The sequence below is a fragment of the Alosa sapidissima genome, chromosome 15, assembly GCF_018492685.1.
Source record: "Alosa sapidissima isolate fAloSap1 chromosome 15, fAloSap1.pri, whole genome shotgun sequence".
Taxonomy (NCBI): domain Eukaryota; kingdom Metazoa; phylum Chordata; class Actinopteri; order Clupeiformes; family Clupeidae; genus Alosa; species Alosa sapidissima.
The window spans coordinates 26,501,696-26,645,874 of NC_055971.1; the positions used below are offsets into that span (position 1 = coordinate 26,501,696).

The 144,179-nt window shown below is 41.2% G+C and overlaps 7 protein-coding genes and 2 long non-coding RNA genes across 17 annotated transcripts in view; 3 read left to right on the plus strand and 6 right to left on the minus strand.

The window, feature by feature from the left end:
* Positions 1-5,469, minus strand: part of egln2 (egl-9 family hypoxia-inducible factor 2) — a 27,911-nt gene extending 22,442 nt beyond the window's left edge. The window contains exons 1-2 of the mRNA XM_042063155.1: positions 5,166-5,469; positions 2,731-4,207 (exon numbers count right to left, since the gene is read on the minus strand). Of these exons, the coding sequence (XP_041919089.1) occupies positions 2,731-3,984 (1,254 nt within the window). The 5' untranslated portion in view covers positions 3,985-4,207; positions 5,166-5,469. The remainder of the gene's footprint in view (positions 1-2,730; positions 4,208-5,165) is intronic.
* A 10,615-nt stretch (positions 5,470-16,084) lies between these two features.
* Positions 16,085-53,294, minus strand: LOC121683515. 4 transcript variants are annotated; one of them, XM_042063145.1, is made up of 19 exons: positions 35,621-35,705; positions 33,169-33,243; positions 32,828-32,957; positions 32,603-32,733; positions 32,219-32,479; positions 31,743-31,879; positions 31,044-31,173; positions 30,812-30,898; positions 27,688-27,814; positions 27,102-27,232; positions 26,873-27,003; positions 25,092-25,164; positions 24,904-24,999; positions 23,223-23,271; positions 21,182-21,288; positions 17,913-17,955; positions 17,641-17,718; positions 17,316-17,396; positions 16,085-16,475 (listed from the first exon to the last, which is right to left on the minus strand). In XM_042063145.1, the coding sequence occupies exons 2-19, from the start codon at positions 33,237-33,239 to the stop codon at positions 16,368-16,370; spliced, it is 1,971 nt and encodes a 656-aa protein (XP_041919079.1). In that variant the 5' UTR covers positions 33,240-33,243; positions 35,621-35,705; the 3' UTR covers positions 16,085-16,367. The 4 variants fall into 4 exon arrangements, with proteins under 4 accessions (XP_041919079.1, XP_041919078.1, XP_041919081.1 ...); XM_042063144.1 differs by having other exon boundaries at positions 17,641-17,725; positions 17,929-17,955; positions 21,182-21,303; XM_042063147.1 differs by lacking the exons at positions 17,913-17,955; positions 21,182-21,288; positions 23,223-23,271; ... (11 more) ...; positions 33,169-33,243; positions 35,621-35,705 and adding exons at positions 42,029-42,086; positions 42,261-42,356; positions 42,771-42,843; ... (6 more) ...; positions 52,211-52,331; positions 53,132-53,294.
* A 6,203-nt stretch (positions 53,295-59,497) lies between these two features.
* On the plus strand, positions 59,498-71,360 carry LOC121683534. The gene is made up of 3 exons (XR_006022815.1): positions 59,498-59,553; positions 70,953-71,049; positions 71,222-71,360. It is a non-coding gene; the product is annotated as an uncharacterized LOC121683534 (long non-coding RNA).
* On the minus strand, positions 62,953-71,427 carry LOC121683524 (protein NYNRIN-like). The gene is made up of 11 exons (XM_042063162.1): positions 71,204-71,427; positions 70,916-71,037; positions 65,953-66,031; positions 64,999-65,094; positions 64,724-64,856; positions 64,496-64,635; positions 64,078-64,208; positions 63,904-63,976; positions 63,701-63,796; positions 63,234-63,291; positions 62,953-63,110 (listed from the first exon to the last, which is right to left on the minus strand). The coding sequence occupies exons 1-11, from the start codon at positions 71,425-71,427 to the stop codon at positions 63,003-63,005; spliced, it is 1,260 nt and encodes a 419-aa protein (XP_041919096.1). The 3' UTR covers positions 62,953-63,002.
* Positions 71,428-73,743: 2,316 nt separating this feature from the next.
* Positions 73,744-75,930, minus strand: LOC121683529 (NEDD4-binding protein 1-like). The gene is made up of 6 exons (XM_042063170.1): positions 75,803-75,930; positions 75,389-75,519; positions 75,215-75,287; positions 74,997-75,092; positions 74,022-74,079; positions 73,744-73,898 (listed from the first exon to the last, which is right to left on the minus strand). Exons 1-6 carry the CDS (start codon positions 75,805-75,807, stop codon positions 73,791-73,793), a joined length of 471 nt encoding a protein of 156 aa, XP_041919104.1. The 5' UTR covers positions 75,808-75,930; the 3' UTR covers positions 73,744-73,790.
* Positions 75,931-98,687: 22,757 nt separating this feature from the next.
* On the minus strand, positions 98,688-104,777 carry LOC121683481 (NEDD4-binding protein 1-like). Its single transcript, XM_042063111.1, has 11 exons — positions 104,557-104,777; positions 103,700-103,824; positions 102,981-103,059; positions 100,913-100,996; positions 100,599-100,728; positions 100,374-100,513; positions 100,145-100,275; positions 99,958-100,030; positions 99,759-99,854; positions 99,434-99,491; positions 98,688-99,219 (listed from the first exon to the last, which is right to left on the minus strand). The coding sequence occupies exons 1-11, from the start codon at positions 104,775-104,777 to the stop codon at positions 99,145-99,147; spliced, it is 1,212 nt and encodes a 403-aa protein (XP_041919045.1). The 3' UTR covers positions 98,688-99,144.
* Positions 104,778-113,502: 8,725 nt separating this feature from the next.
* LOC121683516 (deleted in malignant brain tumors 1 protein-like) lies at positions 113,503-120,769 on the minus strand. 4 transcript variants are annotated; one of them, XM_042063148.1, is made up of 9 exons: positions 120,527-120,769; positions 118,113-118,142; positions 117,606-117,920; positions 117,251-117,514; positions 116,743-117,042; positions 114,935-115,228; positions 114,301-114,624; positions 114,127-114,225; positions 113,503-113,917 (listed from the first exon to the last, which is right to left on the minus strand). In XM_042063148.1, the coding sequence occupies exons 1-9, from the start codon at positions 120,570-120,572 to the stop codon at positions 113,763-113,765; spliced, it is 1,827 nt and encodes a 608-aa protein (XP_041919082.1). In that variant the 5' UTR covers positions 120,573-120,769; the 3' UTR covers positions 113,503-113,762. The 4 variants fall into 4 exon arrangements, with proteins under 4 accessions (XP_041919082.1, XP_041919084.1, XP_041919083.1 ...); XM_042063150.1 differs by lacking the exon at positions 116,743-117,042; XM_042063149.1 differs by lacking the exon at positions 114,935-115,228 and having other exon boundaries at positions 120,527-120,768.
* LOC121683518 lies at positions 116,259-133,726 on the plus strand. Of its 3 annotated transcripts, XM_042063153.1 has the most exons (9): positions 124,658-124,749; positions 125,559-125,588; positions 125,820-126,149; positions 126,241-126,504; positions 131,355-131,648; positions 132,397-132,720; positions 132,794-132,940; positions 133,153-133,365; positions 133,512-133,726. In XM_042063153.1, coding segments are annotated over exons 1-9 (1,635 nt in total). In that variant the 5' UTR covers positions 124,658-124,718; the 3' UTR covers positions 133,514-133,726. The 3 variants fall into 3 exon arrangements, with proteins under 3 accessions (XP_041919088.1, XP_041919087.1, XP_041919086.1); XM_042063152.1 differs by lacking the exon at positions 133,512-133,726 and having other exon boundaries at positions 124,660-124,749; positions 133,153-133,412; XM_042063154.1 differs by lacking the exons at positions 124,658-124,749; positions 125,559-125,588; positions 133,512-133,726 and adding an exon at positions 116,259-116,420 and having other exon boundaries at positions 133,153-133,412.
* A 4,157-nt stretch (positions 133,727-137,883) lies between these two features.
* On the plus strand, positions 137,884-139,583 carry LOC121683535. Its single transcript, XR_006022816.1, has 3 exons — positions 137,884-138,021; positions 138,584-138,592; positions 139,481-139,583. It is a non-coding gene; the product is annotated as an uncharacterized LOC121683535 (long non-coding RNA).
* Positions 139,584-144,179: the final 4,596 nt, after the last annotated feature.

The window sequence follows — 144,179 nt, forward strand, 5'->3', positions numbered from 1 at the left end:
CTAGTCCTGAACACGGAGTATTGAACTTGTGTCAGTATTTGACTCATGCTGAACCTCCAGAAAAACAAACAAATCCTGAACCAGAGGAGCTTGCAACCCACGCTGGACAAGGCCAGAGACAGGTTTTTGGAACAGGTGTGTCTGAATGCCTGAACTCTGACCTGCACTGTTTGACCTCTGACCTGCACTGGGGTGGGGGTGGGGTGGGGTGGACCAACTCGTAAAGAACACAGTGCAGTGCAGTGAAGGAAAACACTGAAGCACTGAGGCTGCAGCCACAAGATTCACTACACACACACACACACACACACACACACACACACACACACACACACACACACACACAGACACAGACACACACACACACACACACACACACACACACACACACACACACAGACACACACACACACACACACACACACACACACACACACACACAGACACACACACACACACACACACACACACACACACACACACACACAGACACACACACACACACACACACACAGAGCCACACACATAAACTATATCTCTCCCATTCTCTCTCTCTCTCTCTCTCACACACACACATATAGATACACACACACAACCTCGCCAAACCAGCTGCAAGAATGCATTGTTTATGTACGGGTGCGAGATCAAGATTGGAAAGACTTGCCTGCCTTCAAAGGCAGCAGAGACACTGATCGCCAATGCAGATACTCACAGAGAGAGAGAGAGAGCGAGAGAGAACTTTCACTTCTGAGTCTGGCACCATGGAACCAGTACAAGAGTACAGAGTGTATGTGTGTGTGTGTGTGTGTGTGTGTGTGTGTGTGTGTGTGTGTGTGTGTGTGTGTGTGTGAGGGGGGCATGCACAGACTAAGCTATGTCTGATGCCCACAGCACAAAGGTTACTCAGTGTACCCTGCTCAGTGTGGCATGATGTGCCCGTGGTCCATCAGATGGGTACAGAATGCATACCAAACCCCTAGACTACCACTCTTCTGTGGACATGATATGAACAGCACATTAGACTGGTGAGTGCTCAGTTTAGTGCTGCCCATTGTCACTTCTCATTACATAACGAACCCAACACAGACGCTGAGTCTCACACAGGGTGGCATGTTTGCTGTGCCCAAGAACCCTCTATGGGACTAAGAACCCTATGGGACTAAGAACCCTATGGGATTAAGAACCCTATGGGACTAAGAACCCTATGGACTAAGAACCGTATGGGACCAAGAACCCTATGGGACCAAGAACCCTCTATGGGACTATACAGTGTTATCCCCACTGTTCATCAGCGTTCCCAAAACTCACCCGCTCTCTAACCATTTGTATTGGATAATCCATCACAGACTTGGAGCTATCTGAGGGTTCAATTTTCTAGTGTAACGATGGTCTGAAGTTATCAGAATGAAAAGCAGGTCACTTTTATCCAAATTGACATGGACTCTTAATGGCAGGTTTGGTAATCAAATCCCCGTTTACCGATTGTCTGTCAGTAACATGTTGTGCGACATCCATAGTCATGCTGCTGTCATAAGGCTTTTGATGAGTTGATGATGTTTGCACAATACAGAGTGTCATGATATTTGGCATGTGTGTGGTTTGGTGATGCTGTAAGATTATGTGATGAGTGCTGTTGAGTCATTGCACAAGCGTGCAAACACACACGTACACAGACACACACACACGCACACAGTGCCACAGAGGAGCTGTGTAACTGCAGACACTTGTGTAACAGTGTGTAGGATCTCAGCAATATGACCCCACTGCTCGTTATAAAAACAAAATGGGGTTAATTGAGTTTGTCCCTGTAGTTTCACAAACACTATTCTAAGAACCCCTGAAAGTTCTAGCATGGATCTGAGCCACGTCTGACCCAACATCTGCTGCTTATTGGGGAGGGAGTCCCTCGTAAGGATCACGAGTAAAGGCCCCCGGTCACTCTCACTCTATAACAGTCACTTTTCAACACTTCAGGCTCTGACCTGGCCCAGCACTGGCCATGAAGTCAGCTGGTATATTTGAGAGGCTTATCAAAGAAAAGAAGAGTAGTTGTCCGCACACTGCAATCTCCCAGAAGAACTACATTTATTGAGTTAAAAACATAACACAACGTTTCGACCCAGCAGGGTCTTCATCAGGCATGACCTGGCACTTGGCCTCAGTGAGGTGGGATGTGCATACAACCACTTTGAAGAAATATTAGAGAGGCTCCCATCACATTCACTGGTGAATCTCTCTCTCTCTCTCTCTCTCTCTCTCTCTCTCTCTCTCTCTCTCCCTCTCCCTCTTTCTCGCTCTCTCTCTCTGGAACACCTTTTGCCCTGATCCGGATGTGAGTGCCCACCTTGCTCCACATACTGTATACATTTTGTCAACTATGTCATTACTATAACGATATGACAAAGTCTTATCATGGGAATAAATTCTACCAGTATATCAATAACAATACGCTATGGTCCATCTCTACTCTTCAGTCCGCCTTCCTAAAGTATTTACAACTACCGTGGCCCTGACCAGTACAAGATCCCACACACCACTGAGCTTCTGTGTGGAAACCGCTCCAAGAAAGGAATCACTGTTCTGCCTCTCTGTCTCCCCCTTTTACAGCTATCTGGCCCAGATCTGGCAAACCAAAGTCAGACCTAATGAGCTCACAGTGTGGCATTTATATTTACACCTACAAGGGTGAACTGTCATGTTTGTGCGCGGAGCTCGGAGCTCTCGTCTCACCTTGGTGCGTCCGTTGATGACGTAGTCTCCCAGCTGTCCGTTGGCAGCGCTGTGCATGACGGCCTCGTCAATGTGCGCCATGAGCATGCCGATGGCCTCACAGCCCGGCTCGCGGCCCTCCACCCAGGCGATCTGGTCGCCGCGGATACTGCGCGAAGGGATGCCCCGCTGGCTGACCAGCTGCCCGCCGCGGAAACGGCCGCTGCGGTTGAGACTCTCCACCTCGGCCAGCACGCGGTCGCCCAGCCGCGCGCCCAGGAAGCGGTCCTTCACGCAGATGCCGTAGTGCTTCATGCACGGCACAATGTACTGGGCGATCTGCTCCGCCGACCAGGCCGAGCCAGAGCCCGCCAACAGTGCCGAGGGGATGGAGGGGGCCTCGGGTGGGGACGGCTGGCCAGGGAGGGCACTCGGGGTTGGGCTGAGTTCGTGGAGGAAACCCTGGTGATGGATGTGGTTGGGGTAGGGGTGGGGGTTGTAATTGTGGTGGTGGAGTCTGTTGACAGTGGGGGATGATGTCGGCGATGGGGTGCTGCATTGGTTGAACGTGCTGCTGGCAGCCAGGGGTGCTACGGTTCGCGTGCTCCTGGCAGTGGTGGCCGCCACATCTGCCTTGCATTCGCCCCCCTCCAGTTTTCTCCTCTTGCACTCGGCAGGGAAATAATTGTCCAGGTTGAGAGGGTTTCCTGGGCACCCCACTGGGCCTAATCCGACCCCTCCCACCAGCGGCCCCAGCCCCGTGTCCCGGTTCTCCCCATCCCTGCGCCTTTGATGCTGTGCCTGGCGGGCCCGCATATCACCGTTTGCCCGTTTCAGCAAAGATTGTGGTGTCCGCTCCCCTCCGCTCTCCAGCGATCGGGTTCTGCACGGGGGTTGTGCAGGGCCAGCGGGGGTCTCCGTTAGCCCTTCTAGTTGCGTGAAGCCGCTGGGCGTGTGGGCCAGCACGTCACTGCAGTTGCCTTCGTTGGTGGCCGACGGAGACACAACCTCGCCATTGTACGAGGGCAAACCAGTTTTCGTCTCCTTCTTTAACACTGAGATTCCAGGAACGTCAGTTTTAGACGCCAGTCCTGCCAGCAGTTCAGCGGCCGTGGAGCTCCTGGACTGCGAGGCACAGAAAGCGTTAAGTCCCATTCTCGTTGCCGCATGAGGCTCAGACGAGCTCGGTGTGACTCTTTCTTGTGCACGGCAAACACTGTTGGGTCCGCGAGAAGAGCTTGTGTTTAAAAGGTCCGTGTGTCCCAAGCCCTCCATGTCATGTCGTCTACTCCTGGATGCGCACGTAGCTCACGTCCTCTCCTCATGTTCCACCGGATCCTCTGCGCGACAGCGGGAGAGCTGCTCTACTGGCGGCGCTGTGTTCGCAGAGGGAGCGCACTGTATTTGAAAGCTTCATGTCGAAAAATCTCCGTGTCTTTTCTGTTGCTGATTAAAACTCTCTTTGAGGTACACCATCTTCTATGGAAATAAATATTACCTACGAAGAAAATAAAATTCGCTCAACTAAGATGTTACAACAAATGTAAACAATCATGGAATCAGTTGGTTGATCAAAGACTGCGATCATTTCCAAATTCCAACAACTCTTCAATTGAATAGCCTACAGTTAAATGTAACAAATATTATTTGAATGTTTCACTATAACAATACAAAGGCATGTTAAACATATTAATTGAGCTCTCTGAGCTGCTTTAAAATAATGCAGTCTAAGACAACTGGATCTGGACCACAGCCTAAGAAAAAAACGTCCTGTTTTTAAGTCCGAGAATCACTCGCTCGGCATACTTTAGAAGTCACAGGTAATGGACATTGACCCAGTCGATAACATGTATGGTACACGGGTCACATTCCGATGTCAGTTTAAATGAGATGACAGGGGAAAGGACAGTGCATTTGTAACTTAGATCATCAGCGAAGAATTAAACGGACTTGGCAAAATGACACTTTCCATTGTACCTAATTCTTGTCGGGAAAGTCATGGTAGCCCACCACAAAATAAAGCAGTAGCCTAGCGCATATTCAGATGAATCAATAAACTCAGTGTTCCTATTCAGTCGGTAGCCTACATCCCTGGTTATTACAGCCTATATCTTAGCCTACACATAATGACTAACTTTAAGACCAAAATAGCTCCTTAAAAGGTCACTTACGCAAGGTAAGCTATGTCCATGCTTGGTGATAAAACTCCCCCATAACATTTGTTACAGTTGCTGTAAATAATCGCATATCTTATATTTGTAGCCTACAGACACCAAACCTGCCACCATGGTAACACTATGTTATAACTTAAATATTCGTCCCACTTTCCGTTGCCTATAAATTTCCCCACTGATCATAGCATATCATATGGGTAACACAATGATTTAACATTTCACGCATAGAAAAATGAGTAATTGCGTAGAACTGGAAAGTCTAGCCTACTTGGTTGCTCTCACCTTATTGCAGGCGCTGTGGGTGATCGGTTCAAAGCCCGAGCATGTCTGATTTCCGGGATTTTCTCGTTCGTGGTCTGCCCGTCCTCGTTGCAATATAAAATAGGCCGATCAAAGTGCCAGCAGCTCCGATGCAAAGATTATTCCCGCGAGTGGGGATACTCCGGGGGCCCTGTGGTCTGACAGGTCCCACCCTGTGTGCTATAACTGCCTTAATAGTTTGCATCCAGTGTTACGATTCGCGTCTCTGCCTAGCATCTCTCTCCCGCCCTCCTCTCTCGGGGCTGGGGCGCTCTCCATGAACGGCTCTGTCAGTTACACGTGCGCACACACGCATCACGTGACACTGAAATGCTACAATGACAACAGAGGCGACTGTAGCGGTTGTAAATTAAGATTTCCTGTAGCATATTTTATATGTAGCATATTTAGGATACATCGTTATTAATATTCAGATCACTGCGATTGAAGAAGACTGAATCAGATATACAATTTTGTCTGGACCCAACACAATGTTGAAGTCAAGGCCTGACAGTTCAAGGCACGTTTTCAAAATGTCCTTTAAAACGATTTCGATGAACATCGGTGATGTCCAGCAAAATGTTTAAGACCGTGGGACAGACACTATATTTTAGCGCACTGTAAATCTGCCGGGTAGCCTACAATATATTTTAGCGCACTGTAAATCTGCCGGGTAGCCTACAATATAGACCGGGCGTGGATTACCACATCACTTTGTAGGATTAATGTAGACGCGATGCTTCTGCCTGTTCCATACACGCTACATACATCGCCTTTTATTCGCGCTAAATGGGAAGAGACAGGCACTATGACGGAGGTCACTGAACCTCGAAAAAACACCCTCAAATCTCACATAGCCTAGGCTCTAGGGCAGGGATGCCACGATGAAATTGGACAGGGGGCCAGATTTTTTTTCAAGTGAGACCCCGGGGGCCGGATTACACTTTCGGACTGAAAATGCCAAACACTAAAAATGCCAAACACATGGATAGGTAGGCTATTTGAAATTCCATTGGCACCAAAATAGCCTCACAATGAGCCCTGCAATTACATAACCTAAAGCAGGAGACAGTTACCCTCTAAAAACGTTTTCCTATCCATGCAAGTAGCCTACATTTCTAAATTAGAAATGCAACAAAATAGACTAGGTGCCAACAAAATACATTTCCTATAAATAACACAAGTGTTACGTTTATTATATGTATTGAAGGCTTGCACATGAAAACACGTCAATGCATAATTAGGCCAATTAAAAGAAGGCCTGGCCAAGTAGGCCTAAACGAGTCACAGAAAAGCGCCAGAATAAAGTAGTCCAACAATAGGCCATGTGATTGTATATCCAGTAGGAATTGGTAAAACAAAGACACCTTTTAACTTTAACCAGCTTGTCCATATCGGGGGACAGTTTCTGGGCAGTGGCTATTTAGCCTACATAACATCATTCAGATGTCCGTGCGTCAGGCGATTTCGCACTTTTCATTTATTCATATTCATCACGGAAAAGGCCTGCTCACATAAATATGTTGTCCCAAACATACATCTACACAAGTATTTGACCTGCAAAGGCCGTGAGCATTGGGAACTGTGGTGGCAAGGATTGATCAAATGATTCGAGTGCAACAGATACATAGTAGGCTAATCCTTCGACGGTGCAACACTGCAGTTATATCAGTTCCATTTGGATCGCCTCTGGGACCTCGGAAGCGTCAATCGTGAATGGAGAGAAAAAAAGCGCAAAGTCCTTTTCCAGTTCAGCAAAAAACGTGAATCGATTGTCAAACTCATGCCTGAGTCCGGAAAGCAAGTTTGCGTAGCCTGCTTGTCCATACTCGATTAACAGGCTGAGATTTTAGACAGGGGAAGTGGGCTGCATTGCGCTTGGAGAGCTGCGTCTTCCATAACGCCGGTTTACTTTGAAAAGTATATAAAACACTATCATAATACTTTGTAACGAGTTTGATTACATTTCGATAGCGACTAGTCTACCGTCAGCACGCTGCTGCAGCTGAGGCGAGCAGCAGCAACAGACCAACTAACGGATTCCACCGAAAATGAAATACAAATAAAATAAAAATATTTTCTCCCCTCATCACCCGCGGGCCGGATGTGACATACAGTCGGGCCGGGTCCCTGGCATTACTGCTCTAGGGCCTAGGCCCATAGACATAATATACATAGACGCCGCATCGACCGCTGCTCCCTACTAGCGCTGACGAGATTTGGAGCCGCCATCTTGGACCGGTCATCCACTCCACTCAGTGTAATCTGTTTGGCCGGTGCAATGAGCTGCCAGCACACTTAATTAATCATATCTCACTGAATACCGAACAGATTTTCACGCGGTTTTTTTTGCTGCAAAGGTCATACATGTAGCTATGATACAGGCCACATTGTTCGAAAATACAAAATACAACCAATAGTACGGTAATGTTAAATCTTACTTGTGAAAAGTAAATCCCCCGAGTATGGTCCGCCGATTTGAGCAGGAACATGCTGCACAGTGCTGTCATCTTGTGTTTTCTGCTGCTACGCAATGAGGAGTATGACCGGTCCAAGATGGCGGCCGCATTTCTTGTTTCCAGCAGCCAATGCGGCGTCTATGTATATTATGTCTATGCCTAGGCCACACAGAGCGTGAATTCAAAGCCAGGGGGGCTGAACTCTTTAGAACTCTTAGCCTATGGGAAATTATTATTTTGGGTGCAATGAAGTAGACCAAAGAGGGATAACATTACATGTTTCTGTCTCAATGATCATTGTAAATAATAGAAATTCATCATCTCTTTTCATTCACCCTGAATGCTTTCTCAGTAAGGGGAAAATGTTCTGTTTCAGTATAGCCTACAGATGTTTGAGAAGTTTTGAGGCTCAAGATCCCAAGAACTGTATAACGAGGCAGAGATGTAAATGGTCTGACACACTGGTTAAAAATGGCATATGCCTTCATTTTTACGGGATGCAATGCCTATATTGTGAGTAATATCAACGGACTTAAAAGTCTCAGAATGCCTTTGTCTGCCCAGACTGCAAAAAATGCTGCTTTAGATCAAGTGCGTAACATTACTGTGACTCAACATGTCCGCAGTGTGTCAGCTTTGATTGAAAGTATAAGCCTGGCGCTACAGGAAGAGGGATCCTAGAGCCGAGGTGTTGACTCGGACTGCGTAGGCAGGGTGATGGATGGGTGCAGACACGTCCCAAGTTGGAGGCAGCACCAAAGGTGGAATAATATGAGGCCATCGGGATTAAGACTATAGAAATATACAACACAACTACCTCTATTTTTTTTTAATATATGTCCTATATTTCTATTTTGATACATACATGTTCTATATTTCAGTCTTGCACTTTAATTTAATGTTTATTGTCTATGGCTATGTCCATAGTATGTCTATGTCTGTATTTAAAGCATGTCTATGTCTGCATGGGAAAGTAAGAAACGAAATTTCAATTCTTTGTATGACCAGTGCATGTAAAGAAATTGACAATAAAAGCCGACTTGACTTGACTTGAACATAACAAACTGTCTCATAGGAGCTTGCATGTGAGGTAGAGCCAGTGCAAGGTAGACAAGGATGAAAATGGTATCATATCTCCAAGAACACATGAACACTATTGTGCCCTGTTGTGTGTGTGTGTGTGTGTGTGTGCTACAGTAGGTGTGTCTGTGTGAGCAAGTTAGTGAGTTTCTGTGTGAGTTTCTGAGTGTCTGTATGAGAGTGTGAGTGTGTATGTTTGTGTGTGTGTGTGTACGCTCACCCAGGAAGTCCCTGTGGCTTGGCACAGTGGCCATGCTGACTCAGCCTCCATCAGATCTAAACTGAGAATAACTTCCTGCCCCCCACCCCCACCAAATCTGTTTTCAAACAAACAAACGATACTATTGCGATTTTTTTTTTTTTTATTTGGTTTGTGTGATTTGTGAGATCATTTACATCAGTGGCAATCATAGAATTTGATTGACCCTCCACACACACACATAGAAAGTGATGGTTGTCATATTTTGGAATTCATATAAACTATAAACTTATATTGTTAATTATTTATAGTATTTTATGATCTGCATGATTACTAATAGCTAAACATATTTAGTAATTTGAATACATACAGATCAAAACTAAAAACGATGGTTCCATGCTATCCATATGGGGTTACATGCCCACCAAGTTTCGTCTACCCCGGTCTTTCAGTGTCCCGGGAATCCTTGACGGAAATTTGGACATGCGTGGACATGCGTGTGAGTTCCTGCGCGGTGGTCATAATAATGCTAATAATGCTATTTTTTTAAAGGTTACTTAATTTAAAATATATTTTGTAATTACCTCAAGGGAGGGAGGTTTACACAACATACCGCACAGCTATACCACCTGTCTATTGTTACATAGGCCTAAATTAAATTGAGATGTTGAGGGTTTACTTCCAGAAACCTATGCAAATGTAGCCTCTATTACCTTTATCCAGTCAAATTTAAATACCATCAAATTCTTCATACATTATTTGGTTTTGGCAACTTGTGATAGCCTACAGTTATCTACCAACTTTCAACCAGTTATTGAAGTGTGCATTGATCAGTCCAAGAAATACTTGGACTACTATTTGGACTACTAATGCTTGGACTACTATCTTAGGCTAATTGAAAGCCAAAAAAGAAAATTGTGGAAGAATATCAAAATAACCATGTGGGCTAATTGTAACTAGCCCTCTTGATGAGGCTGCGGGACAATATAGGAACATAAATGTAAATAAATAAAAATAAAATAAAACGTAGGCTATTTAGAACTCATTGGACTTCCATTAGGCTATTAGCTGCCATTGGGCGAAACAATAGCCTATGCTTGCTGCAGTTCATTCACCTGCTTCCTTACATATCCAAGTCGACCGACAATTATCGGCATGTAGCCTAGGCCTTGTCGGATATAACAAAAACAATTGTTTTCTTTTTCTTGTTCAAAACAACTTGCATAACCTACAGTCATGGTGACATGGATCATGCAGAGAAAGAGTGAGGCAAACAATGGCCGTGAATGGTGACGTGATTCACACCTGTAGTCTGCCTTCAACTTCCCGACGCATGCAGAGACTTTCCTGCTTCCAACTGCTCAACAGCTGCTGTCATCCATGAACATACTTTGGTCAGTAAAGAACGAGTAGGCCTACTAAAATTATAGATAGTTATACATATTTACGATTAAATAAAGTTGGTGCTTTAACAGCCTTGATCAGGACTCAGGCTAATGCACCAAGCCAAATGTAAAATGTAGCCTAAAATGTAAAACAAATTATCGTATTTGTAGCCCTATTGAACGTTAATGAGATAGCCAATAGGCTAGGTAGGCCTAATGGCCGCCACCACGGGATATGTTGTGCGGCCGCCGTTGTTGAGAGGAAACGTTTCATGTTGTTTAGCTATGGCACGATAACAGTCTAGCCAATGTGTTGTTTGTCCGCTGTACGACCTTTCAAACCTGACCGATTTGTCTGGTCAGAGAAAAACAGTTGCTAACGCCAAGGTCAGCGAACTCTGAACAGCTGGTTTGAAATTCCCCGGCATCATCCACCACGAAGAGTGTGGTTCTGCACGTAGCCTGCATTGCTGTCGCCCTCTCTATCTATCTCTATCCCTCTCTCTCCCTCTTCTTACAGTAGGCAGGCTTAATAGAGTTCCATACAAACTTTGCACTAATCGTTTGCAGGTGTTGTTTCCTTAGAGCATAGCCTACATATCTTGACTTTTTGAGAAACAGAAAAAAAGGTGTAGTGGCTCTGAAAGAGATGGGTATATACAGCTATTTTGGGGCACCTCAATGGGTCATGCCACTCACATGACAGTTATTTATAGACCATGGTGGGCACACTGTTTTCACTCTAGAACAGCATGCAGCATATCTGTGTATGTGTGTGTGTGTGTGTGTGTGTGTGTGTGTGTGTGAGAGAGAGAGAGAGAGTGAGTGAGAGGTATTTCCCAAAAGCCAGAGTATATCAGGAGTTATGTTGTCTGTGCCACCCCAACCCCCTCCCCCGTCCTTGTATGTTTACGTGTTTGTCCCTGTGTGTGTGCTAGTGTGTGTGTGTGTGAGAGAGAGAGTGAGTGAGTGTATGCGTGTTCCTGTGTGTGTGTGTGTGTGTGTGTGTGTGTGCGTGTGTGTGAGAGTGAGTGTATGCGTGTTCCTGTATGTGTGCATGTGTATGTGTGTGTGCTTGTGTATGCGTACAGGCGTGCTTGTGTGTGTTAGTGATGTGTGCGCCTGCGTGTGTGTGTGTGTGTGTGTGTGAGAGTGAGTCTATATGTGTGTTCCTGTGTGTGTGTGCTTAAGTGCATAGGATGAGTTATGTGCAGCACGTCGCTCTAAGTGTGTCTAAAGAGGAGGTTATCATTGTTGTGGTTAATTGTTGTTATCAATGGCAGGAAGAGGAGAAGATGGCTGAGTCTCCTCTCCACACATGTCTGCCTCTCAACAACGATGTCTCTCAGCACTGTAGAGGTATGCACACACACACACACACACACACACATACAGTATACTCATACCCCCCCCCCCCCCAAAAAAAAAAAAAAAAAAAAACACCCACCCACACAAGTGGATATGCATAGACACATACACACACACACACACACACACAATGTTTGGTCAGGCTGTTCCTTTGGAGAGAATGCCCCCAAGCCATGATGCATTATCATTCCATATCAAGAGGGCATACTACCAAGCAGCTGTATGGCTCCAAGCAAATCAACAAAGACCTGCACTGCTTCTACTGGAAACTAAGGGTTGGCGAATTGAAAAAGATGCTCTTTTGCCAGTTCTCACTTCCCTTCCTTCTGTGCCTCAGGGCATAGATATTAGAAAGCTAGATTTATTGTCGAGTTCTATTAGGTGGCATTGTGAACGTGGCTGCCATATTGGTGTGTGTGTGTGCTTAAGTGCATAGGATGAGTTATGTGCAGCACGTCGCTCTAAGTGTGTCTAAAGAGGAGGTTATCATTGTTGTGGTTAATTGTTGTTATCAATGGCAGGAAGAGGAGAAGATGGCTGAGTCTCCTCTCCACACATGTCTGCCTCTCAACAACGATGTCTCTCAGCACTGTAGAGGTATGCACACACACACATACACACACACATACAGTATACTCATACCCCCCCCCCCCCCCCCCAAAAAAAAACAAAAAAAAACACCCACCCACACAAGTGGATATGCATAGACACATACACACACACACACACACACACACAATGACTTACAAATATAGACACATGCCACACATAAGCACATACATAAACTCATACATACTCATACACTCCCATACCGCCCCCCTTTCCACACACACATAAATACACACATGAATGGAACAATTTATCTATGAATCAAAAGTTGTGGTTGTTATATGTGGTTGTTACATATGTCTCTGTAATCGTCGCTGTTTATTAATATGCCTTACGGTGAACAGTATGAAGGCTTCTCACGTGTGTTGCCAAATACTGCCATCTGCTGGTTAGCATGTCAACATAAAGGAAGAAGTTACATTATCAGAAAACCTTGAAATGAAGATATTTTTCCAGGTATTTTTTTTATTTACATTTAATTTTGTACAAAGCAAGAGGCAAACTGGCATTATAAAGATCATACGATCATAAACAAAATACTGTGAGATCAATGCAAATGTCCTGGAAACCATTTCATTCCACATTTCCCATGTTACAGTACAATTAGACAATTTAATGCTGTGCATTCCAGTGCATTAAGATGGGAAGGCCCATTGTAATGTAAAATTGAGGTAACATACAGTAATGACTTGTGTCATAGTAACAGTTATTGCATTAAGGCTCTGTGTGAAATATAGCTACCAAATAGTTTTGGGCAGGGGCTGTAAAAGAGAGACATTGGAGCCTGAGTGTATGATATCTATCAGATGTATTGCTGAGGGTCCAAACAAGTGTAGGGTTTACTGTGACATTGTTTGGGTTAGAAATACTGAGGATCTTGTTGTAAGAAAATAATGCTTATCTTGACCTCACCATGGTGACCAATGCCTAATGCACTGTGCTTGGGGGCATGCTTTGTAGGAGCCTACAGGGGCCATTTTGTATTGCTTTTGAATTTGTTCAGTTAAAAATAGAATACAAAACGGGAAATAATGGCAAATACACCACACAAAACAACGCTCATTAGCATTGTCTGCATAATCATTAGTCACCAGGAGGAAGGTGAAGTCAGTTTCAGTAGCATTAAAGTATAGTAGCTGATAATGAGCAAGATTAAGTAGTTGTTCGAGTGCTGAAGTCCATCAGGTTTTCCTATTTAAGCTTATTGCAGTCCTATAATAACTGGATGAATGCATATGGATATCAAAGACAGGGATGTACCGTTGCCACAGAAGTGGGAGAACTTTATGGCAAGTGAGGAAAACGAGGCAGACCTTGTAGATTTCTCTCTCACCAGTTGTTGCTTCAGGCTCCACAAAACAAAACTGTTGTTGTTGCTGGTGGATTCACTGATGAAGAGCCGGTGGAAGCTTCAACATCTGATGTTAATATAGAGCTTGAGGCTAGATATGAAGAGGCAGACACCAGGATGGTGCTCCATTGCACCAAGAGCCAGGCCTCTGCCATTGTTGTGTCTTCAAGACACACAGATGTCTTGGTTCTCCTTTTGGTCCATTTTGCCAGCATCAACTGTGATAAAGTATGGATGAAGGCAGAAGAAGAAGTAGAAATTCATCCCTCGAAGAAGTAGAAATTCATCCCAATTCACGCAGTTGCCGCAAAGCTTGGAGATGGTTTGCTCGGTACCCTGTCTGCCTTTCATGCTATCACAGGATGCAATACTACTTCTTTCTTGGCAGGACACTCAAAAAAATCCTGTTTCAAAGTTTTCCTTGAGCACCATAGTCTTCTGAACTTGGCAGAGGTGACCTAAGCAGTACCACCTGTGCTGATGTGGAAGCCTTCATTTGCAAAGCTGGCTCATGCACGTCATCAAACAGTGCCAGGGCCTCTCTGTTTGGTCAGGCTGTTCCTTTGGAGAGAATGCCCCCAAGCCATGATGCATTATCATTCCATATCAAGAGGGCATACTACCAAGCAGCTGTATGGCTCCAAGCAAATCAACAAAGACCTGCACTGCTTCTACTGGAAACTAAGGGTTGGCGAATTGAAAAAGATGCTCTTTTGCCAGTTCTCACTTCCCTTCCTTCTGTGCCTCAGGGCATAGATATTAGAAAGCTAGATTTATTGTCGAGTTCTATTAGGTGGCATTGTGAACGTGGCTGCCATATTGGTGGGGGCAGCACCTTTATTGTCTATGGGCAACATTTGCAGGCAATCACAGCCACCTGTCTGATTTCCAGTCAGAGTCACATGTTTCTCCATTGGCCTCCAGTGATTGTTGCCCCCACCAAGATGGCGACGCTATTTACGTACATTCTGGAGCCCAATGCGGTATCTAGCTTTCTAAATATCTATGCCTCCGGCTGTTATCAATCTTGTTACATGCCGTTGTAAAAGGAAGAACTGCAACAGCAAAGAATGCAAGCTGCAGCGCACTGCTGCATGCCGTTGCCAAACTTCTGCTGATGTTTGCCTAAACGAAGCAGACTAAGCACACTAATGTCACAGAATAGCCATTCTCATGGTGGTCGTTTAGGAAAGAAATGTGAAATGCACATAGTCTGGCAGTTAATGTTTTGTTTTGTCTTGTTTGGTCCTGTCTACTATTTGTTTTTGTGTGTTCATATTCCCTTTGAGAAAATACAATAAAATAACAAAAAAAATTAAGTGAAATGCATAGGCCTATAGGCAAAGTTTAATGACCTTGAGGTTATCAGAGGTCATATGTGGTTTTGCAAATGAAAAGTGAATTCAGCACCCCAATATTTACCAAACAAGGCCATTTGTTAACTTAATTCATCATTTTAGTACATTTCACTGCTTATGAAGCTGAGAAACTGGGTCCAGCTGGGACGCTTACAGCCCTAAAGTTCAATGACCTCTAGAGGTCACCAGAGGTCAGATAGAGCTTGTCATATTGCAGAAATCAGCACACTCAAATTGACAAAGTAAGACTGGTTGCCAACTTTGTCTCAAAAATGCCTGAGGGTGTCACAATTCTGGATTTTGGCACCAGTGTCCTGTGAATTCCTGTTCATTGGCAGCAAAAATGGAAGGAGTCACTCCCATATGTAGAGATCAGGAAGGATAGCATTGTCCACTGGCCTTATTCCACTGAAAAGCAAGGCTGATGCAAACATGACAACTGCCCTGTCCATATATGAGTGCAGTGCAGTAAGTGTGAAGTGCAGTAAGTGTGATGTTCACCTTTGCTTCACCAAAAAAGAAATGCCTGGTTGAGTTTCAACATTGATATGAATAGTGACACGGGACGTATCTAATGCACAGTGAAGAGACGTTTTTATGACATTAATCTACATTAGATATATTCAAAATTCATCATTCACAGACATATTTTTTTCATCATTTTTGTTTTTTCAGAAAGATCCTGAAAAAAAAATAATTACCAGTTTTGGTTGATTTTCAGTTAAATATGTCAATGGAAAATGAATCCATTTATCATTAATTCATTGTTTTTTACATTGAGACATTTTGAAAATGTTAGTCAGTTATACATGACAGTACCCTAAAATAAAGGTCAAAGGTCAATTTGGGAAACAGGCAAGCCGACCATAAGGCAGAGTACAGAGCTTTATCCATGACGCCGGAGGCAGGTTACGAACACACAAGCATCCTAGTGAGCATGAGAGTAACAAGTTTGTCGTAGACGGAGTCCTACCATTACTTATAGGACTAAAACAGGATAAAGATATTCTTGATGGAGCGCATAAAATCAAAATAAAACAGCTATCATGATAAAGAAAAAACATATTACTCCCAAAATAACTGAAATCATCCTTGAAATGTCTCATTTCTTTATAGTGTAGCCAGTTGGACAACAACAACCTGAGTAGACATTTAACAACTAAAGTGTAGTCTAATTACTGGAAATGTTCCCACAGTTCCCCCATTTTTAGGATTTATCCCTAACGACAAAGGCATTTTCAGTTAAGCAGAGAGATCATACATGTTGGCTACAGGGAATAATAGTGGAGTAAATAGAGCCATCACATACTGTATATGAATTATATGAGACAATATGCAATGATAATATGAATAGATGTTCAGCCATTGAGTCTCCTTAGGGTGCTGGTTCCTGCACAAGCTTGTCCTCAGGATCTTGGACAATCGCTTTTCCATAGTTATACACCTTGCTGGATGCTGGAGGAATTTGAGGATCTTGATGGATCTGTGCACATTGATTAAAAACATGTTTAAACCATTTGCAATTGCAAATAATTTCTGAAGCTACCTTTGTACTACCAGCAATATTGGGTAACCCTTCCTTTCACAGACCCCGGATTACTATTTACCCGGTAAAGGCCCTCACTAGTTGCTTTCAGACACAGGTGTAAGTCCGCATGTTCTGCGGATATCAAGCGGTTGGCTCTTATATCTGAACAACATAACCGGACATTTGGAACTCCAAAGTTATCCGGCTCTTACACTCCCCTTCTAGTATTTCAGACGGACATTATGTTAATGAGCACATGTCTGAATGAAGCAAAGAACATGCAGAGATTCTGTTCATGTGCGTGTTCAACCACGTTCAACCTGTTGGAACCATGCAGAGATTCTGTTCATGTGCGTCGGTATCGTTCACACATAATGTCCGCATGTAAGCATCATATCTTAATCACCCGAAGGGTCGGACATCCGTTTGACAAAGATCTGCTTATGCGGAGGACATGTCTGAAAACAGCGACTGGTTCTCCTTGCAGCAAGCATTGATTGCTTTACTGTAATCAAAATTCTGCTTTGAACACATAACATTTTTGCCAGCCTCGGGAAACATTTAAACATAGACCCCCCCCCCCCCCCCCCCCAGACACACACATACTGCATACTGCACACACAGAGACACACACTTCTTTCCAATATTGAGCCACTAGCTGACACAAGGACCTGCTCAAACAGTAGCTTGTCAAAAATGTGTAGCTATGCCCTGCCATTGCATCTGCGAGCAGTACCATACTGTGGATACTATGCTGTTATAATCTAAAGGGAACTTGGTGTATGTCTGATATACCTCAGTGGAATGTGTGGGCATGCTCCATTCTGTTTGGTTGTGCACTATTGTTGCGTCAGTATCAATGGTGTCAACAGCCTCCTGGGGGGGAGAAATTATGGTTAAAATGCAATACTGTGCTGTGGATGCTATCCAGTAGCCTATGAAACAGCCCATTTCTCGCCTGTTTCTCATCAGATTAGTGATATTGTTAGTGAAACATTTTGTGCAAAAATGTGGTTTCTCGTTTTGGTTAAAATAAGTAAAATAAAGTATCCCCCACCTCAATTGTTTGCCCATCTTAGATAAAGCATTAACTATATGTGAGTATGAATGCCTCACATACCTTGGTAGATTGTGTGTCGATAAGCCATTCATCATGATCAAACACTACTTGTTCATCAGTGTCACTGTAGTCAAGAGCCTGAGGGCAAGAAAACAGGATTAAACTATTTACTTAATCCCATAAAGCATCATTCAGGTGATAAATGCCATTTACCATTCAGGTGATCCATTACATCAAAGTCAATGGATAATAAATAATAAATTCAAAGAATCTGTGGTGTTGGCTGTATAGTTTAGAATATAGCCAAGAATAGTTATAGTTTTAAAACCTACCTGACATGAATTTGGAGGCACCTGGATGTGGTTTCCTTGAAATCTGACAGAAGAAAACTAATGTTTAGGTAACATGCAACAACAGAATTCCAAGTGACATGACCACATGTTTATGAGTCTATAATTGTAAGTTATTTGGATGACATTTGTAGTATCTGTATCTTTTAAATGGTGTTCATATCATAATATGGGGGCATCCGTGGCTTTCTGGTTAGGGAATCGGACCGGTTCTATCCCTGACTGGTAGGAAAAATGAAGGTAGGGGGAGTCATTTGAACAGCGCTCTTCCACATCCACATCCAGTGGGCAGAATAAGTATTTGAACCCATGCTAAAGTTGACTATATCATGTCAAGTTGTATATATCAACTCAAGTTTATTTACAGTATATAGCGCGTTTCATACACAGAGGTCATTCAATGTGCTTTACATAAACAAAAACGATTTTAGCCAGCTGATAACTATGTCTGTGAATCCAACCCAGTGTTCTAGTCTGTGTAGTAAAATATTGTGATCCTAAGTGTCAAATGCTGCACTAAGGTCCAGTAGCACTAGGACTGATGTTTTATCTGAATCTGTGTTGAGGCGTATGTCATTGGAAACTTTAATGAGAGCTGTTTCAGTGCTGTGATTTGCCCGAAAACCAGACTGAAAGTAATCAAAATACCCATTTGATGTTAGGAAGGTGGTTAATTGATTAAAGACTATTTTTTCAATAATTTTGCCAATAAAAGGTAGATTGGATATGGGTCTGTAGTTTTTGGAGGCATCCAGGTTATTCTTCTTGAGAAGTGGCTTTACAACAGCTGTTTTCAGTGACTTAGGAAAAGTGCCAGACAGCAGTGATACATTTACAATTTGAAGGACATCCGCCGCTATGAGGTGAAAAACAGTTTTGAAGAAATTGGTAGGCAGAGTGTCTAAGACACATGTGGAAGAGCTAAGATTCTGTACCGTTTTTTCAAGTGTTTCGTAGTCTATCAAGCTGAACTCTGACATCAAGTTTAGTTTCCCTCTGTTTGTTGCTGGAAGTTCAGGTTGTTGAATTTGTAATTGAGCAGATATGTTGAGTCTGATTTTGTCAATTTTACCTTTAAAAAAAGATAAAAACTCATTGCATTTATTAGTTGAGAGAAGTTCAGGCGCTAATTGTGTCTTGCTTTGCATATTTCAGAGTTATATGTGCGGAGCATCTCTTTATGGATTTCATAGTGGATCTGAAGTTTGTATTTACGCCATTTTCTTTCAGTCTTCCTACACTCTCTTTTTAGAAGTTTAACTGCTGGATTTTGCCTCCATGGTGCTTTCTGTTTGTCCTTAACTTTCTTGAATTGTAATGGAGCAATGTCATCCATAATGTTTGCCATTTTTGCATTAAAGTGATCAAATAAGTCTTCTACAGAGTCTGACAGTTGACTTGACTTTAGTGAAAGTGCTTGCTCAAAGAGAGCACTTGTCTGATCATTTATGATTCTCCTTTTTACAATCATAGCTGTGTTTTGAGTGTGTGGGGACATAGACACATCAAAGAACACACAGAAATGATCCGATAAGGCCAGGTCTTTAACAGCTGTAGAGACATCGAGACCCTTTGTGATAACAAGGTTGAGGGTATGGCGAGAGTGTGAGAGAGAGTGTGTTGGCCCCTGTACATGTTGTGTTAGGGAGAAAGTATCAATTAGTGCAATGAATTCCTTGGCGTAATTGTTTTCAGGATTATCCACATGCAAGTTTAGATCCCCTGATAGAATAAGACAGTCAAACTCTATGCAAACGACTGATAGCAGTTCACCTAGCACCTAGATTGTCAGTAATAAAATCTGAGGAGAAGACTTAATGCGTGCACACAGATATTCAAATGAAGTAAAGTCACCGAATGACGACTGATTGCACTGAAAATACATCTTGAAAATTGTGGCTATAAACCCCACCTCTTTTATTTGCTCTGGTAGCACTCAAAAAACTGAAATTTGGGGGAGCTGATTCGATGAGAGTAGCAGCACTGTTTGCTTGATCTAACCATGTCTCAGTTAAAAGTAAAAAATCAAGGTTGTGTGTGCAAATTAGATCATTAATTAAGAATGATTTGTTTGAAAGAGATCTGATATTTAGGAGTGCTAGTTTTGCTGTAAGTGTTGGGGAAATATGGTCCATGGGGGAAATCTGAGGTTGATGTGGTACGGGTAGGAGATTGGACTGGTTTACCCTATAAGCTCGATGCATTTGTGTTCTATTTCTTGTCAATACAGGAATAGAGAATGTCATGGGCTTACTGGGTCCCGGCATGTTCTCAAAACTACTGTCAGTACCATTTATATTGCAGGGACCCTGAGAATATCATACAATACCGCCATCATCATCATCATCAAATAATTGTCCCCTGCAGCTGCTAGATGCCAGCTGAGAATATGAACTAAGAGGTTGTTGCTGCTTAAGAGATCCTTCTGAATGGAAAGGGGGAGGCCGTGGAGGTGCCATGTGCACCTTTGGTGCTAAGGGTCACGGGGTACTAAAAAACCGCACAGTTGAAGGTCTTGGTCTACTAACAAGGTGGGATGTTGATGGGTATACAGTTGAAGGTCTTGGGCTACTAACAAGCTGCAAGGCTGATTCTTGCAGGGAAAATCATGTGCTGGGGTGGGGATGGTGATGGGTATACAGGGGATCCTGGGGAGTTTGATTGGGTGGAGACGTGATTGGGTGTAGATGGTGATGGGAAATCAAGGAAGATGGGGTTGAATATTGGTTCAGAGTTTCCATCTGCCTGCTGAGGCCCTGGGGAGTTTGTTGCAGACGCTCCGCTTTCAGCATGTATTCCAGTAGTGTATTCCATGTTGTTGTGTCTTTGTAGTGACAAGGAGTCGACGGAGGTGGGGAGGGGTATTGGTACTGGTGTAACAACATGACCCTTCCTTTCTGATAGCCCCTTAGCAGCTTTGATAGGTGCTATCTCCTCATGCTCATAGAGGTGGGCAGATTTTTTTATTTTTAAAGGCCACTTATTTCATGGATCCAGGATATTATGCATCCTGATAAAGTTCCCTTGGCCTTTGGAATTAAAATAGCCCCACATCATCACATACCCTTCACCATACCTAGAGATTGGCATGGTGTGTTTTTCAGTTAGCCTATTAGCTGGTTTGATTTGCACTGAACTCAATGAGCATCAAACCAGCTAATAGGCTAACTGAAAAACACAATGACCTTCACTCTGGAAGTACTTAACTGCCAACTCGATGCCATGGAAAGCATCGAGGAGCCCGAACTTACCCGCTTGAGAGCGCCAAGGCAGGGACTGCAGAGTGTCGAGGAGCCTGAACTCGAGTGTGGTGTGGAGCCAGGATTAGAGCGTGTCGAGGAACACTGCTGCCAGAATCCTGAGGGAGAGAAAGCTTTATTCAGAAAACCAATGAAGAATCAGTATTGTGTGTGTGTGCATGGGCGGACTGGCCATCTGGCATACCGGGCATTTTCCCGGTGGGCTGACGCACCTTTTGGGCTGATAGAATAGGGTATATATAATTTAATCATTTTGGCCAATGATCGGCCTAAATGAAGGATAATCAGCGGCCCATTGGTTACATTTCCATATTGACACTGGACTGATCCAATAACAGCTCATGTCAGACCCCACCCCTCCCGTTTTGGCTCAGAGCCAGGATTCTGTGAGCGCATCAAAAGTTAATCGAAGTTGCCTACACGAAATTGCAGCGGGTGCCGGTAGTGACAATTGTGCAAAAGTAACACCAATGTAGAAGCTTCAAAAATACAATATTGCAAGTAGGCTAGCATATGTCAGCAACATGTTGAAGTTCGTTGAGTTTGAACGAGGATGTAAGCAAGCATACAGAGGAGAGGGACAGTGATCAGGTGATGGAGAAAGCCTAGTTCAGGCTACATGATAAGAACTCAGTGGTGGAGCAGGTAGGCTCTGTGTGACATGCCATGCTGATGATGTTGATTATTATGAGATATTAATTGCGATAATGTAATTATATGGTAGGCTAATGAATTTTCTAAATGAAGGATTTGCAAACCCGGACAGCAAAAGAGTATCAAATCGACGTTAATTGTTGGTCAGATTGATCAGTTTATGTCAGACACCCAAAATTCAACATTGATGGCATGAGTGGTGGTTGGTCTCTCAAAGTAGAGTGTCGAAAGGGTTCTATCTTGGAAGGGTTATCATGATAAAGATGGGCTAAAAGACTGTAGACTGACGGAAATGTAGGCTACAAAACGTCAAGTCTTATTCATGCACAAGCCAACTAAGCTAATATATCACCTATAGGCTACTGGAAGACATTGGTTCATGTAGCTATACTGTTCCAAAATGTACCAGCAATGTAGGTAGGTAGTAGGCTATAGCCTACAGGAATAAAATATTTCCAGCAACAGCCCTGTTTATTTCATGTTTTTCAGTTGTCCTGATAGCTGGTATAAATGACATTAATGTCTACGACACTCTAGGTAATTTAGCTATTTACACATAGGCTTCAGTAAATGTTTGGTGCTGCTGCCAATTGAGCATTGTATAGTTTAAATGTAGCCTATTGAATAATTTGAAATGATACTCTGAATTCAAGCAGAAACTCTTCTTTAATAATTGCTTGTATAACCTTCTTGAATATGGAGATGTGCTCTATGTGTAACGGATGCCAGCTAGCTTAGCTGTGCGTGTGGAACGTTGGTAAACCTCACTCCCCAACGCCTCAAGAGTGTTGCTGGCATGCGAGCCAGTAGCCTGGGCTATTGGCTCAATTGTTAGCGCGCTTGCCTCCCGATCCGAGGTGCTGCTGTTTGCGGGTTCGAGTCCGGGCGTGTGTAGGGCTGAATAGCGCAGGTTCAACACAACGCAGGTTACATTGGTGCCGTGACCCGGATCGGGGGTGAGGTTTAGGGGGGTGAGTGTAACGGATGCCAGCTAGCTTAGCTGTGCTTGTGGAACGTTGGTAAACCTCACTCCCCGACGCCTCAAGAGTGCTGCTGGCATGCGAGCCTGGGCTATTGGCTCAATTGTTAGCGTGCTCGCCTCCCAAGGTGCTGCTGTTCGCGGGCGTGTGCAGGGCTGAATCGCGCAGGTTCAACACAACGCAGGTTACATATGGCTACCTCTGATTGGTCAAAGTGGCCTACATCACTTTCAGTGCTCCATGACAGTTGAAATATGCATATTTAAGGGTAATGCAAAGATTGTGTATTTAATTAGGTGTGCCCGACCGATTTGAGGGCCGCTTGGGCCAAATATGCCAGGGCCGATTTTTGGTCCCAGTCCGCCCCTGTGTGTGTGTGCATGTAAGCTAATACGTACCATATTTGTAATCACAAATTGATTTCTGACAAACTCGTAGCGAATGCACCTGTAAAAGGAGAGGGTAGGTCAAATATTTTCTCTGTACTGATTTCCGATCCAATTTGGGACAGATGTAGCCTGTCATGATAATGTGCACATATGATACAGACCTTCACATGAATTTCACATTTATGTTGATGTAAACATGTCATTAGCATGCCTTGTCAGGGTAACACTTTAGAATAACATGTGCTTAGGGACTGTTTGTTATTTATTGAAGGGGCCACTGGAGGAAAATAGGGGAGGGTCATGTCTTTTTATTCTTTGTTTAGGAGAGGGTCACCCAACTTTTTTTTGTCTGGGGGGGTGGGGGGGTGGGTCACCCAACTTTTGTATTTATTGTTGATTTCTGTCGCCAGATTTCTTTTGCTGTCAACATTGAACATTGAAAATAAGGGAGATTTCCCGGGTTTCTCACCCAAAATACGGGAAAATGTGAAAATTCGTCCCCATTAACGTTGGAAGGGTTGGAGCAACAAAGTAGCCTACTTTATTCACGCCTAACAGCCTGTATTCATTTGGTCAAATTTATACAGCCCTAAAAAGTTTAGTTTCTCATGTACCCTAACTTTAAACAGTGTGCATGCTTAACATAGTAAAGCATATTTGTGCTTCATTCATCCACACATCCAGCTCCGTTTTTGACAAGCATTTCTACCAATTGACCTTGTTCCTGCCCATCTCTAGCTTTGCTGTCTCCATCCTTTCTGTTTTTGTTGTTTGCAAAAAAATATATAGTATTTATTGGTAACCAGCAACAAGTGCAATTTTTTAATCGCTGTCATTCTCTCTCCTGCGCAAACAAAAATGTGTTAATGCGTAATTTTGCTTCATAAAGTTGAACACATACATTTGGTTATTTCATATAAATATCCAGTTTATGGTCTACAGTGTAGAGTTGGTAAGTAATGGTAGGCCAACTTGGAGTGAATATACAAACAGGGGATTCTTTGTCTATTCGTAGCTGAGTAACCTGATGGTAGGCAGGTGCGCACGTAGACATACGGCCGAACACTGCAAGCGTCAATGAATCGCGCTCTCACGACAACCACGCCATCAACTTAAATAGGTTAACATTACACAAGTTCGGATTCAAGCAAGTCTTTCAAGCAAGTTCTCACTTTAGATTGGGGGCTGCAAAATTTACTATAAGCATATTAGTTATCCACCTCTTTTGTCTTATACACCATTAACAAGCATTAACAAGCTGCATGTTAACTGTTAACAAATATGCTTGTAAGTAACTTAAAAGGCTGCTTATTAACACTTAAAATCGTCATTTTAACAGTTAATGTTATTAAAGGATAACAACAGTTAACTAACTGTTAGTAATGAATTGTTAACTGCTTATTATGCACTGTTAATACCTAATAAGCACAAGTTATTCTAAAGCATTAGCTGCTACCCATGTCAAATATTATAATCCAATTGTTAGTACTACAGGGTAGTATTATCAATATTGATCAAAATATCGATATGGCTATATTGTATTTGCAGTCACAAAGGTTTTCATGGTTTCTCCACTGTGTGATGTTATAGACTGATTCATATGCAGCATCGGTGTAGGACCACAGTAAACAGTCACAGTCCATCTTAATTGTATGATGGTTTAATTAAAGGGTTGTTGGATTTCCCTTACCTGTTTTTCATATCCTTCCTTTGTTGTTTATAATTTCTGAATTCATCGTTTGTCACAATCCATCCATTATTGGTTTTGGCATCATCAAGCATAAGGCTAAGTAGGATATTTGGAAAGAGAGAGAGAGTGAGAGAGGTGAAAATGTCATGTGGGATTTATATCTGATTCTAATGAAAGCTCTCACTTACCAATCATCGTCAGTTGTAGAATCAGCGTAGACAATATGGCAGTAATATTTCAGACGGTCTTGAAGTTTATATTCTAAACAAACAAACAATAAACACATGTTTATACATTTCTAAAAACAAACCTGAGTCAAAGCATGTCAGTGTAGCCTGGGAATGGCAGAGAGAAAATAATTTAATATCGAGAGCACATTTGACCAAAACATATTAGTGCGTAGGTACCCTCTGCAACGTGTGACACGAAATAGAGGAAAGCTATTACTGTCGGTCTCTTTAAGTCTATAAAATCACTTTTAAAATACAGAATGTATAACTTGTCCTAAAGTAAAGGTTGCAGTATTACCGACAACAGGCCATTTAACTGAAATGATTTTGTAATTGGGGGACATTTTTGTAGTAGATTTGGTAACCCTTAACTTGAAGGTACAAGTATCTACATAAGAGTGACATGACACTGTCATAACCCTAACACTAACCCTAAACCTAACCCTACTGTAACTTGTCATGACAAAAACCGAATGACACTTAATCACAGAAGGGTAATGTCATAATCGTTTATGACTTGTTTATAATGTTTATGACATGTTCTTGACAGTGTCATGTCACTCTTATGTAGATACCTTCAAGTAAAGTGTAACCGTAGATTTGTCCACTTCATAGACAGTTCCTGGGCTCTGTCTGAGAGGTTATAGGAAAGTATTTTTTTAATTAAAACTGGGTTGCAGCTTGTTATCTAGCCTACTACAAATGGAGGTGCTGTTTGTGTTTTAGCAATGTAACTTATTGATCAAGGGAAACAGGTGTAAATAGCCACTTTCCAGCTTTATCAAACTTGGTCTGTGCTACTACTTCCCAGACCCGGCGCCAGACACAAATTCACGGACGGGCATTACACTTTTCCAGGGGGGGCACGGGAACTTAAATTGATCACGGTAGTTTAAGCTTACACTTGACAAAACATTCTAATATGAAAATGCAATTGTTGTAAAATGGAGCAGCTCCTTTAAGAGAGCCCCGTGCGCAGGGATGGAGAGAGAGAAAGCGAGAGGGGATGTGTGTTAGAACTGAGATGCGTGTGGAAAAAGTACGTGCTGTTGAGACTGGAGCTAGTCATATTCAAAATAATGCAAAAATAAATCCGCAGATAAAACCAAAATCCTCGTTCATTTGCTAACCACTTTCAGATAGTGTTAGGGAGTTTACCGAAGTTACGGATAACTTCGGCCCTGGAGTGGTAAAGCTCCCTGTTCTCCGACTAGGTCAGAAGAAAAAAACAGTAAAGGTTAACGCTCTCAAACAAACCCAGAAACTACTAGGCCTACTTCTACTAACTATGATACGAGATATAGCCTACCTGAGCCTATAAGCTATATTTGTCATCGGATGACAGGGGTTAGTGCAGAAATGAAGTAGACTGCGCCACGTAACCTCCTCTCCATTTAGGTGATGGGCTTACCTAATGTTCCTGATTGATTAGCTACGGAATAATACAGATTTTACAAGTTTTATTTGCTACTTGCTAGATTGACAAACGTATAATATAGGCCATAATTTAATAAGTGTTCAAAATCAATCTATGGGTTTGTGGTTGGTTGGAGCAGCCAAGCTCGTCCAGGGCGGGCACAGATGACTTCCAGGACGGGCCCGGCCCCCCAAAGCCCCCCCCATGCCGCCGGGACTGCTACTTCCTATGGTTAATGAATATGTTATAGTCTTGCATTGGACAGAGTAAGCCGTTGCCAGCCTCTGTAGATTGTGTGTCAAAGGATAATGAGAAAAATTACCGTCCATTGTGTACTTGGAGAATTTCCTCCAGGTTGACACATAAACTTTAATGTCATGATGACCTTTTCCCCAGAAGTGCTGAACTGCCAGGAAGATGCCACGCCATGAGAAGACTATGTCAAGGCCATGACTGGAAGAGAAATTATTAATTTATTGGAAAAATCCTAAAATGTTTCAGTTTCCTTTATAAAAAAGTGTGCAATGATTGTCATAGTTAAACACACTTACGTCTTAGCCACATTGCCTCCATCTATGATCACCCGCTGTGGATTGTGGTCTTCACTTGTGTAAAAATCAGAATCTATTGGTTCATTCCGGATAGAAGAATAATCCTTCCAGAACGTTTTGAGTTGATCTATCTGTGGGTAGACAGACCAACTTAAAGGTGCTCCAAGCGACGCTGGGTAACGTCACTTCTGTTGACTTTCAAACAAAACAAAGAGCTAGCTCGCTACTTCCTCCCCCTCCCTCCCGTGCTGCTCCCGTGCAATTGAAACTCTCCTAAACGTGCATCTCGTCTGTGATTTGCTGGAACAGTTTATTCACTGTATTCAGGACACAGACAGCTAGCGGTTGGTTAGGTGATGTTTGCAGTAAGTGACATAAAATGTTTTAGCCTAAAAAATGCATGGCATCGCTTAGAGCACCTTTAAGATGAGATTAAAAAAGAGCTGTTTATGAAGAAAAAAGCTTATAGAAAAAGTCTATCTAAAATCAAAATACAGTGTCTGTATCTGTATCTGTAATACTGTATCTATCTTGTATGAGAAAACACATACTTCCCTGGAATTTATTTTCAATGTAATAGACATACCTTTTCTTTAACTGCATCTACTTTGTCAACACTGTTTGATTGAAGTATTGTCTGAAGATCTCTCCCATCTTTTCCTTTTGGGTTTTTAGGTAGTATGAAGGTATCATTGAATATGAACTGAAGAATTCTTTGAGCAAAGGATACATAGGGCAGCAACTTTTAGTACAATGCTGTGCTCATAAATATAGGGATGTAGACAGAGGGATTAGTAATGGGGAACAAATCAGTTAAATCAGTCAAGTTCACTCGACCTTATCCAATGGGCAGTCATCGATCTTAAAGCGATGGTTCGGAGTAATTTCACCCTAGGGTCCTTTGCACCATGACCCCGAGCCAAACACCCTCCCAGAACCTTTTTTCCCTTGGTCGAACCCTGGTCGAGTAGCGCTGTCAGAAACGAATGACGTTCTGCAGTCGTGATGGAACCAACTTTTATCTCGTAAATTACCCCACTAATAATGCCCTGAATGGTACGAAACTTCTGCAGTAGTACAACTATGACCTTTAGTCCAATAATGAGGCATTAGAACGTTTGTAAGTGCACCAGGAGTTTATTTAAACTAGATGTACCGCAGAGTGGTACAAAATATGACCGCCGCCCAGTCCAGCACATTTTTTCCACAAAAAGAAATCAAGCTGAAAGGCATATATATGATTCTGTCTCACTAAATTGCATTATCCACACTCAATTCTCACTGGTATCTGCTAGACAACAAGTACCAAAACATGATTAGTTCATAGATTTCACATGTAAAATTAATTTTATACAACCCCACCTCCATCTTGCCTGTTAATAATTCTGAGAAATTCTTGATTGTTTGTGTTATGTTTATGTTATGTGTGTGGGTGTGTGTGTGTGTGAGTGTGTATGTGTGTGTGTGTGTGCGTGCTAGTGTGTGTGCCTGCGTATGTGCCTGTGCATGCAAGCGTACATATGTCTACTGTGTGAGTATGTGTCATACGTATGATTACTGTGAATGTATGCGTGTGTGTGTGTGTGTATCTGTTTGTGCACATGTGTGCACATGAAATGGGTTAACATGACCCCTGGAGGCAAACATACGGAAAAAAATGGTCATCCTAGGCCCTACAGTTCTCAAGATATTCACAGAGAACTGTGTCTGCCCTACCCTCCTTTCGGGGGGTCCAGTCCAGCGGGGGGGCTACAGATCAAAACGAAAAATGACGGTCCCATGCTAGCCATGTGGGGGTACATGCCCACCAAGTTTTGTGTACCCCGGTCTTTCAGTGTCCCAAAGGACCCTAGGGTGAAATTAATCCGAACCATCGCTTTAACCAATCACCCGTCTTCCAGATTTGTTTGCGGGCCACAGCCTACAGTATAAGGCTGCACTGTGAGAAACTAGTCCTAAGTATAAGTATATATATATATATATATATATATATATATAAGTATACATACTCTTTTGATCCCGTGAGAAAAATGTGGTCTCTGTATTTATCCCAATCCGTGAATTAGTGAAACACACTCAGCACACAGTGAACACACAGTGAGGTGAAGCACACACTAATCCCGGCGCAGTGAGCTGCCTGCATCAACAGCGGTACTCTTGGAGCAGTGAGGGGTTAGGTGCCTTGCTCTAGTCTAGGGCACTTCAGCCGTGCCTACTGGTCGGGGTTCGAACCGGCAACCGGCAAGTTACAAGTTCGAAGCGCTAACCAGTAGGCCATGGCTGCCCCATAGTCCTGTTGGCATTCTTCAGGAATCACAAAGATCTCAAACTAGAACTTGAAGATGAAGCCAGCAAGAGAAAGCTCCACTGCACACCAGTCTATGAAGTCCCCAACCCAAGCTTTGCTGGCTTCTCCCAGTCTCTGTTCAAACTGGAACTGACCAAGAAGCCTTTTTCAAGGAAACTACTTGCAGCCTTTCTAAAGGCCCCATATACTCCCAAAGTACGGATGGCGGCAGATTACTCCACACGGCCCGACCATCCCTGCATCGGTACGGACAGGTACGGTCGGTGTGTAGCCATGCCCAGGCGTTTCTATGTTCTTCAACCTTCTGCCCCCACTGTGCCATGAATGCTGGGTTGGCCGCCCTCCAGTGCCAGGGAGCTGTTACTGTGTTCACACAGTCTTTACTGCATTCAGTACCCTGCTTGTACTGTATGAAAACAGCACGCGTCTGTTTCGTAGTGAAAATCTTCCACCTGTTAAAAGCAGGTGTAGTCTAATCCAAATTCTGGTTAAGTGTGTCAATTATAGAAACTTTCAGAGACAGCTCAACCAGTATTCAGAGCATCAGTTTTCTTCATTGTAGGCTACTATATCAAAAGCAACTTTAACTTTTGTTTGTTTTTCTAATATCCAATTCCAAATCTTGTGTTAAATCATAGCCCTAGTCTATGTGCAGTAGAGGGCTAGTATTTTTTTAGTGGAGTACAACTACTAGGCTGTATGTCGCTGCTTGTATGATCGCTAAACTTTGATTCTTTTTAATGTCTCAATCAGTTAACTCTATTCAACTGCGCTTGTGGTTCAGCTATTTGCACGCAATTTACGTTGTTGTCGGACGGTCAATGATGAGCGCTGTTTACATAATGAAGTGACATCTTAGTAAATTCCACGCATGGGTGATGTTGTTTGAAGTGTGGCGTGCGAGTGCACTTGACCAGCATAAAATCGGCATGTCTCAGACTGACCGGCCAGTAGCCGGTCATGGGCTATCACGTGAATATGGGCCAATTCCGGTCACCAGCCGATCAATCGGTGCATCTCTATACGCAAATTGTAACCCTTTTTTTTAGCCTCATGGGACCTGGTCCATTGGATCGCTTTAGAATGCTTACAGAGGACTTGTTTCTGGCAATGCAGCCTTATATAGGTAGTGGCCCACAGAAAAATCCCTGAGATGGGTGATTGAAGATTGATGATGTCATCTGAGAATGACTTTCCACTAGTTAACACTTCCTGTTGTCCTGTCCCTGTGTTCTTCTTCAGAAACCGAGGCTACAGTATATACATAACCATGCATTCATATTGTTTAACAGAACCCCTGAACCATCCCTAACCCTTGGAGAAGATTTGTTTCTTCAAGAAAACTATTCCCAAATACCCTGTCACCCCCTTGTTATGTGGTTACATTAAATATTTTATCTACCGTTTGTTACTTATTCCAGTGAAGGTATCCTCATCTAACTGGGTAACAATAAGGCCATCAATCCTCTTAGCCAGTGCCTCCATGAAGCTGGAAGACAAAGATTTCTCTTTAGTTATCAAAACCCAAATCATGAAATGACAAGTTTTAGTGAGATAGCTCTCCAATGGGTAAATGATCCTAGCATAATTATGTATCATGTCATTACTGGTCTCAGTTTGATTTCACAATGTACCATAATTCACTGGCTCCAGATGGTATGAAGATTAGCAAGTCCTGTAGATGGTCTTGCAGTCCAAACAAGTAGTGTGTTTCTTTTGATGGGAAGTAGTTCAAGGCAGATTCATTTAACAGACCCGTTGCTTCTAATAGGACAAGAGCAGAGGTGACAAGTTGTGATTTTTACTCCATGCATAATTGTATGCAATATGCCAAAACTGTGCAAACAATGACACAAGGTGCTTTGTCAGCCATTCTACAAACTCAATTTTTTTGTGGAAACAGGGTGTGCAAACCGCTAAGCATGATTTATTAAACCTGATGCTAGATGTTATGTAAGGGAGAATGTATGGTCCCCTAGTCATTATCGGAATATAAGTCTCAACAACCAGGGTGTGCAGAACCCCAACTCGAAGAAACTTCACACAATGGGTCTTTTAAAATACTTTTGTTACTGTTTTGTGGCTTCCGCTGAGAAAACAAAGTGGTCAGTGATCATTTGACCCGACCTGTGCAATTGTTTTCTCCCAGTACTAGTAGCTGCAGCCATAATATGGCAAAATGACACATGGCTGTCACAGGCATAAACTTGAATTAATTGCCCGGGTCGGGTCAAATAATCACTGATCACTTTCAGATCACATAAATAAGGCATTCTAGTAATCTGTTTGCATATGTCAACTTTTTGATTCATTGTTGATCTTATGACACTTACCAACACTTCTACATTGTTTCATCTTCATCCATTCAGGGGCACACACAATGATGTTTGTATGTGTTTGATTCATGTTCCAGAAGTACTGGACAGCCATGGCGATGCCTCGATAGGAGTAAACCAGGTCCCGGCCATGACTAGATGAGAAATAGTCAGAGAATGAATGAAATTGACAATCAACTTAGTGTATTGATGCAGAGTTATTATTCCTCCTCCCCTCTTCATTCTCATTTATGTTTTAAAGGTGCAGTCAGCAATCATATGCCTCCAGTCTCTGTAGACAGCCCAGGGTCTGAAATTAGAAACTGGTTTCTCTGGGAGTACTGAAGGGATGTGTGAGCTACCTCTCTGGTGTGTTATAAAATAAATAAAAAAACAAACGTGGGGTCATGCGCAGTTGCTGACTGCACCTTTACAGTAATCGGTCCTTTATTTTCTGATTTCTCAGCTCAATCCAAGTTTATTTTATTGCTCACCTTAGTGCAAGTTTTCTGGCATCAAGAATCACCCAATGCAGTCTGCAATGCAGGAGCTGGAACCAGAGCTGAGAATGGAAAGTGTTGAGGTGCTCGAACGTGAGCTGGGACTGCTGAGCGAGAATCACCCATTGCCGTCTTTGGTCTATTAGTTCACGTTTTCGGTCATCAAAAATCACCCAATACAGTAGTTTGGTATTAGGCTTCCTTAGATTGAAAGGTTTGTTTACGATGTTTATATATAATATCCCTCCATAAGCCCTGTAAACAAAAACAAAATCAGTCTTACTTGCCTGGAATAGCAAGTGTATCTCAGAATAGGATATAGCATGTATTTATTGCATAGCATTTTTTATTATACACTGATAGTCTTCTGTATCTTACCTTATAGTCTCATTGCCTAAAGTCACCAGTGGTAGGTCATCATTTCCTGGTTCTTCAGAAAATCGGTCAAGTTCCTTAAAGTCCAGTATGATCCTAGAACATGCCTCCCATTTCGGCAAGAAGTCCTGAACCTATTGTTGGGGAAAAACATTGTCTGTATGACTGGTAACAATTCATGGTCAATTTGAATGAAATGAAATGAAATACATAATTTAATGGGCTTACCAATTTTTTAACAGATGGTTTGTTTATATTCTTTTTTGAGAGAAACAGAGTGGAAATATCTGGTTCCTCTTTACCCCGTGGATCATCAGGGATTATAAAGGTATCTTTCACAAATGTAAATTGAAGAATTCTGTGGAGGAAAGAATATATATATATATATATATATATATATATATATATTTATATATATATATATATAATTTATATTATTGAGCTTTGACATTGTTATTGAGAGACATCACTCAGGCGTATCCATTAAATCCAAACCAAAATAGTTGAACGTAAACTTAGTTAAGTTTTTGGTGACCCCTTTTTTAACCTGCTAGCATCACTACATTTACCTTTTGTTTGGTTCATGTCCGGCTCTTGGAGTAGCAATCAGCGCATCCAATTTCTGAACTAATTTTTCCATGATGCTGTAACACAGATTATTATTTAGTTATGAAATGCTGTGACCCAGCAAGTGAAATGCTCTCACATTCCCCCAAATATAGTAGTTATACTTTAACTCTGTATCACTGACATAACCGGGTCACATATTAGCATTATAAGCCACATTGCTCCTCCTGTCTATAGGCAATATGCCATTTAATGTCCAACGATTTGATAATGTCAATTTATCATTACTGGTAACTGTGACTCTCAGACTCTTATATACCAGAGTATTTGACGTGTGACATGCTCTCATGTTTCATAACAGTTCATGAATATGACAGGACATGATGCTGTTTTGTTGCTGAAAAATGACTGTCATAACATCTGAGATAAAAATGCTAATAACATTTATCTTAAAATGAAGTATCTCTGTATTTTCTGTCATTTAAATGATCTAATAATTGGTCCAATTTTGATTTCACATATCCTGTCTCAGCAGATACACTATAATAGACAAAATTATTGGAACATCTACCATTGCACCCACAGGAACTTCAATAACAACTAAATCCATAGATATTAGAAAGCTAGATACCGCATTGGGCTCCAGAATGTACGTAAATACAGCCACCATCATGGTGGGGTCAACAAGCACTGGAGGCCAATGGAGAAAAGCAATATGGGAGCCATGTTCACATATGCCACCTAATACAGTGTTTTTCAACTACTGTGCCGGGGCACACTAGTGTGCCGTGAGAGATCATCAGGTGTGGCGCAAAAAAAATTACCCAAATGTCACTCACTGGTCCAGAAAAGCAACTGTTGCATCAAAGAATTTATAACCATATGCTCTCATTGATTGTATGATTGCACTATTTGTGGTATGCAGGCATTGTACAACGGGGGCCCCATATCCAGTATTCACAGAATCATCACATATCCAGTTCATAACAACAATTAAATTAGATATAGTCACCTACAAATGAAACAGAGGGCTCTTGTTTTATTAAGCAGGTCTTGCATAGAAGCCATAATAAGGCCATATCTGTGTATTATTTGAAATTTTAGGCTATGGTATGTTTTGTTTTTTCTTCACACAGGATGTTAGTGTGCCGTGGGACATTTTAAGTGTCAAAAGTGTGCCGTGGCACAAAAAAGGTTGAAAAACACTGACCTAATAGAACTCGAAGGACAATGTGGTATCTAACTTTCTATCTATGGCTAAATCTGTATGTATTACAGATTTTCTCCATTGGTTTGGCTCATTTCTTGAAACAGAAATTACATTCTCAAAACACTTAGATCATTTGGCAAAATGGTCTTACAGTTCATATCTCTCCCAAAACGTTTCATTCATGCTTCAAAACTAAATTCCTTTCCCATATAAAGAGTCAGTACCATGACAATTGCAAAGATCCTTCCCAATTGCTTTGGCTCATTTCTTGAAACAGACCGGATGTTCTCAACACTCTTGGTGCTTTTGCCAAAATATCCTGGATGGTTCAGCTTAACAGTTCACTCATGTGTCAAAACTAAATATCTTACCTTAAATAGGATTTTATGGTATGAGTAGAGAAATGAGAAACTGCTTTTTTGATGTGCACAAGTGACACAATGATGTGAAGATTAAACAGGTAGTTTTGAGACTGACACCCACGTTCAGCCGATAGAAACTTCTAGAATCACAGACTTCCCTAAGGGCGCAACAAATCATTACTGGTTTCGCTTGGCTGATTAGCCGACTAGCTGCTTGACCAGCATAATTACATTTTTGAGGTGGTCCACATTGTCAAGTGACACTTAAGCTCAAACAAGCTGAATTGAAAAAACAAATACGATGATAGTTATTAAGTTTGACTTTACTAAGAACAATGTTTGGAGACTGGACATGTCTGGACATGTTTTTTGGAGTGTTAGCAAGCAAAGCTATAACACGTGCAAAGCTAAAGCCGCGTTTGATTACAAAGCACCTGGAATATACTGGAAACAACTTCAGGGAATACATAGAGTTCCAGTAACATCAGAGTATAAATCATAGTAAGCATGTCATGATTACAAGGGGGTCCTTGGAAAATGTTCTCCCCCGGAAAGGGTTTCTGGCCCCAAAAAGTTTGGCCCGTCTATGAACGATACTTTCTGACCACAAGTGTGTGTCTCTGATTTTTCATGCGTAAAGACAACTTACATGATTACTGTGTAACTAGGAATATACCAGCTAGCAAATACATGGGTTGAATCTTGCCACAAATTCAGAGAATATAGTTCCAATTAGATCTAAGAGTTCAAAGTATAGTAAGCCTGTTATGATTCTCTACCGGAATGGGTCCCTGGCCCCACAAAGTTTGGCCGCAGTCTTAGAACAACACACTCTCTGAGCTTCTGATAACTATTTTTATTTATAATCATGAAGCAACTTACTTTATTAATGTCACCTTTTTCAGAGCTGCAGTGGATCTTGCTGAAAGTTCAACTGAATAGTGTCATCCAGGCTATTTCCTTAAACTAATGTAGACTACCTTTACAGTTACGTCACCATCACCGCCGACTGTGATTGGGTAATTTGATTGGCTCACTGCCAGGGAATATGTACTAGTGTCATGTCGTAAGGTTAAGCTTGTCATAACTCATGTTAGACAATTACATTAAAATTTCATATAAGGGCATTATACATATCTAAAGCATATTACACATATTTAAACAAGATGTACCGCAGAGCGGTACAAAATATGACCGCCGCCCAGTCCAGCACATTTTTTCCACAAAAATAAATCACGCTGAAAGGCCTATGATTCTAACTGTCTCACTAAATTGCATTATCCACACTCAAGTCTCATTGGTATCTGCTAGACAACAAGTACCAAAACATGATTAGTTCATAGATTTCACATGTAAAATTCATTTTATACAACCCCACCTCCATCTTGCCTGTTCATAATTCTGAGAAATTCTTGAATTGTGTGCATGTGTGCATGTACATGTTTATGTTATGTGTATGTGTGTGTGTGTGTGTGTGTGTGTGTGTGTGTGTGTGCGCGTGCTTGTGTGTGTGCCTGCGTATGTGCCTGTGCATGCATGCGTACATATGTCTACTGTGTGAGTGTGTCATACGTATGATTACTGTGAATGTATGTGTGTGCGTGTGTATCTGTTTGTGCACATGTGTGCACATGAAATGGGTTAACATGACCCCTGGAGGCAAACATACAGAAAAAAATGGTCATCCTAGGCCCTACAGTTCTCAAGATATTCACAGAGAACTGTGTCTGCCCTACCCTCCTTTCGGGGGGTCCAGTCCAGCGGGGGGGCTACAGATCAAAACGAAAAACGACGGTTCCATGCTATCCATGTGGGGTTACATGCCCACCAAGTTTTGTGTACCCCGGTCTTTCAGTGTCCCGGGAATCCTTGACGGAAATTTGGGCCACTTCGCTGTGTGGCGTTCATAATAACTTGATTTGTTAGACAGACATAAGCATAGGGCATTTCTCAGTTTAACTCTCAGGTCTAAGCCCACTCTGCTACCAGTCCACATTGATGGGGTCAATGTGGAGGTGGTTAGCACCTACAAGTATCTGGGTCTCCACCTGGACAATAAACCGGACTGGTCAGCCAACACTGACGCACTCTACAAGAAAGGGCAGAGCAGGCTGTACTTCCTGAGGAGGCTGCGGTCCTTCAATGTGTGCAGTAAGCTCCTCAGGATGTTCTACCAGTCTGTTGTTGCCAGCGTCCTCTTCTATGCAGTAGTATGCTGGGGAGGAAGCACAAGGAAGAAGGATGTGGGGCGAATTGACAGGCTGGTAAGGAAAGCTGGCTCTGTAGTTGGAGCTGAACTGGAGTGCATCACTTCACTATCTGACAAAAGGACCCTGAACAAACTGATCAACATCTTGGACAATGAGTGTCACCCACTCCACAGCACTATTGTTAAGCAGAAGAGCCTGATCAGCTGGAGACTTCGCTCACTGCCTTGCACAACTGACAGACTGAGAAAGTCATTTGTCCCCAGGGCCATTGAACTGTTCAATGCCTCACTTAAGGGAAGAGGAGAGATAGACTTCTCTGCACACTCTGTCTGCCTCTTCACCCCCTCCATGTTTGGTACTGTCTGTCCACTAGCCACTTGTACCACTGTCTTTATGCCTCACTGTTTGCGTGCTATATTAGCACATCAGCACACATGCATAACCCCGCCCCCCTCCATGCCACAGCCGAACTGTGGCCACACTTATGCATTTTCTTAAATAGTTAGATATATAGACTTTACTTTATTTCTGCATTGTTGCACTGTTGACTTACTCATTTGCACTATCACCATGACCACTATCACCATTGCACTACCACCATGACACTCATTCACACAGAGCACCTTAGAGCACCTTACCATACCTTACTATGCACAGAGAATCCCTGCCTCAGTCATTGCAAGCGCCTCTGATTTATTAATCACCACTATGTGGATACTGTTTTTAGAATTGATTTAGATTAAGTGTTAGTATAATTTGTATTTTTGTAATTTATATTTTAGTATATTTTTATATATTGTATTAAGTGTTAGTATAATTTGTATTTTAGTATATTTAGCATATTCTTTATCTTCTACTGTCCTTACTGCTTAGTTGTGTTTTTTATATTATATACTTCAATTACTCTTTCTGCTGTTAAAGAATGTGTTTGTGTTGTATGTATACTGCTGCTGAGACCTTGAATTTCCCCTGGGGATCAATAAAGTATCTATCTATCTATCTATCTATCTATCTATCTATCTATCTATCTCTATCTATCTATCTGTAAATCTTCACTGTTCACTAATATGCCTTACAGTGGACAGTATGAAGGCTTCTCACATGTGTTGCCAAATACTGCCATCTGCTGGATAGCTATGGCCTGTCAACATTCAGGAAGAAATTACATTGTCAGAAAACTTTGAAATGAAGTTTTTTTTTTAAATTTACATTTAATTTTGAACAAAGCAAGAGGCAAACTGGCATAACAGATCATACGATCATAAACAAAATACTGCCAGATGAATACAAATATCTGGTCTTTTCATTCCACATTTCCCATGTTACAGTACAATTGGACAATTTAATGCTGTGCATTCCAGTGCATTACAATGGGAAGCTCATTGTAATGTGAAATTAGGGTAACATACAGTAATGTCTTGTGTCATAGTAACAGTTATTGCATTAAGGCTCTGTGTGAAATATAGCTACCAAATAGTTTTGGGCAGGGGCTGTAAAAGAGAGACATTGGAGTCTTAGGGTCCCAACAAGTGTAGGGTTTACTGTGACATTGTTTGGAGGAGAAATACTGACGATCTTGTTATAAGAAAATAATGCTTATCTTGACCTCACCAATATGGTGATCAATTCCTAATGCACTGTGCTTGTGGCCATGCTTTATAGGAGCATTTAGTACCCATTTTGTATGGAATTTGAATTTGCTTAGTTAAAAAATAGAATAGAAAAAAGAATAATGCCAAATACATCACACAAAATAACGCTCATGCAGGCATTAGCATTGTCTGTATAATCATTAATCATCAGGAGGAAGGTGAAGTCAGTTTCAGTAGCATTAAAGGATAGTAGCTGATTATGAGCAAGATTAAGTAGTTGTTGGAGCGCTGAAGTCCATCAGGTTTTCCTATTTAAGCGTATTGCAGTCCTATATTAACTAGATTAATGCATCAAGTTAAATATGCTTGTACAGTGCTTACCTCTCCAGTCAATTTAAAATACATTCTTTGAAAGTATAAAGTTGCAAACATGTAAAATATGTTGCAAAGAGCGGCAACAATTTAGCATGGTTACAGTAGTTAAAGGTACTGTTAGCAATTGCATGCGATTTTAAGCCCATAACAGTTTTTGTCACATTCAGCAATTATCTCCACACAACCGCTAGTTGGCCATTCTGTGAGTGGCCAAAAAACCAAAAAAAACCAAAACAAAAAAAAAACTCTGTAGGCATCCCAGGCCCCAAAACTGGAAACAAACAAAGTGGGAGTAGCCTGTCCCCCTAACAAATTACGAAACCTTGCGTGGAGTTTCTCTGGGAATACTGAAGTTAGGGATGAGCTACCTTGGTTCAAATATAATGTACATGCAGCTTTAAAGGTACTGTCAGCAATTCTATGCTACTTTTAGGTAGCTATACCTTTAAAGGTACTTTCAGCAATTCTATGGCATTTCTAAGCTGTAACACTATTTTTACAATCGGGGAATATCTCCTCATGATTCACTAGCTGGCCATTCTCTGAATACACCGTAAAAACACTGTCTTCATACACAGCCCAGGCTCTGTGAACTGGAAACAAATAAAGTGACAAATGTGACAAAAGTAACAAATAAAGTCTGTCCTCCAAACAGACAAAAATGTTTGCTTAGAACCATAAACATAAATATCAACGACGTTGATGACGTTGAGGTGAGTTTGTTGGTCCTTCCACTTCTGCCTTTACTGGATCTGCTGTTGACGAACCTCCTGAGCATATTGAGGTGAAGTTGTTGGGATGGTGTTTTCAACATGTTGGTTGCGCTGTTGCCAGACCATGTGTTGAGGTGAGTTTTTTTGGTCCGCTGTTTCTAACGTTGTTGGTTCCGCTGTTGCTAGACCTCCTGGGCCTGTTGAGCTGAGCTGGTTGGCCTGCTGGTTCCGACATTGTGGACAGACTCTGCGAGGTGGGTTTTTCAGAAACCAACAACATCAGAAATGATCATTGGTCACCTTCAGCAGACTCTGTACTGTGAAATACCCTGAAACCTGATTGAAAATGGCATAGAATTTGTTGTCAGGTAAAAAAAGATGATAGTTGAAGAGACACAACTTTTTCTAAGACTTTGCTTAGCTCAAAAATAGCAGTTTTGATATTGGCTGATAGTTACTTAAGACACTAACTGTAAGGGGCCAATTTGTATGGACTCTGGACTAGTTTATATATATAAAAAAAAATAGAAAAATAGAAATAAGAGCAAGAACGATAAGCTTTTCAGTCCACCATTTCTGATGTTGTTGGTTTCTGATGTTGTTGGTTTCCATGAGCGCATTGAGATAAGCTTGTTGGTCAGCTGTTTCCGATGTTGTTTCTGCTGTTGGCAGACCCCCTGAGCCAGTTGAGGTGACCTTGTTGGTTCGCTGTTTCCGACTTCGTCGATTCCACCATTGCTGGTTTTTTTGTTGCCGGACCCCTTGAGGTGAGCTTGTTAATCCACTGTTTCCGTCATTGTTGGTTCCGCTGTTGATTCTACTTTTGGGCATATTGAGGTGAGTTTGTTGGTCCACTGTTTTCATCGTTGTCTCTACTGCTGACGGAGGCCTTGAGCATGTTGAGTTGAGTTTGTTGGTCCGCCCTTTTTGACGTTGGTTCTGCTGTTGACGAACCTCCTGTGCTTGTTGAGGTGAACTTGTTGGGATGCTATTTTCAAAATGTTTGGTCCCACTGTTGGTTGCTATGTTGCCAGACCATGTGCATGTGTTGAAGTGAGCTTGTTGGTCCGCTGTTTCCAACGTTGTTTGTTCCACTGTTGATAGATCCATGGGCCTGTTGAGGTGAGCTTGTTGTTTTGTTGTTTCGGACGTTGTCAGTTCCTCTTTGGCCGGATTTGAGTGTGTTGAGGTGAGCTTGTTGGTCCGCTGTTTCCAACATTGTTGGTTCCGCTGTTGCCAGACCCCCTGGGCCTGTTGAGGTGAGCTTGTTGTTCTGCATGTTGAGGTGGGTTTTTTCAATCCACCACAATCTTGTGATGATGTCTGATGTTCAGCCCTCGAGTCTCCTGAGAGTGCTGGTTGTAGTTCCTGCTTAGGCTTGGCTTTTGCCAGAGTAAGTCTCTCATCTTGGACAATAGCCTTCCCATGGCTATACACCTTGCTGGATGCCGGAATCTGTGGGTCTTGATGGATCTGTGCACATTGAGTAAAAACATGTTTAAACCATTTGCAATTGCAAATCATTTCTGAAGCTACCTTTTTACTACAAGCAATGTTGGATAACCCTTCCTTTCACAGTCCCCTGATGACTATTTACCCCGTAAAGGCCCCTCACTGGTTCTCCTTGCGGCAAGCACATAACATTTCTGCTAACCTCGGGAAACATTTAAACATCCCCACCCCAGACACACACATACTGCGTACACACACACACACACACACACACACACACACACACACACACACACACACACACACTTCTTTCCAATATTGTGCCACTAGGTGACACAAGGATCTGCTCAAACAGCAGCTTGTCAAAAATGTGTAGATATGCCCTGCAATTACATCTGCGAGCAGTACTATACTATGGATGCTTTGCTGAGATAATCTAAAGGGAACTTGGTGTATGTCTTAGATACCTCAGTGGAGGGTGTGGCCATGCTCCATGTTGTTTTGTCGTACACTATTGTTGCGTCAGTATCCTCGTTGTCATCAACCTGGAGGGGAGAAATGATGGATAAAATGCAATACTGTGCTGTGGATGCTATCCAGTAGCCTACAAAACAGCCCATTTCTCACCTGTTTCTCATCAGGTTAGTGATATTGTTAGTGGAACACTTTGTGCAAAAAAGTGGTTTCTCGTTTGATTAGAATTAAGCATTCCCCACCTCAATCTTTTGTCTGTCTTAGATGCCTCGCATACCTTGGTAGAGTGTGTGTGGATAGACCATGCTGTCTTTTCGTACACTACTTGTGCGTCACTGTGGTCAACAGCCTGAGGGCGAGAAAACAGGGTTAAAACAATGTACTTATACCCATAAAGTATTATTTATGTGAGATCATTATCCATTACATCTTTCAAATAATTTGTGGTGTTAGCTGTATAGCTGCAAAACCTACCTGACATGGATTTGGAAGCACCTTGAAGTGGTTTCCTTGAAATCTGAAACGGATGCACCTAATAGAAGAGACTATAGGCTAAGGTAACACGCAACAACAGGTGACATGACCACATGTGACATGATTATAATTTGAATGGCAAAGTTGTCATATGTCATATTTCAAATGGTGCTCATATATCATGTCATGTAACATTTAGTGTTGAAGGACATCTGGTGCCATTTTTCTTTACCTCTGAATCGTATCGATGTATTCTTGGGGAGCATCTCTAAATTTGTCATTTGAGACAATATATCCACGTTTATTCTTGGCCTCCTCAAGGATAAACCTGAAAACAGAGCCGGGGGGGGTTGACATATAAGAAACAAGAACGGGCTGGAGGGGGTGAGGTAGCAGGAGAACTATAAAGAGGTAGAGAGAAACAGGGAGAGAAGGTGTGAGTCTATCTGTGAAATTACTCTGGAATCTGTATACCGGTACATAAAAATATTTGACAATGCTGATAAATACGTGATGATTGTACATGTGAATGATGTTCTACTGATTCTCTTGGAAATACTGAATCCTCATTTTTGCTCAGTGTAAAAAACAATTACGGATATGGACAGAGCCTCTATCCATTCTCCACATTGATTTTTATCTGTTCTTTTGTTCATTAGATTATGAATATGGACGAAAAGAATCAACATATGAAGTGAACGATATCATTTACATATAAAAAGGGAGCATAGGCGTCACTCACCTATCATCATAAGCCATGCTGGGAGTGTAGGTCACAAAACCATGCTGGTACAGCAGCTGTAGAAGTGTATGTTCTGTGAAATAAAACTTCATTTTAACAATAAAAATGTAGAAATACATGTATACTGATCTGAAGATGTCAACAGATGATAAGAATAAAATACCATAGACTGTGTTCTTAGAGTATTTCCTCCAGATTGGCACATAAGCATTGACACGATAACCCTCACGCAAGAAGTGCATAACCACCTGGTAGATGCCACGGCCTGAGTAGAATCTGTGTAGGCCATGACTGGAAAAATAATTAGTATTCATTTCAAAATATGATAATATTAACAATAACCAATGTTTTCTTTAAAGCTGTTTTAATATTCAACATTCACTCCTCCCCTTTTTATCATGTAGTTGCAAACACAGAACTAAATGAACATGAAAAACAACAAGCAACTTTTCCTGTCACTTACGTCATTGCCACATTGCTTCCATCTATGATGAAGATTGGATCTTGTCTTTGTTTAACAGAAAAGGATTCCAGTGGTCCCTTCAGGATCCCACAATACTTCTTCCATGTCTCAGTGAGACTGGATATCTATGGGTGGCCAGAGCATGTTGGGTTAAACAGAGATGAATGGCTGTGGTGCCATGCAAAAGGTTCTCTCTAGAGACTAGGGGCTCTATTTTAATGATCTATAACGGAAGTATCTTTGCGCAAAACGAAAGTGGCTTTGTGGGCGGATCTTGAGCGCTGTTGCTATTTTACCGGCGGGAAAAATGACTGTTGTGCCCGACGCAAATCTAAAATGGGGTGGTCTGAAGTAGCTACATTACTCATGGGTGTGGTTTGGGCGTAACGTGCAATAAACCAATCAGAGCATCATCTCACATTCCCTTTAACAACAGGCATGCTTGTTCCATAGTGGATTGCTATTATGATGGCAGATTTACCAGGTGCAGCCAGGAGCGTTCACAGCGCTATAAGCACTGTTCAGTTGGGAACAGTCAGCTATTGATTTTTCCTCTTGACAAAATGTAATACAGAATTGTCACAAAGACATACTTTCCGATGTTTTGGGATTACTCTCACTGAATCACGAGGTTATGAATGCATGGTGATATTTTTGCAATGTAGTCTAACATTACCTCTCTATGGACAATGCATATATACAGTATCTTCTGTCAGATAAGCTCTTATCTCCCGTGCTGCTGCTGGGGCATTTGGATTAAATGGCATCGGCATGCAGTCAGGGCTCGAAATTCACTTTTTTTCTCAGTGTCCCGAAGCTGTCCCGAATTCTACTTGGCACTGTCCCGGACTTAACCACCAGTGTCCCAAATTCAAGTTCTTGTTTTTTTCCCATTCTACATAATAAACAGCATAATAATCAGTAACTTGCATCACTTAATTAACTCGTTCTGGTCCACCATGTCAGATCTGAACAATTTATTAAACACCATTTTATTAACATTAATCATCTGCTGTTTCACACAACACTCATTTTCAGAGATTGCGCTTTTGGCTCTTTTTTGAGGTTGCACTAGACGTTCTCATTGTCCATCGTTTTGACTGACAGGGTTGTAAAACATTACGTCAATAATCTATTTTCACGTGTCTTTAATTTCAATGTCAGTTTGGTGTGATGTCATGGCCACAGATCTCAGTGAAAACAATTAGCGTGGGAAATTACCACGAAGCTGTCAGATAGGCTACTCTCCTGCCGTGCTCTCACCCTCTTGTGCACACTCAAATGCGTTCCCAATTAAATAAAGTAGCAAAGCGGAGTTAGATCTGCTGCAACTATCCCGATTTAACAAGCTGTTTTGACATTGTAAACGTTCTCTAAGAAGAGTGTAAAGCAGTTTGCAGTAGCCACAACGTCGTCTATTGATGGAAAACATAGCGAGCGGTCTATGATAACCTATATGCTCGGCAGGCCAGATTAAAGTGCGTGGCGGGCCGGATCTATGATAAACTAATAAATGCTCGGCGGGCCGGATTAAAGTGCGTGGCGGGCCGCAGTTTGGACACCCCTAGCCTTAGAACTGCCACAGCGAAATGTCAAATGCTAACTTAAATAACTGTTATCATTGTTATAGGCTACCTTGCAACACTATCGTTTTGTCAAATCACAGTTGCAGTAGGCTATTTAGCTCAGCATGATATTGGTGACGTTTGTCTGTCACTGACAGAAAACACACAGCGTTTTAGTCAGAGAGGACTGTCATCTCGTCTGTCATGAAAACAAATGCTATTTACCTGCCTGCTAGTTAGGTAAGTTAACCTCTATATCGGAAAGTGACCCATTAGGCCTACCGCCGTCACTTAATATTCATTTAACCAATTAAATGGCGGATTCCTAAGGAAACGCAAGCACCCAGCCCATTTGGGTATCTTACTATATTTGTACCAAAAATAACATTGTAGCCTACCATGATTTGAAGAGCAGTAGCCTAAACAGTGTTGTAAGGCTGCGTGTAGGCTACAAAACCACTTATTTACAGATCAGCTGGCTGACGCTGCTTTTGCCAGCTGTCCGTTACGCCAGGTCAAATGTTGTATCATTTTATCCAGACGAGAAAGATACGTTTAGATTCCCATGTGAACAGTTTAGGAAAAAAGTACCTATTTTGAAATTTGCTTTGCCATTTTTTCTACTGTCCCAGAGTTGTCCCAGACATCATTCTATTGTGTCCCGGAAGCATTTTTTATGGTCCCCGGGACGTCGGGACATCTTTAATTTCGAGCCCTGCATGCAGTTCAACATCACGTTTCCTTAAGTCCTCTAATATTTCCTAATTTATGTCATCAACACAGCCGTGATTCATGGAAATGTGTACGCTAGATTTATGCCTATATTTTCACATCTTAATGGACACCACACTGATTTCCCTCGTGTGGTAATATTCTTCCTTGTAATTATGTATGGTTTGCAGAAATGGGAACTGCGTTGTATAGATGAGAAGAGTGAAGTGTGCGTTGCGCAGCATAGGCGGCCAAGGGCTCCTGCAGGTGTAAGCTACGGCCGTTCCTTACCATCAGGCAACTCAACAACGAGAAACAGTTTCCAAGTTGACCTAACTTTCCAACTCTGCACAGTATCCCATTAACTGCATGACAGTAGGCTATTTACAATATTTTCTGTAAAGTATTGTATTGTGTTTGTAAACACATTATCATCAACTTAATGCACGCACAACATTTGTTTGAGCAGGAGAGAGAATAACAATGAATGGACGCAGCAACTACAGAAATTGTAGCCATACTTGCTGCTTTCTTTTACTATATATGGTTACTGGTTAACAGCACATAATAAGCTGATTTAAGCTAATTCAGACTTCAAGGCCATCATGGATATAAAACGTTTTTTGAAAACAACGAAAGGATGGAGGGAACATAGCAAAACTTGGAGTAATTTCAGATGGGCTACAACAAGGTAGGCAAAATTGTGGTGCTTGTCAAAACCTTAGCGCAGCTGGAATAATGCTTAGGCTGATGTTAGAGCGCACACAATGTTTAAAGATATACACAACGGTAAATTGGAACAAAACAAAAGGTAACTTTAGCCTTTATAGGGCTGTATAAAGTTGTCCAAATGAATAGGTCGTAATTAGGTGTTGCATGTAGATGTTGTACTATATAGGCTACTAAATGTTTAGGTGACCAATGCACAAACAAAAAGCTGCAAAATAGGAAAGGCAAAAGCGTGAGTATATAAAGTCAATTGCGCTGGAGTGCAAGATAGAGCCCTAGGGGTGTAATGGTATATAAAAATCATGTTATGGTGTGTACTGTACCTCGGTTTTGAGGTCATGGTTCGGTTAATTTTTGGTACAGTAAGCCTGTGAAGAATATTGCTGATGCACAACACAAATGTTGTCAAAGATGTCAAATGTTTTTTTGACTATGGCAACTAAGGTAACTAAGCCTATGGCAGGGCATTCAGGCCCTCACGGACTACAAGCTCGCGCCACAGAGCTGTGAGAGCAACATCCCTCTGCTCAACAACCTGAACCGCTTCTTTGCTCGCTTTGAAGCACAAAACAGCACCTGCCCACAGAAGACCCATCCCCCTCTACATGAGCAGCCCCTGTGCCTCTCTGCCGACAGCGTGAAGAGGACACTTGCTGCTATCAACACCCGTAAGGCAACAGGTCCAGACAACATCCCAGGTCGTGCGCTGAAGGACTGCGCAGGGGAGCTTAAGGATGTCTTCACAGACATCTTTAACACTTCCCTGAAGCAAGCCATTGTCCCATCATGTTTCAAAGCTGCCACCATCATACCTGTGCCGAAGAAAACTGCTCCATCCTGCTTCAATGACTACCGCCCTGTGGCACTGACACCCATCATCATGAAGTGCTTTGAGCGGCTTGTCATGTCACATATCAAAGCCATTCTCCCCCCCACCCTGGACCCCTTCCAGTTTGCATACCGAGCCAAGCGGTCTACAGAGGATGCAATCTGCTCTGCCCTCCACCCAGCCCTCACCCACCTGGAAAAAAGAGACTCATATGTGAGATTGCTGTTTATAGACTTCAGTTCTGCATTCAACACCATAATACCACAACAACTCATCTGCAAACTGGACAAACTGGGACTCAGTACCTACCTCTGCAACTGGCTACTGGACTTCCTCTGTCAGAGGCCCCAAGTAGTACGTGTTGGCAACAATACCTCAAGCAGCATCACACTGAGCACAGGGGCCCCCCAAGGCTGCGTGCTCAGTCCGCTGCTCTTCACCCTGCTGACGCATGACTGCACTGCAACCTACAGCAACAATCACATAGTGAAATTTGCTGACGACACAACTCTGGTGGGTCTCATCACCAAGGGCGACGAGACTTAATACAGGTTGGAGGTCGACCATCTGACCACGTGGTGCAGGGACAACAACCTCCTGCTGAACGTCAGCAAGACCAAAGAGATTGTTGTTGACTTCCGGAGAGGTCACACCCAACACCTGCCACTGACCATCGACGGTGCTGTGGTGGAGAGAGCGAGCAGCACCAAATTCCTGGGGGTGCACATCAGTGAAGACCTCTCCTGGACCACCAACACTGCATCACTGGCGAAGAGAGCTCAGCGCCGCCTGTACTTCCTGCGGAAACTCAGGCGAGCAAGTGCTCCACCAGCCATCATGACCACATTCTACCGAGGCACCATTGAGAGCATCCTCTCCAGCTGTATCGCTGTGTGGGGCGGAAGCTGCACTGAATACAACAGGAAAGCCCTGCAGCGCATAGTGAACACAGCTGGAAGGATCATTGGTGCTTCACTCCCCTCCCTGAAGGACATTTACACCACCCACCTCACCCGCAAGGCGACCAAAATTGTGAGTGATTCAAGTCACCCCGCTCACAATCTGTTTGATCTACTGCCCTCTGGGAAGAGGTACAGAAGCCTGCGCTCCCGCACTACCAGACTCACCAACAGCTTCATACACCAAGCTGTAAGGATGCTGAACTCTCTCCCTTCTCTCCCCCCTCCACCCTCAGCTACATAACATCCTGGACATTGGACCCACAATGGCCGCCTGCACTACTCCACTTGCACACTTGCACACTTGTACACTTTACAACTTGGTGTTGTTGTCCTGAAAACACAACACTTCTGCTGCTCTTACATAACTTGCACCACTATGCCACTTTCTTTATTACTTAGGTCAAACAGAACTACCCAAGCCTTTTATTGGCCTGACTTTGCACTAGTATTTTATTGACTGTCCATGCACAATTTCAACCAAATTTTGCTGCTCTTATTTTTTCATTATTATATGTGCCCTCTTATTTACTTATTTACTTACTTTTTTGTTTACTTGAATGTTATGTTTGTCTGTGGACTTAAATTGGTAAAATGTCTTGTCTTCACCGTGGGATAGTGAGAAACGTAATTTCGATCTCTTTGTATGTCTGGAACATGTGAAGAAATTGACAATAAAGCTGACTTTGACTTTGACATTAATTGACTAAACTGACATCTGACACTTAATATGTGTGGGAACTCCAATTTTAAAACATGGTCTGCAAGCAAAAAAGCCTACTGTTGAATACAGTACAAGGCCGCAGTTGGTACTTTCGGTAGACATCTGTATTGAACCTAACAATGGTTCGGTATGAATATGTGTACATTTATACTCGTACTAGAGACAGTGATTTAGTTTGTCCTCTGGACTGCTGTAGAAACAAAATGGCAAACGCCATGGAATCCCACTCCTTTTGAAGATATCAATGATCATTAAATAAATCATTCTAAGGCAGGGATTCCCAAACTGTGGTACCACCGGTGGTACACGCGAGCTGCCACTAGGGGGTACGCGAGATGAAAAGGGCAATGTCGGAAAGGTGTTACAAATGATTACTTAATTAATAATCGAATTAATTCATAAATAATAAATAATTTTGAATCGGGTTATAATAATATGGAAACGTGAAATTAAAGGAAAGCATTTGTAAACTCTATAATATGCTATGTTTTCATTAAAAAAATAAGCTACCCACATTGCACGTGATTTCCTGCGGGCAGCCAGAATATCTGGTGCGTTAGTTTCGTGGAAATATAGGCTAGGTGCTAGGTAGAAGGCTATGCGAACATGGAAAACTGGCTAAAAACAGGGACACTGTCCAAAAGGCCCAATTAAAGCGATTGAAGAGGATGGAGAAAACAGAGCAGGAGACAGGTAACGATGGAATGGGATGGGGGGTAGACTGATGAAGGCGGAGGTGGAGCGCAGGGGGGTAAAAGAAAGGACGAGCCAGAAAAGACTGCGCGAAGAAAACGAAAGTATGATGAATATTGCCCTAGGCTTTACGTGGATTGGGAGACAGACTGCCCAAAGCCACAGTGCGTGGTCTGCAGTGAGGTGCTACCTAACCAGTCTAATGTTGTTCTCCACACTGTTTTTTTTTTAGCGTGAGAGCTCATAGACCAGTTGTACATTTTGATTTTGTTATTTGTTATCATGTAGGGCGGCTAATTAAACATGATGCCTGGAATGCATCAATAGAATGTGCTACTTTTTTATGTGTCGGATGGTGGGGGTACGCGAGCCGAGTCAGGATGTAGAAGGTGGTCCGCGGGAAAAAAAAGTTTGGGAACCGCTGTTCTAAGGTAACACATACACACAAATCAGTTGTGTTATGAACATAGGCATGAATACTATATCCCATTCATCTAAATCTTCCATACTATATGTTTAGAGGTATGTGTGTATGCACAAGTTGTTTGAATGTCCCCTCCATACCACCCCCTGCCCCCTTTCACTGTAAGCCCAAAAAACTCTAACCTGACTCCGCCAGATGGATTTGCTCCGCATACCTTGAAAGCTTGCGAGATCAGGATGGTCTCACGAGGCTAAAAAAACTCCACCAATTTACATAATTTTGCTCTCAATCAAAATGTTTAACTTGTTAACCACTGTAAATAGACCCTAGGTTGTTTTTACTCCAGAGTCACACTTTAATGTTGCATATTTTAGACATACTGTACCTCATATTTAACTTTCTGTTCATTTGGAACTCTGTCTGATTGAAGCATCTCCTGAAGTGTTGGTCCACGTTTTCCCCTTGGGTCCCTTGGCAGCATGAAGAAATCATTTGTCAAAGCGAATTGTAGAATTCTGTGGGTGTGACACATAGAGAGGCCACATTGAGAGCAATGTTGTGCCCACAATTCCATTATCTGTGTCACATCTACAGGGATGTAGTCAATAGATGGGTAGGGAACATGTCCAAATCAGATGAATTTTTTAAAAAGTTTTTTTTATAGAACCTCTGAGCCACCGTAACCCATCTAAAAGATTCACCACTTCAAAAACCCACCCCCAGTTCCCCTGACAAACATAATGACTTCCCTGATTTGACCTACCTTCTGTTACATGGTTCAATCCAGGTGTCTGGACCTGTTTGTGTAACAATGAGGGCATCAATTTTCTTGGCCAGTGCGTCCATGAAGCTGTAAATCAAATGTTTCTCTTTAGTCATCAAAATCATGAAACATGTTGTCATGAAGTAACACTCTAATACTTCCCAAATTAGCAACCAAAGACGTAAAGTTGTATTCTGTCATTAATTTTTATTTTTGTTTGTTTCACCCCAAAAAAATGAGTGAGAGAGGAGGCTGTATGTGGACAGTATTTAGTGTACTTGCTTAGTTACATGCTAATCTGAACATTTAACTACTCCATGTACTCAATTTTCTCATTCTCACTCATGCTTTGAAAGAATGGAACATTCGCTTATGCCAGACAATTCAATGCAAAATGCAGAGTGAGTCCTCGTGGTAAAGAGTTGGGATGTCTTGGGATATATCCCTACTCATAGAATACCTCTCGTCCAATCAAAAATGAATAAATAGCTTGACCAGACCCAACTGTTGTATATCAAAGATATAATTGATTGAACTTTGGATGGAAAATAATGTTGTTCCATTGCATAAAGCTGTCAAAACAATATCATGGATAATGCACATCACAATCAGAGTTAAAAAGGTTGTTCAACAACATACTAGACTGTGCAACTTTTTTTTTCAGGCGGTGTTATCATGCATTTTGTTGTAATTTTGATTTCCCATTTTGTCATTGTGTTGAAAGGACGATGGCTACCTTATTTCACTAGCTTCAATAAGGTCGGAGCAGGCGGGTGTAATGAACAGCAAGACCTTGTCCTGGAGCTGATTTAAGTTGTGTGCTTCTGTTGGTGGGAACAAAGATGTCACAGTCAGGGACATTACTGTACAGTGGCATGTCATTTGTGGTGTTAGAAAGTGTTTGTAGGAATTTACTTACACTTTGCATTATATAGGATGGGAGATGAATGTATGCATATATATATATATATATATATATATATATATATATATATATATATATATATATATATATATATATATATATATATATATATATATATATATATATATAATTTTTTTACAGTATATTTGTGCATACAATGTCACAAGTATGTCCATATGTACTGCCTGTCATGGTAAATCCTCCCCTGATTATGTCAAAAATGACCAAAAGTATATGCTTATTTTTTATGCAATTTACAAAGCAATATTACTCAGTCTTTCAACAGTATTTGGTTTAGAAGCATGATGTACTCAGACAGATGAGACCTGTTGGTCTTTAAGCTGTGAACAGTTTGGCTACCACAACAACAGTGGCACAAACCTTCATGTTGTGTCATCCACTCCGGCACACAGAGGATGAGAGGATTTCTGTGACCCATATCCCTGAGGCTGTCAACAGCCAGGGTGATACCTTTGTAGGAGTATCCCTGGTCCCGGCCATGACTAGGTGAGAGACAGTAAGAAAATGAAGAGAGCTGCATTAACTATCGAGTACTTGTCTCTAACTCTAAACTGGAGTTGTACCCCGCCCCTCCTATCCTCTCATTCACGTTTTACCCTTACTCTTTGCTCTAGTTTCTGATTAGATTTCTTACCTCCATGCAAATGTTTTGCCGTCAAGTATAAGCCACCGCAAATGTCTGTGTTCTTCCGCCTGGATGGGCTTGGACAGCACCTCATCTGGTTCCCCTTCTTGAGCCATGTTACACTAAAAAACTAAAAAGGTTTATCAAAAACCATCTTACTCTGTGCAACTTATGGTGAAAGCAACACGCCATATATCATTAGATTAGATTAGATTCAACTTTAACGAAATGCAGTTTATGGCCAGAAGTGCAAAAAAACAGAAAAGTGCAATGTGATATACAAATAGACAGGTAGTGCATAGGCGTTGTGATATGGCAAAGTAGGCAATATGATATACAAATAGACAGGTGGTGCAAAGGCAGGACAAGAAATATAGTGCAGTGTAGAAAGTAGTATGCAGTTGGTTTACAGAAGGTGGTTTAGAGTAGTATAAATTAGATATAAATATGTGCAGTGTATTAGCAGTTACCTTATAAGAGCAGAATAAATATGGCTATGTAATATGAACAGTGTGTGAACAACATGTACACATATGTGCAATGTAGTAGCAGTAACAATATAATAGTAGTAAGAATAATATAGATGTATGCAGTGTATTAACAGAATATATTATGAGAAAAAAAACGAGTAAATATGGATATTCTGCATGAACCATATAGACAGATATGTACACTATGTACAGCTATGTCCGGTAACAGTACCATTGTTGTGCAGAAACAGTAACATTATAAGAGTAGTAAGAATAAGTCTATGTGCAGGATGGATAGTATGAAGAGCAGTAGAATATGGCTATGTATAAGTGTAATTACAGTATTTGCAAATAAATCACATCATCACAGATATCATCTTGGTATCTAGTTTAAAAACACAGCTGTTTAGCTTTGACCCGCTTTTTGCTACTTGAAATTTTTATCAAAAAGTTTTCTTACTCTTACGTGCACTCCGTGAAAGTCCCCATTTCACAGCGTCATCTTGGCGTGCAGTCTAAAAACACAGCTGTTTAATGTTGGCTCACTTCTTGCCACTTGTGATTGTTTAACCTTTATGATAAGCACATTACAAATCAACGTGGTTATCTTATCTTATGCTTTGTCTGATTTACTTCCCTGAGCTGCGCAATGGGAAGTTGCGCAAGTCACGTGGGCGACACGTCATAACAAACACATTGCGCATGCACAGAATTTGCAACTTTTTTTTGCCACACACAGTACATAGTTATAAACAGTTTCCAACTTGAATTTCCCCTTGGGGATCAATACAAGGATACAATGATACAAGGAAGTTTATTGTCACATGCATATAGTTACTGGAAGTAAGAAATGCAGTGAAATTATGTCTGGTGTCAGCCTATTTGTGCATTTATGGGGAGGGTAAAAAGTGCAGTAGAAGAGGGGTTTAGTAGATTAAGTGGCAATGGCTGCATAAGAAAGGTGGGGGAGGATTGGGATTGGGGGGGGGGCACCAACAAGGAGCACCCAAGAGCAATAAAGTATCTATCTATCTATCTATCTATCTATCTATTTATCAACTTATGGTGAAATATGAAACTAATCCACTGGGCTGACTGTACAAAATGGACAATAATCAAAATATAGGAATTGATACAAAAAAGAGAGACAATGTTGTTATAGTTTACAGTGGTATAATGATACTAAGTAATAAGTTACATTACATTACATTTGCCTGACGCTTTTTGGCCAAAGCGACTAACAACATAGTTAACAGTTTAAGTTTTAGAGCAGTTCTCAACAATTTTAGGACAATTTAAAAACATTAGAGTACAGTAAGAATAAGTGCATCAGTGAGTGCTGTTTTTAACAGTTACTTGTCAGTTTGAGACGGCTGGTGAGTGCTAGGATCAGTAAGACTTGTTGTAAGTGTTGCTATGAGAGGAGATGTTCTCTAAAGAGCTGGGTCTTCAGGAGTTTTCTGAAAATGGAGAAGGATGTCTCTGCCCTTGTAGGAGCTGGCAGTGTGTTCCACCAACGAGGAACAACAGATGAGAAAAGTTTGAATTGGCTTGAGCGTACCGGTGGTAGAGCTAGACGTCGTTCGTCTGAGGAGCGCAGCGGTCTGGAGGTAGCGTATGTCTGTATGAGGGCATTCAAGTAGGTGGGAGCAGAACCTGAGACTACTTTGTAGGCAAGCGTTAGAGCCTTGAATTTGATGCGGGCCGCCATAGGTAGCCAGTGTAGCTGGATGAGCAGCGGGGTAACGTGCCCTTTTGGGTTGGTTGTAGACCAGGCGCGCCGCCGCGTTCTGAATCATCTGAAGTGGTTTCACTGCACAGGCTGGGAGACCTGTCAGGAAGGCATTGCAGTAGTCGAGTCGTGAGATGACTATTGCCTGAACCAGAAGTTGGGTAGCATCTTGAGTCAAGTAAGTCCTGATTTTCCGTATGTTGTAGAGTGCGAAACGGCATGACCGGGCGACTGAGGCAACATGATCTGAGAAGTTTAGTTGGTTGTCGAGAACAACTCCTAGATTTTTTGCAGTCCTGGTAGGTGAAACAGACAGGGAGTCAAATTTGATGTTGATGTCGTGATGTATGGTAGGTTTAGCTGGGAGGACCAGTAGTTCAGTCTTTGAGAGGTTCAGCTGGAGGTGGTGTGCCTTCATCCATGTAGCTATGTCTGAGAGGCAATCCGAGATCCATGCTGAAACCAAGGGGTCATCAGGTGGAAAGGACAGATAGAGCTGTGTGTCGTCTGCATAGCAGTGGTATGAGAAGCCATGCGAACGGATAATCTGTCCCAAGGAGGTGGTGTAGATAGCAAAGAGAAGGGGGCCCAGCACCCCTGTGGTGAGATGGTGAGGTGCAGATAGCTGACCAAGCCATGATACGTTAAACGAGCGTCCTGTGAGGTAGGATTCAAACCAGGAGAGAGCAGAACCGGAGATTCCCATGTTAGCGAGTATAGAGAGAAGGATGCGGTGATTAACCGTGTCAAAGGCAGCCGATAAGTCAAGCAGAATGAGTACTGATGACCGAGCGGTCGCCCTGGCTTCTTTTAAGGCTTCTGTTACAGACAACAGAGCCGTTTCGGTAGAGTGGCCGCTTTTGAACCCAGACTGATTTGGATCCAGAAGGTTGTTCTGTGAAAGGAAGTCAGAGACTTGTTTGGAGACTGCTCGTTCAATGCCTTTGGATAGGAAAGGCAGGAGTGAGACAGGGCGGTAGTTCTCGACTTGAGCAGGGTTGAGAGAAGCTTTCTTAAGTAACGGTGTTACCCGGGCCATTTTGAACGCTGTTGGAAATGTGCCGGAGGTTAGCGAGGCATTGATCACATGTGTGATAGCTGGAGCGATGGTCGGGCTGATGGACTGAAGTAGGCTCGTAGGTATAGGGTCCAGCGAGCATGTGGTAGGACGGCTGCATGTCAGGAGTCTAGATACTTCATTCTCGGAGAGAGGCGTGAATGCTGAAAAAGATGTTCCAGCAGTTCCTAGAGGTTGTAGGAGTGCGGTATCTGAGTCAGATGCGTTGAGTGGGCATGTAGAGAATTGACTGCTGATTGCCGCCACTTTGTTTGTAAAAAATGAGGCGAGGGTATCTGCAGTAAGGCTGGATGGAGGAGGAGGCAGCTGAGGGTTGAGTAGCGATTTGAAGGTTGAGAAAAGTTTTCAAGTGTCTGTAGCGCTGTTGATTTTGTCATTGTAGAAAGCTGTCTTAGCAGCAGTGATGCTGGCTGAGAAGGAGGTCAGGAGTGTCTGGTAGTTTTTGAGGTCATCAGTTAGTTTGGATTTGTGCCATTTCCTCTCCGCGGCTCTGAGTTTGGTGCGCTGCGATCGGAGGGTATCATTTAGCCATGGATGAGAGTGTTTGGATCGAGCTGGCCTTGTGGTAAGAGGGCACAGCTCGTCTAGACACGAGGTCAGTGTGGAGCAGAGCGAGTCTGTGGCCTCATTAACCTCCAGAGAGGATAAGGTGTTGAGTGGAGGTAGACCGGAGGCAACCACAGAGGAGAAGTGCGTTGTGGACAGGTTCCGGATGTTGCGGCGGAACGTGACCATCGGCTGAGGAGTCGGAGGCTGTTCTGTCAGGCTGACGTTGAACTGGATGAAGAAGTGGTCAGAAAGATGGAGAGGCGTCACCATGAGGGTGTCTGTAGTATAAGTAATACTAAATACTATAAAAACAGATCAGAGTGTGCGGATACCCTGTGCATGCACTGAATTAGTGAAATCTCTATGGGCCCAGTGTAGACTATTTTCATAATAGTTTAAAATAACAGTAGCCTGTCCTTTCAGAACACTACTCAGAGGAATTGTAGATAGCCTACTAGAAATCACACTAGTCATAACAATACTTACATGACAAATCAGTAAAGCTCTTGGATTTACATATTTCATCCTAGGATTGCATAGTTGCAATGCCCTCCAACACAGTAAAACATGTATTTTGGTAAGTGTCCATATTTAGGTATGGTTAAAACAGGTTGGTCGTTTAAATCCACTGAATTTGAATATGAATTTTACAGACTTGTTCCATGTGTATTTTGTAAAGGAAGGTAATCAATTATGGCTTAAACTTGGCCTGGAGAGATCTGGTCCGACTCCACCACCAAACATTTGAACATTTTGCAAAAGGAACTAGAGTTTTCTTAGCTTGTTTAACTTACAGGTCCAAGAACAGAATGTAGTGTATTTTATGCTTCTGCAGGCGCTCATGATTGTGTGTTGTGTGTATTGTTTCATAGGAACTATTGTTTAACTTCTTTAATTAGATACACCAGAAACTGTGATTAACTTGTTTGTTTTTGTTGCTTTTGTTGCTTCTTTTCAAAGTGAGCATAACACTGCTGACTTGTAGATTTATCTTTACTTGGTTCTTGGCTGTGGGTGTGCAGCCCCCACTGAGTTTGTGTGTGTGTGTGTGTGTGTGTGTGTGTGTGTGTGTGCGCGTGTGCGTGTGTGTGTGTGTGTGTATGATGCATAGTAAATAGTGTGCAGACCACTTGCTGCAGCGGTTCAGTGGGAATGGGCACCTCAGTAGATCAGTGGACAGGCTACAGCAGCACCTCTCAAAGGGTGACCACTTCTCATATATAGAAGGCCTGCATTTTAAGTTCCCTTTATATTGAGCAATTACTGCATCCTGATGGTAAAGCAATATATATATATATATATATATATATATATATATATATATAGGATGCTAAAGCAATATATATATATAGGATGCTTTCTCTATTTGTGAATTCATTTTCTCTTCTGTCAGGGCAATGTCCCCAATCCACAATGCTTTGTAAAACAAAGGAAAATAATAACAATCTGACCCAGAAATAGCTTTGCATTTAGACACTACAGCGTGTCTATGTTGCAATCTCATCTTAACTTCAACTACGCAGTTTACTTTCAAAGCAGCATAGGCCTAGGTCAATCATTTCTAAGTTACAATAATGGCAGACTTACAATTGTCCTATTGAAATCTAGATTTATGAATCGTCAAAGCCTGTCCAGCAATGTGGTTTAATTAGTTACCTTAATTAGTTAATTAGTTGTTTGTTTCTCACTCTTTGCCATGGCATGTTGAGCATGACTGGTAGCACAATTGCTTCAACTGTTTCAGGGTTTCACAAAGCCTCATTTTGCCCATCCCTACATTTTTGGATATGTAGTATGGTGGAAAGTTTGTTGTCGACTCTGGCACCCCAGGAGTTACGGTGACCCAGGGAACACCCACTTAACCCAAACCTAATACATCACCCAGGTGTGTCATACATTTGAAAAGACAGACACGTGTTACACTGAAATGCGCAATCATTTTTTAATGACAAACAGGAACCAATTGGTGGTGTCAAGAAATCTCACATGCCCAACAGGAAACTACAACCAAGACAGAAAGAGACACGCTTAACAACCAACAGAGGTCACGCCGATGCTAAATAGCAGTGTCTGTTCTGACTGTCATCCCGATGGTCCAGGGGCAGAGGACAACAGATGTTAGGCTGTTGATACAGCATCGAGGAGCCAGGACTGGAGAGCGTTGAGGAGCAAAGACTGGAGAGCACCGAGCCAGGACTGGACGGCGTTGAGGAGCGAAGACTGGAGAGCGTCGAGGAGCCAGGACTAGACGGCGTTGAGGAGCCAGGGCTGGAGAGCACTGAGGAGGCAGGGCTGGAGAACGTTGAGGATTTGTAATGCGTGAGAATTCATAATGCGTGCAATTGAATTTGTAATGGGTGTAATCGACAGATTTGTAATGCGCGTAATCGAAATTGTAATCGAATGTGTAATGCGTGTAATCAAATTCGCAATGCATGAAATCGACAAATTTGTAACACGTGTAATCGGCAAATTTGTAATACGTGTAAACAAAATTGTAATCGAATTCGCAATGCGTGTAATCGGCAAATTTGTAATGCGTATAAACAAAATTGTAATCGCATTTGTAATGCGTGTTATCAACAAAATAGTAATGCGTGAAATCGACAAATTTGGAATGCGTATAAACAAAATTGTAATCACATTTGGAATGTGCGTATTCGACAAAATAGTAGACCAATATGTTATGCGTCCAAAATCATCTGAAATGAGCAGAAACATCAAATCTTCCGCATTCCAGCATTCCTCCACCCTCCATCCTCCTTCAGCATTCCTCCTCCTCCTCCACCATCCTCCTCCTCCATACGCCCTGTAAGAAGTTTAGCAAAAATCAGTCTTTCTTGTCTGGAATCATTTGTACAGATAATACGGTTTTTGTTTAGTTATTACAGTGAGTAAATATAAATACGCATATTTGAGGTGAAAACGATCTCGGTCGACATGCACCTGTTTTAACTGCTCAACTACAGCACTCCATAGGCTACGTATTAATATGAATAGGTATTTCTGTAAACCTAGGGATAATAAACAGCTATCTCTGTTACAAAAACGAGCTGGTAATCGCTCATTGAAGAGGGTACTATGATAAAAAGATTGTTTTCCTAAAAGCATGGAGTTGACGAAAGAATAAACAATCAATGTCACGTTAATGTTAAATAGCCTAGAACTATCTGAACGCTAGGTGGCAACGTTGTATTACATTTCACTAGTGTAGCCTACTTGAAATACGGTGTGAGATTCCCAAGTAAGGAAGGTGCAAATATTATGTAATTTATCATGGGAAATTATTAGAAATGTTATTTCTTGTTTATTCTAATTGCAAACCACACACATCCATTCGGAATCACACGTACACATTTAATACTGAAAGACTATCATTTCGTTTATTTGATGTTGCCTTAGCAACACAGCCTTCAGAGCAAAGATTCTAGAACAGGGCGTCAGAGAGACACGTTTTGAGTTTGTGGCCAAGAACCTAAAATATCGGTTTCCATGTGCTGGATGGTGTGCGTCCTTTATGAAAGTAAGTGTTTTATACAGTTAACGTTACAGACATAATGAGTCATGTTGTAGTGGTCAACATAAATGTGCCCCTTCTGTTATTAGAATGCTAAGCGGAGAAGCATGCTAAGCAGAGATTTAGTATCATTAATTTCTTGTGTGGCTAGCTATGTTGCTAATTGGGATTTATGTTGTTTAGCGTAATGCCATGGTCATTTGATATGAGATGCTTGCACTCGTAACTTCGTCACGTGTAACTTTAGGACTATTTTTTTTTTTACTAACAGTAATTCACGAAGCACTTTAGCCCTAAAAGTAGCACCTACGTCTGTGACGGCTTAAAAGAAGTGGCAAGGACTCTTAACGCGATGTTTTGAAATGCGTCTACTATTGTCTACAGGAGCTTCCAATCGCGAGGGAACTTGCATTGTAGGCATAACTAAGGGATGCAATAACACCACCAACAACCAAAACTAGCCTACTCATTGTCAACATGTACATGAAATGTAACGTTTCATGTGGATCAAATTAAAATGTTTTCTTTGCAAACGTAAGCATAGGCATATGGTGACAGATTAATTTATTAATGCTGCTGTGTGAATCACGGTAAGCGCGAATTAAGTGGCCACTTCTTAATGGGACCCACTGTATGGAAGTGGGATAAGTAAAATAGAGATGTTTTAAATAAGATAAGGTTAATCAGAATTCTACGATATGCCTGCTTGACAACGGCAGAGATAGAACTGGCCTTTGGCCATAGCAACCATCCATTTAGAACGACTGGCCTTCATAGCAACCAAAGATCTGAGCTGTGTTGCAATGTGAGGCAAAGTATAGAAAGGTGATGAAACATACAGAGACAGGTCAAGAAATATAGTGCAATGTAGACCGTAGTATACAGTTGATTTACAGACAGTGGTTTAGAGTAATATGAAGTATTCCTTTATTCTGAGAGGCTACATCAATAGGCTCTCAAAACAACCCCAGGCTCACAAAACAATCCCAAACAGACATACGGTCTTTATAGAGCAAATCCATATAGATTATTTGTCAAATAAACCAGTAAAACATAATTTGTGGGATGGAATATATAACATTCACACTCATAGCTCATATTTTTTTAAAATAAATCAGTGAAAAAGTATCCTGACAAACAAGTAGCTTTTTAATGCCTTGGTCATATTTCATAATTTCAATTCCTCTGTAGGTTACCTGATAGCCCAGTTTGAGAGGCGCAAGAAACGTGACATTATTTATTTTTGCAGCCAATCACTGCTGTCATTTTATTTTATTGATTTGATCTCAGTCATAGAAGCTAAATTCGAAGGCAGGCCAAAGGTAAAATCCAACGAATCACATTCAACCCGCAAGCCAATAGTTGAATAGCCCTCTCCTAGAGCTTTTGGGATATTGCCACTGCTCCAACACTGAAAGGCACCGTTACAATGCCTGGATCAAGCCAGGTTCCGCATAGCGTATGCCACTGTCTGCTCACGTTGCTGACCGGACCAGGGCAAGCACACTTTCGCAGTTCCCGCCGGAAATGCAGTCTAGTTATTTCTTGTAATTTCTTACAACATCTTAATTATTTCTTGTAATTTCTTACAACATAAATAATGCATTCATATGCTAGTAGTAATGTCAGAAATTAACCTGTTTATAGGCCTCTTAGAAATGGTTGTTGCATCTTATTGCACACTCAATCATGCATCCATGCAGGCAAAACATAAAGATTCAAATGTGGCGACAGCACACAGGCGAGTAGAGTCCCATTCATTATGCGCTCGAGACCGCCCCTAGGAGAACTATGAGTGAACTGCAACCAGCATACCTTTTTGTAGGGCTTACAAAAATATTTTTTTAGTCCAGAAGCAGAAAGTTGTTAGTCATTCAGACTTTACGACAGGCTTCAAGATTCATTTATGGTGTTGTGCATTAGCAGCAACTGGTCAAAGGGTCGCTGTGGTGCTAGCTCTTTTCCCTCTCATTTCCCTCTGCTATACAGTATAGTCTCTGGTAGGGGTAGAGGTTTTCAAATTGGGTGAATGTGAGCCTTTACTTAGGGTATACATTATGAGGACAGCTGCACCCGCCTCACCATTTGAAAATAACTGACATGGGGCACTACAGTTCTCAGTATGCAGTCTTTACAGCCTTGTTGCTCATAAGCAGGGTATATAGTTTTTAGATATGTGATGTAAAACGGAGGGTGTGCTAAGTGTATGTGCTATGGATTGACTTAATCAAAAGCCTACAAGAAAAGAGATAGTTCAAACAGACAAATAAATAAATAAAATGAAACGGTTAAACAGAAACAATGTCTGCATTGTTGGCATCAGTATTAAGACACAGTATCTTCTTTGGAATTGAGTAAACAACTGCATTTGATATTTTTGTTTATAAGAAATATGTGTTTGCTGTCTAGTGATGTCCAGGCTACTACTTAACCAGAGGAGCCAATTAGCTTACGGTGTTGTGCACTAGCAGCAATAGGCCACCGGAGGTCACTGTAGCTCTATTGCTCTTTTCTCTCTCATCTCCTTCTGCTATAGTTTGTGGTAGAGCAGAGTGTAGTCAGAGACTTTCTATTGAGAAGACACAGCACTTAAAAGATCCTCCATAGAAATGCATGTGCATTGACTTGTAGGTAGGTATCCATGATTTAGTATAGGCATGCACAACTTAAATACCTTGGGTGAACCCAGACAAATCAGGGATTGCATTTGAATGCTCTGCAGATCCATCTGGCAACTTTTCAATTCACAGCGACTTCTAAAATAACAGAAATCCCAGGACACACAGCTTATCTAGCAATGGCATCAGTATTAAAAGACACAAACTTGTATCTCCTTTGGAAGAGTGAACAACTGCATTTGAAATCTTCATTTACAGGAAATATGTGCTTGCTGTACTTCTAAAAAGATAAGTGTAAGTAAGAAAATAAGTGTTTAAAGGGACACCAGGCAACGCTTTCGTGTTAATTACTCATCTTCGTAAGTTGGTATATGGTTAAATGACTCATTACAGGGCGAATGAAGACTCTCTCGCCTGCCCCTACTGCCTGTAGGAAGAATATCCCACTTGCAAGTTCAGTGTATCGTACCCGCCGACCGAAGCAGGATCAGTTTACATCAATCCACAGCACAGAGGCAGGCTAACGAAACGCTAGCGATTGTTGCAAACGTGTGTATAATGGCAGAGCCAGCGAAGAAGCAGCGAAAACCCTTGACGGAAGATGCAAAGAAAAGGAAAAGAGCTTCACACCGAGCGAGGGGGAGTTTCGTAGAGAAAAAGCATCAGGCTTGCCTGGTGTCCCTTTAATGTACCAATTACACTGGTGGATAACCAGGCTATCACTTATCCAGAGGAGGAGACCAATGAGTTAAGGAAGCAAGCATGATACTACAAACATTGTTCAAGAAAAATGACTAAACATTGTTATAGTTAAATTTTTTATTTAAAAAAAGAAGCCTAGATGTGGGTGTTGTCATCTGGTGCTTCACTGGTTGGACCCAAATCTTCATCGTTGGCACCGTTCACACTCATGGCTGCTGGTTGTACACTACTCGTCTCAACAGCCTGAAGGAGACAAAACAATATCCAAAATTAGCCAGTGACAAATGAATGCCATTCGGCAGTGGAATTATTAAGTGTACAAGTGAGATGGTTAGCTGTGCAATGAGTGTACAAGCCAATTCCTACCTCAGATGAAATTGGAAACGGTATGAAGTGATTTCCATTAAACTCAAAGGGAATGCATCTGTAACAGGAGACAGGAGAGGTCAAAAGGTCTGATCTTACCGTTATAGTATACTGTCCACCATTTTTGTCTACTTTAATTTCCCTTCTTGGACTCAATTCAAGTTTTTGGTAAACATGCCTCCGCCTTAACAATGGAAATAATCTGCCTTGAAAAGCATACACCCAAAGGCCTATTCACACCAAAAACGATAACAATAACCATAACGATAAAAGCGTTCACACTGAACAACGATAAACAAAGTCTCTCCATATGTTAATGAATGTGACGGTTAAAATTTGATGGGTTCTGTTTGGCTATTAGCTTTTTATCGTACTGAAAATCACTCTGAAAGTGATCTCCAATTATATCGTTCTTCATGTCGTTATCGTTATAGTTTATTTGTTAACGTCGTCATTCATATTTTTACCCTTTTTTAGTCTCCTTCCACTCTGGTCCAAAATCGACAAATCTGTCATTTGTCACAATCCGCCCAGTTTTAGCCCTGGCTTCTTCAAGCATAGGCCTGAGAGAGAGAGAGAATTCTGATGAAATTTTAAATGTTGGTGGACATATGGGTATTATATGTTTGTATCTGATTCTACTGATACCCCTGCCCACATGCTCGCTCACCTATCATCATAACATTTGCTTGGAGCCCATGATACAAGGCCTCTCTCAGACAGCTTTTCTAGATATTCATGACCTGTGAAACAAATGAATACATAAGTGAGCAATAAACAGTAGGCTATGTATACAAATCTATGCCAATCAAGATGACAATGAATGGACAAGGAGAAGACTCACCATGGATAGTGCTTGGAGAATGTCGTCTATAGTTTGGCACACAAGCAATGATGTTACGATAGCCTTTATTCCAGAAGTGTTGAACAGCCCGGTAGATACCAAAGTAGGAGTAGAACATGTCCAGGCCATGGCTGAAAAAGAATGGCATATTAAGGAGCCTGTATCGAATATTACATAAGGGATAATGTATAGAACGCCGGTCATTTTTGGGAAAATAAGTCCCGACAGGGCGAACCGTTGTATACATTATCCTACTTATACATGGCTACTTGCCAGTTTTTATTAGTACCATGGTTCAACAAATGTGTAAAGGTTATATAATAGTTTACTTATTACTTACTGTATTTATTACATAGCATTTTTTGTATTATAGGCCTACCCTGATACACTGATAGTCCTGATAGAGAGTATATCTTACCTCATAGCCACATTACTCCCGTCTATAATCACCAGTGGTAGTTTATCCTTTCCTGGTTCTTCAGAAAAAGAGAGATCAAGTTTTTGAAACTCCTTAACCATCTTGGAGTAGGGCTCACACTTCTTCATGAAGTTCTGTACCTGTTGTTGGGCAGAAACATTGTCTGTGCCACTGGTAACCATTATTGGTAATAATTTCAAATTGCATTAGAGAATTTAACGGGCTTACCAATTCCTTATACAAATGTGAATTTATATTCTTTGAAGAGTGAAGCAGGGTGGAACAATTTGGTCCATTATTTTTACTCTTTGGGTCAACAGGTAACTTGAAGGCATCCTTCATAAACATGAACTGAAGAATTCTATGGAGGACAAAAAAAATTACTGAGCTTTGTCAGGCCAGGCATGTTATTGAGAAACACCACTCAGTCATATCTATCCATCGTTGTGGGTAAAGTTTTTAGCAACCCCTTGTTAACCTGCTAGCATCCATATTTAGGTTACCTGTCGTTTGTTTCACTCCAGCTGTCTGGGCCTGTCAGAGTAATTATCATGGCATCACAGTGCTTTGAAAGTTTTTCCATGAAGTTGTGACACACACTGAAAAAACAAGCAAACATTAGATTTACTTAATTTTAATGTGCACATTATTCAGAAGTATTCTATATATTGGGCCACATGTAACATGTAACCACTGATACTTGGTGCAACTGTCTCATTGCCTGTGCAGATTACACAATTCTTTTGTCTTCCACGATGGTCTTTTACGATTGACCATGTCAGATTTGGCATTTAGAGAACCACAAATTCTTGCCGCGTGAGTACACGGGAGTTGTAGGAGATTTCCCCAAAGTTCTGACATGCTAAACTTTTGGTTGTGGAGTCGTGGAACAATGAATATATCACATTACAAGACGCTTCTGCCTTCAGCACCATTCCCAACTTCATATTCGGGCCCGACACTGGAACTTTGTCAGCTACTACAAAATCTTGGCAAAATCGAGCTGAAATCGTGTAGTCTGCACAAGCCATAGCCTAAGAGAACCTACATGTATGGGAAAACTTTTGGCAACATTGATTATCTTAGTGTTGTAGTGTTCTTGCAAAGTAAAGGCTCATGGGAACACAATAAAATGGTTACATGTCACTCAATAAGCAGATGTGATTAGACCTGTTTTTCGTTGTAGCCTTCTGACGTTCAGCATAAACCAAATACTAAACTGTATCACTAATATAACTGCCATGACATTGACATTCTTAGGCATATTTCTCCTCCTGTCCATAGGCAGTATGTCATCTAGGCTTCATTTACAATGATTTGATGTCATTTTATGATTGGCGCTCATTGGCACTCATAAACACACGCAAATACACACACACACATTTTATATATATATATACTGTATATAACATGACAGTGGTCTATATGCCTTGTAAAGTTATGTGAAGAGAACAAACCTGGTTTTCCCTGCTTCATCGGGTGTATAAACCAAGAAGTCCTGCAGATGGCGCTGTAGTTCATTCAAATAATGTATATCTTGGCAAGAACAGAGAAAAGCAAATGCTGAAAATGTTAAAACTGTACATTGTTTGTAATTCTTTGGCAAATACTGGGGAAAGTTATCAAACCATGTTAAGTTAAATACTCTTCTGCTAATGTATTGTCTTATAAATAAAAACATATAAATAAATAATCCATGTAACCACAAATAATATTTTGTATTAGGCCTGTCTTCTATGATCTGTCTTGTAATACAGTGGGTCCCCGTTAAGTTTGGACGGGTTCCTTCATGAATCACGATCCCCATTTTCTCAGCAGAAATGGCACAAACTGCAGTTGACACAAACAACCACAAGGTGTCACTTGGGTGCCACTACTATTTTTGATGCGACTGACTTACTGCTTCCATGATGCAGCGGGGGCACGGGAACTTAAATTGATCACGGTAGTTTAAGCTTACACTTGACAAAACATTCTAATATGAAAATGTAGATGCAATTGTTGTAAAATGGTGCAGCTCCTTTAAGAAAGCACCGTGTGCAGGGATGGAGAGAGAGAAAGCGAGAGGGGATAGGCCTATGTGTGTTAGAACTAAGCGTGTGGAAAAAGTACGTGCTGTTGAGACTGGAGCGAGTCATATTCAAAATAATGCAAAAAAAAAGCAATTATCCTCATTCATTGCAACCAAAGCATGACTGCTTGCCGACGTTCAAACGAAAAATATATCAAAGCACCTTTTGCGTTTGAATGTAGCACGAAAAAATGTTTAAACAGCTGGACAAATGATTTAGCTAATTGATTATATAACCTGTACACCAGCAATTGTTGAACATTTACCTGTACAAGTACATTGACAGTAGCCCAGCCTAACAGCATGTTGTAGGCCTACTGTAGAAATTTCACTTAAATTGCAACCGCAACATGCCTGCTTGCCAACGTTCAAACGACAACGAAAAAGATAATAAAACAACAAGAGGGTTGAGTCTGAATGACACTGAGTTTTTAGACACTGAGTTTTTGTAGTTAAGAAATATTTTCGTATAAAAAAAATGGTCATTCTTCAATCTCCTTCACTGACGCCTATGGAAAAGGCTTAACGTCCCAAAACAACGATCAATGATCATCAAATTTCTCTCTCACATTGCTCCTCATAACCATCTATAAAAAGTGTTTTTTCTTTTCTTTTTGAGCACATCCGAATCCCAGGACATAACGCACTGGACCTTATAATAGGCTCGAGATATAATTCCAAAGGGGGCAGATATGGGCCACTGCACTTAAAACTTAAAAAGATGAAGCTTTCCGAACTTTGAAATTGCGATCAGTGACTGGCATCGGGTGAACGAAGCTTTTCGAAGTTGAACAGGCTATTAAAAACTATTTACGCACCTCCATGTCACAGGAGAGACTGGGCTCTCCCTTCTATGAAAAAGACGTTAGGCTACCTGCAAACTGGCCTATGATTTCATTGCTGAGTTTGCGGCAAAGCAAGAAAATGTTTTTTTTCCTGAGTCAGGATATGGCGAGTCAGTGTCATTTATTTGTCCAATGTTAGCCTATAGATACAGACCAGTACATCTTATCAATAGTTTGAATGTCGTGTGTGTTTCTGCACATTGACAAATACCGTTCAGCACAATGATTCATGCCCAATGAATTCCCCCTGTTAAAGTGTTCGCCTTTGTTACACTATTTGGTTTCGTGATGTAGCCTATGATAAACACCATATGGCCAAATTTGTGACTCAGCTAATGTTATAGGCTATACAATTGAATTTCCCCTCTTAAAGGCAAGCTGGTGTAGCTTATTAGACTAGGGTACTATTAAAATACACCGACGGTAGCCTTGGCTATGTGTAAAGTAAGCCATTGCATGATTTCATGCACGTAAGTGAAAAGGGCCTTGCATCTGTCAAGTTCGCACAGGGCCTCGCATCCCCTTGCGACGGCCCTGCAGCTCCTCCTAAGACAGCGAGGAAAAAGTTAAAATACGCGATAAACCCGGGAAAAGTTGACAGGTTTGTTTCGGTCCCGGTGATTATTTGTGAAATTGTGCAAACGACAGCCTTTTCAAGGCATTTCAAGGAAGGAGTCGTAGCATGCAAGCTCCCAAATTGACCCAGTAGCCTAAGGCATCAATACATTGTTGGGACTGGGGAGGATCATGCGTTTTTTCTCAATCACTTTGGAGGGTCATAGAAAAAATTCTTGCTGGCGAGGGAGGGTCACGTCTTTTTTGACTAACGCTCCCAAAACTCCTCCGGTAGCCCCTTAATTAAATAAATAACGAACAGTCCCTAATTGATTAATAGCCTAGGCCTACACCAGCAATTGTTGAACATTGACCTGTACAGGACATTGACAGTAGCCCAGCCTAACAAGCAAATGTTGCAAAATACATCAAAAGACGCAATTAATCAGAAATAAATCATGTAATCTGCATCGCTTTATTTAACAAACTGCAAGCAACAAGAGCATTGAGTTCGCTGTAAGGCCAAACCCAAGAGCAAAGCCTATCTGTTAAGGCAGTCGATAGGCTTTATAACGAGCTGTGTGCCTGGAAAGACGATAGATGACGGCTCTGGTCATCCCATACCCTCCCCCCACTTCCTGTAGCCTACCATTATGAAGGCCTGTAGCCTAAAACGACTCGTTGCCGTTTTGTGACATTAAGCTTTTTCACGTTAAGCCCCCCTCCCCCATCCCCTTCTTTCACAAGCAGTGGGGGAGCGCGGGGCACAAAGTAACACTTTTTGGAAGACAAAGGAGGGTTCTCCGCGCTTCTGTCGTTTGGCCACAATCCGTTGCAACCAGGCCAGGACAGATATTTTAGAGAGGAGAGACGCCGGTGCAGCTCAGATGTCTTCTTAATTTTCTTTATTCTTCAGTAAAAGCTGCAGAACATTATTAAACTTTGACTAACATTTCGATGTGTCGATGTTTTTGACTAACGAACATCGAAACGTTAGTCAAAGTTTAATAATGTTCTGCACCTTTTACTAAAGAATAAAGAAAATTAAGAAGACATCTGAGCTGCACCGGCGTCTCTCCTTCTCTTTTTGGCTTTGGCTAAATATTTCTAAAATCATTTGAGTTTCACTAGTCACATGTTTTAACAAGCAACACTTGTTATTGAACTAATAACAGACGTGTGTCGAAAATTGACTTTATTTTCCATACGGAGAAATAACATATGCAGAGTCTAACCAAGGTCAATCTTGCCAAAAAAGCTCTCAAACCTGAAAACACATGAGGCAAAAGTGCAAAACATCACAAAACTAACTAAACTAACACGCGCATATTTTTGTATTGCAATCATTGTAGCCTACAGTTGTAACAGCGCGTAACAGTCGTTTTACTCCCCGGATGCGCTCATTATAAAGAACGTTTAACGTGTCCCAAAAACAGCTATCAATTAATCACCAAACGTATTATAAACAAGTATTGCCAGGAGCAACACCTTGCAAAAAATTATAACAATAGGCCTAGGCCTTTATATGGCTCTGCTCCTGCCTAGATTCGAACTCAGAACTACCTGAAAGTTGCAGACCTGTTCTGGAAATACGTGCATTAACCCACTCGACCGTCAGACAACGCTATCTGCTTCGAGTAGGCCTATTGGGTAGGACTGTAGCCTACACTGGTTGCTGTGGCACAGTCTTGAGTGACCGAATTCGTTTTTCTTTGTCATATGAATGCTGTCATTTTGTTAACATTACTGTTAAGGAGATGCTGTAGGCAAAGTCTATATTTCAACCTCGTTAGTGTAGTAAAAAAATCAGAACTATTCACAAGGTTTCTGGGCAGCATATTTATGTTCTGTTAGCAAGCCAACTTCTCATGACTACCGACAAAGTAGCCTACTGCCAGCTGACGAAGCTCTCATTTTAAAACATTACTGAGAGACAGACACTGTACAATCAAGAAATCTTGCCACTGAATCCAAAACTATGTTTAACATTATGTACAAGGCTTAGGCTACAGTGGACTAGCATGTTGCAGGGGCTGCTAAAAACACAGAGAAACGCACTGAAAACTCGGCCAATCACAGCCCTTGCTGTCGAATGCGCCGTCTGGTTCGACCGTGGAACTCCACAGCGGACTATGCTGCCCCCAAGCGGCTGCAGTTGTACTTACATTTCACCATTCACCATGATCGTGAATGAAGTGTCAATTTTTAACTGGGACCCACTGTATGTAGGCCAGGCCTACATCCTAGGGTTTTAATAGACAGGAGAGTACTGTTTAAAATTGGGCTGAGGGTCTGCATTTATCTGACTGCTCTTGTTATTTTTTTAATAAATATTTATTTAAAAGAAAAAACAATATCAATCAAAGTATTATTATGCACAGAAGAAACATGGATAATTGGAAGCTATTGTATTTCAGAGTATGCTAGTATTGTATTTCTAGTAGCATTTAATTTATTCACATCAACAACAATCCTGTAAACTGCTCACAGTTCACTATGCCCTGCTTCTACAGCAGGTGGCCATTTTAGATTGGACGGCCATTTTGTGTCAGGTTCTGTCAGGACCACAGGTATTAGAAAGCTAGATACCGCATTGGGCTCCAGAACGTACATAAATAACACTGCCATGTTGGTGGGGGGAAACAATTACTACAGAGTTAATAGAGAAACTTGCGACTCTGACTGGAAATCAGACTGGTGTCTCTGATTGCCGGCAAGTGTTGCCCATAGACAGTAGGTGTTGCCCCCAGCAATATGTTCACATGTGCCACATAATGGAACTCGACGGACAATGCGGTATCTAGCTAACACCTATTGTGCCATCCATGATGATCTATGTCCATACCCACTACCCGGGTGTATGTTCCTAGTTTCTAATGTTTGCCAATCAGTACAAAAAATCAGTGACCACTGTTGCTAATCACAGACACATGACTTTAAAGGATTTACCGCAAATTAGAATATGTTCTTTTCTCATCCACTCTAGGATACAGACGATAATCCTTCTATGCCCTCTCTCCCAGAAGTATGTAACAGCCAAGACGAGCCTTCGGAAGCGGTGGACTTTCCCACTGCCATAAAATGTAATCAGAAACAGAAATGAGCTTAAGTAACAGACTCTTGCTCCAAAAGTTGCTGCTCTAGTGTAATGTCACCCCCATTCATTATTATTGGAGTCAAGTATGTGTTTATACTGCATGTGATCTTAAACAATCTTTCATTCTTTTTATTACTCACCATTGTGTGATTTTCCAGGCATCAAGAATCACCCATCTCAAACTCGGATCTTCTTCGGTTTCAGGCAAATTAAGTTTGAAGTGATTCGGCTGATTTTCATGTTGGCGCTGGCTAACAGCCATACCATCGTCTTGAATGGGCATCGAAATCCCTTCTTCATTTGGTAATATATCCTGTGCCCTGTTATTTTCCTGCTCTTGATCTTGTGCTACAGTATCACTCATGTTAACACAAGTTTTTAAATAAGAAAACACTTGATTCTGATTTCCTCAAGCATGCAGAGAGAAGCAACTCGCTCGACAAAACCGGTAATTCGTTTGTTCATGTGCCTCAATGCAGAGTCTGATGTATTCTTCGAAATCACGTGATGAACAGGAACAAGTAATACAGGTAATAATCTAACGCATGCGCCTTTCAGGATGATGTTGATAAGGGTTAGGATTTGAATGTCCTCTTGTGTCCATTCTCATATAGTGGCTCTTCCATGGAAACTACAACCATTTCACTGTGCTTACCTGGTCCAGGCCATGTATGCACTGTCAGGGACTGTGTAGTCAATACAACTCAATGCACTTTGTTGGTATGACAGCTTAACAAGAAAAAGTGTTGCCAAAGTATTGTGGTGTAGCCTAGTGTAGTCTTTGACTGTCTCGGAAATGTCATACTGCAAACGATGTACAGGTCCCCACTCCTCCATCTTCATCCCCATCCACACATTCTCAAATAGACTCTGAGCCATGACAGTCAGAGGAAGAGAACGCGTTGGGAGTCAGAGAAACCATGTGAGTCTGACAGAGAAAGCAAACAACAGCATGATTTTCACTTCATCCCGCATTTGATATAGTTCACTTTTTCCACTTTTAATGGAGTCAGAAAATTCACACAGGCCATTTTTAGATATGGTTTCATCTACTGTCAGCCAGCAGAGGTCACTTTAGCCCAGCTGTTTTACAGGATACAGGATCACTTTATTGGCCAAATGTACAGTTATACAAGAATTTGACTTGGTGATGCAGCATTTGATTTAAAAAAAGAAAGATACAAGAAGGAAACATTTAAGACAGGGTTAAAGGGATACCTATCTCTATCTATCTATCTATCTATCTATGTACAGTATGTGGTAGTGTTCAATAGTTATTACCTCCTATCATTCCCCTCCATGTGATGTCAGTGGCAGCAGAGCATGGAAGCTCCCAGTGGACACTTCTGGCCTTGACAGCCTCGTGGTCAAGGAGGTTAATCAAGTTTAAGATACAAAGTCATCATGTGCATGACTTAAGAGTGGAGAGAGGGGGAAATGAAGCTAGTTTATTGGGTGTAAACCACTGTTTGGCACCTCTGCAATTACCGTAGTCTGATTTTTCTTCATTGGTTTCTGTGCTTTTATACATGGAGCTGATGGAATGTATTTACTACAAATAATGGTATGTAAATATGTCTCGACTCACTGTAGATGGACAGGAGAGGACAAGTGTGTTGCGTATGTGACTATAATGCATTATGTTCCTGTAGCAATCCTCCCAGATATTTTGGGCAGGGAAGGGGGGGAAATCATAACTAGTTGTTGTTGACTGTGTAATAAACAATGGTGTCAAGACTTCTCATTTTGATGACACTGGCAGTTTCATTGACATAAATACTTGCTTTTGAGGAATGGACTATCCATTTTGAGCAAGTGACGTGCTTTTGCAGGTTATCCACTTGGTTTTGCAGTTTGCACTAATTGTTTTGAGAAATGCACTAACTGCTGTGCAAATGTTAATACTGATGTGAGAAAAGCACCAAAGCGACTGAGAAAAAAACTGTAAGTACTGTACCTTGGGTGAACCCAGACAAATTAGGAATTGCATTTGAATTTGCTCTGCAGATCCGTCTGGCAACTTTTTAATTCACAGCGACTTCTAAAATAACAGAAAACCCAGGACACACAGCTTATCTAGCAATGGCATCAGTATTAAAAGACACAAACTTGTATCTCCTTTGGAAATGAGTGAACAACTGCATATGAAATCTTCATTTACAGGAAATATGTGCTTGCTGTACTTCTAAAAAGATAAGTGGGACACCAGGCAACCTTTTCGTGTTAATTGCTCATCTTCGTAAGTTGGTATATGGTTAAATGACTCATTACAGGGCGAATGAAGACTCTCTTGCCCGCCCCTACTGCCTGTAGGAAGAATATCCCACTTGCAAGTTCAGTGTATCGGACCCGCCGACCGAAGCAGGATCAGTTTACAGGATCAGTTATCCATCCACAGCACAGAGGCAGGCTAACGAAACGCTAGCGATTGTTGCAAACGTGTGTATAATGGCAGAGCCGGCGAAGAAGCAGCGAAAACCTTTGACGGAAGATGCAAAGAAAAGGAAAAGAGCTTCAGACCGAGCGAGGGGGAGTTTCGTAGAGAAAAAGCATCAGGCTTGCCTGGTGTCCCTTTAATGTACCAATTACACTGGTGGATAACCAGGCTATCACTTATCCAGAGGAGGAGACCAATGAGTTAAGGAAGCAAGCATGATACTACAAACATTGTTCAAGAAAAATGACTAAACATTGTTATAGTTAAATTTTTTATTTAAAAAAAGAAGCCTAGATGTGGGTGTTGTCATCTGGTGCTTCACTGGTTGGACCCAAATCTTCATCGTTGGCACCGTTCACACTCATGGCTGCTGGTTGTACACTACTCGTCTCAACAGCCTGAAGGAGACAAAACAATATCCAAAATTAGCCAGTGACGAATGAATGCCATTCGGCAGTGGAATTATTAAGTGTACAAGTGAGATGGATAGCTGTGCGATGAGTGTACAAGCCAATTCCTACCTCAGATGAAATTGGAAACGGTATGAAGTGATTTCCATTAAACTCAAAGGGAATGCATCTGTAACAGGAGACAGGAGAGGTCAAAAGGTCTGATCTTACCGTTATAGTATACTGTCCACCATTTTTGTCTACTTTAATTTCCCTTCTTGGACTCATCAAGTTTTTTGTAAACATGCCACCACCTTAACAATGGAAATAATCTGCCTTGAAAAGCATACACCTAAAGGCCTATTCACACCAAGAACGATAACAATAACCATAACGATAAAAACGTTCACACTGAACAACGATAAACAAAGTCTCTCCATGTGTTAATGAATGTGACGGTTAAAATTTGATGGGTTCTGATTGGCTATGTAAGGGATAATGTATAGAACGCCGGTCATTACTGGGAAAATAAGTCCCGACAGGGCGAACCGTCTTGTTCTGCCCTGAAGGGACTTATTTTCACAGTAATGACCGGCGTTCTATACATTATCCCGCTTATTATACGGCTACTTGCCAAAACTAAATAATAAACTCCCCAGGATATGACTTTAGCCTACATAACCTAGCCTATTTGTTACCGTTCATCGTGGCATTTGCTGAGAAACAAATAGTTCGCAACAACACACGCTGCTGAACTTGAATCAAACATTCTTTAGAACACAGCTGATCAACCGTCTGCTTTCACGTTTGAATGAAGTTCCAGTCCTTGTGTAGTGATATGAAAGACATTAATCAGAAGCACAAAACCCGTTGCCATTGACAGCGGTGATTAAATGCTTTGCCGGTGATTTATGTAGATTTAACATAGGCCCGAACGTTGGGAAGGCCCATTCATGTGAATGGAACTTTCTGCAGCACTCTGAAGAGCCGTGTAATAATAGCTTTTTATCGTTCTGAAAATCGCTCTGAAAGTGATCTCCAATTATATCGTTCTTCATGTCGTTATCGTTATAGTTTATTTGTGAACGTCGTCATTCATATTTTTACCCTTTTTTAGTCTCCTTCCACTCTGGTCCAAAATCGACAAATCTGTCATTTGTCACAATCCGCCCAGTTTTAGCCCTGGCTTCTTCAAGCATAGGCCTGAGAGAGAGAGAGCGAGAGAGAGAATTCTGATGAAATTTTAAATGTTGGTGGACATATGGGTATTGTACTGTATGTTTGTATCTGATTCTACTGATACCCCTGCCCACATGCTCGCTCACCTATCATCGTAATATTTGCTTGGAGCCCACGATACAAGGCCTCTCTCGGACAGCTTTTCTAGATATTCATGACCTGTGAAACAAATGAATACATAAGTGAGCAATAAACAGTAGGCTATGTATACAAATCTATGCCAATCAAGATGACAATGAATGGACAAGGAGAAGACTCACCATGGATAGTGCTTGGAGAATGTCGTCTATAGTTTGGCACACAAGCAATGATGTTACGATAGCCTTTATTCCAGAAGTGTTGAACAGCCCGGTAGATACCAAAGCAGGAGTAGAACATGTCCAGGCCATGGCTGAAAAAGTATGGCATATTAAGGAGCCTGTACCGAATATTACATAAGGGATAATGTATAGAACGCCGGTCATTATTGGGAAAATAAGTCCCGACAGGGCGAACCGTTGTATGCATTATCCCGCTTATACATGGCTACTTGCCAGTTTTTATTAGTACCAAGGTTACACCAACAAAGGTGTAAAGGTTATGTAATAGTTTACTTATTACTTACTGTATTTATTACATAGCATTTTTTGTATTATAGGCCTACCCAGATACACTGATAGTCCTCTATATCTTACCTCATAGCCACATTACTCTTGTCTATAATCACCAGTGGTAGTTCATCGTTTCCTGGTTCTTCAGAGAATCAAGTTTTTGAAACTCCTTTACCATCTTGGAGTAGGGCTCACACTTCTTCATGAGGTTCTGTACCTGCTGTTGGGCAGAAAACATTGTCTGTGCCACTGGTAACCATTATTGGTAATAATTTCAAATTGCAATAGAGAATTTAATGGGCTTGATTTGGTCCATTATTTTTACTCTTTGGGTCAACAGGTAACTTGAAGGCATCCTTCATAAACATGAACTGAAGAATTCTATGGAGGACAAAAAAAATTACTGAGCTTTGTCAGGCCAGGTATGTTATTGAGAAACACCACTCAGTCATATCTATCCATCGTTATGGGTAAAGTTTTTAGCAACCCCTTGTTAACCTGCTAGCATCCATATTTAGGTTACCTGTCGTTTGTTTCACTCCAGCTGTCTGGGCCTGTCAGAGTAATTATCATGGCATCACAGTGCTTTGAAAGTTTTTCCATGAAGTTGTGACACACACTGAAAAAACAAGCAAACATTAGATTTACTTAATTTTAATGTGCACATTATTCAGAAGTATTCTATATATTGGGCCACATGTAACATGTAACCACTGATACTTGGTGCAACTGTCTCATTGCCTGTGCAGATTACACGATTCTTTTGTCTTCCACGATGGTCTTTTACGATTGACCATGTCAGATTTGGCATTTAGAGAACCACAAATTCTTGCCGCGTCTTGGTCGTAATATTGGCCACATCGTGTAGCCTATCTATTGTAGCCTTCCTGTCACATGTCGTCATAATGTCTGTCAACACGGGAGTTGTAGGAGATTTCCCCAAAGTTCTGACATGCTAAACTTTTGGTTGTGGAGTCGTGGAACAATGAATATATCACATTACAAGACTCTTCTGCCTTCAGCACCATTCCCAACTTCATATTCGGGCCCGACACTGGAACTTTGTCAGCTACTACAAAATCTTGGCAAAATCGAGCTTGTCAGCTGAAATCGTGTAGTCTGCACAAGCCATAGCCTAAGAGAACCTACATGTATGGGAAAACTTTTGGCAACACTGATTATCTTAGTGTTGTAGTGTTCTTGCAAAGTAAAGGCTCATGGGAACACAATAAAATGGTAACATGTCACTCAATAAGCAGATGTGATTAGACCTGTTTTTCGTTGTAGCCTTCTGACGTTCAGCATAAACCAAATACTAAACTGTATCACTAATATAACTGCCATGACATTGACATTCTTAGGCATATTTCTCCTCCTGTCCATAGGCAGTATGTCATCTAGGCCTAATTTCCAATGATTTGATGTCATTTTATGATTGGCGCTCATTGGCACTCAAACACACGCAAATACACACACACACATTTTATATATATATATATATACTGTATATAACATGACAGTGGTCTATATGCCTTGTAAAGTAATGTGAAGAGAACAAACCTGGTTTTCCCTGCTTCATCGGGTGTATAGACCAAGATGTCCTGCAGATGGCGCTGTAGTTCATTCAAATAATGTATATCTGGGCAAGAACAGAGAAAAGTAAATGCTGATGAATTATCAATTGTCTGTCTCAATAACCCCTCTCTGGTAATTGTACTGGCATTTGATTCTGACAGTTGCTTTTCAAGATCATTCAAACGACCATTAGTTTCTTTCAGAGTCCTTTTAAGTTCATGTATCTCCACTTGGTAAACAGAGGAATGAGAAACTGTGATATTCGTATCCTCTTCCCCTTCATCAGTTTCCTCATAATTTTCCTCTTCATCATTTTCCTCTCCATCATTTTCCTGTTGTTTATTGTCATATGTCCTGCTCCTCTTATCTTCACTAAGATACAGGGAACTAATGGAATCAGTGAGCTGATCTACACGTTCTCTAATGGTGACATGAGGATGCATTGTCTGGCCATCGTGACTAAAAGATATGTGTGGTCTAACTCTCCCTTCTCCTTTAGTGGGTTCTAATGGCTCTGAATCAAGATTTACTAGCTGATGTTCAAACATCATGAAGAGGGACAGGAAACGTATGAAAAGACTAATAATTTATCGATAGTGAAGAGGGAAAGGTTTATCAAAAAGAACAAAGAATGCGTGTTTAACTCCCCGTACGGGCCACCACTGTAACAAACTCAAATGGTTGTCAACAAATTAACGTCATGGGTACATTAAAACACGCATTCAAAATGATCTCTATAATGCTTGGCTTTATTTATAACACTCTCTTGAGGGTGAGGAAAAGAAAGAGAGTGAGTGAGAGAGGGAGAGATATATAGAGAGAGAGAGATATCGTCCAAACGCCGCTGATGCGGCACAACAACAAAAAAAAAAAGCATCCAGCGATGCACTCAGTCCCCTAAACAAAACCAACGCCAAAAACTCTGTATCTTCTTTCAGTCCCAAAAAATATAGTATTCCATGAGTCCAAGGTTGTCGCAACACAGTCTTTTAAACTCCAGCAAAACTCCAGCAGAAAAAAGGAAAAAAAGGATCAATCTCACCTCCTTGAAAAAACAGCTGTAGAGTCAGATATTCCATGTAACGGGTGTATACGAGAAGGACAATTCATTAGTAATTCCATGAAGCGATTAGAGGATATCAGAACGCCATCAGACTTCTACCCCTTCCCTCATTCATTCATTTCCCCCCCGGCTTTCTCCCGCGTCCCGTTTAAAAACATAACGTGGATCTCTGTGAGCGCAGCCATAGGGCAAGAACAGGAAAAGTGCGTGCGAGTGAATGAAAAGGTGAGTGACAGTTCTGGGCCCTATCGTCTGCTAAATGCTTACTTGTCCTGGATCACTGACGCCCATAATCAAGATAGCAAGAGATTTAACAAAGGTATAGAAATAGAGCTAAAAAGTACCTGGCCAGGTTTTAAACAGTATAAACCTAAATTGTTACTTTTACTTAGAGGTAGGCCTACTAAATATTTAGTAACACATCTGATATGTAACAATAAATAAGATCTGCCTTAATCAAATCATATGCCCATTTATGTGGCTGATGCTACATAGTATAACTCTTTGATCTCAAAAGGCAAGGTGTGTTTGTGCATGCGTGCCTTTGTGTGTGCGTATGCCTGCATGTATATTGTGTGTGTAAGTGTGTCTTTGTGTTTGTGTGTGTTTGTGTGTTTATGCGTATATTTGTTCATGTGTGTGCATGCATGCATGTGTGTGAGTGTGTGTGTGTATGTATGCATGCAGTGTGTGCGTGTGTGTGTGTGCGTGTTTGTGTGTGTGTGCTTGTGTGTGTGTGAGGGTACAGTATGTGTGTCTGTGCATGTATATTTATGTGTGTTTCTGCGTGTGTTCGTGTGTGTGTGTGCATGCATAGTGTACATTCACTAAATGTACCCACCATCAGTAGTTTTAAATCTAATTTGAAGACCCATCTTTTTTCTTTGGCCTATAATGTCCATTAAGTTCTCCCCTTGTTTGTTTATTTATCTTATTTCTATTTTTTTTAGCATTATATTAACTGGCATCTTTAACTTTACTGTACATCTTTTTCTAGGCCTATAGTAGTAGTTTCAGTAACCATTTATCTACAATCATAATCTGTTTTTTATTATTATTATTATTATAAAAAATATAATAATAATAGTAATGTATGTTGTTTTTGTCTCCCCCTACCTGTTGGAGTGTGATAATTCTAGACTTTATTTTTGTAGCCATGTGTTGGGTCATGTGCCCAGAGTCACACCCATGTCCTTATTTGGGCAACTTCCTGCCTTTGTTGAATTCCCTCCAATTTCTCTGTTCACCTGTCTCTCATTTTGTGTTGATTTGTGGAGTATTTAAACACTGCCCTTTTAGTAAGGATGGGCAAAGCGAGGCTTTATGAAACACTGAAACGTTCGAAGCAATTGTGCCGAATTGTATCGAAGCTTTGAAACAATTCCGACACCTCAGAGCTGTTTAGGGTGAAACAAATCTGTCAAATGCTTCGTATTAGAGATGCAGTCTTTAAAGTTCGTGGCTCGCTGTGTTACCTGTGTTCAGTCTTTGTCAAAAGCTAAGCAGCATGCCCTTGGTCAATTACTGGATGGGAGACCACATGAAGTCACAATAAAGGGAGTCTTATTGCTGCCACTATGTGTTCTCTAAATCACTTTCTTCTTATAAAAACTCTCGATTTTTGACCATTCTGAGAGTTTAGTTGAAACTGTGTGGTTAATGGTGAAATAAGAAAACATAAACAGATACGATCTGAAACAATACCTTACAAATCAAACGGGGATCGAACCACATTTGAGCAGCCTGGGCTACTGTGCAAAAAACACCCACACTAACCACTACACCATCATGGTTAAGCTACACTGTTAATTGAATGCGCGGGCACGCCTGCCGACACTGGTGAAATGCACCGAAGGTTCACTTAATTTTGGTCACATGACATGGGGATTTTGAACGATGTTTCGAAGCAGTGGTCACATGACATGGCTGTTTTGAACCACGTTTCGAAGCAGTGTTTCGAAACAGTGTTGGCGATCTGGATCTGGATCTGGATCTATCCAGAACGATCTGGATATTGGCAAGTCGCCATGGACCGGGCCAGTATCTGAAACAGTGTTTCGAAGCCTTTGTGCTTCGAAGCCTCGACACTGATTCGAGACGTCGGTTTCGAAAGTCACACCCCTACCTTTTAGTTCACTTTGTCAGATCGTCACGGTATGTACTGTTTGCTACCTGACTGCCACGTGAGTGAGACTAGCATGAAGCTCTTTAAAGAGAGATTATAGTTACTGTTCTTCCCGGTTTGAACCACAGAGACAGGCAGATGCTAATGAATTTGAAAAAAGACTCTGTTCGATGCCTATCCAATGCCCAAGATCCATGACATTCTCGAGTCCTTTTCTGGGGCGAGTGTGTTCAGCTCCTTGGACTCGCGATCTGGATATTGGCAAGTCGCCATGGACCGGGCCAGTATTGAAAAAACAGCATTCATCACACCATTTGGCCTTTACCATTTCCTCTCCATGCCTTTCGGCCTGATGAACTCTGGGGCCACGTTCCAAAGGCTTATGGAAACGGTCTTGGCTGAGTTGAAGGGCTTATGCTGTTTTGTTTACATAGACGATATAATAGTCTTCTCAAAATCAGAAAATTGTCACCTGAACCACTTGAGGAAGGTGTTCGAGAAACTCCATTCAGCTTCACTGACTCTCAATCTAAAAAAATACCACTTCTTCAAGTCTTTTTTGACATTCCTGGGCCACCAGGTTTCTAGCCAAGGTGTTTCAGCTGATCCAGAGAAACTCAAGGCCATACTGTAGATGAATATCCAAGGCCTCAAAACATCAAAGAGCTCCAGAGGTTTCTTGGACTAGCCGGCTGGTACCAAGTTTATCCAAAATTTTGCCAATCTGGCAGCCCCGCTGAACAACCTCAAGAAGAAGGATGTTGTCTGGAAATGGACCGAGGATTGTGAGGAAAGCTGGGAAAAGCTTAAAAAGGCAATGCAATCTCCTCCAGTCTTGGCTCATCCAGATCTTTCAAAGTCCTTCAAGGTCTCTACCGATGCCAGTGATGTTGGTCTAGGCGCAGTATTGACTCAGGAAGATACTGATGGAGAACATGTAATTGCTTTTGCATCTCGCCTGTTAAATGGAGCTGAGCAAAAAGGAGTGCTTAGCTGTTATCTGGGCTGTAGAAAAATGGCAACACTACCTAGAGGGAGTACAGATTGATGTAATTACGGATCATGCAGCACTGTCATGGGTCTTTAATACTCACAAAACCTCCTCACGTCTTGTATGCTGGGCCCTGAGACTTCAACCTTTCTCTTTCACTGTTCGGTACAGGAAAGGCACTCTAAATGTTGTCCCCGATGCTTTGTCACAGATTCCAGTGTCTCCCCCTGGTGCTGCGGTGGCATCAAGCCTTGCTGTGTGTTGTAGCAGTTCCAAGACGGTTGTTGATCTCCCCCACACATTGCAAGAAATTGCCGTTGCCCAGACAAGATACAATTATGTTCAGAGGGTCCGTGAGCAGCTGCCTCCATCTAATTTTCTTCCTTCAAACCGAATTACCTTTGTTGACCAGCAGGGATTGCTATACTGGAGAGTGCCAACTGCACAGGATGGGTACAAATACCAACTGGTCATCCCAGAGGGCCTACACATTGTATTTTTGCAGTATTTCCATGACAACCCACTAGGGGGGCACTTTGGGCGCCTGAAGACCCTCCTTCGTTTGTTGGAGGTTGCGTGGTGGCCAGATATCCGAAAAAACACATGGAGCCACATCAAAGAGTGCTCAATCTGCCAGCAACATAAACCCCCCAATTCCAAACCCAGTGGCCTGTTGCAATCTACTCAAGTCTCTGAGGTGGGAGAGATGTTGGGTATTGACATCATGGGCCCATTCCCTCGCAGCCGAAGGGGTAACTGTTTTTTAGTTGTCCTTGTGGATTATTACTCTAAGTGGACTGAGCTGTTTCCTGTTTGTGATAGCCGGACACCGAAGTTAGTGAAGATTCTCACGGAAGAGATGTTCACCAGATGGGGAACACCAAAGTACCTCCTATCCGATAGAGGAAGCCAGTTCACTAGTCACCTCCTGAGAGCCGTATGCGAGTCATGGGGGGTGATAAATAAATTCACCACCAGCTACCACCCACAAACAAATTTGACAGAGAAGGTCAATCGAACGCTCAAAAGGATGATTGCCTCTTATGTGGGAGAAAACCATAAGAACTGGGACCAATGGGTGCATGAGTTCCGGTTTGCCATGAATTCCTCTTGGCAAGAATCTACAGGTTTTCCGCCGGCAACTCTACATTTGGAACGCGCTCTTAAAGGCCCACTTGACCAACTCCTGTCCAATGCACTTAAGCCCACATCTTCAAAGCAAACCCTCATGGAGAGACAACAAGTGTTGTCAAAGCAAGTGGCTGAGAATGTGAAGAAGTCCCAAGACAAGCAGGTGAAATATTACAACCTAAAGAGGAAGAATGTGGAACTCTCGGAGGGGAATGTGGTGTGGGTCAAAGCACATCCATTATCTGATGCCTCAAAAGGGTTCACTGCCAAACTGGCACCTAAGTGGACAGGACCATGTACTGTACAGAAGAAGTTAGGGCCCCTGAATTATAAAGTCCTTTTCCCTGATAACTCCACAGACACTGCGAATATAGTGAAGAATGCTATTAAAATTGTCTCCTTAATTCCAAATGGAGACACAGTTGACCGAGTAGATTCCAGTGTAGTTAAGAGCAGGTAAAACTTGAGGCTTGCTTGCGAAAGAATAGTTCTTTATTCTGGATGTAACAACAGAGTTCTAGTAACCCTGTTGTACGCACAGCACAGCACAATGTTGCAAGGTGAAGCCAAGGTAAGAAACTGAAGCAAAGATCTGGGAAACTCCTGGCTAATTAAAATACCAGAATATACATTCACGTCTGGGGTCAAATTGGAGGGGGGGAAACAGACAGTGATAATTCAATAAGGCTATAAGACGTCTTGTGGGGGAACAATTAGTTAGGTACACCATTTGCTATTGTAAGGTGACATCATTCTGTCTGCTTACAATAAACATCCTGTCCTCGCAGTTTCTGCAGTATTAAACAAAGAACCAAAAGAATGACATACAGAAAACCACTAAAATCTAACAATCCCCCCGTCTGATCATAAATCAACTACATATATGATCACAATAAAGGCAAATACAAACAAATCAAAATGATCAAACAATTTCGAATAAAACTTAAGATTGTTAACAATCAAACATTTCCTGTAGTGTAGTGGTCAAGAAAAAACAAAAAAATGTTTCTTAAATCGTAAACAATCAAATCATTCCTATAGTGTAGTGGTCAAGAAAATCTCTCAAAAGTAAGAGTCTAAAACTCTAAAAATGTTTATAATCGCCAAACGATAAAACAATTCCAACAAAACTTAGATTGTTATCAATCAAACCTTTCCTTTAGTGTAGTGGTCAAGTAAATCAGAATCTCAAATGTACGAAGCTACAAAATACCAAAAATGTTTCTATAGTGTAATGTCTTTTACAATTAGGATGCCAAGTTCCTGAACTCATTGGTAGGCGCGAAAAACCTATTTGTAAAACAACCTCTGATTTTATCAATTGCAGAGGGGAAAAAACAAATGAGGTAAAAATTCACCTACTACCCTGCAAATTGCAGCGGCACTTGCATTCCACAAGCCAGAGGGGCAACTTGCATCCTTTCTACTCATATGCTTACTGAATTTTCAGTTATCACCTTAATGTCAGTCAGCTAATTCTAACTGGGGCTATGTGTGGTGTTCTTGTAGTCAGGTAACTGATATTCAAATCCTGAAAATTGCATAAATGGACAGAGTAGGAACCAAGGTTTCCATTAAAATCTGAATGATTCCCAATAAACAACACTCTTGTGTCAGAATTTTACATGTGCTACCCTTATCCGCCAGTATAATGTCCAGAGCCATTTTATTCTGTAAGGCTACTTTGTGAATGGCATATAATTCTTCATTAATTGCGGATAGGGCTTCTATAGTATCATTGGCAATCTTGTCCATAACAGAAGGTAACTCTGTATCCGTTAAGAAATATTGGGTCGGAGCGGCATAACAACTCCCTTCCCTGTTTGAGGGCAAACATGGGTATGCATGTTTCCCGCAAACAAATAAAGTCCCATTCACGCCCATCTTGACATCCAACATCTGGTTGTGGTCCGGCAGTGGGAGGACGTCTGATATGAAAACCATCATTGTCAGGATCACGGTTGTCATCCACTCTGTGCATCCTGGGGTCACTCCCATGTCGCTATGATCACTGCTGGTGTCGTTGTCAAACGGCTGTGTGGGGGTTGTGGTCACGGACAGTAGTTTCTGAAATGACAAACAAAAAAGAGCGGCAGTATACTAATGCTCACAGAAAATTGGAAAAAGCATACAAATTAAACTGAAAACAAACATCTATCAAATTATAAAAAGGTCATATCATTTCATCAAATAGCCTAAGGTTCAGCATCATGTAATTTCTAGGACAGGACTCAAGGTTTAGCCATGGTCGTCTGAGACTGCATCAGTTGCTAACAACGTGTGGAATGGCCCTTCCCAATTAGCTTCAAAGACTACACTGAGTGGGTTGTTAATCATCGCCCAATGGCCAGGTAGGGAGTGTCCCCCGTCAAGATGCTTGTGACACTCCATTGTCAACTGATGGCCTGCTGTTTTGAATGTTTTAGCCAATTCAGAACAATATGCACTCAAAGCATCTGATCCCAAATGTACAATCGCAGTACACAAAACAAGTGAAGACATAGGTTTTCCAGTCACAACTTCAAGCGGGCCAAGTCCTGTCTCTTTGTTGTTGGTAGGACTCATACTGCACACGACCGGTGGCAATGGCACAAACCAAGGAAACCCTTCCTGGTGGCCTTTATCATAACTTTCCTTCAAAAAATGATTCATTCTCTCAACTCCTGTAAAGGATTGTGGGTGATGAAAACCATGGGACGGCCATTGGGTGCCCAGCACCCTGCCAACCTCTGCACAAACAGCTGCAGTAAAACCCAGGCTATCCATTTTAGGCAGCGTCTGACATGCTTGCCCAATCCACATTTTAGCAGGCTCAACAGAAGTGGTCACATGTTGTATCTTGTTAAAGATCATTTCCTCGCCTTCAACATCACAAACAGATTGGTTGTGATTTGTAACTGGCAGAATTTGTTCATTTAAACAAGTTGGCATCGGCTCAGATCGCGCACATTGGGCACTCCTTATTTCATCCTGAGCCTTCTCCACCTTTAGCGACTTCTCCTTCTCTGCTAAAGCGGATAGTTCAGCCTTAAGCTCAGACAATTCTCTCTTGAGCGCATCAACCCTTTCTGCCGCCTCCTTCTTCTCGGCAGCCTCGCGCCTAAGCATGGCTTGATTCAAGATGACTAAAGACAATGGCAGCTTATTTCTATCGGATAGACGTTGCATTTTCCCCCATGCTCGCTGCAAATCGGCCATAGGCCACAAATTATCATCATCATTCACAATGCCATATTTCATTTCAATCCTATTTTCGGTCTCCTCCATCCTGAGATGACCGTTCAAAAAATCTCTCACCGTTGTAACTATTTCATCTTCACTAACTTGGGGCGGTGCCATCCCACCTTTCTCAGTTGTAGGGATCTGGCTGGCACAGGCCCTGTTCCTTTTACTGAACATTGTGTTAGTAATGTTAGATGTTAAAATGAAAAGCTAGATATCCAACAAGATGTTACTGGTAGGCTACGTAGCCTACGTCAAGCATCACTGCTTACCCTTGAGATGTTAACATTAAAACAAATTGTGTTTCCCAACTTGTGACGCGTATAACAGAAATGACATTTCACACTTCAAACTGAGCTGCATTCTTGGCCAGTCTGAAAACTGCGCTTGATTCCCTCAGGCAATTCAAAACGCTGTGCCCTGATCAATAATCTCCTGTCTGATTAGTGCTGTAAAGCGCACGCAGGTTGCAGCCCAGCGAGAAATATTATCCGGCACATGAAAGACTCCGCCAAAAACACTATGTGGATACAACAGTAACTACAAAACTCTATCATAGAATGAACATTCCTAATGATAGCCTCTAACTTAGCGACCGCTATAGTTAGCCCGTGCACTATTAAATTTCTCCTGTCTTGCTGCGTACAATATGCCCGTCCAGCCTCGGCTGACGCCACACCAAATCCATTCAGGATAAGACTTGTACGCAGTCTTACAGCCCAGCGCAAAATATTAACAAGCACATAAAAACTGTGCACTATCAAATTTCTCCTGCCTCGCAGCGAAACAATATGCCTGCCTAGCCTCAGCTATGCACCACACCAAATCCAGTCGTTCTTTGTTACAGCCTCACACCCTGCACCATAGAACTACAGAATAAGACTTGAAACGCTGTCTTACAGCGCAGCGGGAAATACTAACAAGCACATAAAACAGTAGCTACAAACTCTAACTTAGCCTTAAGCTACAGTTAGCCTCTAATTTAGTCAGTCACCACTACTAAATCAGCCAAGAGATAAAAATCTATCTCAAAACATCCACAAAATGAAAAAAAAACAATGCAAAGCTCAAAATGCTTAAACAGGCCTACGACGTCAAAATAGTTGTATACACACAAAACATGCAGGACTGTTGGCTTCTAGACAGCTGCAGGCAAAACTTCTTCTTGCTCAACCCACTGGTACACTCTAGTCTAACTATAACCCAAAAACAGCAAATTTCTGTTCTTTTTTGTAGCATGAATAATTAAAAACGACTCACCGTTGAAACAGGCTGTTGTCCTCTTCAGGATGAATCTTGTTTTTTCCTTATTTCACGTACAACTGGGTGGACAACACCAACTGAAGAATGCTATTAAAATTGTCTCCTTAATTCCAAATGGAGACACAGTTGACCGAGTAGATTCCAGTGTAGTTAAGAGCAGGTAAAACTTGAGGCTTGCTTGCGAAAGAATAGTTCTTTATTCTGGATGTAACAACAGAGTTCTAGTAACCCTGTTGTACGCACAGCACAGCACAATGTTGCAAGGTGAAGCCAAGGTAAGAAACTGAAGCAAAGATCTGGGAAACTCCTGGCTAATTATAATACCAGAATATACATTCACGTCTGGGGTCAAATTGGAGGGGGGGAAACAGACAGTGATATAGCCTTATTGAATTAAGACGTCTTGTGGGGGAACAATTAGTTAGGTACACCATAAACATCCTGTCCTCGCAGTTTCTGCAGTATTAAACAAAGAACCAAAAGAATGACATACAGAAAACCACTAAAATCTAACAATCGTCAATTTGAAGCCTTACTTTGGTCCTGCTCCCACCATGTCCAGTCTGGGGGGGGGGGGGGGGGGAGGGGGGCACTATGTAGCATCAGCCACATAAATGGGCATATGATTTGATTAAGGCAGGCAGATCTTATTTATTGTTACATATCAGATGTGTTACTAAATATTTAGTAGGCCTACCTCTAAGTAAAAGTAACAATTTAGGTTTATACTGTTTAAAACCTGGCCAGGTACTTTTTAGCTCTATTTCTATACCTTTGTAAATCTCTTGCTATCTTGATTATGGGCGTCAGTGATCCAGGACAAGTAAGCATTTAGCAGACGATAGGGCCCAGAACTGTCACTCACCTTTTCATTCACTCGCACGCACTTTTCCTGTTCTTGCCCTATGGCTGCGCTCACAGAGATCCATGTTATGTTTTTAAACGGGACGCGGGAGAAAGCCGGGGGGGAAATGAATGAATGAATGAAGGAAGGGGTAGAAGTCTGATGGCGTTCTGATATCCTCTAATCGCTTCATGGAATTACTAATGAATTGTCCTTCTCGTATACACCCGTTACATGGAATATCTGACTCTACAGCTGTTTTCAAGGAGGTGAGATCGATCCTTTTTTTCCTTTTTTTCTGCTGGAGTTTAAAAGACTGTGTTGCGACAACCTTGGACTCATGGAATACTATATTTTTGGGGACTGAAAGATGCTTTTTTTTTTTTTGTTGTGCCGCATCAGCGGCGTTTGGACGATATCTCTCTCTATATATATCTCTCCCTCTCTCACTCACTTTCTTTCTTCTCCTCACCCTCACGAGAGTGTTATAAATAAAGCCAAGCATTATAGAGATCATTTTGAATGTGTGTTTTAATGTACCCATGACGTTAATTTGTTGACAACCATTTGAGTTTGTTACAAATTACTGAGCCTTTACTTTCTTCCGATGGTAAAGCTCTTCCCTGGTCAAATCTTGAAGTACCAAATGTAATGGATTAGCTTCTCTGCATCTGATGTTGGCAATATTGCATAAGTGAAAGAAGATGTGGTTCAGATCTGTTTTATGTGAGCGTTCAGAGAAGCATCCTGATCAATGATTACACCAAAGGCCAATGAGCCAATGAGATGGTGTGCCTCTCAAAAGTGTTGCCACTTACATACATAAGCCGTTTATTTTTACTGTAGTTCAGAAGCAAAAAGTTGTTAGTCAGCCAGACTTAAAGCTTAGCTTACGGTGTTGTGCACTAGCAGCAATAGGCCACCGGAGGTCACTGTAGCTCTATTGCTCTTTTCTCTCTCATCTCCTTCTGCTATAGTTTGTGGTAGAGCAGAGTGTAGCCAGAGACTTTCTATTGAGAAGACACAGCACTCAAAAAATCCTCCATAGAAATGCATGTGCATTTCTGCTGAAATAGATGCCCGATAAATGCCCAAAAAGCGTGGGGCAGCCGCGGCCAAATGGTTAGCGCTTCGGACTTGTAACCGGAGGGTTGCCGGTTCGAACCCCGACCAGTAGGAATGGCTGAAGTGCCCTTGAAGGCACCTAACCCCTCACTGCTCCCTGATTGATACTGTTGGAGCAGGCAGCTCACTGCGCTGGGATTAGTGTGTGCTTCACTTCACTGTGTGCTGAGCGTGTTTCACTAATTCACGAATTGGGATAAATGCAGAGACCAAATTTCCCCTCACGGGATCAAAAGAGTATATATACTTATACGTATATATACTTATATACAATATGACCGCCAAGTGGAGGGATTGCCTAAAAGGACTTTGGTGTAGCAGTTCTCGGTAGAAACCTGACCTGCAGTCTCATAAGCAGAGTGTGGAGTTTTGTGGATATATAGTGATGAAAGAGAGAGGGTGTAGCTAGCTAAGTGTAGCTACTGAAGCTAGTTTGCTGTTTGTAACCCACACTACTCAGTTAACTTTTCTTAATTTGTGATCTTATATGTATGGATTGATTTCATCAAATGCATACAAGAAAAGAGATTGTTCAAACAGACAAATAAACAATTAACAAAACATCCAAAATGGAGACTTACAAAATACTGTTGCATAAGGTAAACTGCCAAATTGCACAGAAATGTTGACTTGTAGGCAGGTCCATGATTTATAATAGGCATGGACAACTTACAGTTTTTAGGGATGTCTCCTTCCTCATGTATCAGTTGCTTTGTCATGTCAGTCAAAATTAACTATGCTCCCCGAGCTGGCCAGGGGCCCCAAGACAACGACTGGTTAAGAATAAAATGCAACGACAAACACAAACTGTGAGCGCCCCTTTGGTAGTCAATGCAGTGAAGTGCAACGACACTGTTACCGGCAATACCGGGATCCCCCTCAAGGGGGCCCCTCAGTAGTCGCTGACAGCAACCAGCCAGCCAGGTTCGTGATCTCTGCTGCCGCGAAAATATAAAACCTCGGCAGTCATAATGAAGCGGAGTTATGCGTCCGGAAGCCAGAAAAGAAAGAAGAGAAAGGAAGAGGATGACAAGAAAAAACAAGATAGTGGTAAGTGATAAATTACACTGGATAAAATAGCTCTACTTGTCTTGTACAAATGGTGTAATGTCGCAGCAGGAAGGCTAGCCTAGCAAAAAATGTTTATGTTAACTACCTGCCTGACGGCCCATGCTTGTAACAAACTAGAACCGTTAACGCAACTTTTTTTTCGAACGGACGGAATGTGGTTATATACTGTAATATGTTTATTAACGGGATAAGGAAGACGCAGATCTGTTCCAGAATCACTGTTTATTGTATTTAATGACATAACATTGCTATAGCTTTGTAATAGGTTTTGATGAAAGTGGCATAGCTTCTCTGCTATACTAACTAATCGACCGTGATAATCTATTTACCAAATGGGGGTTAGGAAAACCACACGATAAATTCCATGCATCAAAGCAGACTAGAAAAAAGTGTAGCAGTATATGCACGCCAGCTGTTTACTGTCTTTAAAGCACCAGGTGCGTCTGTCTAATTCTCAAACAGCAGAATGCTTAAATGCTATGTTAAGCTACAAGTAGGCTTAGGTCAATGTATATAACATTAGCTTGGGATGTTTTTACAGTAAGCATTGGTAGTTGTGAAAGCAGCTGCATCCCTTCTAAATATCAAAATATGGAAATGCTAACACATCTATTCTTTCTTCCTCAAGGTGCTTTGCTTAAATTTCTCAGCCCTCAGGCTCTTCCTAAGGATACCTCCACTGATCAAGGTAGAGTGAATTTCTCTCACTGAGCTGAGCTGTTAATGACCTTTTCCAATATGCCAACAGTGAAATGGTCAAACGTACTTCACAGGTAATTTCAGATTTTTTTTCAATTATTTTCCCAGGTACACCGTCAACTTCATCCTCCATTCATGAGGAAGAAGCTGACATTGGGTTTTATGGTACGGTGGTGTTTTTGCAAATCTTCAAAATGTTCAAAACTAATGCACAGTATATATATATGCAACAGCAGTATTTGCATTGTCAACATGTTTTTATTTATATAAAGTGTGGGTGAACTTAAACTGTATGGCTATGCTGTGGTTCCTGTAGGCTTTGCGTGCGGGGGGCGGGGGGGGGGGGCCCAAATTCCTTGAAACGGCCCTGACTATGCTTATGGATGCTGAATAGTCATTCCCAATAAAACGAATACAGTAGTCTTCATTTCATTGCTTGTCATTACATACAAAATTGGTGAACTAGTTATCAAATTCTTTCACAATGCTGTAGAATTGCAAAAAGCATATACAGTAAAACTGTGAAACGTACATATTCAGTGTCTTGTACTCACTTACTCTCCTTACTACAGCAATTGTAACTTTACTGTAGGCCTACTTTTCAAATGGCTGTACAAGTAGGGCTGCACAAATAATCACATTTTTATCACGATCACAATTTTGGCTTCCCACGATCAAATTTGCGTGATCGAGCGATATTAAAAATGCGTGCTCTACCCATAACCAACCTGGCAACCCATAGAACGCTCCGCTACAAAACAAATCAAGCGCTACTTAAACCTGTCTGACCATGTGTCTGCATGCAGCCTACAAATGACAGCTGTTCCCTGCACTGCTCAGTTTGGATGCACTGTGGACTAGTAGCAGGTTACTGTCACTATTAGTAGGCTAGGTAGACTATACAAAAAACGACGATTAAAAATCAAATGTGTGGCACAGCAGAAGGCCAAGAGCTTGTCTCCCAAACCCCACTCTGCCACTAACCGTGTCTCTGAGCCTTAAAAAGCCTTTCAGCTCATCAGGCTCTGATCAGCGTCAGGTGTGTTGGGATATCGTACATTGAGTGGTGGAGTTTCCAACTCTACCAGCAGATGGAGCCAAAGCTGTCTGACTGCAGCCATCTCACGGGAATGTAGCGCCCCTCCAGGACGCAGCCTCTCGTGACATCACAATTGTTTTACAGAACCCCTAAACCCCTCTAATCTTTGGAGAAGACACGTTACCCTGACACACCCTCAGTAATATGGTAACATCCAATATTTTACCCACCGTCTGTTACTTGGTTCACTCCAGGTATCCACACCTAACTGGGTAACAATAAGGCCATCAATCCTTCTAGCCAGTTCCTCCATGAAGCTGGAAACCAAAGATCTCTCTTTTGTTATCGAAACCCAAATCATGAAATTAAGTTTTAGTGAAATATCACTGTAATGTTCTCCAAAATATATTATCCTAGTATATTGATGCGTCATACCTGGTTCTGGCCATGACTAGACGAGAAATAGTCAGAGATGCTTCAACAATCAGTGTAGAGTGTTTGGATATTTAGCCTATTTAGACTATTTAGCCCACGTTTGTCATTTATTGTCTAATTTCTCACCTCCATCAACATTTCTTTATTACTCACCTTAGTGCAAGTTTTCTGGCGTCAAAAATCACCCACTCATTTCTAAAATGCATGTGTATAGATGAGGACCATCTACGGTATACAGTTTTTTATTCATTACATAGTGTTGGTCTTATTGTATTCACCTTATTCAGCCCCGCCCATTTTTTTAAAATTCCACGTCGTCTTTAAACTTCCGGTCGGCTAGCTACGTCTAGTTAGCTTCATTGGGATAACACGGCAGAAGAGGATAGAGAGGCTAACTTACAGAACAGCCGCTCCAAAGTCAGTTTTTCCTAACTTCAGATAGGAAAGCTGTATAACAGAAATGTCTTAAGTCACCAAAATCCTAAATAAACGTTCCTAACTTTAGGATGACCCATAATATATGATGCCAGTCATCTCGATAGAGCTCTGCTATCTCAATGTATCGCAATGGATGTACTGCTCAATCGGAAGTTCGGAGACAATTTGGGTAAAGCTAGCGCCCCCATGTTTGGCGCGGACTAAGGTGAATATGTTGTTTCATTTGTTGGTTTACATTACTCACTCTCACTTTCTGCCGATAGAAACTTCTAGAATCACAGACTTCAGGCTGATTGGCCAACTAGCTAGCTAGCTTGATGAGCATAATGCCATTTTTTTAAGGTGGTCCACATTGTCAAGTAACACTCAAGCTCAAACAAGCTGAAATGCAATTTGCAATTTTTGGAGTGTTAGCAAGCAGAGGTATGACACGTGCAAAGCTAAAGCCACGTTTGATTACAAAGCACCTGGATTATACTGGAAAAACAAATGAATATTTCACACCTGGCCACAACTTCAGAGAATACAGAGAGTTCCAGTTACATCAGAGTATAAATCATAATAAGCCTGTCATGATTTCGAGGAAGTCCTTGGGAAATGTGCTCTGTGTTTACCTGTCTGCTGTCATGTGACTGTCTCCACCCCTTCCCTTATTTGGTCTGCTCTTCCCACCATTTTCTGCTCACGCCTGTTCCGTAGTGTTTTGATGGTCTCATCCAGTTATCTGTCAATCTGTACATTGGTCGGCGTGTTTATAACCTCTCTGTTCCACTGTCCTTTGTCCATTTGTCGCTCTGGTTGTCCTGATTTCAGCGTTTGGTTTATTTTTTGTTTCTCGTGTGGGTTTACCAATGAATAAATAGTGTGCCTGTACTACTGCCTTCAACAAGCACTTGGGTCTTCCGGCGAAACCCTGACAACATTGGCCAGACATCAGAGAGATACCAGAGAAAAAAGATGGACTAGTTGGACAAGTTGTTGAGGGTGTTCACTTCTCAGATAGAAGAGGAAAGTTTATTCCATATGATGTGGGGCTTGATTACAGAATCAAATACTATCATGTTTGAGACTCTTGAAATTCTGAACAAGGCCTGCATTTTGAAATCGAAGAGTTCTATTTACTGAGCCTTTACTTTATTTGATAATAAAGCATTTTCCAAGTCAAATCTTGAAGTAACAAATATACATAGATTAGCTTCTCTGCATCTGATATTGGCAGTATTGTAAAGGTGAAAGGATGAGTTTCAGATCTTTTGTTATGTAGCATTTAGAGAAATATCCTGAACAGCTGTGCCTGCCTCACCATTTGAAAACTGCTGACATTGCATTGCATTTCTCAGTTTATCTTTATGTAAATCTTCATTGTTCGCTAATATGCCTTACGGTGGACAGCATATGGTTTCTCACATGTGTTTCCAAATACTGCCATCTGCTGGATAGCTATGTCCTGTCAACATTCGCAAAGAAATCATATTATAAAAAAAACTTTGTAATGAAGATATTTTTCAGGTATTTTTTTTATTTTTTATTTATTATTCATTTAATTTCACACAAAGCAAGAGGTACACTGACATAACAGATCATATGATCATAAACAAAATACTGAGTTAGATTAATGCAAATATCTTGGCAGTTATTTCATTCTGCATTTCCCATGTTACAGTACAATTGCACAATTTAGCATTCCAGTGCATTACAAAGCCCATTATAATGTAAAATTGAGGTAACATCCACTAAGTGTCTTGTGTCTTAGTAACAGTTATTGCAGTATGAAATGTATACCAGATAGTTTTGGGCAGGGGCTGTAAAAGAGAGACATTGGAGCCTGAGTGTATGATATATATCAGATGTAGTATTGGTGAGGGTCCAAACAACTGTGACATTGTTTGGATGAGAAATACTAAAGATATTGTTGTAAGAAAATAATGCTTATCTTGAACTCACCAATATGGTGACCAATGCCTAATGCACTGTGCTAGTGGGGCATGCTTTTTAGTAACCTGTAGGGGCCATTTTGTATGGAATTAGTTAAAAAATACAATAGAAAAAAAAAATAATGCCAAACACATCACACAAAATAACGGTCATGCAGGCATTAGCATTGTCTGTATAATCATTAATCATCAGGAGGAAGGTGAAGTCAGTTTCAGTAGCATTAAAGGATAGTAGCTGATAATGAGCAAGATTAAGTAGTTGTTGGAGCGTTGAAGTCCATCAGGTTTTCCTATTTAAGCGTATTGCAGTCCTATATTAACTGGATTAATGCATCAAGTTAAATATGCTTGTACAGTGCTTACCTCTCCAGTCAATTTAAAATACATTCTTTGAAAGTATAAAGTTGCAAACATGTAAAATATGTAGTGTGCAAAGAGCGGCAACAGTTAGTTAAAGGTGCAGTCAGCAATTGTATGCGATTTCAAGCCCACAAGAGTTTTTGTCACATTCAGCAATCATCTCCACACAACCGCTAGTTAGCCATTCTGTGAGTATGCTGTAAAAAAAAAAAAAAAACAGGCCCCCAAATCTGGAAACAAACAAAGTGGGAGTAGCCTGTCCCCCTAACAAATTACGGAGTTGGAGTTTCTCTGGGAATACTGAGGGTAGGGATGAGCTACCTTGGTTCAAATATAATGTACATGCACCTTTTTAAAGGTACTGTCAGCAATTCTATGCTACTTTTAGGTAGCTGCACCTTTCTATTGCTCTAGCAATTCTATGGCATTTCTAAGCTGTAACACTTTTTGCTCCAATCAGCGAATATCTCCTCATGATTCACTAGCTGGCCATTCTCTGAATACACCGTAAAACACTGTCTTCATGCTTTGTGAACTGGACAAACAAATAAAGTGACAAAAGTGACAAATAAAGTCTGTCCTCCAAACAAACAAAAATGTTTGCTTAGAACCATAAACATAAACATCAACAACGTGTTGAAGTGAGCTTGTTGGTCTGCCGCTTCTGCCTTTGTTGATTTTGCTGATGACGGGTTCCATGAATGTGTTGAGGTCCGCTATTTCTGACTTTACTGGATCTGCTGTTGATGAATCTCCTGAGCATATTAAGGGTGAAGTTGTTGGGATGCTGTTTTCAACATGTTGGTTGCGGTGTTCCCAGACCATGTGTTGAGGTGAGTTTCTAACATTGTTGGTTCCGCTGTTGCTAGACCCCCTGGGCCTGTTGAGCTGAGCTGGTTGGCCTGCTGGTTTCGACATTGTGGACAGACTCTGCAAGGTGGGTTTTTTCAGTCCACCACAATCTTGTGATGTCTGATGTTGTTCTATGCTTTATGTATGAAGTAAACAAGTGAAGGGGCAAGCCCCTAGTTCCTACACAGTGCTCCAGACGCTAAATGATTATAGCATGGTTTACTGTATCAAAAGCTTCACTTAAGTCCAGCAAAACCAAAACAGAACAATTTCCAGAGTCATCATTCAATAACAGGTCATTGGTCACCTTCAGCAGACTCTGTACTGTGAAATAACCTGAAACCTGATTGAAAAATGGCATAGAATTAGTTGTCAGGTAAAAAAGATGATAGTTGAAGAGACACAACTTTTTCTAAGACTTTGCTTAGCTCAAAAATAGCAGATATTGATATTGGCTGATAGTAACTTAAGACACTAACTGTAAGGGCCATTTTGTATGGACTCTGGACTAGTTTATATTTAAAAATAAATAGAAATAAGAGCAAGACCAATAAGCTTTTCAGTCCACCATTTCTGATGTTGTTGGTTTCGTTGTTGACAGATCCCATGAGCGCGTTGAGATAAGCTTGTTGGTCAGCTGTTTCCGATGTTGTTGGCAGACCCCCTGTGCCAGTTGAAGTGACCTTGTTGGTTCGTTGTTTCCAACTTTCAGTTCCACCATTGCTGGTTTCTTTGTCGCCGGACCCCTTGAGAATGTTGAGGTGACCTTGTTAATCCACTGTTTCCGTCATTGTTGGTTCCGCTGTTGATGGACCTCTTGGGCATATTGAGGTGAATTTGTTGGTCCACTGTTTTCGTCGTTGACTCTACGGTTGGTTCTGCTGATGGAGCCCTTGAGCATATTAAGGTGAGCTTGTTGATCCCCCCTTTTCGACGTTGGTTCTGCTGTTGACGAACCCTCTGTGCTTGTTGAGGTGAACTTGTTAGGATGCTGTTTTCAACATTGTTGGTCCCACTGTTGATAGCGCTGTTGCCAGACCATTGGGGTATACTGCGAAGCACGTTAGACATATCTAGGCTATGTAGACATATCGAGGCTTGACAAAGCCTTGACTCAGGGGTATACGTTAAAGGCACAATGTGTCTTTTTTGTGAACTTTTGAAGTGTAATGCATTCAAAAATCAACTATACATATCAATAGAATGTGAAGAAATAACACTACTGACATTTTCTAATCAAAGAATATGCATAGCATTGCAGAGATCTCCCTCTCCTGTTCCTGACTTCTTAGAATCTATTTGTTGTTAAAGAGTTGTTTAAACTAATGTAATTTCAAGTGGTAGCTTTGGCTCTTGACATTTGTGCCCATAGTTTTAAATATGAACTCGTAGCCTGAAGGTGCAAAGGAAAAGATGAACATACCATTTTAGTCATAATTCAGATATTCTTTATGTTACATGAAATGTAGCCACTGTGCTCTTAGAAAGTTTTATTGTTAGTTGTAGAGGATGATTGTGTAAGGAATAACGTTCTGTAAGGTGGTCATTATCGTGGCATATCTCCCGACAGTGATGCAGCGCTGGCCGTGGCCTGCTGAGTTTCACTTTCCTTGACATCCTCTGGTTATACTTAGCAACGGTCCGGTATTAAAAATTATCAGACCGTAGGGCGTTGGGAAGTCCCATCGGAGTGAATGGAGCATTCTACAGCATTATAAAGAGCCGTGTAATAAATGGTAATAATAATGACCTCTAATAGTAAACAGAACGATTGGCTGTAACCACTGACTACATGGAGCATTTTAGTTACTGGCTACGTAGCAAGAACACTTGTGTTGCTGCCAGACTCTCACGGTGACTGTTCTCCAAACGCCTCTGCTGGTCAGCGCGCTCTCTGGCTGCTCTGACAGCTCGAGCCGTCCCTGTACTGTTCTCTCCAGGTCTGGGACTGACACTAGACACCCAGGCCTTTTCTTCTTTGCCTGGCCCTTACGTTTGCCCACTCTTGTCTGACTCGATGCAGGGGGGATGTAATCTTCGTCAGTCTCCACCCGAAAAAAATACCTTATTACTAGTTTCAGTAGACACATAGGGATAGACAGTAGCGAAAACGGTGACGGGGGAGGGAGCCGGGCATAGGCAATGTGCGTTTCGTCGTTTCTACCACTAGCAAATCATTGTGACATCATTGTTTTCCTACATGCTGCCCCCAACTGGATTGGCGTGTGGAGTGTGAATTAAATAAAACGAAATCCTGACGGATTGTGCCTTTAAGTGATACTACGATTGCAGTTATGTGATATATTTGTCAAACTAGGCTTTCAGTTCAGATCTGTGCGCGTTCTCGGTGTTGGGATGACGTTGGCCAATCGTGAAATGTTGAGACGCACAAGACCGCCTCTATTTAAAAACAATTACTTCCGCATTCATGAGCGATAGCTTAATCTACACTGCAGTCATTTTTTGTGTCTAACCTATAACATCAAATAAATCAATTGTCATCAGTTGTTGTATGGTATGCACGTCCATAGTGGGATATTTGCACGCACAGCACTATTAAAACGCATTCGAGATCCAAAATGTTAGTAGAGGCGGAGTTCCACCTGTAAGATATATGACAGAGTCCTACACGTGAGAGAACTTTGTTTTTAAGACAATTGATTGGTCAGTGTGCGGTAGATTACACGATTTGCGCTATAACTTAGCACATAACCTCCTCCCGACCAGGTTTGGTTGACAGCATAAGATACCATGGTGATATAGCGACACTAAAACAGATCCACTTTCGTGTCACAGCATACCCTGACTTTAAGCGCAACATACCTCGCTAACCCACTAATCGAGATTCGTAGTATACCCCACATGTGCTCGTGTTGAGGTGAGTTTGTTGGTCCACTGTTTCCAACGTTGTTGGTTCCGCTGTTGACAGATCCCCTGAGCCTGTTGAGGTAAGCTTGTTGTTTTGTTGTTTCTGTCGTTGTCGGTTCCTCTTTGGCTAGATCTGAGCGTGTTGAGGTGAGCATGTTAATCCACTATATCCGACGTTGTCGGTTACTCTTTGGCCGGATCTGAGCCTGTTGAGGTGAGCTTGTTGGCATGCTGGTTCCAACATTGAGGACAGACCCTGTGGGCATGTTGAGATGGGTTTTTTCAGTCCCCCACTATCTTGTGGTGATATCTGATGTTGTTCAGCCCTTGAGTCTTCTGAGGGTGCTGGTTCTAGTTCCTGCATAGGCTTGGCCTTTATCAGAGTAAGTTTCTAAGGATCTTGGACAATCGCCTTTCCATAGTTATACACCTTGCTGGATGCCGGAATCTGTGGGTCTTGATGGATCTGTGCACATTGAGTAAAAACATGTTTAAACCATTTGCAATTGCAAATAATTTCTGAAGCTACTTTTTGCAATATTGGGTAACCCTTCCTTTTACGGTCCCCTAATTACTATTTACCCAGTTAAGGCCCTCACTGGTTCTCCTTGCTGCAAGCATTGATTGTTATTACAAGTGAGATGTTTAGTTGTGTGATGAGAGTACAAGCCAATTCCTACCTCAGATGAAATTGTAATCGGAATGAAGTGATTTCCATTAAACTCAAAGGGAATGCATCTGTAACAGGAAACAGAAGAGGTCAAAAGGTCTGACCTTACTGTACCTCCATAGTATACTGTACATTGTCCACCATTTTTGTCTACTCTCATTTCACCTTCTTTGACGGATCAAGTTTTTGGTAATGTTAACATGCCACCATCTTAAGAATGGAAATAATCTGCCATGAAAAACATACATCCCGAATATGTACTGTATACAACCTCCTGGATTCATTTGATTTTATGATGGTTGGTAATTAAAGGGTTTCTGGATTTTTTTGTTTACCTGTTTTTAGTATCTTTCCATTCTTTGCCAAAATCTTTAAATTGATCATTTGTTACAATCCAACCAGTTTTATCCTTGGCTTCTTTAAGCATAAACCTGAGAGAGATAAAGAACGTGTTTTAATTTTTTAATGAAGAAATATGGGGATTTTATATTTGTATCTGATACTACTGATACCCCTCCCCAGATACTTGCTCACCTATCATCATAACATATGCTAGGAGTCAGCGCCACAAGGCCTCTCTCGGACAGTTTGTGTAGATACTCATAGCCTGTGAAAAAAACAAATACATAAGCAAACAATAAACAGTATGTATACACATCTATAATGTTATACAGATCTATGCTAATCATGATGGCAGCTTGTGCATAATGACAAGACTCACCATAGCCGGTGTATTCAGAGTTCTTTCTCCAGTTTGGCACACAAACAATGATGTTACGATAACCTTTATTCCAGTAGTGCAGAACAGCCCGGTAGATACCAAAGAATGAGTAGAATATGTTCAGGCCGTGGCTGAAAAAGAAGGGCATGATATTGAGATCCTGTATCGAATTGTTGTTTTTTTTTTGCATAGCATTTTTATTATATACTGATAGTCTTCCGTATCTTACCTCATAGCCACATTGCCCCCATCAATAATCACCAGTGGTAGGTCATCATTTCCTGGTTCTTCAGAAAAGGAGAGGTTAAGTTCCTTAAAGTCCTTTAAGATGTTAGAATAGTCCTCCCATTTTCCCAGCAGGTCCTTAATCTGTTGTTAAGAACAAACATTGGCTGTGTGACTTGTAACAATTGATGGTCAATTTGAAATGACATTCAGAATTTAATGGGCATACCAATATCTTAACAGATATTTCCTTTATATTGTTTTTTGAGAGAAGCAGAGTGGAAAGATCTGGTCCCTCTTTGCCACATGGGTCATCAGGTAACATAAAGGAATCTTTCATAAATGTAAACTGAAGAATTCTGTGGAGGAAAGAAAATATAGATATACTATATATTGTATTATTGAGCTTTGACAGACATATTATTGAGAAACACTAGAAACTCAGGCATATCCATTAAATCCAAACCAAAAGAGTTGGAAAAACTGGTTACTGGTTTTTGGTAACCACTTGTTAACCTGCTAGCATCCCTACTGTACATTTACCTGTGGTATGGTTCACTCCAGCTGTCTGGGCCTGGCAAAGTAACAATCAGCGCACCAGAATTCTTAGCTAGTTTTTCCATGAAGCTGTAACACAGATGATTTTTAAGTTATGAAACCTATGAATGCACACACACATTCCCCCAGATATAGTGGAAATTCTTGAACTATGCCAATGTTTCCTCTTGTTCATAGGCAGTATGTAATTTAATGTCCAATGATTTGATAATGTTAATTTATTATTACTGGTAACAGTGACTCTCAGACTTATATACCAGAGTATTTGACATGACAGTTCATGAATATGACAGGGCATGATGCTGTTTTGTTGCTGAAAGATGGCTGTCATAACATATCCTACAATGAAGAATTTCTGTAGAATGTTACTGTTGAAATAATAATCATTGGTTCCATTCGGATTTCACATATCCTGCCTAAGCCAATGCACTATGTAGACAAAAGTATCGGAACGTCTGCCATTACACCTCTCATTCTAAATTAATATTCAGCCCCCCCTTACAGATGTAAAGGGAGGGACCCACTTCATATTAATGCCTATGGATTTAGAATAGGATGTTATTGAAATTCCTGTAGGCATAACAGCAGGTGGCCCATTAGTTTTGTCTTTTTATTACACGGCTCTTCATAATGCTGAAGAATGCTCCATTCACTTGAATGGGCCTTCCCAGCGTTCGGTGGTCTGCTAATTCTCAATAACAGACCATTGCTAAGTATAACAGACCGCTGTCAAGGAAAATGGGTTTTGTGCTTCTATTTCACGTCTTTCATATCACTACGCAAGGACTGGAACTTCATTCAAAAGTGAAAGCGGACGGTTGATCAGCTGTGTTCTAAAGAATGTTTGATTCAAGTTCAGCGTGTGCTGTTGCGAACTATTTGTTTCTCAGCAAAAGCCACGATGAAACGGTAACAAATAGGCTATACCCTAGGCTATGTAGGCTAAAGAGTCATATCGTGGGGGGTTTATTGTTACGGTTTGGCAAGTAGCCGTGTAATAAGCGGGATAATGTATAGAACGCCGGTCATTATTGGAAAAATATGTCCCTTCAGGGCGGAACAAGACCCTCCGCTGCGCGTCGGGGTCCGGTTCGCCCTTATTTTCCCAATAATGACCGGTGTTCTATACATTATCCCTTACTTATTCCACTGCTTGGTTGAATTTCCCATTGTCCTACGTAAGTTAGAACAACCATTAACCGTATGTTATTTGCACACCTAAGAAGAAGATCCATTTTGTGGGCCGTGTTACACTTGTATATTAATTCGCCGAACTCGTTGTGAAGTTTAAATGAACTGTCACGTTGCATCTGAGCTGTAAAATGCAGACGTTCAGAACATGGCAACATTGTAGCATATGACGGCGGTGGCTTTTAGCTAGATGGATGACAGCAGGCTAAGTAAAATAGCGATGTTTCCAAGCTAAAGTTCATCAGAATCTTGGGATACGCCCGCTTGACAACGGGAGAGATAGAACTAACGACTGGCCTTTGGCCGTAGCAACCATCCATGTAGAACTAGTAACGGCAGTTTGTCCTGCAAGTTAAGAAATTAGTTGATATGTGTTGGAAGAAAGTAGTTCTACAAACAAGACAAGTTTTGGCGATTAAAACGTTTTAATTGTAACAGGAAATGAACACAACGCAAGTGGCAACAGTGGAATAAGCGGGATAATGGACTCCACGGTGGTCTGTTCACAGAAGTTAATGCACTTGCGCTTTGCGTCGGGGCCGTTTTACAACCTCGACCGTGCATTAACTTCTGTGAACAGACCACCGTGTCGTCCATTATCCCTTACGTAGTGTATTAGTCTGCTGAACTCTGCTCTGCTGAACTCTGCACTGTATTAGTGTGTTGTACTCTAGAGTGTATTAGTGTGTTGTACTCTGCTTTGTAGCGTATTAGTGTGTGGAACTCTGCTTTGTAGTGTATTAGTATGTTGAACTCTGCTTTGCATTGTCGAGTTCTTTACCTCCACCTTTTGCAATAAATATGTATAACAGGACACCTCAGTGGCCTTTGTGCCTTGTATAGTAATGTGGGTCGTACACACCTGGCTTCCTTTGCTTCAAAGGGTGTATAGACCAACAAGTCCTGCAGATGGTCCTGTAGTTTATCCAAATAATGTATTCCTGTGGGCAACAACAGAGGAAAGCTGATTTAAACGTTTAAATTGAACATTGTTTCTACTTCTTGGGCAATTGTTGAGGAATACTATTGTATGTGTTTAAAATAGATAGGGCTACATCTGAGGGTTTTGAAATAATCCAAAATTACTGGAATCACGATCGCTTATCTGGTGTTGGGAGGGAATGAAGACAGAAAACACCATTAAAGATAGGACTGAGTGTCTGCAATTACCTGACTGCTCTTGTTTACATGTTTGGGCCTTGTACAATTTTAAGAAATGTATAAAAACCCATGTGTATAAAAACTCATATGTGTACAAAATCTCAATCTCAATCATGCACTGAAGAAACAAGGATGATTGGAATCTATTGTACTTCAGAGTATGTTAACTTATTATTGTACTTCTAGAAACATTTAATTTCTTAACATCAAAAAGAACAGTATCTACTGAGATTGCCTGAGGTATGGCAATGCCAGCTGACATTGAGGAAATGCAGCACACAAGGAGCATAAATCTGTATGTTCTTTCTAATGTTTGCAATTGCCAATCAGTAAGCAACCACTGTTGCTAATCACAGACACATGACCTTAAAGTAATCTGTTCATGATGTATTGCTGAATCTACTGCAATTTTACACTTACCGCAAATTACAATATTTTTATGTAGTTTCATCCACTCCGGGATACAGATGATGATCTTTCTGTGCCCTCTCTCCCAGAAGTACTTGACAGCCTGGGCGAGCCTATGACAGCAGTAGAATTGTCCACTGCCATGAAACGTAATCAGAGACAGAGATGAGCTGAAGTAAATCACTCATGCGCCAAAACTTGCTGCTTTACAGTAATGTAATCTCACTCTTAATTATAGATAGATAGATAGATACTTTATTGATTATTGAAATTGTGTCTATCTTATAATTAATGGACAGTAAAAGTTGCTGCTTTAGTGTAATCTCATCCGTAATCAATGTCATTGTCTTTCTGTTAGTAAATGGACAGACCACAAAAGTTAGTAAAAGTTGCTGCTTTAGCGTTAGCTCACCACTATTCATTATTGTTGTCTGTCTATTAAATGGTAAAAGTACTGCATTTATGGCACTTTATTTGAAGGTGTCTACATAAGAGTGAAATGGCACTGTCATGAATGTGTCATAAATATTATAAACAAGTCATAAACGTTTATAACATAACGCTTCTGTCAAGTGTCATTCGGTTTTTGTCATAACAGGTTAGTTAAGGTTAGTGTCATTCAGTTTTTGTCATAACAGGTTAGAGTTAGGGTTAGTGTCATTCGGTTTTTGTCATGACAACTTGCACATCAGGAGTAGTTAGGTGTTCAGTACCGTGCTTAAGGGCACTTAAATACAAAGTCAAGAGGATCAAACTACCAACCCTCTGATTGCTATGCGGCGACTCTACCTCCTGAGCCATGATCACCCCCATTAAGTCAAGTATTTTCATACTGAATGTGACAACCTTTCATTTTTTTTCTTACTCACCTTCGTGCAATTCTTGCGCCATCAAGAATCAACCATCTCAGATTTGGATCTCCTTCGGTCTGAATCAAATGAAGCTTGAAGGGTTGATGTTTATGATGGTACTGGCTAACAGCCAAACCATCATCTTGAATGGGCACTGAAATCCCTTCTTCATTTGGTGATATACCCTGTGCCCTGTTCTCTTCCTGCTCTGGATCTTGTTGTGCTACAGTTTCACTCATGTCCATGCAAGTTTTATCAACCAAACAAACACTTGATTCTGATCTCCCGAAGCACTCAAGAGTGAAGCAGAAAGAAGCACTCACTCTTAAAACTTTTTGCTTTGTTTTTCTGATGCAATGTTCACATGCCTCAACGCCGAGTCTGATGTACTTCCGTAAATGACACCGGAAATAGTCTAGCGCACATGCATTTCAGAATGACGTTGATAAGGGGGTTGGGCTCTCTTGTGTCCATTCTCATATAGTGGCATGTACAGCATGCACTGTCAGGGACTTTGTAGTCAGTTCAATTCAATTCAATTCAATGCACTTGATTGGTGTAACAGGGTAATCCATAGGAAGGGCCAATCACAGTAGCCTGACTATGCCACCCTGAAGCCTAATGCGTCAGGGAATCTTTAAGAGATCGTACCGCTTTCAGGTTCGTAACTACACAGTGGAGACATGAATTCCAGGAAAACAATATTTATTAAGACAAAGGTTGGGCAGTGGGGATCTGAGGGTGGAAACTATGGACGTCCACACAAATATTTTACATGCAAGCATCAAGAAAGGCTCACCTGTTACACAGCAAAGGCACACCGCAAAGCGATAAGCAATACACAAAACCACACTACACGTGTGCTTAGACTAGCCCCCCTCAGAGCCACCTCCCTACTAAATAAACATAAAAGTTACAGACAAAAGGACAAGACAGCCAACACAAAATAGACAAGACAGGACAAGACAAGACAGCAGCACGACCCATGTTACCCCACCAGCATGACTGTGCTGCCTAAAAGAACAAAACACAGAATATTAAACAATGAAACCACAATATACATGACAGAAAACCAAAAATGTACAGGGAGACAGCATGCCTGACGATCGCACAGGCAGGGGCTACACCAGTGGAGTCTACATGGCTACTGGCTGCTGCCCCTCTTAAGTAGCGCTCCACTGGTGCCAGATTGCTTAATTGCCTATGCCCCACCCCCCTCATTAGCACTGGCAGGTGCTATTAGAAATAGCAGGCAGAGAAGGTCTACCTGCTACATTGGCATGACAATTTAAAGATAAAAAGTACTGGCATGACAATTTAAAGACAAAAAGTGTTGCCAAAGTATTGAGGTGTAGCCTATTTGTAGTCTTTGACTGTTTACAAAATACCATACTGCATACAACTTACAGGTCCCCACTCCCCCCCCCCCCTTCTTCATCCCCACCCACACATACGCAAATGGACTCAAATGGCCAAGTGAGTCTGACAGAGAAAACAAACATCAGCATGGTTGTTTCAATAACATGAAGTAAGAAATATATGACTTAAGACTGAGGAGCGGGGGAATAAGGCATTAGTGTTTGGTAGGGCTGCAGCTATCGATTCTTTTTGTAATCGATTAATCTAGCACTTTATCAATCGATTAATCGGATAACATTTTTTTTTTGTATTTTTAAACAACCAAAACAAATAATGCATAACGAAAATGACATTGCTGTAAAATGATCAAGCAATTGGCACAGAGGTATTTATTCTAACTCCAACATTTGGCTCCAAAACTAAGCCCATTTATTGCAATTTACCCATTTAGTGTTTATAAGTGCCAGTGCCAACAATTAAATAATGTTCAAAATACTCTCTCTGTAAAATTGCAACCTCTTGTGCATGACTTAGCTGGGTGAACAAAGCTGTCCATACTATGTTGTGAAGTGCTGGGAGGGAGAAGAGGGAACGCAATGTAATGTATTAATATGCACAACAAGTTTCATGCTGTAATCTAGACCTGACATCAAAGTAAATATCTGTTTTATGTAGATTTCTACACCTGCAGCATTTGCCATTAGGCTACTAACAAATAATTTTATCATTACTAAAAAATAGCCTACCATTAGGCTACTAACAAATAATTTTACCATTAGGCTACTAAAAAATATTTTTTGGGGTGAGCCTATTTGCTGTGGTAACCTAGCAACCTGTGTGTGTGTGTGCACGCGTGCAGTGCGTGAGAGAAGATGAGGGTGCATGCGGCATAACCTACTGTCTTGCAATTGAACGTGAATAAGTTTACTACTTAAAAACATCAAAGCTAAACATTATATCACGACATCGCTACAAATACAGTATGTGATTTAAAATCAGCCAACATCAATGTAGGCTATAGGCTACGTAGATAGATAGATAGGCTAGATAGATTCATAGAGCCTACTTTATTGACGTTTAGTGAAACAGCATGGAGTGGATGTTTTCGGTTCAGATGCTTGTTCTTTTCCTTTTTGAGTAATGATCCCAAAACTTTACTTGAAAACTTTATAGACATTCTCTGCCATTTATGGACATCTTGACTCCGCAATTGCGCCAGCTAAATTCAGAATGTATCACGATTCACACGCTAATGGTGTGCTTCCTGAACAACTGTCCGCAGATCCCTGCGCGTATAGTGCGCGTCATAGGAATTTAACGAGGCTTCGAGGCAGGGTTTTTGCCTCGAGTAATTTTTGTAATCGAGTTATTCGACTCGATGAATCGTTTCAGCCCTAGTGTTTGGGACCTCATGTGCTTTCATTTTTGTCTTTTATACATATGGACTTCACATATGAAGAGTGTGTGTGTGTGTGTACTGTATATGAGAGTGTGTGTGCTGTGTCTGTGTGTGTGTGTGTGTGTACAGTATGAGAGTGTGTGTGCCGTGTCTGTGTATGTGTGTGTATGAGAGTGTGTGTTCTTCCTCTAATCTGCAGCTGCTCACATATTTACCGTCCCTCTTCCTTTAACACTCTCTCACACACACACGCACACACACCCCTGCTGTCTATGTAGAGGCCTATGCATGGACTGTGGGGAGACTACAACAGGGTTATTAAATGTGAAGGAGCTTACCTGGAGTGGGTGTGGGCTATAGGCCCGAAGATCAGACTCACTTCACTCTGACTGTCTTGGACACTCTCTCACTCTTGCACTCACACACACACAGATGTTCATTCAACACTAGAGCCACACACAACCAGGTTGAATAACATCACATCCGAGACTGTGGTCAGCAGCACAGAGGCCTCCTTCCTTTTCACTCTACACGGCAGACTTTAGTTACATCTCTGAGCTGTGTCACATCCAGAAATTTGCTGATGACACCAGCCATCGTTGGGTGCATCAGGGGTGACCAGGAAGAGGTCTGGTGAGAGACTTTTTTCCCCTTTCCACCGACAAAAAGCCAGTTCCGTTCCCGTACCAACATTTGAACCTTCATAGCGTTTCTACTAAACAAAAACCGGTTCAGAATGTGCCACTTTGGTTCAGAGAAGGTTAAAAGCATGACTTTTCTCTCCGTCTCAACTTTACCATGCCACGAGTAAACAAAACTAGACAACTACCTATACACTACAGAAGGAATACTCTGATCTGATTGGCTGGTGGGTGGCTATTAATTCTGAATAACGGGACACCTATGATGTAGATCTGGTAAAAAAGCCGAATCAGCGTTCCATATCATTGCTTATGAATAGTAACTATAACAACCATAGTAGGACGACAGTTGAGCCTCGAAAGCAGGCTTTGCAACAATGGAATCAACTGTAAACAAGCTAACTGTTCACCATTATCACTGTTAGGGCCAAAGACAGTTGTACAACAAACTGAACAAGTCAGCTTCTTTTCAAACAGAACCGCTTGTTTTTTTTTTCGTGCTAATAAGGCATAATTATAGCCTATAGTGGTGATACGCGGGACAACGGCCTCCAAGGTGTCCCGTTATACTGTCCCTCTTTTTAAAGGAATTAAAGGACTTGGCAGAGGAAAGATCTTTGCCTTCGCCTCATCCATAGTTCCGTATAAGGGGACACCTCGGCAGCCGTTATCCCGTATTTACATACTGTAGCTAATTTCTACTACTTTTACGGGGACCACCACTGTCGTTATTATCTCCTGTTTATGCATGTCATTAACTCTTGTTTATGCATGTAACACTCTGTTGATGACGCATCCAGCTTCTGCTCAAAACTGGTTGAAATGCAGGCTGGTTAACTATACTGTAGCACCAAGTTTCAAAACATTCTGAACCGAACCAGTTCAAGAACACATTCTCTGTTGGTCGAAAAACACCCTTGTGGCACTCAAACTACCCGCAGCTCAACACTACAAAAACTAAAGAGCTTGTTATAGACTTTAGGAGGTCAAGACCATACCCACGACCAGTCCAGATCGATGGGGGTTAAATAGAGGTAGTGGGCACCTACAAGTATCTTGGGCTGCTGCTGGATAGGTAACACTGAGCATCTCTACATAAGTCAAAGCTGGATGTACTTCCTGAGGAGGCTGCGATCTTTCAACGTATGCAGGAAACTCCTGTGGATGTTCTACTAGGCAGTGGTCGCCAGTGTTTTATTCTATGCAGTGGTGTGCTGGAGGGGCAGCACAACAAAGAGGGACACTTCAAGGCTGGTCAAGCTGATCAGGCGGGCGGCCTCTGTGGTTGGCATGGAGCTAGAGTCACTGGTGGCAGTGGATGATATAAGAATATCCCACTTGCAAGTTCAGTGTATCCTACCCGCCGACCGAAGCAGGATCAGTTTACAGCACAGAGGCAGGCTAACGAAACGCTAGAGATTGTTGCAAACGTGTGTATAATGGCTGAGCCGGCGAAGAAGCAGCGAAAACCCTTGACGGAAGATGCAAAGAAAAGGAAAAGAGCTTCAGACCGAGCGAGGGGGAGTTTCGTAGAGAAAAAGCATCAGGCTTGCCTGGTGTCCCTTTAAGGGTCTGGCCACGAATAATGAAATGAAAAATATGAAAATGGAAATGAAAAATATCCAAGCGAGGTGAATACTTTTTTATAGGCACAGTATATATCTACACCAAGGCTGCCCCATCTGGGGCCCATGGGCCAAATTTGGCCCGCCACCGATTTCTTTTAGTCTGCACTCTTATCATTCTGTCTCAACGTTCTATTGACTCAAAGATGGTTGCAGTTCACTATCACTTTAACATTGTTTAAGATGGGGCGAAGGGGGCAGAGGCGGACAGAGTACACAGCTTCATTACTTGAGTAAAAGTACAGATACCCTTTGCTGAATTTTACTCAAGTACAAGTAAAAGTACAACAGTCAGATGTCTACTTAAGTAAAAGTACTGAAGTACTTGTTTTTAAAAGTACTTGAGTATCAAGAGTACAAGAGTACATTTTCTAAATATTGCATTACTACTGCCACAGTGCTTACATTTATGTACAGAATCGTCCTACATGGAGTTATGAAAAATGTTAATGTTAATACCTTGGAGAATGTAAAAGGAATTGAAAGTAAAATCAAGTCATTTTCATCTTTTTACCATGTTGCCAGGGATGGGCAGTATTTCTAATACATGTATTTATACGTATTTGAAATACAAAATACTATTTTGTAATTGAAACACTTGAAGCGAAAACTATCATTAACTTGTTCAGAAAATTGAAATAGTCTGGCGAGGTGGGGCCACAGGTTGGCACATTCCCAGGATGGACCTGCTGCGTTTTCATCCATTGTTTCGTCCATGGTTTCGTCTCTTATCTAAATCTGACCATGGAGTTGACTTTGGCGGAAAGCTGAAGGTGATTGCTGATAGGCCAATCAGTGGCGCCTGCACAATCCAATCACGTTTGAGAGGGAAACAACAAATTGAGGGTTTCCGAGATTTTTCTTTTTTCCTTTTTTTTAGAAGAAGTAACGGGTACTCACGGTTATGGATAGAAATGTAGTGGAGTAAAGAGTACAATATTTGCCTCTCAAATGTACTTGAGTAAAGTCATGAGTACTCCCCAAAAATGATACTCGAGTAAAGTACAGATCCCTCAGAATTGTACTCAAGTAAATGTACTCCGTTACTGTCCGGCTCTGGATGGGGGTCACTATTGAGCTTCTGTCAGCGCAGATCCATACTCATAATGATGAAAAGAGTGAGGAGGGCTGAAGAGAAGCTAGCTAATCTGAATGGTCCACTTGTCATTACTCAATCAACGTCATATCATATGGTCTTAAGTTTTTGTTTATAACATATGTGTATTGATATTGTATGAATATTTATTTTATTATTCCTTAATATGTGTTCAACTTAACATTTTTGGAAACACATTGTGTTGCACAAAGATTTTTATTGATTCAGATACACTGTATATTTTTACTACTTAAAGTGTGACTCTCGCCAAAATGCAACCAAGGGTATTTTTGTGAATGTACCCGAGTCAAACTTTCATTTAAAAGCATAATTAGGACGGAAGCGCCACTTTTAAGATTGACCGTATTGTCCTTTTCGGGTCAAATGGTCGTTTTCGGGTCAAATTTTGAATGGGAGTGCTAGGGGCATCAAAATTGCTATTTAGCGCTATTTTATCGATATTTTATCACTATTAACACTAATAGCTGACTGTACACTTTGGATTTTGGCATTAAGCTGCACATTGGTTTTCTGGCCTTTCACAAGTTTGTTTTAAACATCCACAGCTCAGACCCAAGAGCTTTGGGTTTAGAGATGTCACTTGCTTGTTTTGCATTCTGTTTTGTGCAGTATATAGGCCAATTGGAGTTACATTCTGTAGCATTCACAGGCACACCAGCCATGTTGCTGAATCTGCATGATATCTGTATAACACTGACAAGAACTTCCCAATTACCAGTCCGCACCTGAATGTGCGTGCCTCAAAACGTGGTAGTGTGGTTGCTATGATGTTGGTAGGCTGCCTGTCAACTCATAATGACTTTGAATCTTGAATTTTCAACTTTCTTTCCCATTATTTTGACTTAGTATCTTGTCATTTTGACTTAATTTTGACTTATTTTTTTCAAGTGGCAGAAACAGGCTTCCATACATAATTTTGACTATGTCTGGCTTCCATACATAATTTTGACTATGTCTGATACAGATGATGATGATTCCTTTCCATTTGTTAAGCCTCAATCAATAAAAAGCACCAATGTCCTTTCAGTGAAAACCTCATGTATAATTTGTGTTGCTATCTCATCAATATATCAAAACATACATAGATGCAGAAGATGCATGAACAACAGCACTGCCAGTTGACCCACTGCATTCCAGTAATTTCATCATCAGTATGTCTATGAACATCACATTCCATCAACAGCAATGGCCATGGCCCATTGACCTTTGGCACACAATTCCTACAAACAACGGCACAGCAATGCTCTTTTTGTCCTAAATGAACTTCCTCTTCTTGCTCTGTCTCTCCAAGGCTTTCCTCCAAGGCCAAACTGCACAGGTCCTCCATAGAAAACACACACAGGTCCTCCACACAGAAACTACTGCACAGGTCCTCCATAAAAATAAGTGTTACACAGGTCCTCCATAGGAAAACTGTTACTTGCACAGGCTATAGTGGAGGGTGAGGGAGGGTAGGTGGCTCTGCAGGTTTAGAAGATGTCAGAGGTGCTGTGAAGGGTGTACTGCAGACTCACAGTTCTGTTTCCCATGATGTTTGGTTGAGTCTTTCTTCAGTCGTATTTTTACATCTGGTTTTAACTCTAGGTGGCAGTACATCTCTGTATATGACCATACATTTTTGGTGTTCTTTGCTGCAGTTCATTTTTCTTCCACTTGTTGTTGTCTTTGTCACTTCCTGTTCTGTTTTCCCAGAAAGCTGTAAATATCCCTAATGGCTGTCCTCAATGTGGGGTGGAACTCAGTGTTTAGCTCAGCCCACGTTGATCATGTCCCTCACCGCCTCAGTCTGTCATTCAAGTGTACATCAGAGGTCTGAGCCAAGCCCCAATCTACACACTGCAGCCAGGGGCTTCTCTGGCCCTGCTTCATGCAAAATCTGTACTGTCCACTGAACTGCACAAGAAATTCCAGCCCAGAACACAGAACTGTGCTCATATCCTATGCTGATGGAAACTGTGCTCGTATCCTATGCTGATGGGAACTGTGCTGATGGGAACTGTGCTGATGGGAACTGTGCTCATATCCTATGCTGATGGGAGCTGTGCTCGTATCCTATGCTGATGGGAACTGCTCGTATCCTGTGCTGATGGGAACTGTGCTCGTATCCTGTGCTGATGGGAGCTGTGCTCGTATCCTATGCTGATGGGAACTGTGCTCGTATCCTATGCTGATGGGAACTGTGCTGATGGGAACTGTGCTCATATCCTATGCTGATGGGAACTGTGCTCGTATCCTATGCTGATGGGAACTGTGCTGATGGGAACTGTGCTCGTATCCTATGCTGATGGGAACTGTGCTCGTATCCTATGCTGATGCTGTGCCCATATCCTATGCTGATGGGAACTGTGCTCGTATCCTATGCTGATGCTGTGCCCATATCCTATGCTGATGGAAACTGTAAGTGGCGCTCCTTCTGTCTTCTGTACAGTATGCCAGTAACGGAGCATGTGTCTAGCAACTAGTATGACTCGACCAAAAAGTATCCAAACTCAGAAAGCATATTTTCAAATGTTTACTAAAATAGCCCTGAGACAATAGGGAAGGGAATGCATAGATGATCACTCTATTTAGATGATATGTAAGGGCTAATGTATTGTCCATCGCTCATTATGTGAAAATAAGTCAGAATAGAAAGCAGAGGAGCCTTGATTCATTCTGAAGGGACTTATATGACCGGCGGACAATACATTATCCCGCTTATTATTACATTACATTACATTACATTTGGCTGACGCATTTTTAACCAAAGCGACTAACAACATGGTAACATTTAAGTTTTAAAGCAATTCTCTCAACAATTTTAGGACAATTTAAAAACGGTAGAGTACAGTAAGTGCATCAGTGAGTGCTGTACTATACGGCTAATTGATCACAATGGGGTGGGGATCAAAATTGGCAGGAAGGAGAAAAAAGCTCATGGTGGACCAAACCAAAGGCAGACGGAGACAGTCAAAACACAGAGAGGGCCAGCAGAGGGCTACAAGTGAACAAGTGAGTCTCAGGACAGGGATACTGACAGAACCGCTTTCAAATCCACATATATCAAACCAGTCTTAGTTATAGTTTTGCTAGATCAACCTTTGCTAGTCATCCTCATCATAGTCGTTGTCTATGACAGTTGGGCCATGCAGCTCTTCTACATTCATGTCTTCTTCCAGGTCTCCATAGATATATATGTTCTCACCTTCATCACGAGACTCACCTGGTCCATTGTGAAATCTGTATGTGTTTGCAGAACCTGTTCAAATGGAGTGTGGCAGACCACAAAATATTCTTAATGTGGAAAAAACTGGTTTAGGCATAGGCGTTATATTATAATGGGTTAGCATTTCAATGCATTACGTGTAGAATAAGTACTACTCATAGAATTATTTTATTAATGAGATGGTTTCTGACACACTGTGTGCAACAGTGTTCATCTGAATTGTGTGCATGTATGTGTGTCACCTAAATGTTTTTTCTTCACCAGGTACAGGATGGCAGGGATCAGCAACAGTAGGAACAACCCTGAAATCACTCCAGATGCAATGATGGGAGCCAGAGATGCTGTACAAGGAACACCAAGTTACATGAGCAAACAGCACACAAACAAATAAATAATATCAAGTGCTGGATGTTTACCTCTTACGATGACTGTCAGTGGTGCTGTCTGTGTTGAATTGAATGTGCGGCTGGACACAGTGACCTCATAGACACAGCTGTAGTTGCCCTGGTGGGAGTAGTCTGCCTCAGGAATGTAGAAGGAGGCTGAGTGGTTGATGGCGAGCTGAGTCCTGGTCCTGTTAGACCCATCAAAGATGAGGTGGAAGGAGCCTCCTTGGTGCTGTGGCTCAGAAGAGCAGATGAGGGAGAGACTGTGGCCCCTGGTCACCTCTGGCCCCTGAGGCCCCCAGAACAGCCCTCCATCTGGGGCACTGAGAGAGATGTTGGGCTGCACAAGCACCACTGGGGAAAGTTTATCAGTGGAGGATTAATATGAGATGACACGTGACTAAGAGCTAGAATGGCTCTTTATGTAAGTCAACGAGGCCTCCACAACTTCCTTAATAACCACAAATATATTGTAATTATTGAACTGTGTTATACATTGCAAATCTGGGTTTGCAGTTAAAAAGTGAAACATTTCACATATTATAAGATGGAAGTTTTCATATAAAACAATATCCTAACTCCTTATGTCTAAATCCATAAACATTTACAACATTACTTAACAAAACACAGAAATATTTGCATATATAACATATGATCACATTACCTATTACAGAAAGGCTGACGGTAGCACTTTGGGGGGATGTGAATTCACGTGTGGAAACCCTAGTTTTATACTGGCAGTTGTAGGCTCCTTCATGGATAAAGTCCACTTGAGGAATGGTGAAGAGGGCAGAGGCTCCAGTGGAGATCTTTGTCCCTTTAAATGACCCAGAGAGCTGCTGTAGGGTGAATGTACCACCCAGGTGCTGTGTGGAGATGGAGCACCTCATCTGGGCAGACTGACCCCAAGAAACCTCTTTGCTGGTTCCCAGTGAAAGAATTGGCTGCTCTAGTACAACTGGAAAAGGAATTAGGGTGAGATGCAAGAAACAAATATAACCCAGTGGGAAATTTAGTTATACATTTATGTTTTTTATTTTGTTGGTTTACAATGAATGTGAATTCATAATGTTAATAATGTAAAGTAAATGTAAGATGTTAAGAATGTTAAAATAATGTGGTGAGAGGTCAGGGGAGGTATAGGAAGGTGTGTGTGGGGAGAACGGGACTGAGGAATAAGAGAGAGGAGAGTGAGGAGCTGGGAATCACGCTGCTAGTGAAAAAGGTTATAGGTAGAACACCAATTTTAGTTGGGTTAGTGTGAATGGGCATAGACAACCGGCCAGGTAGTCTTACAGAATTCCCGTGGGTGGAAAGACAGAGCTAGTCATTACGCCTGTCCTGTCACATCAGATATTCGGAAATTCCGATCTCCGACAGAGAAAAAATTACTCGAACGCAAAGTCAGGCCGGATTTTTTGCTCGGAGACTCGTGCGGAAGTCTTGTGCCCCGAGGTACCCGACTTGATGCCACAATCATATTCTCCAATCACAGCGGCCTTCCTTCCAACAACACAAGAGAGGATCATTACAAATAGGCAAGGTAATTTATCACTAACTTAGCACTACAGATAGAAACACTCGCCCGAGACATTTTCTTTCTTGCCCAACCAGAGAAAGCAGTTCTATTAACGTAATTTATGCGTTTCCTGTATTTGCTTTCCGAGCTGATCTCATGAACACACTTTTTTCGGAGGTCAGGATTTTTAAAGTCGGGTCCTCTGAGTTTACCGCCAGCATGAAGCCGCTGTCAGCTAGACATAGCCTATAGTATAAGTATATATACTGTTTTGATCCCGTGAGGGAAATTTGGTCTCTGCATTTATCCCAATCCGTGAATTAGTGAAACACACTTCACACAGTGAACACACAGTGAGGTGAAGCACACACTAATCCCGGCGCAGTGAGCTGCCTGCAACAACAGCGGCGCTCGGGGAGCAGTGAGGTGTTAGGTGAAACCGGCAACCCTCCGGTTACAACAAAGCTCCACCGGAGTCGTGACAGACTGCTAATAAGTTAATAAGTAACTACTCGGCCAGTCATCATTGCGGTCTTTACGAACACCCTCCCCTGCCATAGTAACATCAGATCAGCCGTTCCACCAGCCCCACGCTGCGTGGTCAAGGAGGGGACAGCCATCTTACTGCTGCGTGAGTTTTCTTTTTTGCTGCGCTATGGCACGAAGTAGCCATTTTGTTTCTGGCTCTCACGAACCCAAGCCACGCTACAGGCCTGCCACTTCAACTCCTAATTACTGGTTGGGTACCCATTTATTTTGGTTTAATTAGTTATTCATTGCCGGCATAGGTTTTAGGGTTTTTATTTGCTTCTGAAACAGAAGTGTTGAGTTGAATGGGCTATTAGCCTACTGAAGGCTTGCGTGTTGCACTTGCTAAAGTGCTACAAGTGAAGTCAATTTGGTTTAAATATACATCTTTATATTTGAATGTGTATACAGGTGAAGTCTATTACCTATTACAGAGAAGCTGACAGTAGCACTTTGGGGGGATGTGAATTCACGTCTAGAAACCCTTGTTTGATACCGGCAGTAGTAGTCTCCTTCATGGATAAAGTCCACTTGAGGAATGGTGAAGAGGGCAGAAGTTCCAGTGGAGATCTTTGTCTCTGTAAATGACCCAGAGAGCTGCTGTAGGGTGAATGTACCACCCAGGTGCTGTGTGGAGATGGAGCACCTCATCTGGGCAAACCGACCCCAAGAAACCTCTTTGCTGGTTTCCAGGAAAATGCTTGGCTTCTGTAGTAGGCCTACCACTGTAAAATGAAGTGCAGAGTATAGTGTGAAACAAGACAAACAATACAGAGAAAACACAATAAAACCCACATGATAGCATGGCAGGTTTTTAATTGTGTTACATAGTTGACAGAGGTGGCATAAGGGTCATTTTAATAACTACGCTTTACTTGCTTCCAACCTCACTTTATGATAGTGTGTCTGGTTAGCTGACACCTCTTTACTCACCTACAGTGATGTTAATGGACCTGCTATGAGTAGAGGAGGAGGAGTAGGCACATGTGTAACTGCCCTGGTGAGAGGAGTCCACATTAGACAGAGTAAACGTAGCGCTGCTCTGGGAGGAATTAAGAGCCTTTGAATTCACATTGACTCCATTTCTGTACAGAAGTAAGTTGCCATTGCACCGGCTTGCACTCCTAGAACATCTGATCTGAACAGTTTCTCCAGCTGAGACTGTTGAGTATGAGGAGATGAGAGAGATGGAGGGACCTGGAAATGGAAAAGAGAGTTGTATACAATTGCAGAGATTGACCTCACTGGCTATTTCAACATTTCAATAATAATATGTATATTTACTCACCTGTAGCGGTACAAGCCACCCCTACATCCTCTTCATGCTTACAGTCAGGGTTGCTATTGTAGGAGCACTGGGTCAGAGACTGTTCAGTTAGAGAGCATGCAACATCATCCATCAAAATATATCCAGTCCCTGCACCATAGAAGGCTGACCAAGGGGCATTTATAGCACAGCCACATCCCAGCTCTCTGCATACCACCTCAGCATCACTCATGTCCCAGCCATCATCACACACAGTTCCCCACTGGTTAGAGAGATACACCTCCACTCGACCTGAGCACCGACTCTTTCCATTCACCAGCCTGATCTGGGCAGCAACTACAAAAAACACAACAGTCACAACCCTCAGTTAACACATGACCGCCAAATGCTATTATACCATCATGGATATCTTGATGGTTGGAAATATTGTGCAAAAGGTTTAAAGGGTTTAGTTTTGTTTCAATACAGTTTATGCACTGCTGAAAAGGATTGAAAAGAGTTTGTGTAATCATTGGGGTACTCACTTACCAGGTGCTGAGGGGACACTGACAGAAATAACTAGTAAAGAGAGAAACAAACCAAGAGGTGTTGTATGTAAACATGTAGATAAAATCAGATGTGACACTTGTTATGCTAACACATAACAATAAGCATGTAATCATAACGTCATAATGACATGTGACAAATGAATATGAATTCTGATTCCAATTTGTAATGACTGTTCAAATGTAATGTCAAATTCCACATAACCTAGACAATCATTGTTCATACAGCATGTTCTGTGAAATGCTTGGTGTCTCATGCGAAAGCCTTAAGTGTACTGTATACTCGCCATTCCCGACCTGTAGCGCGACATTGTGACATCCGCCCCCAGAACATTTTCAATTTGTTTGATGTGATTTTCTGTATTCTGGTGTATTTTGGGGATGGCCAATACTTTAATTCAATCAGATTCATAGCCTACATCCTGACGTGTTGATATTGAGGCTATGATGCACAAGGCCTGTGCACTAATACATCCCTGTACTGGCCGTGCGTGGTAGTCGTGACACTAATGGCTTGGGCCCCTGGGCCCTGGCCTGGTAGGCCTGTGCACTAATCCATCCCTGTACTCGCCGTGCATGGTAGTCGCGACACTAGTTGCAATATTCTCCTGAACAAAGGTGTAGCTGTTGTGAAAAGGCTATCGCTACCTACTTTACAGTACATAGAAGAGGCAATCTAAGCTGTCAGTAGCATTGGCGTCAATGGCAGTAAAAACTACTAGCCTCTGTGATGATACTTCAGACTTCGGTTGCTGCTATTCACAACTCATTACCATCTAGTTTCCAAGGTGTGTGCAGCTAGCTAGCTAGAGAGATAGATAGGCAGATAGATACTTTATTCATCCCGAGGGAAATTTTAGCTAGCTGGCTGGCGCTGATGAGTTTGTGTAATTTCCTAAAGTGGAAAGAGATTTGTTTCAGGTCTTAGCAGATATCCTTTGGCTGAAAATACATCTCTTCTATTCTTTCCTATTAATTCCACGTGTTGCAACTCTCACAGTAACTTTGTTAACTTATCCAACAAACTATTAAAAATTCAGGACTGTAGTTTGTGCAATGCAGTCGTTTGTGGTGTTCCACAGCCAACCCACACACCCAGCTTCCAATTTCAGCTTTTTCTGTTTTTCAACAATGCTTACAATTTTGTACCTTTTGTAAAACTCTTTGCACAATTTTCCTTTTGTAAAATTATGTAGATGTGTGTGTTTATGGCAGTAGGAGAGAGTGTGATCCATAGCCTATAATGTGTTCTCTCAGGATATAACATTGATCTCAACACTACAGTTATTACAATTAAAAGCCAATTTGAATTATAGTTATTGAAAATATTAAATTTCAGCTAAATGAATGTATGTATGAGTTATGGGCTGTATAAATGGGCTGGAATTAAAGAGAAAACTCAAAAAAGTATGTCACAATTTGCCATTGCTGTTTCTATAACACCCCTAAAAATACTCATACCACAGAGGAATTCACCTTACACATTCAGATTAAAGGTGCGATTTGTAGGATTGTTACCGAACGTTCTGTTGGCCAAAATCAAAACACTGGTGAACGTTCTCAAGACTACCAGACGCGAGCCTCTTCTGGGTTGCCAGATGTAGCCTAATGAAGACTTAGCTAACGTTAGTTGACCTGCAGCTGCTTTAACGTTTCTCCAACCATGACCCAGCTACACATTACGGAAACAGTGAAAACAAAAAATACCTCTCTAACCAACGTAACATATGTAGCTGAAGTTAGCGATGCAGATGAAGTTTAGCATAGGCTACCTGTTGTGGAGAAATATGGCCAGCTCTGCGTCAGACTTGATATTCTTCGTTTGACGAAGACGTCACCATTTCAGGAAGCTCCTCCGATGTCCACTTAATTTGTTTCTTGTTTTAATTTTGGAAATTTGCCTGCATCTTGTAGGCATTCATGACTACAACTGACAGCTGTTGACAGTTGGCCTTTGCTAATTTGGCAACCCAAATAGGAGGACGCGCTAGCCCATTATTAATACGCTATTCTAGAATTAATCGTTCAAAACATAAACGAAAATTCCAAGAGATTCCGCCCCGTAACTGATTTTTTTTCATGGGTTTTACGGGGTTTCACGGGTTAGAGTAATGTTGTCAAATAAGCCATTACTTCAATTCATCTTGTTTCCTCACTCTCTGACAACATATGGTGATCATTTTTGGAATGGAGTTTATTTTCCATTATTTCCTACATACTGGACCTTTAACCCTTAAAGGAGTACATACTGGTGTGATGGGAATGTTGAGAAATGAACGTTCTAAAGAATATCTGGGTTCATTGAATTCAACATAGAATTTTAGAACCTTCAATTGTTGCGGAACTTGCGGAAAAACCTACACCTTTAAGGGTTAAGAAAAATGATCTTATTGTTACCTGAGACCAGAGCGAGTACAGCCATCGACATCGACATCTCCCCCATTGATGAGAACAGGGCCGGATCGCCCTATACACACACTATGGAAGTTGCGTAGAGCCCCGCAAGTTAATCAAGCCCCACTCCCCGTCTCCCCTTTAGTCAAGCTAATACAGTTATAGAAGATGAAATCAAATTACCCTTCAGGGCATGAGAAACGGAAGAAGAAACTTCACGAGAATGGGGAACGGGAACACTTGTTCGGGTAAACTTGTGTTCGTTCCTTGGTTTGATGTCAACAAACATCAAGAGTAGCCTATAGCAATGTTAAGTTGATATGCTTATTTGCATCTCTCCAGTGTGTGTTGGTGGCCTAACAGGGAAGTGAATCCTGTGGCTTTCGCAAAAATTGTGAAATATAACCACATAATTCCGTTTTTTGAATGCCAGTGACCGGCTACATTAAAAAAAAGAACCGTAGGGTCTATCTTTTAAATGTGTTTATCATGAAACTAGCAGTTTTTCAGCAGAAACATGTGAAGAAGACCTGTCTAAACTAATGCGTGATTTCACTCTTCCTATATTTTTAAAGCAAAATGTAAAGTAGCCAATGAATTAACTTTGATTTGCTGTGCTGCATAGGCTACTGGACAATAGATGCACCTGGTAAATTATATGAAGTATTACAATAGTCTATCAGTCAGTAACAGTCCAGTACACATGTCTTTGGCAGGTAACCTACTACAGACACAGGTGAAGAACAGTCAGCCTCAGCCAGTAGGCCTAGTAGCACAAAAGCATGCTACCCACACCCTAAAACTGTGAAGTTGATTCAAACAAAATTATTTTTCTTTCCCGTTTTTGCCATGTGGGGCAAAAATGATATTAAGCAACTTCTGTCGACATCCAAAATGGGGTGGGATAATTGTATTGGGAGCACTGGTGTGTCAGGTGGGACTTTAAGCCGCTCCATCTGGCATCATTTGTCTTGTGTGTCAATGTCTTGTATGTGGAGTGTTTTGTGTTGTACTCTGTGGATGAAAAATGTGCTAAATAAATACTTACTTACTTTACTTGCTTTAAAAGGTTGGAAGACACCTTAGCAGGATTTTGCTTAGGGCCTCATAGAGGTCTGACCCGGCACTGGATGAGAATTTCATGAAATGGAAAGGGCTTCCTCTTTCTCAGTTTCTTTTAGCCTCTTTTAACCAGACCGCTGTCTAGTACTGTAGGCTAAGTCGTCAAAGCCATGTCAACAAATTAAACTTTTTGCAGTTTGATTTTATGAGAAAAATTATTTTATCAGGACACAGTCTTCGTATCATCTTCAAATTCATTTTGATGAAATATGATCATGAAGGACAGATAAATATATGTGTTGTTCTTGTAGGAGCCTAGTTAATTATTTGTTATCCAACATTATTATTTTGATAATTAGAATATTGTATTAACATGCTTAAATATGTAAATTCTTGATTTAAGTTATGTACTGTATGACTATTATTTAATTCCTTACTGTATTTTTATTTGTCAGTTCATCTGTAAGGAGAATTGCACTAGAATTGGCTATGTAACATAGGTCATGTGACACATATGTGTGCATAGCTCAGTATGAGACAGTCAGGCGATGGAGCAACATGGTTTTCTGACCGATAACGATAAAGAGGGTTAACTTGATCAAGATTCCATTTATAAAAGCCGTAAAAAGGGAAATAGGGTGACTTTTTATAGGCAGTGGGTTGGTTGTGGAACACCACAAACGACTGCATTGCACAAACTACAGTCCTGAATTTTTAATAGTTTGTTGGATAAGTTAACAAAGTTACTGTGAGAGTTGCAACACGTGGAATTAAGAGGAAAGAATAGAAGAGATGTATTTTCAGCCAAAGGATATCTGCTAAGACCTGAAACAGTCAGGCAGGCACAGTATCTACACTCTAAACCAACATCCACTTGTGCATATACTGTACACATTCTCTTTTCCATCTTCCACCTTACATCCATTTTACAAACTCTTCTCCGTCATTGCCGTCATATCCAACTTTACAGGCTACAACCAGAAACCCTATCATATTTCCTAGACACTCTTTTTATAATAGTCAATAAATTTGAAGGTTCATCTGGTGTTGGCGTCCCTTGCATGTTTGCTGCCCATACGAGTCTGGGTCGTAACATGAAATTGGGGTTAGCAATCCCACTCTCTCCCCTGACACATTCACACACTTTGGTGTGCGCTCCTGTGAACTCAGTGAGGGCTTAGGGCTGTCCCACTGCAGAAACTGTGAAGTGCTTGAGGGCTCGCACCCTTTCTGAGCCCTTTCCCCAAGACGCTGTATGTGGACACTTTACTCAAGACAAACGAGGCTGGAAACTTGGGGGAAAAAAACATCAGTAAACAACTGCCATAAAATGGAAATGTTTTTTTTATCAATAAAGTATCTATCTATCTATCTATCTATCTATCTATCTAAATGTGTTTACAACACATTTTTTTGTATTGTCCATTTAATGATAGGTCCTACTGGCCCACATGTTATTAGCATTTTGAACCCAGCACACCTTGCTGTGTGTGTGTGTGTGTGTGTTTGTGTGTGTGTGTGTGTCCTTGCAAATTTGGGGCCAATCCCAAAGTGAGCCCTGAGGACTAAGGGCTCACAGACTTTATTGATCTCAGGTGCTACGTGAGTGAGTGTGTGAGACCACATGGGCTCAGATAGGTATAAATGGGATTGGGACAGCACTTCACGATGTTTAATAACAAAGACGTTGCTGCACACCAGCCATGTTGCTAAATCTGCATGATATCTGTAGAACACTTCCCAATCACCAGTCCACACCTGAATGTGTGCGCCTCAAAATGTGGTAGTCTGGTTGCTGTTGCTAGGCTGCCTGCCATCTGCAGGTTTAGAAGATTTTAGAGGAACTATGGTGGGTGTACTGCAGACTTCACAGTTCTGTTTCCCATGATGTTTTGTGGAGTCTTTTTTCAGTCGCATTTTTACATCTGGTTTAAACTCTAGGTGGCAGTATAGCTCTGTATATGACCATACATTTTTGGTGTTCATGGCTGCCGTTCATTTTTCATCCACTTTTTGTCTTTGTCACTTGTTACTTTCTGTTCTGTTTTCCCAGAAAGCCACAAGTACCCCTAATGGCTGGGCTCAATGTGGGTCAGTGTTGAGCTCAGCCCATGTTGATCATGTGCCATACTGCCTCAGCCTGTCATTCAAGTGTACATCAGAGGTCTGAGTCCAGCCCCAATCTACACACTGCAGCCAGGGGCTTCTCTGGCCCTGCTTCATGCAAAATCTGTACTGTCCACTGAACTGCACAAGAAATTCCAGCCCAGAGCACAGAGCTGTGCTCGTATCCTATGCTGATGCTGTGCTCATATCCTATGTTGATGGGAACTGTGCTCGTATCCTATGCTGATGCTGTGCTCGTATCCTATGCTAATGGGAACTGTGCTCATATCCTATGCTGATGCTGTGCTCGTATCCTATGCTAATGGGAACTGTAAGTGCCGCTCCTTCTGTCTTCTGTATGCCACTAATGGAGCATGTGTCTAGCAACTAGTATGACTCGACCAAAAAGTATCCAAACTCAAATCTTCTTTTCAGATTTTTAGTAAAATAAAATGCATCAAAATACAAAATGAAACGTCGGTAATCTGGTTCCTGTATCAAAAATGCTATTTTCATATACTAGTTAGCTCTCTTTATCGTTATCGTTGTCGTCGGTCAGAAAGCTATGTTGCTCCATCACCTGACCGTCTCATACTGAGCTATGAACACATGCGTCACATGACCTGGCACATGGCAAATTCTGGTGCATTTCTCCTTACAGATGAACTGACAAATTACAGTAATGGATTAAATTATATTCATAACTTAAATTATGAATTTACATATTTAAGCATGTAAATACAATATTCTAATTATCAAAATAATAATGTGCAACAAATAATTAACTCAAATAGGCTCTTACAGGAACAACACATATGTTTATCTGTCATTCACATGACATATTCCATCAAAATGAATTTTAAGATGATATAAAGACTGCTTTCCTGATAAATTACAAAAAGTGGCAAATTTATTTGCTGACCCAGCTTTGACGACTTACTTGACTATGGCCTGGTTAAAAGAGGCTAAAAGAAACTGAGAAAGAGGAAGACCTGACCATTTCTTGAAATTCTCATCAAAGGGGGAGATGTTGACGGCTGTACTCGCTCTAGTTTCAGGTAACAATAAACTCATTTTTCCACTACAGCCCACAAATCATACATACATTCCTAGCATTTATCTGAAATGTAATATTTTCAATAACAATAATTCAAATTGCCTTTTAATTGTGGTTAAATGTAATGACTGTAGTGTTGAGATCAATGTTATATACTAAGAGAATACATATGGAAACTAATGATGTTTAACATGCTTTCAACATAATCCAAATGTGTATTTGTCTTATCAACTCTCAAATCAAACATTTATTTGTTCTCAAATATCTACAAGAAAAACAGCCTGTATCCAAAATCTAGAAATGAAAGCAAGAATGTGTTGTTTGAACAAATTGATAGCTCTAGAGTTTTCAAGAAGGGGTCAGCAAAGGTGATCCTACTGCCAAAAACACACACATCTACATAATTTTACAAAAGGAAAATTGTACAAAGATTTTTACAAAAGGACAATTGTAAGCGTTGTTGAGAAACAAAAAAGCTAACATTGGAAGCTGGGTATGTGGGTTGGCTGCGGAACACCACAAAGCAGACTGCATTGCACAAACTAAGACTTTTGCATGAGACGCCAGGCATTTCACAGAACATGCCGTATTATGAACAATGTTTTGTCTAGGTTATGTGAAATTTGACATTACATTTGAATAACAGTCATTACAAATTGGAATCAGAATTTATACTGATGTGTCACTTGTCATGGCAGTTGTGAATATATGTTTATCTTTATGTGTTAGCATAAATTCAACAAGTATCTCATCTGATTTTATCTACATGTTTACATACAACACCTCTTGGTTTGTTTCTCCCTTTACTAGTTGTTTCTCTCAGTTTCCCCTCAGTACCTGGTAAGTGAAGTATTTCCCCAGTGATTACACAAACTCAAAAGTTCTCTTCAATCCTTCACACCATTGCATAAACCTATAGTGTATTGAAACAATAAAATCAGTAAAATCTCCCATCTATACCTTTTGCCCAGTATATTTCCAACCATCAATATATCCATCCACCATGATGGTTTAATGGCATTTGGCAGTCATGTGTTAACTGAGGGTTGTGTCTGTTGTATTTCTTTGTAGTCGCTGCCCAGATCAGGCTGGTGAATGGAAACAGTCAGTGCTCAGGTCGAGTGGAGGTGTACCTCTATAAACTGTGGTATGGTGACCAGTGGGGAACTGTGTGTGATGATGGCTGGGACATGAGTGATGCTGAGGTGGTATGCAGACAGCTGGGGTGTGGCACTGCTGTTTGTGCCCCTGGGTCAGCCTCCTATGGGGCAGGGACTGGGGACATTTGGATGGATGATGTTGCATGCTCTGGTACTGAACAGTCTCTGACCCAGTGCTCCTACAACAGCAACCATAACTGTGGCCATGGTGAGGATGCAGGGGTGGTGTGTTCCATGGAAGGTGAGTACATTTGTATAATGGCATCAAAGTAAACTTGCTGAAAAATCAAGCAAAGTGAATCTTTGTGAATGTGACTCTTCTCCATTTCCAGGTCCCTCCATCTCTCTCTTCTCCTCATACTCAGCAGTCTCAGCTGGAGAAACTGTTCAGATCAGATGTTCTAGGAGTGCATACCAATGCAATGGCAACTTACTTCTGTACAGAAATGGAGTTAATGTGAATTCAAAGGCTCTTAATTCCTACCAGAGCAGCGCTACATTTATTCTGTCTAATGTGGATTCCTCTCACCAGGGCAGTTACACATGTGCCTACTCCTCCTCCTCTACTCATAGCAAGTCCATTAACATCACTGTAGGTGAGTAAAGAGGTGTCAGCTAACCAGGCACACAATCATAAAGTGGAGGAAATAATTGGGTTAATGGACTAATCACATCAATTGTAAATCAAGTTAATCATAGTTATTAGGGATCCATATGGGCCCCTGTGTTAATTACATATGGACCCTTTCAAGAGAGTTCCATTCTCAGCATCATAGTTGGCCCCACAAGACTTCCTTTTTAACATTCCATATGTTATCTTAATGCAGAGGAAGTAGATTGGGGCCCAAATAGAACGTTCAAGCATTGTTTCTGTTTACCTTGTTGAAAGGGTCTATATAGTCCAGGCAAAGTAAGGTCTGACCCAAAACTAATTGCAACAGAATTTATTTTCACATTTTTATATTTCAATTGGTGATCTAAACACCATAGTAAAAGTCCATGAAAATCCAGTTGGTGGAAATATGTTAAAATGAGGGTTGTTTTATGCATTATCCTTCAGCAAAAACTGACAAAACTGTAATTAGAATGTTATAGAATAAGCATTCTAAAGAATATCTGACCCCATCTAACTTAACATGGAATTTTAATATTGCATTGTTGAGGAACATTCTTTTATTTTCAAAGAGTTAGTACATTTCTCAGGCTTATTTCAGACTGGTTTGTTGCTAATTGGTGTCTATTTTTACATTCCTTTGAATCAATGGAAATGGTTGTTGAGTCTTTAAATAGAGCCAGTGTGTTTTTGCAAGTGTTCCACAATGTTAAAGTTGTACAACACATAGTTAAGCATTATTTAGCCTAGGAAAGTGTTTTTGGTGGTCTGATTTAGAGGCCACTGAATCATATACAGTATAGGCCTATCACACAAAAGTATCAGTTCATCATTTTCCAAGACTTATAGACTTATAGTAATTGACCTCTTGCCCGGGGGTTGACTGAGAGACTGTCTATCCAATCAGAGGGGCCTGTATGATGCCTCTTTACTTTGCACAATTAAAACAGTAATCAGACAGCACAGTATGTTTATGTAAGTGAATGAATAAAGGAAAATTATAAAGGCAAAGTTGAAGATGGACAGGATAATGTCCAAATTCGACAGAAAGGTGCAGATAACTGCAGCTAGCCTCCAAAGAGGTGACTGTTGTGATGTCTGGCAAAAGGTGCATGCTATACTAATAAATATAGTTTAAGCTTAATAATTAAAATGCATGCCTATCCATGGTCATGGTTTTACCAAAATAATAGAACAGCCAAAACTATACATATTCTAAAAGCATATGCCCTGTACATGAAATATAGCATTAATCAACTTATGTCCCATCTTCCTTCACACCATGCATAATACATACTCCTCTATTCTGTATAGGCGAATCAAGTGAACTGCTGATACATTTTGGCCTGCACTATTAAGGGAAACAAATTAAACATCATAAACTACATATTTTCTAAAAACATATAAGCTCTAGAAGTGATGTGACACCAATTAGGACATGTCCCATCTTCCTCCATGCAATGCACAATACATTGCCATCTATTCTGTATAGGCGAATCTAGTGTAAAACGGACACATTTTGACATATACTGTCTTGGGAAAGCAAATTAAACACCCTAAACTATACATTTTCTGAAAGCATAAACCCTCCAGAGGAGATATAACACCATTTAAGATATTTCCCATCTTCCTCCATGCCATGCACATACATTGCCCTATATTCTGTATAGGTGAATCTAGTGTAAAGCGGATAGATTTTAGCCTATACTGTCTATGAAAAACAGAATAAATACCCTAAACTATATATTTTCTAAAAGCATATTACTTGTAGATGAGATATAACACCAGTTAAGACATGTCTCATCTTCCTCCATGCCATGCACAACATATTGCCCTCTATTCTGCAAAGGCGAATCTAGTGTACAGTAGACACATTTTGGCATGTACAGTCAAGGGAAAACAAATTAAACACCCTAAACTATATATTTTCTGAAAGCATATACCCTCTAGAAGAGATATTACACAATTTCAGACATTTCCCATCTTCCTCCATGCCATGCACAATACATTGCCCTGTATTCTGTAAAGCTGAATCTAGTGTAAAGTGGATACATTTTGGCCTATAATGTCCAGGGAAAACAGATTAACCACCCTAAACTATATATTTTCTAAAAGCATATGCCCTCTAGATGAGATATAATGCCAGTTAAGTATTATCTTCCTCCATGCCTTGGACATGGTACATATTCCTATATTGCATTTACTCTGTATTAAAACACATTGATGTTAATATATCGCTGAAAAAGCTAGAGCATTCAAAAATGTTCAATGTTAACATTTAAAATCATATTATTGTTTAATTTGACCATCGTTTGTCCTCAGATTCACCCCTGTGGGCTGAATAGTAATTGAGATATAGGGCTATATTTGTCTAATACACATGGTCACTAGCAAATAGCTTAGGGGTTTGTCAAGTCCACATTGGGTGTGGTTTTGTTTTCAAAAGTCCGGCAAAAAGGTGGATCTTATGTTTCTTAATTAGTCATGGGTGTGTTTTGGGCTTAACATCCTTTAAACTAATGAGAGTGACATCTGTCATTCCCTTTAACAGCAAACAGTGCAACTTCAAAAAGTGCATCGGTATTTTGATAGTCAGCAGCGCATTTGAAGGAATCTGCTTGCATGCGAGACCGTATGGAACAGGTATTCCACTAAAATATGCTTTACTAAAACCAAGCAGAGTATAGCCTACACACATCTGCACTTGTGTATTATTTGAAGTCATTGTCAATGTGAAACTAACTTCTCCGTGGTATCATAGTCAACGACAAAACAGTTATACACAGTTAAATACTTTTACTATTGACTGACAATATGTTACCATTGACAAAATAGCCTGAAAAAGGCAAAACTTACAATAGTGTTTAAATAAATAAGAAACCTAAGGACATTTATCCTGCAGAGGAGTTTCTTACATCTTGTGACTTTGCAAATGATGGTGAATAATTACTCATTGTGGGACGTATTACTGATATCTTTATTATAATTATGTTCCCCATTGTAATCGTGTAATTTGTAATGTTTTACATGGATGTGCGCTGGTGCACGTTCCTGTGGACGAGAAAGGCAGGGTGTAATTGTGCACTCGCCCATCACTGTTGATAATGCACTCTTAAAGGGACACCAGGCAACGTTTAATTACTCATCTTCGTAAGTCGGTATATGATATGGAAGAATATCCCGCTTGCAAGTTCAGTGTATCGTACCCGCCGACCGAAGCAGGATCAGTTTACATCCTGCATTCACAGCACAGGGGCAGGCTAACGAAACGCGATTGTTGCAAACGTGTGTATAACGGCAGAGCCGGCGAAGAAGCAACAAAAACCCTTGACGGAAGATGCAAACAAAAAGGAAAAGAGCTTCAGACCGAGCGTGTGGGAGTTTTGTAGAGAAAAGGCATCAGGCTTGCCTGGTGTCCCTTTAAAATAACATATAAACAACTCGCCATGGATTTCTGACCAGGTATTTCTTGGTCAGTGGCGTAATGCGTTTTAGGTAGTGTAAGATAGCGATTTTTAGATAATGCGCTAGACCCCTCCTTAGGTCGTTAATTGCCACACCCCTTGGTGCGTTGCTCAATAAAAGAGACGGGCATGACAAAAAACTTAATAGAAATACGTGTACAATAGTGTACAATATTCTAAAGTAGAATAGTGTTGCATCGTGATGATTATATGCTTTGCGCCGTGCTGTTGACTGTCATGATAGGGCCCATAGCCATTGTAACCTCTTGGCAGCCATTTTGGTGGCCATCTTGAAAATGACCCCTTTCTCAAAGTCAGATTTTACTAGATTCTTAGTATGTTATTTAGCATGCCAGTACCAGAATCCATAAAAAAAACCTTTTGTATCAATTTTTTTGATGTTGAACCCTATATTGACCCGCCTAAAGTTACTCAACTTGCACTGGATCATCTTCCTGAATGTCAATATTATCACAAGTGTGGGCAAATTTCTAAGTCAGCACCAGTCAGAGGCTACATTCAATGTTTTGCACTTTTATGTCATCACATAACCAAAAGTATTGGTTTTATCAAAAATAGTTGTCAATATTTTAAACTACAAAAATACATACCTATAAAGTATTTTGATACAAATTATTCAACCCAGTGAAATACAAATTACGAATATACGATATATTTTGTATTTGAAATATGGAATACATGTACCATAAATACTGCTCATCCCTGTAGGCATCACTTGTTCTGAGATACCATGTTTGGTTCAGGAGATATAATGAAGAATATAGGTGTAATTCAGTTATAGTGGAACATTTAATGGTTGCCACAGCGACCATTAGGGTTTTTTGATAATTGTTTTATATCTGAAAATGTTCAGGGCTCCAAACTGTACAAGTTCACCAAGTTTCATGCTTATATGAAAGAATTTGACCTAATTTTCACATATCCCCTGTACTATAAAAGTTCAATAAAACTGCCAAAAGTGCAGCTTTTCGCCATTGACCTATGCACACATAATTCCAATTTTGACAATGTTCCACCACTTGGATTTTCATGGACTTTTGGTATGTGATTTGGGAAGGTTTCATGAACTGAATACAACAAAAATCATTTCTGTTGCAATTAGTTTTGGGTTGGGTGATTTTTTCTCATAGATTGCCTGGACTAATATAACATGATCAAAAACCTGCCATGATCTGTAATGATGTTTTCTCTGTATTGTTTGTCTTGTTGCACTCTACTCTTCTTTTCCAGTTGTACTACAGAAGCAGCAACGTTACTAGAGAGTAGCAGAGAGTAGCAGAGGTCTGCGCTCTCCAAGTGCCCCTCTAGTTTGTGTATTTGTTGCATCTCACCCTAACTTCTTTTCCAGTTTTACTAGAGAAGCCAATTCTTTCACTGGAAACCAGCAAAGAGGTTTCTTGGGGTCGGTCTGCCCAGATGAGGTGCTCCATCTCCACACAGCACCTGGGTGGTACATTCACCCTACAGCAGCTCTCTGGGTCATTTACTGAGAAAAAGATCTCCACTGGAGCCTCTGCCCTCTTCACCATTCCTCAAGTGGACTTTATCCATGAAGGAGCCTACTACTGCCGGTATCAAACAAGGGTTTCCACACGTGAATTCACATCCCCCCAAAGTGCTACTGTCAGCCTTTTTGTAATAGGTATGTGGTTATCTATCATATATGGACATATTTCTGTGTTTTGTTAAGTAATGTTGTAAAGGTTTTATGGGTTTGGACATTAGTTCAAGTTCAAGTTTAGTTTATTTGTCACATGCATGATTTTACATGTAAAACAGCAGTGAAATGTAAAATGTAACATCTCCAACTGTGCTGGGAGACATAATAAAAGACAATATAATAAATAGAAACATAAAAACATGAAACATAAAACATACTGTCATACTGTCCAATTAAAACATCAACTAAAAAGTGCAAGAGTAATGTATGCAAGGATATGAAGGACATAAGGAGTTAGCAGTTATAGGATATTGCTTTATAGGAAAACTTCCATCTTATAGTATGTGAAATGTGCACTTTTTAACTGCAATCCCAGATCCTCAATGCATAACACAGTCTACTATTCAATAATTACAATACGTTTACAATTACAATTTTTGTTTTGTTTTTTTAAAGTATTTTTTAGGGCTTTTTTGCCTTTAATGAGACAGGACAGTGGAGAATGACAAAAAGCGAGTGGGAGAGAGAGTCGGGGTGGGATTCGGAAAGGACCACGGGGCGGGAATCGAAGCCGGGTAGCCGGCATATGTTGCAGGTGCCCCAGCCAGCTGTGCCACGGCTGGGGCCTACAATACATTTGTGGTTGTTAAGAAAGTTGTCGAGCCATTCTAGCTTTAGTCACGTGTAATCTCATATCAAACCTCCACTGATGAACTGCCTCCTTCCCCAGTGGACCTTGTGCAGCCCAACATCTCTCTCAGTGCCCCAGATGGAGGGCTGTTCTGGGGGCCTCAGGGGCCAGAGGTGACCAGGGGCCACAGCCTCTCCCTCATCTGCTCTACTGAGCCACAGCACCAAGGAGGCTCCTTCCACCTCATCTTTGATGGGTCTAACAGGACCAGGACTCAGCTCGCCATCAACCACTCAGCCTCCTTCTACATTCCTGAGGCAGACTACTCCCACCAGGGCAACTACAGCTGTGTCTATGAGGTCACTGTGTCCAGCCGCACATTCAATTCAACACAGACAGCACCACTGGCAGTCATCGTAAGAGGTAAACATCCAGCACTTGAGTATTATTTTTTTGTATGTTTGTTGTTTGCTGTAATTTCCTGTTCCTTTTCCAGTATCCCTGGTGGCTCCCATCATTACATCTGGAGTGATTTCAGGGTTGTTCCTACTTTTGCTGATCCCTGCCATCCTGTACCTGGTGAAGAAAAAGTGTTTGAGTGACACACATACACACACAATCCAGATGAGCAATGTTGCACACAGTGAGTCAGAAATCATATCAATAATTTAATTAATCTATTAGTAGTACTTATCTTTAATTTTTTTACCTGTTGAACTGATATGTAATGCTTTGAAATACTTTACCTTTATAGTGTACTGTCAACCATTCAAATATTGACTGAAATACCCTAAAGCAGTGTTTCCACTTGAGCATTAATAATGTATCGTGTTCTCCCACTCTCCATTTTAACAGGTTCTGCAAACGCATACGGATTTCTTCATGGACCAGGTGGGTCACCTGGTGAAGATGAGAACATCTATATGAATGCAGTCATGCCTGCTGACCAGTGGGATCATGGAAAAGACACTGATGGAGATCTGGAAGAAGACTATATGAATGCAGAAGAGCTGCATGGCCCAACTGCTTCAGACAACGACTATGAAGAGGATGACATCTATGAAAACTATAACTGAGACTGGTCTGGTACATGTGGATTAAAAGCGGTTCTGTCAGTGTCCCTGTCCTGAGACTCCTTCTTGCCAATTTTGATCCCCACCTGAATCCCCATTCTGATTGTGTTATCCACCTTACTGAGAACCTGATCTGCCTGTGATTCTTTGTCAGATTGGGTGCGTTTGTCTTCAGGTAGCCACTTACAGCACTGGCTTAAAGCAATGCATGCTGAGCTTCAAACAATACCAAAATGTAATTTGCCATCAGACTTTAACAGTCTTTTTTTATCACAAACATATGTGTATTTTAAAGGCACACTATGCAGGTTTTTTAGCTTAATATGCAAGTTGTTTAGCTTAATTTACCTTCATTTACCAGCTTCAGAGTCATTGGAATGGTTATATGACTTTTTTTTCGGGTTGAATGGTGGCCGACTCGCTTCCCCCTAGCGCCTGTGAGCGGAAAAACCACCCTTGCAACTGTGGGCCGGCGGGCCGACGGCCTCAGTGTCAGGAAGTATAACGAGTGTAACGAATTGCTTTACTGCATTCAAATACACATACACGCCAGGCACCGGCTAGAAAAAGGTAGCGATTGAGTTTCTCAGACATTCGTCATGACAGAGCAAGCGAAAAATAAGCAAAAACGGAAAAAACAGTAAGGAAATTGCCAATACTGCATAGTTTACCTTTAAACACATTTTTACATTTGGTTATAACATCTAGGTGGCAGTATTTAGTTTAGTTTACTTTTATTGTCATTGTACAAATACAACAAAATTTGAAGAGCTTTCCCTTTAGGTGCCCCACATTTAATGACATCATTTCAATAAAAAAAAAAATAATAGCACACACACATGACATATACATACCCACTTCATACATACTATACAGCATAGTCCTGGGGTTCCATAATTTCATGGATATACTGCAGGATTTAAAATATTTCAAATTGCCCAGGATTAGCTATATTTCCCCCTCTGCTGGAGAAGTTGTGCACTATCCTATTTCAAACTGTGGAAAAGGGTAACGATAAAGCACATGGATTTGTTAACAAGTTAGCGAAACGGTTAGCATAAGTTCGGCAGAACAATGTGGATGTTACAAGGTAAGAAACACAATTTAAAACGGGTTTCTTGTTTCTCACTTCTCTTACTGGGACGGTAGTCCCAAAGTTGCCAGGTTTTCCGCCTGGGGACACTAGGGGGAGCGGGGAAAGTCACCATTTTCTCCAGAACAGGTTATTTAACCATCCAAATGATTTCTAAACGGGTTTAAATAGTTGCCAAGTCCCCCTTTAGTAGGGCAGACCAGGGGGAAGATATGGGGGTTTAGTTCATGTGCGCGTTCAGGGTAGTTAGGCTCTGGGAAAGAAGCTGTTCCTCTGTTTGTCTGGGCTGTGATGCATGCATCTGAAGCGTCTTCCAGAGGCCAACAGGTCGAACAGGTGGAAACCGGGGTGGGAATGGTCTTTTGCAATATTTTAACTCTGCATATGATCATACATTTTTACTGTACTGCAGTTTATTTTTCATCCACTAGTGTTGTCTTGTTACTTCCTGTTCTGTTTTCCCAGAAAGCAAGTTCCCCTGATGGCTGGGCTCAATGTGGGGTGGAACTCAGTGTTTAGCTCAGCCCACGACTCTGGCTCTGCTTCATGCAAGATCAGTACTGTCCATTCAACTACCATATCAGCTATAGTAAAATAGAAGTCAGATTTCACAAAAAAACAGAACTGTGCTCATATCCTATGGCTGGTGAAACGACATGTGTGTTTATCAGTCCTTCACATGACATGATCATATTGCCTCAAAATTAATTTGAAGATTATAAAAAATCCTAATAAAATCACACATCAAAAAGTTGCAAATGATTGTGTTGCTTTTGGTGTTCCTTTGAAAGTGAATGCATTTCTTTTCCAACATAGAATGTTGTACATTTTAAAAGAAGTTAAAATGTCAGATATACTGTCAGGGACCTTTCGGGATTTATGGAATGGACCACCGGAGAAAAATAGGAGAGGGTCATGTCTTTTTATTCTTTGTTGAGGGGAGGGTCACCCAACTTTTTTTAGTCTAGGAGGGAGGGTCACCCAACTTTTGTATTCATGAAAACAGCAAAATTTGGGCCGTTGCCCACTGGGACTCGCGTCTGATGGCCCTCGCACCTGGCCAAAGATGACATTAAGCGTTTATTCTTTATTACCGCCTATTGTAGCCTAAAGCTTAACGTCCCAAAACAACGATGATCATCAAATTTCTCTCCCATATTGCTCCTCATAACCCGGCAGGTCTGAATCCCAGGACAACGCCATAGCCTAATAGGCTCGAGAAATTCCAAAGAGGACAGATAGTAGCCTGACGTAGTCATACTCAATTCTAGTCAGAATATGAGTCTGATACTGCTCCATTGGGATGTAATTATGGGGCGTGTTTCAACTGATACAGGGGGGGGGGGGGAATGCCTCTGCACTCAATTGGATAGACCTAACCAATCAGAGCAACGAAATAGGGTTGGTTGAAGCCGTATGTCATTAGAGTATGGACATTATCTTATATTATGCAATTTTCCCTTCCAATCACATAAAGTATTGCACTGTTTAATGCTGATAACGGTGTGTAACACACAAAACATGTCTTCAAAAAGCATATAGCCTACCTTGAAAGTTATTGTGACAATGGTGTTTATCACAGCTACGAACAAAGATCTGACAGTATTATTTATAATAATTATTTCAGAATTTATTGTATAAGAGCCTTTCATACCACCTCCTGCAGTAACAGTTCTCTATGGAGGACAGCCTCGGAGGAAAGCCATGGAGAGGCAGAGGAGCAAGGGTAAACTTATTTAGGACAAAAAGAGCATTGCTCTGCCAGTCTGTGCTGAGTCTTTTTTTATGATATTTTTTACCTCTGGTTTCACCTCTAGGTGGCAGTATATCTCTGTATATGATCATACATTTTTACTGCTCATGGCTACAGTTCCTTTTTCATCCACTTGTGTTGTCTTGTTACTTTCTGTTCTGTTTTCCCAGAAAGCAGCAAGGTCGCCTGGCCGCTGGACTCAATGTGGGATGGAACTCAGCGTTGAGCTCAGCCTACGTTGGTCATTCAAGTGTCATCAGAGGTCTGAGTCCAGTCCCAATCTGCACACTGCAGCCAGGGGCTCCTCTGGCCCTGCATCAAGCAAGATCTGTACTGTCCAATCAACTGCCATATCAACTTTAGTGAAAGAGGAGTCAGGGAGGGGTGTTGCTGCTGATGTTTCCTAGAGTTGGTTCTGCATTTAAAACATGGCAACGTTTGTTAATGATGAGTCAGAGTTTCTGATGACAACGATTTAATTCAGTTATGAAAGTTGTTCTCTTTGTTTCTCCAGCAGTAACTTCAGACGTGAGTATTTCTGACCTTGGGTGTGGTTAAAGCATGGTGATAGGCCTCCTGAATTGACCTCATCATGGAGCCTTGTGTTTAAATTCATCCAGTTGTGAGAAATTTCTAAGAAGCCTCATGTGTTTATCTGTCCTTCACATGGCATGATCATATTCCATGGAAATGAGTAAGAGAATACAAAAAACCCTCTCCTGATAAATCATTTCAGGGACACACAAAAACTCTTCTTTAGTAAATAAAAGCACTATTCTTATCACAAAATTATCCATACAGTCAAGTGGAGTATTATCTTGTTTAGCAAAACAATAATGTGAAAGCAAAATATATATATATTTTTAGGATTTTTACTATATTTTACTCAATTTGAACTTTAATGCATTTACTGTGTACATTTTAGGACATCCTCAGCTGTCAGACTCAGGTGTCAGACATCAGATGAAAAGGCATCAGGTCTCAGGAAAACCGCTGTCAAGTTTACGGAATTACACAATCATGTCTCAGACATCAGATGAAAAGGTCTCAGGTCTCAGAGTCAGGTCTCAGGAAAAGCGGAGTCAGACGAAAAGGTCTCAGATGAAAAGTTATCAGAGTCAGGTTTCAGACATCAGATAAAAAGGAGTCAGGTCTCAGGAAAACCACTGTCAGAAAAAGGGGAGTCAGACAAAAAGTTCTTAGATGAAAAGTTATCAGAGTCAGGTTGTCGAGGCATCGTTGACTTACATAAAAAGCCATTCTAGCTAGTCACTGGTCATCTCATATTGGTAATATGATGGTTATATTTTGGTTAAACTGTCTCCTTCTCCAGTGGTGCTTGTGCAGCCCAACATCTCTCTCAGTGCCCCAGATGGAGGGCTGTTCTGGGGGCCTCAGGGGCCAGAGGTGACCAGGGGCCACAGCCTCTCCCTCATCTGCTCTACTGAGCTTCCACCTCATCTTTGATGGGTCTAACAGGACCAGGACTCAGCTCGCCATCAACCACTCAGCCTCCTTCAACATTCCTGAGGCACACTACTCTGACCAGGGCAACTACAGCTGTGTCTATGAGGTCACTGTGTCCAGCCACACCTTCAAGCCAACACAGACAGCACCACTGACAGTCATCGTAAGAGGTAAACATCCAGCACCAGAGTATTATTTGTTTGTTGTTTTCTCTTGTAATGTCCTGTTCCTTTTTCCAGCATCTCTGGCTTCCAGCATTGCATCTGGAGTGATTTCAGGGTTGTTCCTACTTTTGCTGATCCCTGCCATCCTCTACCTGGTGAAGAAAAAGAGTTTGAGTGACACACACATGCACACAATCCACATGAGCAATGTTGCACACAGTGAGTGAGAAATCTTCTCATTAATTAAACACAGTCTTATTAATTTTATATTGTCATGTTATGTATTAACAAATCTGTGTTTTAGTGACACACACTGGCCATTCCTGATACAGCAGGATAGCTAGTTTTTGGTCTGTGTGATGTTACTTCTTTTTTGATTATCTTTTACTGTCTATGGTAAACAGTCTGGTGGTTGCTAGGTTGCCAGGATTCAGCCATGTTATGAGCAGCATTTACAGTAGAAAGCATTGCTTATTTTTCTTTCTGTAATCTATGTCATCTATGTGTTTAAAAGCCTTGGAGAAGCTTTGCTTGTAAGTAATGTTGTTAACAAATATTTCATGATGGTATATGCGTGTGTATTTTGTGAATTCTTACACTGTGATGCTGTGTAACATAAGCAGCTCACCCAATGCATTTACTATGCAGTATTTTAGCTCAGTCACTAGCTATGTAATGCAGCAGAGGCTGTAGCTCTCAATTGGTATTTTCATACTTGTATTTACAATATTTACAGTGTCAGACAGTCTGATTGTAAAGTGATTTTATTAACAGGCTGTATTAGCTCAATACTAAATATTATTTTGTATTTAGTTTCATAGATTCAGTGGTTACCTGTACCAATGCCCTTATACAAGTAAAGAGTCAATTTCAATTTCAATTTATTGTGCTTATAGAGCGCCAAAACATTACATATGTATCATGGCGCTTTACAGAATGTAGGCAATCAGAGAAAAAAAGGAAAGAAAGGAAGAAAAGAAAAGAAAGAGGGAGGCCCATGGGTAACAGGGGCGAGTGCCAGCTTTACTTCCACGCCTGGGTTTTCATTCAACACTACTGACTGTCTGTCAAATCGTGCAAAATAGACATGCTGGAGGACAGAATAATATATATCAAGATCAAAAACTCTAGTTGGTATTGTTTTCAGTATGAAAAGAGAGTTACCTAGCGCTTTCTCGTAAAACCATTTGACTTAATTTAAGAAGAGTTTGATTTCTTTTAAGACGTCTTCTAAAAACAAGCAAATTTGTCTGCTAGTGCATTGAGTAAATATGTCTTGATAAGACTCCTTAAAATAAGGCAAAATGTTCTTAAATTAAGTCAAAATGATCTTTTGAGACAGCGTTAGGCAAGTCTTTTGATACTGAACACAAAACCAAATAGATTTAGTAGAAATCTATAGAAGTACCTATAGATCTATAGAAGTAGAAATTTAGTAGAACTTACATCTTTTTCTAATGAATTGACATGTAATGCTTTGGAATACTAAACAATTATAATGTACCATCAACCACTCAAATATTGACTGAAATATCTAAACATTTCTCTACTTGTTCATTAAGCATATATTGTGGTCTCAAAAACTGCCTTGGCACAGGTTCTGCGAACACATATGGATTTCATTATGGACCAGGTGGGTCACCTGATGAAGATGAGATCATCTATATGTGTGCAGTCATGCCTGCTGACCAGGGGGATCATGGTAAAGACACTGGTGGAGATCTGGAAGAAGACTATATGAATGCAGAAGAGTTGCATGGCCCAACTGCTTCAGACAACGACTATGAAGAGGATGACATCTATCAAAACTATAACTGAGTCTCTTAGGGTATGTTTGGATTTGTAGTCTTACAGATCCAGACTTGACTTGGGTAGTTCAGGGTAGGCGCTTGACAAACCGCATGCATCTCTGTATACCTCAAAATGTGTGATTATGTGGTATAATTTTCATCTTAAAATGTATGTTTTTTTTTTCAAAACTCCATCACTTCAACACATTATATGTTACTGTTAGCAGAAAGGTGACCCACACTAGATCATTCTATAACGTATCCCAATTAAAAACCTAGGAGTTATTATTGACCAGGACCTATCACTAAATAATCACATAAAACAGATCACCAAAACGTCATTTTACCATTTAAGGAAAATTTCAAAGATAAGGAAGTCCGATAACACTTTATAATAACTAAACACAATTCATCATTTATTAAGCCTTTGTTACTTATTAGTTAATAGTTTATTCATCATTAGTAATGTATTTTTCATACACAATTTATTATCAGTAAAGCATTTGTTCACAGTTATAAATGGTTTGTTCATAGTAAATAACCCCCAACTTTATGGGTTACTGCATGCTAACCCTGCTCCTTATCCACTACACTATCTCTGCCCTGTGGTATTACAACAGTCAATTCAAAAATATTATATAGATATGCGTGTTTACTTTGAACAAACCATTTTTAACTGCGTGTAAACATGATTTATAGATGAGAATTAATGTAGGAATAATGCTTTACAAACAAAGAATACAGCATTTAATAATAGTTTACAAATGTTTAATAAATGCTTAACACTGTGTAGTAGAAGAAAACAAAAACTCTTGCATGGTTGTACATGTTTTTATCTGGGCCAAGGTAATGTAGTGGGTAAGGAGCTGGACTAGCATGTAGTAGCCTGAAAAGTTGGGGGTTCGATTCCTGGCTTTCACTGTTGTGTCAATGGCCTTTCATTTAATTGACATGTGTACGTCGCTTGTCTGCTAAATGAATGAATATGAATGTAATCTTTACAACTCATTTGAAAATGTGTTGCAAAGCATAGAAAGTCCTCACTTTAGATAAGCTCACAAAATATCATATAGTTATTTTTCGTAAGGGGTTACAGTTGACGCACCGTCATTACTGTGTGATTTAAAAATACATGTGTGCACAAAGTGAATCTGTGTGAAACCCTCTTTTTTTGGTTTAGTTTTGGTCTATTTGGGTATGACCAGCAACACTGCAATACAGCAACTGCTTAGCTACAGCAATGAAAAAAATCCAGGCGCCACCACTGTTTTTTTTTTTCAACTGGTTGTAATTTTCACGGGTGTGTACAGATTTTTAGCCCATTCACGGTGCATCGTTATATCCGTACTTGTTACAAACTGGAAAATGGTATGTTAAATGGTTACTTATCTGACATATAAAGGGAGTACAAAGCTGAGATGATCTCAGTTAAACAAAGTGAAACCTGATTACAGAACACTTACTTGACTTGCACAATAGTTCTGTCTTGAGCCCTCGCTTACTGGATGTGTAAGTTTCACAATACCATGGAACTCTAAAAGCAGATGTACAGATTGAGAAATTGAGAAATTACGCACTGCCTTCTCTCCCCGACCTTCTGTAGCATTTGATCAGTGCTTGTTTTAAGTTGAACTAGGGTAGTACTTACAGTAACTACTACAAACTACTGTTAATTTATGTGATCATTCAATAATCAAACAATCAGTACTCAAACCAAAACAAGACTAAGCTATGACACTTTTTAACCAGATAAGTCATATAGTCCTTTGAGGCCTATAGGCTATTTCAGTGTAATTTTACTATTAAGCCCTTTGGTCATTGTAAGGGCCATCTATTATGCTAGGCTATATCGTTTTCGTTTCGAGGCATACATCTTATGTCAGCCTTTATGCAACGTGATCACAAGGCTAAGGTAGTAAACCCATGTACGAAAAGTCGTGTCACGATAGATAGATAGTACAAAGCTGTACGATTTAACGCGTTGTTAACCACACCCCCATTGTCCCCATTGTCCACGGTCTTTCCGCCATATTGGATCTTTTCTAAATGAGATTTACTATTGATTTAATTGTACTGATAGTTGATTATTTACTGTGTTTCATGTTATGAATGACTACAATTTTGAAACGAAGATCAATTATATCATAGGTTTCTCATGGTGAATGAAATCATGAGTCATGACTCATCATAGTTTGTGTTTGCGAAGGTGTTTCTCCGGCAGATTTATTAGCACTAAAAGCTAGCAACTGGCTATGTAAAAGAAATGGACGAACAGACTCCGTCGTTTTCAATGGGAGGGCACCGCGTCAAATTGAACGATTTTTCAGTTGGTCCCCCCAGTACTGCGCAGACTCGCACTTAACTTTGTGACGTTAGCCATCGAACTGAATCTTTTAACTCATAGATAGCCTACAGAAATTCTTCTCACACTTCCTTCGCCTTCAAAGTCATCAAAGTTAAACATTTATTTATGTATTATTATTAATATCATCCTCACAAGCGATATCAAGTCGTGTTAATGTTGAAACTACCACACATCATCTTCAAAAACAGTCATGGTAAAACAAAAAAAACTTATAGCCTTAAGCTAATCTTATTTCCACTTTTCTGACCTACGGTCAATCCATCGAAAACCTCTAAAATGATTATCGTTAGACTACCTACCGGTAAAACTACCGTTTTCATTAGGTTTACTTGCCTCTTTACCTTAACATACAATGCTATTGTGTACATAGCTTTGTTCGCGAGTTTCCGTGCTGGCTGGACTACGCTTCTTATCCAAACAATACGGTTATCTCCCTTCGGTGCGTTAGCTTCCCTTCAACCGGACATGCTAAACATTCTTTTTACGGGAACCTAACGTTACGTACGAGGTAGTCAAGTCTTGTTTTGCCTTTTATTGTTTATGTAGATAACACAGAAGCTACAATATCGGCACAGGATATATGCTATATGAAGTTATGGTATTTAAAAAAAATCCTAGAATGAATGGGCTTCTATGGGGTTAGCAGAGAAGTGGTCCCTCCAGCCACCATTGATTCTTCTACTTCCGGGAATTCGCCTGCCCCCTTGGTCAGAACCGGTCAGAACGCTTCTGGAACGTGGAGTGATGACGAGGTATCTAAACAGGAAACGGCGAATTGCGTGATGGTTGCTGTCATGTGACACACGCCACCACAAGAAAGCGGAAACGCATCGTACGAGCGAGAGCCATGTGGGGTAAGTTAAACTACGTAAATTTAGTAAATAATAATAATGTTGTTGTTGGTTTTTGTTGTTTCGAATAAAATATAGGGATACTTATCAACAACAGCCTAGCAACCACTATAGCAACCAACATGATTACCCTAGCAACCAGCATAGCAACTGCTTTATTTAACATAACCACCACCATATCTACCCTAGCAACACCATAGAGACCTTGCCAGTTACCCTAGCAATAACCTAGCAACCACTACCATAATGCCAACCTAGCAACCAACATGATTACCATAGCAACAAACATAGCAACCACTTTATTAAGCATAGCAACAACCATATCTACCTGCCAATTGTCCTCTGTACCCACCCGCTGCAGTAGACCATAGGATGTGCTCCACAACACAGCTGTAAATGGAAGCAAGGACTGAGGTGTCAAGGCCAGTATGGTTTAACCTCTTCAGGAAATAGACAAACAAATAGCAAATCAAGGACAAACAAGGCCTTGTTTAAATGCTGGCTGTCTGTCTTGTTGTTTGTAGCAGGACACCACTCTCCTTTCTGTAGGTGTTCTGTTGGAGTCATATAATGAAATACACCCATACATTGGGATATCAGGAGCAAGGATCTATAAGTAGAGGGGAGACATTTCTTGAATTTCCCCTTGGGGATCAATAAAGTATCTATCTATCTATCTATCTATCTATCTATCTATCTATCTAAATTTAAGATTTGTCTAGAAAACATTGCAGGACCATTAAATAAAATATCAGAACACCTTTCTTTTTTCCTTTTTCATTTTATCACTATTGCAATTCACAGACATATCTTATATATTGGTGAGACAACGGTAAAAATGTTGTGGGTTAATATTCAAATACTACATTACTAAAATATAACTCCACAACTTCAAGTGTCAACACAGTAGTTTTGGAGGAATATGTGTAGTTCTTATGCAGGAAAATACAGTAGGCCTAGGCTACTTTGGACATTAAAAGCTGCATTGCACTAGACTATATTGTACACTGTACAAATGCACTATATTTTGGACATTGATATGTTGTTGTACTGCTTTGTAATTTCAGAAAAACGGAAGTAGTCTATAACAGCATTTTTTTTGTCACAAGAGTTACCCAGACCCAAAGACACAAATAGGCTATTATGTGAAACTGACCTGCTTAAAACTAGACAATTTAATGTCAAACACCATGCCGCCTAATTGGAAAGTTTGGCAGGATTGCACCATCGCACTCATTTCGATCATTTAACACGTGTCGTGAACAATGATTTATTTAGCTAATTATCTGTCCACGTCTTTGACAATCACAAGACGTTGAATAAATT

Excerpts from the sequence above, each read along its gene's own strand:
- LOC121683515 (XM_042063144.1), bottom strand. The coding sequence starts at position 33,239 with ATGGAAAAATTAGTTCAGAAATTGGATGCGCTGATTGCTACTCCAAGA. Across the intron at positions 31,880-32,218 it reads GCCAGAAAACTTGCACTAAG|TCATGGCCGGGACCTGGTTT; the intron begins GTGAGCAATAAA and ends TTTCTCATCTAG. Across the intron at positions 21,304-23,222 it reads AATTTGTGATTACAAATATG|CTTTCTCTCCCTCAGGATTC; the intron begins GTACGTATTAGC and ends TTCTGAATAAAG.
- LOC121683524 (XM_042063162.1), bottom strand. The coding sequence starts at position 71,427 with ATGAGTGATACTGTAGCACAAGATCAAGAGCAGGAAAATAACAGGGCA. Across the intron at positions 71,038-71,203 it reads GCCTGGAAAATCACACAATG|TGGGAAAGTCCACCGCTTCC; the intron begins GTGAGTAATAAA and ends ATTTTATGGCAG. Across the intron at positions 64,209-64,495 it reads GGGAGTAATGTGGCTATGAG|CCATGGCCTGGACATGTTCT; the intron begins GTAAGATATACT and ends ATTCTTTTTCAG.
- LOC121683529 (XM_042063170.1), bottom strand. Across the intron at positions 75,093-75,214 it reads AGCAAATATTACGATGATAG|GCCTATGCTTGAAGAAGCCA; the intron begins GTGAGCGAGCAT and ends TCTCTCTCTCAG. Across the intron at positions 73,899-74,021 it reads CGTTTCCAATTTCATCTGAG|GCTGTTGAGACGAGTAGTGT; the intron begins GTAGGAATTGGC and ends TGTCTCCTTCAG.
- LOC121683481 (XM_042063111.1), bottom strand. The coding sequence starts at position 104,777 with ATGAGTGAAACTGTAGCACAACAAGATCCAGAGCAGGAAGAGAACAGG. Across the intron at positions 103,060-103,699 it reads TAAAAATATTGTAATTTGCG|GAATACATTATTTGGATAAA; the intron begins GTAAGTGTAAAA and ends TGTTGCCCACAG. Across the intron at positions 99,220-99,433 it reads CGATTACAATTTCATCTGAG|ATCCATCAAGACCCACAGAT; the intron begins GTAGGAATTGGC and ends CAATGTGCACAG.
- LOC121683516 (XM_042063148.1), bottom strand. The coding sequence starts at position 120,572 with ATGGGGGAGATGTCGATGTCGATGGCTGTACTCGCTCTGGTCTCAG. Across the intron at positions 114,625-114,934 it reads CGTCAGCCTTTCTGTAATAG|TGGTGCTTGTGCAGCCCAAC; the intron begins GTAATGTGATCA and ends AACTTTCCCCAG. Across the intron at positions 113,918-114,126 it reads GGTGAAGAAAAAACATTTAG|GTTCTGCAAACACATACAGA; the intron begins GTGACACACATA and ends CCATTTGAACAG.
- LOC121683518 (XM_042063152.1), top strand. The coding sequence starts at position 124,719 with ATGTTGACGGCTGTACTCGCTCTAGTTTCAG. Across the intron at positions 126,150-126,240 it reads GGTGGTGTGTTCCATGGAAG|GTCCCTCCATCTCTCTCTTC; the intron begins GTGAGTACATTT and ends CTCCATTTCCAG. Across the intron at positions 126,505-131,354 it reads GTCCATTAACATCACTGTAG|TTTTACTAGAGAAGCCAATT; the intron begins GTGAGTAAAGAG and ends CTTCTTTTCCAG.